The sequence below is a fragment of the Lytechinus variegatus genome, chromosome 8 (assembly GCF_018143015.1).
Source record: "Lytechinus variegatus isolate NC3 chromosome 8, Lvar_3.0, whole genome shotgun sequence".
Lineage (NCBI taxonomy): Eukaryota > Metazoa > Echinodermata > Echinoidea > Temnopleuroida > Toxopneustidae > Lytechinus > Lytechinus variegatus.
Genome location: NC_054747.1, coordinates 29563006 through 29687732, shown reverse-complemented (window position 1 = coordinate 29687732; position 124727 = coordinate 29563006). Strand labels below are relative to the sequence as shown.

Below are 124727 nucleotides of genomic sequence, written 5' to 3'. Positions count from 1 at the left end.
ACATACATGTATTTAATAATTTACAAAAAACCTGAAGTAAAGAGCAATTATCTATTTCTTTTTCTAACTAGATTATTATCTAGCTACAATACTGAAAACCAACTGTACAAAACGTGCGTTTTTGCTGGCTCTCGATTAGATTCTAGTTTTTAGTTGTTTTTTTTTTGTTTTGTTCTGTCATGTCTGTTGTTTTGGGCATGACCGTCAGCACTGAGGATTATCTGTTGCGTTGGGGGCGCAACTATAGATGTCCCCAGCCCCCCCCCCCCCGAAACATATATGATAATCCTTTGCGCTGACGGCCGTGATTTCGGGGTGCATAGATTGTAAGAGGCGACCAACTGACATCGAAGGCGTCTACACGACATTAAGGGGGTTTGTAAACAACCTCTATGTACAATTGTAAGAAAGAATACCTCCAACCTTGAATAATTTTGTTTCAATTTTAGATTAAGTTTCTTTTTAGGTCCAAACGTGTTTTGATGCTATTCGTGGCATGCACAGACAAATGAGATATTTTTCTTTAGATCAGTGATATAGAAAGAAAAAGCCTTTCATATTGAAAATGAAATAAACCATATTAGGGGAAGGTGGGACATAACGTTCATAGAGGGAACAATTTAAATTTTCATAAGTGAATAAAGTACGCCCAATTTTACAGTCTTTGAAGAAGTCGACATGGTCATGGCGGAATAATATCAACCATGAACTTTTATCCAGGCACATCTGAGCACATCCAAATAAAGTCTTTGTTAAGTGCACCCTTTTTCCCTTCCTTTTCCTCCTTTCTTTTCTCCCTTTCCCTTTCTTTCTCCCTCCCTTTTCCCTTTTCCCCCTGTGAAATCCGCCAGGGGGCACCTTGCACCCCTGCCCCCAACCCCGCCTGTTACGCGACTGCCAAAAACAACAAACAACAATATTCGACTTGGAAATGTTCTTCGATAATTAGAAATTTTCTCCTAAAGGTTTTTGCTTAACTATTTTATTGATATAATGCCTCATGGAAAAAATGAAACGGATATGGAATTCAGTGTGGGAAAATTTGTTTTGAAATAATGATGATAGTGTATTCCTGCAATTAAATCATTTTCCAAAATAAGAAAAGCAAAAAAGAACTCTAATACAGATACCAATATGCCATTCGATATGCACCAAAAATAGTTATCTCTAAACAGACAACCTTAGCCCCAAAATTAAAGGTGTTATTATTGAATTAACTTTGTTCATGGATACAATGGGAAGAGATTTTTTCTCTCTGTTTCAGGTGTCAAAAAAGTTCATTCAGATGAAACGGTTCATTTAGAATTATGTGAACCGTGATCCAAAGTAAATCAAATTATTCGTGCTTGCACACGCCATGTTATTAATAAAATAGTCGTTTGGAACTAAAAAATAAAATCAAGATTATTTCTTCTTTTATGACGGGACACAAAAGTTGTTCACGAAATCCTAACAGCCCCTTTCAAAATGTTCAATGGCATTCCTCTTTCAGGAAATAATAATGTTTTGTGTAAAAAGAAAAAAAAATAAATCTAACGAATCTTTATCACTTTTAATTTTGCAAACCAAGACTCAATCATAATACATAGTGAAACTGAAACTGAAATCAAAATGAAAATTATTATATATCAGAAATGGTTTTTAAAGGGGAGTGGCCTAATCGTCTCTTATGACATTAATCCTGACGAGCGCTTGAAACAACATTTATTTTGTATGCATTTTCTTTTCTATATTGCGTAAAAATAAGTTAATTCTATGTAGACATTGTATATACGTTAAAGGCTTTTTTACTGTAAATCGTATTTCCGAAATCTTCCTAGATTTTTGTTTTGTTAGTCGGAAAAAATGATTGCAAATCGGTATAACGTTAATAAGGCATGCATAGGCCTATTGGTTTGTTTTACTTATTAAAAAACTATTTCAAAATGAAAAAAAGAACAGTGTCAAGTATAAAAAATCAAGTCTGTTAAAACAATTGGAGGAAGGTGTGGCATAATGGAATAATTAATCTCAAACTTGATTTTATGACGTCATCAACGACACAATACATGTACAATGACACTGAAAATTTTAGATGAATGTTGTCTGTACTTTTATATATCAAGGACATTTCATGAATTTCTAGTTATACATTACCGTGAAACTCGAAATATTTTTTTTCTGAAAGAAATATCTATATCTATCTATCTAAATATCAATCTAACCCAACACTTCGGCAGCACTCTTCATTGCCTCTTTATCCAATATCTCTCTTGTCGTTTTCCGCTTGCAGTTCTTTACAATCTTTATGTGGAACGTTGTGGATCAGTCTCCGGACTTTGAAACAGAGGGTCGTGGGTTCGAATTCCAGCCATGGCGTAATTTCCTTCGGCAAGAAATTTATTTATCCACATTGTGCTGCACTTGACCTAGGAGAGGTGAATGGGTACCCGGTAGGATTTTTCCTTGAACGCTTTAGCGCCTATTGATAAGACGGCTCAGCTACAGCCGGGGTAATAATATGACACCAATTATCAAAGCGCATTTGAGTATATGCACATAGTATCTGCGTTATATAAATGAACATATTATGACGACCTGCAAACAATACACCTAAACCATATAATTGAGGTTACTCAACTACCACAAACAATGCAAGTGATCTTAAAACGCGTTTAATAAAAAAAAAAGTTATTTTCAACTGGGGCAATATGGAACATACTTGGAGCATAAAGGTTCAATTTTTTCCCTAACATTTATAGTTCATTTTCCCCTATATTGTATTTTCTTATAAAAGGTTTACATGCAAAATCCCTGCTGCAAAGTAAGCATGCAAAAGCGTGTGTCTCAACTTTGATATCTGTAAGATTAACATAATACGAATATTTTATCGAAATTGCTACAACAACTAAAAATTTTCAGCTCTATAATCATCCCCTTTTCCTAGATCATGAGGGAGCACTTTTTAAAAGACTTTATTTGGATGTGCTCAGATGTTGCTGGGTGAAAGTTCATGGTTTAGACTTCAGTTTTTGAAGCCATCTTGGATTTTTGGACATACCGGACCAATGAAATTCCTCTAAACTTGTCCTACTGTACTATTTGACCCTTTAGACCATGGTATAGACACCAAAATCTTATCTTCCAGGCAAAATGATATCAAATGAACTATGTCCACTTGTAGGTAATAGCATCCATTTGAGACACCTTTTTTGGAAGTCAGCTTGGATTTTTGGACATACTTGACTACTGGCTGTCCTTGTAGCTTGTCACTATGTAATACCTGACCCTTAAAAACCATTGAATAGAAACAAAAATCAAAGATATTAAAGAAAGTAATAGATGTAATTTTGATTTTTAGGCATTGGCAGCCATTTTGGACGCCATATTTGATTTTTAGGTATACTCTAATCTGTATCATTAGAAAATTATACCCCTTTAACCATGCAATATTCACAGCAATTGATGTCTAATGTGGATAATGAGTGAGTTATGTCAATTTTCTGTGAATGGCGACCGTTCTTGACAAAAATCCTCAAGGAAGATATGAATGAGGACTTTTAGTTTGTTATTGTAGACAGATTACTGGACGTATCCTGAAAAGAAATCAGCTTGTTACCTGAAATCTGTTTTCTTGAGCCTTTTTTTGGTTCTAATGCTCTTGGCCTTTATTTCTTTATACTATAATAGGAGCTTTATCCTGTCAAGGTTTTCTTTCTGTTTATTGTATTTCATATCTTATGATATTCTTGACGAATAAAATCAATCAATCAACCAACCAACATAAAAAGACTTTTTTTAGAAACGCAGTTCTAACAATGTATGTATAACGCTATGCTGGAAGAGCACCTTTACATATATTATATAGGGGTTTTGTAAACAACCTCTATGTACAATGTAAGAAAGAATACCTCCAACCTTGAATAATTTTGTTTCGATTTTAGATTAAGTTTATTTTTAGGTCCAAACGTGTTCTGATGCTATTCGTGGTATGCACAGACAAATGAGATATTTTTCTTTAGATCAGTAATATGGAAAGAAAAAGCCTTTCATATTGAAAATGAAATCAACCATATTAGGGGAAGGTGGGACATCACGTTCATAGAGGGAAAAAATAACTATTTGGAAATTTTAATAAGTGAATAAGGTACGCCCCTTTTTACAAAGTCTTTGAAGCAGTCGACATGGCGGCATGATATCAACCATGAACTTTCATCCAGCAACATCTGAGTAGATCCAAATAAAGTCTTTTTAAAAGTGCACCTTTTTTCCTTTCCCTTTCCTCCTTTCTTCTCCCCTTTCCCTTTCTTTCTCCCTTCCTTTTCCTTTTTTCCCTGTGTTACGCGACTGCCAAAACAACAAACAACAATATTCGACTTGGAAATATTTTTTCGATAATTAGGAATTTTCTCTTGAAAGTTTTTGCTAAACTCTTTTATTGATATAATGCCTCATGGAAAAAATGAAACGGATATGAAATTCAGTGTGGGAAAATTTATTTTGAAATAATGATAAAAGTGTATTCCTGCACTTAAATCAATTTCGAAAATAAGAAAAGCAAAAAAAAAATCTAATAAAGATACCAATATGCAATCCGATATGCACCAAGCATAGTTATCTCTAAACAGACAACCTTAAGGCCTGGTCATACCACCCGAGCGTTGTTCGATTGTTTTTTTTTTCTTTGATTTTTGTTTTCGATTTTTCCCCAATTTTGTGAGCTAAATTCGACCTCTCTCTTCCGCTCCACGACCGCTCCAACAACGCTCGGGTGGTGTGACCAGGCCTTTAGCCCCTAAAATGAAAGGTGCTATTATTGAATTAACTTTGTTCATGGATACAATGGAAATAGGTTAATATCTCCGTTTCAGGTGTCAAAGCAGTTCATTGAAAAGAAATGAAACGGCCAATTTGGTATAATATGAACAGTGATCCAAACGAAATCAAATTATTCGTGCTTGCACACGCCATGTTATTGATAAAGTAGTCATTTGGAACTTAAATCTGAAAGTAAATAAGCCAAAATCAAAATGAAACTAATAAAATTCAGATTTAATTTTCCTTTTTCGAAACCCTGACGGATGCTTTCATCATGCTCAATGGCAATTCTATTGCAGAAGATATTTATGTCTTGTGTAAATAAGTTTATTTCTAACGAATCTATATCATTTATGTATTTGCACACCAATAATAATAAAAACAGGTCAAGAAATTATTTAAAATGAAACTAACATTGAAATTGAAATAAAAACAATTCCAATTTTAGAAATAATTTCTACAAGGGGCTTAACAGATACTTACAAAATCCTGACGTGCGCTCGAAAAGGCACTTCTTGTGTAGGTGTTTTGTTTGTTTCTGTTTTGCGTGAAAAAGAGTTAATTCTATTTGAATACTGTATATACCTTAGTAATGTTTTGAATTTAATCCTCATTTTTTACATTCTTCCTTGATCTTTCCTTGTCAGTCGAAAAATGGGGAAATTTGATTGCAAATATATAAAGTTGTACAAGGCACGTATATTGGTTTCTACGATTTATTTGATAAAGAAATGGTGTTTGACTGTTTCTTCTCCCCATAGTGTAATTTAAGCATAATTACGTCAATAATTTTAAAAAGGGAATTGAATAGACGTTTGCCATTTAAGATTATACAAAAAAGTACGAAATTCATTGTTGCAAAAAACAGTGCTGTTATTGGGTGTAGCCATAGAAAGCCCAGATCGGATTATTAAAATGACCACACCTGATAATATGAAATATATTCAGTATAAAAAATGATGAAAATCCATATTTTATTGTTCGAAATAGACATTAAATGAAATACTCCGAAAAATTGACCGTGGGCCTGGTAGCCGTTGTGCAGCGCCAGATCGACGAGGCTCCGTCCGTTTAATTTTTGAACGCCAAACAGGGTAGCAGCAACTCCAATCTTATTAACGTCTTTTGGTCTGACGAGGTCGGGGTTTGAACTCCCGACCTCCCGGTTGTGAGACGGACGTTCCATTAACTAAGCCAGCACCCGTTGCATACATGTACACCGGTATAAGAACTATATTAATAGAAACTTAATCAGTAAAATTGTAAGAGCTATGCTTAGATACTGATAAACAAGTAATTTGAATCTTCATATTTAAAACCCTGCCACATGCGCGAAAAGCAATGCGGTAAAGACAAAATTATTGAGGTACGAAAATAATTTTTTTTTGACGTGACACAATGTGTCACGCCATCGACAACCACAATCTGTCAGGGAATGTTCTCTGGAAATAGCACCAGAAGTCTTCAAAAAGTAAGAAATAGCAAATATTTTCTGAATAATGTTTCATCTTTTCCATATACTCCCAAAATTCGAACGTATAGGTCAAGTCCACCCAAGAAATATGTTGATTAGAATCAACAGAGAAAAATCTAACAAGCATAACATTGAAAATTTCATGAAAATAGGAAAGTTTTGCTTATTTTTCACAAAACAGTTATATGCACAACTAAGGGAAATACAAGTAAGAGAGTCGACGATGTCCCTCGCTCATTTTTCCTTTTTTATTGTTTGGATTAAACAATGTGTCAGTTTTTACAAATTTGACAATAAGGACCAACTTCGACTGAAACAATAAATTATGAAAAAATAATTCCACACGTTCAGGCCTCAGGGAAAAATAAAACTTTGATTTTACAGGACAATGAGGAGAAAATTAGAATCATTCTTATTTCATAATTTATAATAAAAATGAAAAGAAACAGTGATTGAATGATGTCATCAGTTTTTTTATTTGCATGCCGACTAGAATGTGCATTATACGGTTTTCAGAAAATAAGCAAAACTTTTAAAATGTCAAAACTTTTTTTATTTTACAACCGATTTTGATAAATTTTCAGTGTTATATGCTTGTTTGATTTTTTTTGGGGGGTGGACTTGTCCTTTAAAAAATTAAATTAATTACTTTTCAATACTGTTTCTACATGGAGTTTGAGCAAGACGTACAGAATTCAGATCTCATTGTTGAGAAACCCCCAATCTTTAAACCTTGTTTTTCGGCTTGTATTCCGTCAAGGGGCAATGCTTATTCTCCCTCCCCTTTCCTCTCTCTTTGGGTGTTCTCTCTCTCTCTCTCTATGGGTGCAAACTTGTTTGACATAGGGGTCTATACTTTCTTGTGCAACTACACATAATGAATATCATCATGATCATTTTTTTTAAATCTAGAGTCTATAGAATAACGTGTAAAACGCAAACGTGCATTCCATTCCCTTTCATGTCAAGTAGATACAGTTCTACTGGTTCTGACCAGCCCCCCAAAATATATTCGTCCAATCATGTACTTCCTACAGGTCTTCATGCATATTCATAGAAGAGGCAAAATTGTGTCGTATATAACAAGCTTCCAATCCATACCTGTACCAGTTCAACCTCCGACGACCATTCAAACAGTTCATCAACAGATTACTCGTCATCACATCTTTGCCCATTCCGGTAAGTATTTCTTGTTAGTTCATGCATGCCTACATTAAAATGTTTTCAAATTGCAGATCGAGTTTCAAGCTCACATAATTTTGTTTAATGAAATACCTTTATGCCCTAGGCATATAACCTGCTCTACGACGGGCATACGGCGGCAGTGAATACCTTAATTCGAGATGTCTGCGGCGGCCGCAGGGTCGACGTACGGCGGAGGGGTGGCCTCAGAATTATAACGTAAAATTATAGTATTTTTCGTTTCTAAGCTCGCCGTAAAAATAGACTATCCGTAGCCATAGCAGAAGCGGTCGTACGTCGAGCGTACGTTGGTCGTGCGGCGGCCCTGTGGTCGAATGGTTTTCTTCTTCCCTCCTTTCCCCTTCTCCTATGGCTTCTCTTCTTGGGAGATGGGCGGAAATCTGTCCCCAAAGGTAGGGGGAACCAAGGGCTAGAAAATTTGACAAGCAATCAAGCAAAAAAAAGGGAAAAGTAAAAATGCAAGGTCAGTTGGTCCAAAATGCATGTATTATTTCCATTGTGAATGATGTCTTTTTCTCCATCTTATTAAGAGACCAAAAATAGTAGGGGACATTTGAAATTGTGTCCCCCTCCCCCTACATTAGGGTTTGTTCTCTGCAATATACATGCATGTCAAATAAAATGAAATCTCCCTTTAGAAACCAAACATGCAGAAAAAAAAATATTTTTGATCCTTATTACATTATGCTCTCTTTAAATTTTAGTTAACATGGACAATGGGTGCGTACCGAGTTCACCCACGTCCCAACCAGTTCACCCTCATTCTCTCTAGAAAAAGAGTTTTCGCAATTGTAACAGCGCGGCTTCAGTAACTCAGTAAAAGTATTGAAAAGGTCCGTCAAGTGAAAATGAGTAGCTTGGAAGACAACATATTACAATAAGCAGTTTGTCCATATTGTCTAGAAACTGTTGTTTGATTCACCAATCTTGGCCCCACCCTAACTTGATATGGAATGAGAAGTTCAGTCGAATAATAATCTTCATTGTTCTCATTCTCGCCTAGATTACAACGAAAGACATGGCTGTTTCCCAGAACGAGGATAACACTAAAAAAGGTCTTCAAACCTTGGAAGAAAGTCTCTCTGAGATGCCCTTGAACATGCGGCTTTTCTCACTCTCGATGCGTTCTTTGTATGCTGACAAAGCAGTTGGAGGGGGCAGCCAAGCTGCTGTAGACTTCCGAAAGCTCCGTGACAACACACGGGACGACGCGATGGTTTATCTGAAAGGAGTGCTTCCGGTGGCCACCAAGTTCGTTTCAAACATCAGTGAGTTCTTTGAGTTTTACACTGCTCTTTCGTACGAAGAATGGTGCGACATGTTGAAAGATATTCAACAGGAAATAACCTGCTATAAGGGACTTGCTGAGGTCCTTGTCAAAATGCACGAAGATATAATGGTACCACTGAAGAAAAGAGAAGACGAAGCCACAGTGATTGTCAAGTCACTCCAAAACCTTCAAGAGGAGTACGACAAGAAAAGAAAAGAACTCGAAAGTACCGCCGAAACGAAGAGAGGGTGGGCAATTGGGCTGTCATTTGTTCCCTTTATAGGCGCTATAGCAGGCCCAGTGCTAGCTGCGTCCGCAAGCAGTGACCTCGCAGAAGCAGTCGCTAAAGGAGAAGAGTGCTACATCCAGGAAAGAGCCGCCATTGCGATCAAGGAATGTCTCGTCCCTGCCCTCAAAAACTTCATCGGTGGTCTTGAGGCTGCAGCCGGTTTCTTTTCCGTCATGGAGAGTGAGCTGGCGAAGTTTGAGGGCAAAGCCAACAAAGCCTTAGAAAATAAACTGATGCTTCATTACAAAGTGATGAAGAAAGAAGCCGAAAAGATGGATGGGTTGTGCATGAAATTCCACGCTGTTCTACCGGCCGTCCGTACTGATTTTCTCGCGATCCCTACGACTGGAACCGACAAGTCCTACGTCGATAAGTGGCTTGAAGAGCAGAAGAAGGTCATCAAAAGTAAGCTAAAAGATAAGGCTGTGGGTATCTTGAAAGCCATCAGAGATTATGACCCTGCTTCTTAAAAGTAAAATTGACGAAGTAGAAAGGAATATGACGCGCTGATATAAAATCATCAACAGGGCCTATATTACTTTTGAACATTATGTCAAAATCTATCAGGAATTCATGTTTTTGTACTAAAAATGTCAAGGTTTTCTAGTTTGAAACTGTTTAGAAATTCTATCCCGTATTGGTACATCTGGCCTCTTCGAAATTTTTGGCTCATTACTTTTTGGTTTGGTGGACCATTTCCACTCAAATGAATTCTTTTTTAGAACTTTTTTTGTTAATTGCATGTTGTATTCAGCACTTTAATAGGGGTGGCTGTAACTCAAAACATGACAGTGCACCTGTAATTTCTCCTAGGGGGGATGTGGCAAAACAGATCAGTCCGTTTTCAAATCTTGGTCTCTTTGAGTTGCATTCAAAACATATTGTTTGAAGATGCAAATATTTGTATATATTATGTCGCTTTACATCGCATCGTATTTTGTAATGATAAATTCAATCAGTTTGGTATCATACAGACAAGAATATGCTGGTATGTGCTAGAGGCACCTTCTTTACAAAAGAATTACAAACATATCATATTATTTTGCTGAAGTGTCTAACTTTTGTATCAGAATAGAATACACTTATTTTTCTTTCATTTCTTAAGATACAATGTCTTGAAGTTCTACTTGGTGTTATTGACAATTGTTACGATACTGCAACAAATAACAAGTGTTTAATTTCCTCTTTGTGTTTAATTTCCTCTTTTTTTATTACAGGAAATAATTATACATAAATAAAACAAATAATGATCTTACATAAATCTCTTGAAGTGTCCGATGTAAAATCCCGAAGTGATGATACTATATCCAAGTAATAATCCAAATGATAAAATCCCAGTTGGCTGGCGAAAATTCACAATGATGGCGATGATGAAACTGATGTTGAAGTCCGATGAATAATAAGAGTCACTGCAACGAGTTGAAATGTCCGTGAAGACGATGTTGATGATGATTAACAGTCAATTTCAGCAATCCATGGGTTGAAGCGTGTTCATTGAACAGGTTGATGATGTTGATGATCTCGATGAGAACTGATAATTTCTCTCTCAAAATAACTACAAACAGTTCATTGATGCATAAACTGCTCTGATCTGATCTGGTGAAGTGATCTCATATGATGTGATGGTGTGATCTAATATGATGTGATGATCATCTTGAAAAATCTGCAGCTTTATACTAATTACAAGTGTTCTAGATCATTCTCAAATTTCGACTAATCTACAAGCTTCTAGAATTGTCTTCCAAAAGAACTTTCTCCTTTCAGGAGCAGTCAAAATCCAGAACACTCTTGAATGACCTCATTGAAATCAACAGTGTAAACAAAATACCTAAGCCTATTCATTTCCACTACCAATACAATTCTATTGTTTGGCTTTTCCTTATTCAACAATAAAACTCCTTGGCCTTTAAAAATAGGCAAGGCCTGCATAATAAAAAGACATCCTGGAATGTTCTTTACAATTCTTGGCTATCCTTAAAGGGAAATAACTAATAGATAAATGTAATTGCTTTTAAAATTCTTTTACAATTATTCATATATGTAACACCTCCCCCACCGGGGAAAAGAAAGCTTTACCGTAGTAAAGGTTTCTTTATGATTATTTTTTCTTTTAACTGTTCAAAGTCATCTTGATAAATCATTTACAGTTATCGTGTACAAAGATATAGTACTTAACGAACATGTTAAAATAAATGAACATCAAAGATGTTTTCTTCAAATGACACACTTGGTCAAAATCATGAATAATTTCACTTTTTATACTCTTGATAGAGCATCAGCAATTACATTATTCTTTCCCTTTATGTGTACAATTTTCAAAGGGAATGGTTGGAGCATTAGGCTCCATCTGTACAGTCTTTGATTCTTTGTTTTGAATTTCTCCAAAAACACAAGAGGATTGTGGTCTGTATAGACTGTAATCTCTCCATTGGTTAGATACACCTCAAACTGCTGAAGGGCTAGTACGAGACTCAGGGCCTCTTTTTCAATAGTTGAGTATTTCTTTTGAAACCGATTGAGTTTCTTAGAGAAGTAGCACACTGGTTTTTCGATGCCTTCTTCATCTTCTTGGAGCAATACTGCTCCTACTCCAACATCACATGCATCAATAGCTACTTTGAACGGCTTTGTGAAGTTTGGAGCTGCCAAAACAGGCTCATTCACCAAAATGGCCTTTAATTTCTCAAACGATCTTTGACTTTCGTCAGACCAAACATACTTCACTTTTGCCTTCAGCAGGTTTGTCAGAGGACTAACCACTGTACTGAAATTTGGAACAAATTTCCTGTAGAAGCCACTCATACCTAAGAATCTGAGCAATTCTTTCTTAGTTGTGGGAATTGGGAAGTCTAAGATAGCTTGTATCTTGGCTTCTCTTGGTAGCACTTGCCCTTGACCAACCACATGACCAAGATATGTGACTTTTGCCTTGGCAAATTCACTCTTCATCAGATTCACTACTAGATTGGCTTTGTCCAGCCTGTCAAACAGCGCTCGCAAATGATTCAGATGATCATTCCAAGTATCACTGTATATTAGGATGTCGTCAATGTATACGACACAATTGTCAAGTCCGGCAATCACTTGATTTGTCAACCTTTGGAAGGTTGCTGGTGCATTTTTCATTCCAAAAGGCATGACTTTGCATTGAAACAAGCCTTCAGGTGTAACAAAGGCTGATATCTCTTTGGCTCGGTCAGTCAGTGGCACTTGCCAATATCCTTTAAGCAAGTCTATCTTTGTGATATAGGCAGAATTTCCAACTCTATCAATACAATCTTCTAACCTAGGAATTGGATACGAGTCAGTCTTAGTTACTGCATTCACCTTTCGGTAATCAATGCAAAATCTCTGAGAGCCGTCTGGCTTTGGAACCATTACAATGGGAGAACTCCAACTACTCTGACTCGGTTCGATTATGTCATTATCTAACAAACTGTATTTCCTTATTCACCATTTCCAACTTGCTTGGATTGAGCCTATAAGGATTCTGTTTGATAGGTCTTACATCACCTACGTCTACATCATGTACAGTTAAAGGTGTACGACCTGGTTTGTCTTTACATACATTCTCATATTCTCTTAACAGGCCAGATATATCATTTCTTTGATCTTCAGGCAGGTGTTTTAATGCCTCATCCATGTTTCCTAACATCTCTGAGTTAGACAACTTTACACCACATGGTTCGTTCTTGGATACATCTGTATAAGACAATTCATTATCTGTCTTTCCATAACATTCTTCTTCATGAACATCTACATGTTTTTCTTCTTCTTTGACCTGTGTTGTACCTATTGGCTGACTAGCCTCTCGCTCAAAGTATTCTTTTAACATGTTTACATGACAAACTCTGAGACTTTCTTCGATCAGGGGTACTGATCACATAGTTGACATCATTCAATTTCTTTTTGACTATGTAGGGACCACTAAACCTAGCTTTCAAGGGCTCACCTTGCAAAGGCAACAACACTAATACTTTGTCTCCAGGCTTGAAACTTCGCTCTTTTGCATTTTTGTCAGCTTGAGCTTTCATTTTTCCCTGCGACTCTTTCAAGTGTTCCTTAGCCACATCACAAGCTTTTGAGAGCCTTTCTCTAAACTTTGACACATAGTCTAGAAGGTTTATATTATCATCCTGAACCATAAACCTCTCTTTGATAAGCTTTAGAGGACCCCTAACCTCATGACCATAGACCAATTCAAATGGACTGAAACCTGTGGACTCATTCGGGAATCCCTGGTTGCAAACAGTAGGAATGAGATCCCTTTATCCCAGTCATCGGGATAGTCTTCACAATAAGCCCTAATCATGGTCTTCAAAGTCTGATGATAGCGTTCTAACGCTCCTTGGGACTGTGGGTGATAAGCAGAGGACTTGATCTGCTTTATTCCCAACTCCTTCATAACTTGCTGAAATATTCCTGACATGAAATTTGACCCTTGATCAGATTGAATTTCCTTCGGCAGACCGTACCTAGTGAAAAACTGCACTAACGCCTGCACCACTGTCTTTGCAGTGATACTTCTCAAAGGTATCGCCTCTGGAAACCGTGTAGACAAGTCCATAATCGTCAGGAGAAATCTGTGACCCGACCTCGTTCTGGGTAAGGGTCCGACACAATCAACAAGAACCCTAGTAAAAGGTTCATCAAATGCAGGAATGGGTATCAATGGAGCAGGCTTGATAGAAGGCTGTGCCTTACCAATAATCTGACATGTGTGACACGTCTTACAGAAATGCACAACATCTTTGTGCATCTTAGGCCAATAGAAATGCCTCATAATTCTATCTTCTGTCTTCCGAATACCGACATGACCTGCCATAGGTAACTCATGAGCCATTTTCAGAATTTCTGTGCGGTAACAAGGAGGAACTACAACCTGGTGAATTATACACCAATCTTCATCAGCTGGTCTCCGGGGAGGTCTCCATTTCCTCATCAAAATGTCATCTTTGACATAAAAGCACTCAGGAACCTTATCAGCCTCAGCCTCAGAACATGCTTTCTGTGACAAGCTTTTTAATTCTGGGTCTGCCTGTTGTGCCTGTACAAGGGAGGATTTACTAAACAAACTACCATTGTTAGCAACAGAGCCTTCAACACTATCCCCATTCAAATCCTTGAAAAAGGTTTCAGCTAACCAGACATCAGTACTCTCCTCTACATCAGCAGATTCCGCATCATCCTTTTCAGCTCTACGAGTCTGAGACCTAGTAACAACACAATCCGGGAAAATCCCTGGAAAATCTTCCTGCAACAATTCAGTTTCAGCTACCTCAACGGGCTTTTCCAAAACCACTGGAGATGCAACAACTTTATCTCCAGCCAAGTCGTTACCTAACAAGAAATCAACACCTTTCATGGGTAATTCTGGAACGACACCAACAGTCACAGGACCACTAACTAGGTCACACTTTTTTAAGTCGACCTTATGCAAAGGAACCGACATGAAATTTGGGCCAATACCTTGAACTAAGACGTTGGCATTCTCTGAACTCTCCGGAGGAAGAGCCGAATCCCCTGGCACCATCAGGGACTGTGCAGCCCCTGTATCCCTAAGGATCACCACTGACCTACCAGCAGCACCAGTCGAACAAGGGGATACTTCACCATCATGCAAAAAACTTCTAAAAGTTTCATCAACCTGTTTGACTTTATCAGCAAATACCAGAGAAACACTCTCAACATCTTGATTGGGCTCTGATGGAACAAACTCCATCGAGGGAACACTTGTTTGCTTGACAAAACCCATGTCTTTCTTAGTTTTGGTTGGCATTCCAACCAATTTCCAACATGATTCTTTCAAATGTCCCGATTTATGACAATGAGTACAAATTTTGGAACTACGACTCTCAGACCTTTTGGTTGATTCTGTGCCCGCACTAGCCTGATTCTTGTTAGTGTCTTTATCCTTGCTTGCATATTTTCCCTCACTAGGTTTATTGTGGGATTCAAATGACCCTTTACCTTTCTTTTTCCAATAATTCTTGAAAGGAGGCCTATCTCCACTACCTTTATGTGTGACCTCAAATTCATCAGCTACTATGGCTGCTTTACTGACTTCAGTAACTCTATGGTCATCTAAGTGAGATTTAATGCCAAAAGGAAGACTCTTTTTTAATTCTTCTAGGAGGACAACTTCCCTAAGGTGAACAAAATCTTTGTCAACTTTCAGTGATCTGTACCACTTATCGAACATCATTTCTTGTTCCCTAGCAAATTCAACATACGTCTGGCCTGTTTGTCTTTGCATGTTCCTAAATTTATGTCTGTACGCTTCTGGTACCAACTCATATGCATTGAGAATTGTTTCTTTTACTGTAGCATAGTCACATGATTGCGTTTCAGAGAGTGAAGAATAGACTTTTGCAGCCTTTCCAACAAAAACGCTTTGGAGGAGAAGAGTCCAGTATTCCTCGGGCCAATTCAGTCTCTTGGCCACTTTTTCAAATGACACAAAATATGTATCAACTCCCTCTTCATCAAATTTTGGCACAAGGCGAATATTTTTCGCCACATCAAAGCCTTGGGGAGATTTATCTTTAACAGAGTTAGTATTAGTATTTGCATGAGCTAACTCCATTTCTTTCAACTTTAACTGGTACTCCAATCTCATTTTCTCCATTTCAATGTTTTCTCTGATTCTTTCCTTCTCAAGGTTTTCTTTGATTCTTTCCTTCTCAAGGTTTTCTTTGATTTTTTCCTTTTCCAATTCAATGTTTGCCAGTTGGATCTGAGCATCCTCTGACATATTGATAGAAGTTTCAACTTCTCTGTAAGCTTCATGTGACTAGCTAATAAATCAATTATCTCTGCCTTCTTTAATCCTGGGGCTAGAGATACACCCAAATGATCACAAAATGTTATCAAATCATCTTTCTTCAGTGACTTCAAATGATCATATGACAATTCTGTCATTGCAAGAAATTCTTCAACATCAAATGTAGCCATAGTGAATATACACAAATATAAGCAAGTAATTAATACAGTACAGTTTATTCTAGAACTTTCCAAAATGTTTCCAAAATGTTTCCAATTCAAATTGGCTTTTGTTTCAAACTGACTTTCGTCTCAAATTGGCTTTCGTTTCCTGAAAAACTGGTTTTAGTTTCAAATTGGCTTGTACAAATTTGGTTTTCGTTTCCCGGACAAGCCCCCAAAATTATTTGTTACGATACTGCAACAAATAACAAGTGTTTAATTTCCTCTTTGTGTTTAATTTCCTCTTTTTTTATTACAGGAAATAATTATACATAAATAAAACAAATAATGATCTTACATAAATCTCTTGAAGTGTCCGATGTAAAATCCCGAAGTGATGATACTATATCCAAGTAATAATCCAAATGATAAAATCCCAGTTGGCTGGCGAAAATTCACAATGATGGCGATGATGAAACTGATGTTGAAGTCCGATGAATAATAAGAGTCACTGCAACGAGTTGAAATGTCCGTGAAGACGATGTTGATGATGATTAACAGTCAATTTCAGCAATCCATGGGTTGAAGCGTGTTCATTGAACAGGTTGATGATGTTGATGATCTCGATGAGAACTGATAATTTCTCTCTCAAAATAACTACAAACAGTTCATTGATGCATAAACTGCTCTGATCTGATCTGGTGAAGTGATCTCATATGATGTGATGGTGTGATCTAATATGATGTGATGATCATCTTGAAAAATCTGCAGCTTTATACTAATTACAAGTGTTCTAGATCATTCTCAAATTTCGACTAATCTACAAGCTTCTAGAATTGTCTTCCAAAAGAACTTTCTCCTTTCAGGAGCAGTCAAAATCCAGAACACTCTTGAATGACCTCATTGAAATCAACAGTGTAAACAAAATACCTAAGCCTATTCATTTCCACTACCAATACAATTCTATTGTTTGGCTTTTCCTTATTCAACAATAAAACTCCTTGGCCTTTAAAAATAGGCAAGGCCTGCATAATAAAAAGACATCCTGGAATGTTCTTTACAATTCTTGGCCATCCTTAAAGGGAAATAACTAATAGATAAATGTAATTGCTTTTAAAATTCTTTTACAATTATTCATATATGTAACACAATATTAAAGATAATGCTTTATCAAATCATGTGATAATCTTGATAAAATACATGATTAACTATGTAGGAACACTCCCAAGTTTGCTATTAAATAGTAAACTGGGGAGTGTTCCCACATGCAAGTAAATACGCAGGAAATACATTGACGCTGCACCATACTAAAATGAAAATGTTCCCCTGTCGTAAGTTAATGTCGTAAGTCAATTATATTTTACTATTTATTTTATCACATTTTACTCCAGCTCACTTCCCTTTTTTCATATTTTTTTTCTTTCACTGATCTTCACCCATCAAAGTCAATTGACAAAAAAAATCAAATATAAGGTTATCTTGCGACAAAGCTCCATTTTGATTAATGATTAATAAATATAGTATTTAATAATTATAAATTGTAATAATAAGCATAATAGTTATAATAATAATAATAATATCAATAATAATAATAGGAAAAAGATAACTATATGAATTATAGCAATAATGATATCAATAAATAGTAATGGTAAATTACAATTAATACAGTTATGAAAAATATTATTGTCATTTGAAGAAAAAAGTCATAAAGCGGATAGGTTTTTAATTGTTCACATCTTGTTTTTTTTTTGTTTTTTTTATTTATTTTGTGTGTTGCATATATAATTATCTTTAAACTTTATATATAGATGTACCCTTATTTTTTCTGAGAATAGACGCAGAGATGTTTTATTTCTGTATTCACATGATTTCACAAACATGTGGATCTATATAGAGACATAAGCGGTATAACCTTATTTTCTACATTTCTTTCTATTACATGATGTATTTTATTACTGTTCGGTGTTGGGCATGTTTCGGCCTAGTTTAAAAAATACAAGTAAAAATAATTGGTTTATGCATGTATTTATTGGTTAATGGGTTACGTTTTTACGAATGATATTACGAAAAATGATGCAATGATCAAAGAACTTTATTTTCCTTCCTTTGTTATAATTGATGTATACTTCAGTTTGTATTCTATTTACTATGTACGGGAAAAATGCATTCTGAATAAAGGCTAAAATTGATTTTAAAAAAACTCTGGAACTAAAACCTACAATTTGTGGTCCCATTTCATGCTTTCGTCTACCTGTCTTGGTTGGTAAATCACAATCGTCAATCATTGTAAGTTGTATTTTTCACCTCTTTCTGTAAATTCACTAAATTGATATACATGATCGCCTAATTTGGGTATATTTAACAATCTATTGCAAAACTGTAAGATATGTTAATTGTTCTTGCAATGTCCCTGGCTTACATATTGGTGACTTTGTTGACTTCTCTATCGGTTACATGTTGAAAAGTAAATTTTCTAGTTTGAATCAAAATAAAAATGTGATGAATATAGGCTTACATTATTATGGAATTCTTTGTTATTTCCTCAACAGTGGTGTACCAAGTGGGGGAGCAGGGGCAGTCTGTCCCGCCGCCCCCCTCCCTTGTCCCTCTTCTGGCGGATTTATCCGGGGGGGGCAGGGCAAGGGGAAGAGGGAGAGAGAAAGAAATTCAAAGAAAGAAAGAAAGAAGGAAAGAAAGAAAGAAAGAAGGAAGGAAAGAAAGAAAGAAAGAAAGAAAGAAAGAAAGAAAGAAAGCGGAAGGAAGGAGAGAAAGAAACAGGAAGGAGATAAAGAAAGTAAGTAAGATAGAAAGAACAAAAAAGAAAGGGAAAGGGGACGAAAGGAAGAAACAGAGGAATGAGGGGGAAAGAAAGAACATAAAGAGGAGAAAGGTAAAACGGGAGCAAAGGGGGTAAAGGAGGGAAAGAACAAATCATCCCGAAATACTATTATAAGAGTGAGAAACGGGAAATAAATTAAAAAATTTCTCGCTTGTGAAGAGGAAATATAGCTCACTAATCGAACGATATGAGGCGAATCACAAGCAGAATGTAGTTGATGCTAAGACGTGAAAAGTGAAGATTTAAATGTTTTAATGGCAAACAGTGCCCCTTATACGAGTGGGAAGCGCGGGCGGAAATTCTGTATAGGTTTGCACTGACCCGGAAGGAAAGTTTTAAACATTGCCGCAAGTAAAAAAATGATAATGGAGAGGATACGTATGTACGACAGAAAATGAATATTGTTAGCGAAAAGCTCCAGCTCGATTTATTTTTCAGATAAAGATGGGCATTAAATGGTTAACGCGGTCGCGAGGCATAATATAGAATGTTTTTATATAGTGACATGCAAAAGGAATATCGAAAGGACCCTTTTCAAGAATTCACAAGTGAAACAATGCGAGCGCGAAGCGCGAGCCTTAGTGCTTATTTTTTTTTTACATTCAGACCTGAAAAGAAACGTTTAAAGCATAGTTACACATTTAGAAAAGTCAATATGCGGATTATTTTGTCAGTAAATAAACCAACAGAAATACAAGACCTCGGAATATTTTTTGGACGGATATCACATGGCAAATTTTGCCCCAAACCCTTAAATTTGGGAGAAACCTCGAGTCCTCATCCCTAGTCTGACACCCATGATGTTGTGATAGGACAACATGTAGGTAATCAAAGTTATACCTCAGTCAAATTTGCTAAACGGCGGCCGTACGTACAGCGAGTCGAAAACAGCCGTTTTAACCAATTGCAATAATGATAATATTATGAATAAAAAATAAATAATTAATAAATTAAAACAGCTCTTTTCTACTCACCGTACAATCGCCGCAGAGCAAATGTTACCAAGGTATTACGGGTGTTGAACTCATAGAACACTTTGATTTCGTTATATACTCTTATAGGGCAGGGGCGGATCAAGGAATTTCCAAAAGGGGGGCACATTTTCCAAAGGAAAAATTGATAAGCTAAAAAAGGGGGATTCACTAGAAAATCTGGAAAATTAAGGTCATATATATGTCCCGCTTAAAATTTCACAAGCCAGAGGAAAATTTGATAAGCCAAAAATGGGGGGTTCACTCGAAAATCTAGAAAATAAAGGTAAATTCAGGCGCGCCGGAACACTTTCAGTTTTGGAGGGGCAAAATCCCGAAGGGGGCACAATATTTAGACAACGTGATACCGAAGCGATCGAGCGGGAGAGGGTGTGGGAGTGGACCCCTCCCCCCCAACGGTAAGGACTTTGTGTAAAAATGGAGTATAAAAGTTGCGTTTCTATAAGAGCATTCAAAAATAAATTTCTTGAAATTCAAACATAGAATTCACTACAAAAGACTAGAATTCACTTCGAAAGACTATACTCACAATCTATGAGAACCTATGAAATCTACGCGCAAAACGATCGCTTCGGAATTTGTTTTTTGTGTCTGATCAATTAAATTTCCTATATTGACTCAAAATACCAGAAATTACATTTTTCATGCAATATCTTTTCAGTAATATTTGTATGTACATTTACATACACGGAAGACGCGAGAGAGCACAATCATAAGTTAACAGTAATTCCTGTCAGAACAAGGAGTGTATTAAGCAGAAGAAGCGAAACAACAGAAACAAAATAAATTCTAATGAATGTCTTTTCAAGTTCAAACAAAAGAAATAGTGAGTGAGTGACATCATCGACTCTCTCATTTGGATGTAACTGGCTCGTTGATATAACTATTTTGTTGAAAATAAGCGAAACTTTGAAATGTCATAACTTTCTTATTTTACATCCGATTTTGATGAAATTTTCAGCATTGTGCTTGTCTGATTTTTCTCTAATGATTCAAATCAACATTTTTCTGAGGTGGACTTGACCTTTAAATACCCATTCTATGCAAATCACTTCTGACATCAGCATTGGAGATAGTCCCTGATTATCCATGCATGGGCAATGCATTTCATATTTTGTAACTGAAGGAAAAAGAAATATGTCAAGCTTAATTCTCTAACAATTCAAAACTTTTCTGAAAATCATTAAAGTTTAAAACATTCATTACTCGATTTATGTGTTTCCTTTTGCATGTTTTGTATGGCTGGGAAGCACTATTAGATGACCCCTTCAAAATCTTCTTTTTTCTTTACATATTTTCTGGGGAAAACGTGACCATAACGATGAAATGATGATTATCAAATTCCAGGAAATATCAATTTGTAAATAATCATGAAAAAGGGATGGTCCGGGCTCAAAATATTTGTCTTACTACATAGAGTAGAATTCACTGAGCAAAATGCCGAAGATTTCATCAAAATCGGATAACAAATAATACAGTTATTGACGTTTAAAATTTAGCAATATTTTGTGAAAACAGTCGTCATGAATATTCTTTTAAAAAATTGAATAAACCTATTTTCATATAACAAAATACAAAAGAACAAGTGGAGATGTGACATCATCAGCCCACCTAATGAATATTCATGACGACCGTTTTCACAAAATATTGCTAAACGTTTAAATTCAATAAATTTGTTATTTGTTATCCGATTTTGATGAAATTTTCAACATTTTGTTTGCTCAGTGAATTCTATTTATTAAACTGTAAATACTTTCAGCCCGGACCATCCCTTTAACAAACTTCCGCAGTTCATAATGTACATTATGTAACATTATTAGAAGAAAACAATTACATTCCACTAGCGAATATGGTTGTCGGAACACCAAGTGGAGTTTTCGAAAAAGTGGATAGAAGAAGTGAAATTGATAGGGGAGGAAGTGAACAGTTGATGGTCAAGTATTTTTTTGTGTGTTTAAATGCGCGTAGTCCTGAAAAAGACAGTAAATCAGAAAAGGTAGAAGAGGATTGAGTATTTGATAGATAAGTACTCCTGCTCTGCACTCCATTCATCGACTCAAGTTAGCATCTTCTCATTTATCCAATAATCCAATTACTCAAGCCTCTTGAACTGTTTAACCTTTTCTGTTTTACAGTCATTTTCAGATTTCATTATGTTGCTCGAGTAAGTTCACGCGCGTTAGTGATAGCGGGTCCGGTCTGAGCGTTTCTGGGCCGCGTTTGTTAGCCGACACAACCAGCATTGCATTGGTGAACCACTTTCAATTTGCCATTCGGTTTTAGTCTGAAATATATTCATTAAAAGGTTAAACGTTATCACACTGTAGTAAGATGGAAAAGGCGCTTCTCAAAGGTATGTTTCATAGAAAAACATGTTCGTCAAAAGACGCGAGGCTTACTATGCTTATGTGATTGCCCCGTCAGTGGCGAAATTTTTTCATTATTGACAATGGAAATGACAATTTTTAGGCAGAAAAGTGCCTTCATCGTTTACTTTTGTCCTTGAATAATTTATCATTTTTTCTTTAAGGGGGCACATTGGGGGGCAAAATCACGTTTTGGCCCCCCATAAAAAAAAAATTATTTGGGGGGCAAGTGCCCCCCCCCCCGCTTCCGGCGCCCTTGAAGGTCATATATTTGTCCCGCGTTAAACTTCACAATCATAAACAAAAAAGTTGTTTCAATAAAAATCCCCCGACATTTTCCCAATTCCCAATATTTGGTGAGACTCTCAAAGGGGAGGGGGGCATACTGGTGTATGAACGATATATTTACATTAAAAATGTTGACTATGACACAAAAAAGGGGTGGGTACGGCCGGGCCGGAAATGCCCCCCCCCCCCCCCACCTGTATCCGCCGCTGATATAGGTATTACAATAAACACATTTGCTCAGATCATAAGCATATCAAGGGAAGAAATCCTAATTTCTTTTAACTTCAATTCAATTCAATTTATTTTCATTCTTCAAAATAATACAAATAAGTACAAGATAGATTGATTCAATCTAAATAAATAATAGCATGAACAAAATTCAAAATTGAAACAAAAATGAAATACATATTTGAAAGTAATTTAGATATAAATTAACATACACGTAAAATTTAAATCAATATAATCAATATCATTAAATATAATTAGGCCCCTTTTGACTCTCTTAAATATAATTAAATCAATGCAATTATATATATCATAAGAAGAATGGAGGGGTCCACTGAAAAGCAAAGCTTGTAGAATGTGGACAATGTGGAAAAAACAGATACAAGGAATATGGAAATATACGTAAAGTAATACATGAAGATAACGAAAAGGGCAAACAATAATAATAGTAAATAACACGAAACAACACAACACAGAAACATGAGGTGGACAATAGTACGATAACAACTGCCTAGAATATAGAAAGAAAATAGAGATAGGGAGATGCTTGCCGATTAGCATGATTAGAGACATTAACAAGTTTCCGTGAAACGTAATGTTGTGATACTATACATATACATGCCGCTCTAATTCTTTTCTTTTGATCAAAATAAATTATGGTTATTTAATATAATCTGGTGTATTTGTGAAGATTTCCCCCGAATTCAAACAAACCTTTACGTGGGACTTCACAGAAAACCAAGAAACGGCTAGATTTACCAGGAATTGTGGGGATTTCCCCAAGATGGGGTTTTACCAACACTTCAAATAGGCGCTCACATGTATGACATGTGACAACTAATATTGGCAGGCATTCATGATGGGTATTACCAAAGATATAACGACTTGTGGGGATTTGCCACTTGTTTATTGATATCTTAAAAAGACTTTAAACACTAGTATTTTATTCAGCGTTTTCAACCACGAAGCTCAGCAGGTCCGACGGTGTCCTGAACAAAATTCTGTCCATTTTGTCACAATATACAAGGACTTCTTCAAATCTTGGTACCATTTCGGATTGAAACGCAATCAAATATTTCGTCCATCTGATCACTCTAGCTGAAGATACTGAACTCGTCATTTCGGTAAGTAATATTTTGTTATTGATTTATTCAGTTTCCAGTTTTATTCCTTCATTTTCAACATCCCCATGCAATCGCCATGAGTCAATTAGGGCCCCGTTGTACAAAGAGTTACGATTAATCCAATCAATCGCACCTATGGAAAGTTAGCAGAGTCAACATATGAAATGCATGTTTGTTCAAACAAAATCTAGATATGAATCCATATCCATAAATTCATTGATTTCTTGACAATTTGGACTGTTCTCCTTACATTACAAAGGACATTTTGCAAATTTCCTGTAGAAAAAAATATGACACTGATGGATTTCCATAGAGTTACGATTGATCGGATCAATTTAACTTTTTGTTCAACGGGGCCTAGAAGTGTAATTCCTTCGCGGTCCCTATAACTATCAGGGGCGGATCCCATATTTCCCAGAAGGGGGAGGGGACATTTTGTTCAGAAAAAAAATTGTCAAGAAATAAAAAATTAAAAAAAGGTCTTTACCCCTTTAATTCCAACATTTTCAATCACAAATCATGATTTTAATGGATATCAAAGGATGTCTGCACGGGTAGAATATGCCCCCCCCCCCCGTATACACTCGTAATTCCGAAGCTTCGTTATTCCGAAGGTTTCGGATATTCCGAAGGTTCATTTATCCGAAAACGAAATGAGGTTCGTTGTTCTTTTCGTTTTCGGGCTAACGAACCTTCGGAATTACGACTCTCATTTCGTTTTCGGATTAACGAACCTTCGGAATTACGAACCTCATTTCGTTTTCGGACTAACGAACCTTCGGAATTACGCCACAAATGTTCGGATTATTCGTTTTCGGATAAACGAACATCGAAGTATAGGCAATTTACGTGTTTCGGAATAACGAACCTTCGGAGTGTAACCATGCCTCCCCTCCCTACCCCCCCCCCCCTTACCCCTCCATTGATCCACCAATGTGCACAGGGTTTGCTATCCAAAGATTCTTGACAAACCCAGACAACCGCCCAGTAATTCGTAATGTCTTGTTTCCTCTTCACGTACGTCGTTCTACTCGCTTCCTTATTTATCGATTTACATTTAACCTGTGTTAATTATCAATGACCCTTAAAGGGGGAGGGGAATGGGTTAGGATTTTTTTTTTTACTCGCCATATTTTTCCTGGAACAAACTCCCCTTCATTTAGTATCAATTAATTAATAATATTAGATAGCCAAGACAGATAGCCAAGCGCGATTGGTCCATAGCGCGTCACGTGATATGATCGAAATCAATGTATTTTCCCAGCCGGTCCACCTTCGATGAATATATTGACCAACCGGTCCATGAATATATTTTTCTACGTGTATGGCGCCCTCTTGTGGATTAGATGTTACCATGCATTATCGGCCTGCCTTGGGTCCTGGACCTGGACTGGACTCGAACTTAGATTTAGATCTACGGCTAGGCCTAAATAAAGTTGATTTGATTATAAAAGGGTCACTGCGTTAGACTAACGTTACTTAGATAGATCAAGATCTAACGTTAGATCTATACCAGTTCAATCAATCACTGTGAATATCATAAACAACAGACTGCACGTATTGTTAGGCCTAACTTTATCTTCATTATTAAGGCTATCTAATATAACAGATATTGACTGATGGGATGAGTAAAAACAAAATTCTTTGGACCGCCTAAAGGATTAATATTTTCCCTCGTGATCATATTTTCCCTCAGCGCTGTGCGCTTCGGGAAAATATAACCCCTCGGGAAAATACAAATCCGGCGGTCCAAAGAATGTTTATATTACACACCGCATCAGTCAATATCTGTATAATGCTTGCTTGTTAAAGGGATGGTCCGGCTGAAAATATGTATGTCTTTATACATAGAGTAGAATTCACTGAGCAAAATGCCGAAAATTTCATTAAAATCGGATAACAAATAATAAAGTTATTGAAGTTTAAAGTTTAGCAATATTTTGTGAAAACAGTCGTCATGGATATTCATTATGTGGGCTGATGATGCCACAACCCCATTTCCGTTTATTATGTTATCACATAAAATCATATTTTTTCATTATTTCAAACTTGTGTGAATAATATGTCTCCCTTATAATGAAATACGTTTCAGCAATAAATATTTAATGCACTATTCAGTTTTCAACCCAACTTTTCTAGTTCTTGGAGGACAAAATTAGAATAAACCTAATTTCATATAATAAAATACAAAAGAAACGGAAAGTGATATGACATCATCAGCCCACCTATGAATATTCATTTCATCAAAATCATAAGTAAGATAAGAAAGTTTCCTTAATAATTCACAAAACAGTTATAAACACAAAGAGAGGCGTAGAGATGTGTGAGATGGGGGGCTTCTTCCCCCCCCCCAAAAAAAAAAAAAAAAAATCACGACCGAGGTGAAGAAACAAAATGAAAGACAATAGGGTGAATTATAATATTTTCCGTAATGAAAATGTTAACATTTTTGCTCGCTCGCTTCGCTTGCTATCATTTTTTTTATTTTTCCCCATATCTTTTACCCTTAAAATCTTTGGATTATTACGCCATTGCATGCATATAAAAGAGTAAATGATATCCCTCACTCTTTGCTTTTTTTTTCTAATTTTTTTAATTTACAATATTTCTTCTTTTTTACATATTTGACTAAAAAGAACAACTTGACTGAGCAATAAATATGTTTAAACAGTAGCAATTTCACATGTTCAGGAAGGAATAAAACTTCGTTTCACTGGACCATGAGAAAAAGTATAATATTTCATATTTCATATGAAAAAAAAAATAGTGAGTGACGTCATCAGTCCCTAAGCGTCATTTGCATGCTGACCAGGGGCCAGTGACATAAAGTTTAGCCAACAGTTTTTTTTCACGATTTATTGCATTGACAAAAATGTTCATTCAATTTCTAAAATCAAGCGTACCATAAATCGCTAAACTTTGTCAGACCTGGGGGGTGTTTCACAAAGATTTAAGTATGACTTAGAGTCGCACTTAAATGCCTCGTTACGCACAGTATAAGGCATGACAGCATTGGTCAGATCATGCCGAGAGGACGCGCACTACTGCGTATTGATCGCACTGAAATGCCGACGCGTACATGATATGCAACGCGCGATCTTATTGATAGATACCAAAGATAGATACGCGGTAGTGCGCGTCCTCATGGCACGATCTGACCAATGCGATCAAGCCTTTCATACCGAACGCAACTCGGCATTTAATTAAGTGCGACTCTAAGTCATACTTAAATCTTTGTGAAACACCCCCAGGATGTGCAAATTTTTTTGTACAGAATAAGCGAAACTTCAAAGCGTGTTTTTTTTTTACATCCGAATTTAATGGACTTTTCGGCGTTATGATGTTTGTATTTTTCTCTTTTCATCCAAATCAACCTTTTACAAAGTTTGGCCCTATTCTTTAATTTGAATTGTGACCCCTTAAAGTGCACATTTACGGTACAGAGAAGGCTAATAATTAGACTAGTTTTATTCAACGAACATCTTTCGTCTTAAAATGGGCACTTCAGGCTCCCATCTAACAGTGCACTCGGGTTGACCCCTTTCCTTTTTCCCATAACAGTGTGACCATATGCTTATGTTCTCTTAAAAGGACAAGTCCACCCCAACAAAAAGTTGATTTGAATAAAAAGAGAAAAGTCCAATGAGCATAACACTGAAAATTTCATCAAAATCGAATGTGAAATAAGAAAGTTATGATTTTTTTTAAGTTTCGCTTAATTTCACAAATGCCCATCCTGGTCGGCATGCAAATGAGGGAAGTGATGACAGTGGCGTATCGTTGGTCACGGCATTGGGGGGGGGGGGGGGGCGGGCACCATCAAAAAATTTTGAGTCACAAGTGATGCCCGCAAAGCGCGCTCAGTTGCCGGTATACTGACCTAATAGAGACATTTTAAGGACAGTGCCATTAAACGGGTATGTATCTCACTGACCAAATAATGCGAACGCGAAGCGCGAGTTGATAATTATTTATATTCAGATCTAGAAAGGGACATTATAAGCAAATGTTTGTTATCATTTTACATACATGTCTCGCTAAACAAACAATACGAGCGCGAAGCACAAGCTGAAATTTTTGTACATATTGACCCAAAACGGACATTTTAAGGACTATATTTCAGTAATCAATTAAGAGTATAGATATTCATTTAATGCGAGTGCCAAGCGTATGCTGATTCTGTTAGAATTATATCTTAATCACAGAAAGCACTTGTAGTCACTGTAATCATGATTAACATACGCATCTCACTAATCAAATATTACGAGCGCGAAGCGAGAGCTGAAATTTAGGAAGATCAGACATGAAAAGGGGCAATATAAGGCTTGTTTGTAGGAATTCGCTAAGACCATATGTATTTCACTGACCAAATAATGCGAGTGCAAAGCGCAAGCTGAAAACTTTTGATATTTATATCAGAAAAGGGGTATTTTAAGGACTATTTTTTAAGGAATCCATTTGGAGTATACTCACCATAGTCATCTAATGCTAGTGCCAAGCGCTTGCTAATTTGGTTAGAATTACATCTAAACACATGAAGCTCTTTTTGTAGTCATTGTAATCATGATCATTATATACATCTCACTAATGAAATATTGCGAGCGCGAAGCCCGAGCTGAAAAAATATAGGAATTTCGGACCTGAAGAGGGGCATTCTAAGGCTTGTCTGTAGAAATTCACTAAGACCATACGCATTTTCACTAATCAAATGATGCGAAGCGAGAGCTGAAAATTGTTGATATTCAGATAAGAAAAAGGTGACATTTAAGGACTGATTTTAGGAATTCATGAAGAGCAGACATATCTCAACAATCCCTTAGTGCGAACACCAATCCTTTAATGCACGGACAGGAAATGTTTTATATTAAGACCTTAAAACGGGGCGATCACTTTAAGAAGTCATGAAAAAGAAGTATATATGTCACTACATAAAACAATAATAGCTCGAAGTGCAAGGAAACATTTGGTGTATATTGACCTGATTTGACAAAGTCACGTCTCTCAAATATACTTTAAAACTATAGTATTCCGAAAAAAAAATATTTGATCTATTATATCTAGTTAAAAAGACAATGCGAGCACCAGGAATAATGAACAACAGTCCCTGAACAAATTAGGTTTCATATGTTATGAAAAAATTGCTTATTTATGTAATATACAGTAATATAACATGATTATGAAATAATGTAAAATTAATAATTTCTTCTTTCCCACTACGATTCTCTTTCTTTCTCCCTCTTTTTGTCTTTTCCCCGGTTTTTTTTTGGGGGGGCACGTGCCATGCCCCCCCCCCTCCCCGTAGTTTCGCCACTGACTGATGACACCACTCACTTTTTTCTTTTGTATTTTATTATTTGAGATATTCTAATTTTCTCCTCATTGTCCTGTGAAACAAAGTTTTATTTGTCATTTAAAATGTGGCGTTACTATTGCTTAACATTATATGGTTCAGCCAAGTTGGGCCTTATTGTCAAATCTGTAAAATTGAAATATTGTATAATTCAAGCAATAAAAAACAAAAGAAATAGAGAGTGAGGGACATCATCGATTCTCTCATATGCATGTGACTGAATTGTGCATATAACTATTTTGTGAAAATTAAGCGAAATTTCAAAATGTCATAACTTTATTTCACATCCTATTTTGATGAAATTTTCAGCATTATGCTTATCTGACTTTTCTCTGTTGATTTAAAACAACTTTTTTCTGAGGCGGACTTGACCTTTAAGCAATATGAGAGGTGTCTTTCCTGTGGGAATTTTCCGACTTTCTCTTCAACAAACAATATCATTTCAAAGGGAACAATTATGTCCAATGCCCTTTTTGCTTGCTACATAAAAAAAGTTTTAATCATCGTCAGAATAGCAAGATTTTTTACGAAACAATTCAAATTTCCAAACCGCTCGCTTGCGGAATATAGGCCCTTCAATAACTGCTTCTGAATCAGGCATGCCATTTTGTAAATAATATGGGACAGTTGGCTTTTCTTGACCAACACAGGACGTAACATGCATGCCGAGATGAAAGGACATTATTAGGACATGCACTGCTTCATGAAGTGTTTATTATGATGCTGTTAGAAAACGTGTGTGGGTGGGGTGGGTGTGAGTGTGCGAGGGAGAGAGGTTTGTGTGTGAGTGTGTGTTTTGTTTGATTCTTCACCATCAACTTGACGCAACTGAGATGTTACGACCTTGTCGGGATATTGTCTCTTATAGTCAGCTATGCATGCTAGATCCATGTAAAAATGGTAATAATAATAATAATAATAATAAAGGTATATTTACCCAGGGTAGCCACTTCAGTTCCGAAAACTGTTCTCCCAGCGGGCCCTGCTATTATTACCCGGCTGAGCTAGGCTACCTTCTCGGTACATTCTCGGTACCTTCTTGGTACACAAATATGCAGGGAGGTACACAAATATGCAGGGAGGATAACTTTACCAGGACATATCAATTAATCAATGATTCAATATTGATAATTCAGACGAGACAACTCCATGTTGATGGTACAGTTTCTTCTGACTCCCGGTATATGCACTGGCGAAAACGAATTTAGAGAATGGGGTGGACTGCATGAGACGTGTGACTCACCCACGTCCCATGCGCGCAGTTCACCCATAGGCCCAGTTCTGAAGTCTGGTTTAACTTATAGACCATGGTCTCACTCTGTGCTAAAATTATGGGAAGCCAAATGTGTCAAAATTTGTATTAAGTTGTATGTTGCTTATATCTATATTTACTGTTCTCTTTCCTGATTATTAAATGATAAAGACAATCGTCTATTTATGTACTTCCTAGACAATTATGAATGATTTGAGAGCCAAATGAGCTGAAATATCTCAACTGTTAGTGATTTATGCAACAATTGGCTATCCATACTTAAACCACAACTTTAATTTAAACCCGACTTCAGAATACTGTCCAGAGTCTCTAATTAAAACTATGGAGTTTTCGCAATTGCATTTTTGGGGGGAAGGTTACATGCAAGAACATTGTAAATTTTATTGAAAAGGCATAATAAAAGAAGCTGGGATGTCTTTGTCAATATTGCAGAACCGCACCCAGTTTCCTCCTCATAGTTTCGGAACAAAAATAAAAATATGTCTTGTCCAGAGTCGAGAACGAATCTGCTGTTGTCTCTCACAAATTTTGGTCCAGCTTGATATGGAATGAGAAGTTCAAGAGATTATCCTTTAATATTGCATTGTTGCATTGTTTTCATTCATGTGTAGATTACAACAAAAGACATGGCTGTTTCCCGGAACGAAGATAACACGCAAAAGGGTCTTCAAACCTTGGAAGAAAGTCTCTCTGAGATGCCCTTGAACATGCGGCTTTTCTCTCTCTCCATGCGTTCTTTGTATGCTGACAAAGCAGTTGGAGGGGGCAGCCAAGCCGCTGTAGACTTCCGAAAGCTCCGTGACAACACACGGGACGACGCGATGGTTTATCTGAAAGGAGTGCTTCCGGTGGCCACCAAGTTCGTTTCCAACATCAGTGAGTTCTTTGAGTTTTACACTGCTCTTTCGTACGAAGAATGGTGCGACATGTTGAAAGATATCCAACATGAAATAAGCAGCTATAAGGGACTTGCGGTGATCCTAGTGCAGATGCACCAAGATATACTTGTACCGCTAAAGAAAAGAGAAGACGAAGCCACTGTGATTGTCAAGTCACTCCAAAACCTACAAGCGGAGTACGACAAGAAAAGAAAAGAACTCGAAAGTTCCGCTGCAACAAAAAGCGGATGGGCAATTGGGCTGTCATTTGTTCCCTTTATAGGCGCTATAGCAGGCCCAGTGCTAGCTGCGTCCGCAAGCAGTGACCTGGCAGAAGCAGTCGCGAAGGGAGAAGAGTGCTACATCCAGGAAAGAGCCGCAATTGCGATCAAGGAATGCCTTGTTCCCGCCCTCAAAAACTTCATCAGTGGTCTCGAGGCTGCAGCCGGTTTCTTCTCTGTCATGGAGAGTGAGCTAGCGAAGTTTGAGGGCAAAGCCAACAAAGCCTTAGAAAACAAACTGATGCTGCATTACAAGTTGATGAAGAAAGAAGCCGAAAAGATGGATGGGCTGTGCATGAAATTCCACGCTGTTCTACCGGCAGTCCGTACTGATTTTCTCGCCATCCCTACTACTGGAACCGACAAGTCCTACGTTGATAAGTGGCTTGAAGAGCAGAAAAAGGTCATCAAAAGAAAGCTAAAAGATAAGGCTGTGGGAATCTTGAAAGCCATTCAAGATTCTGACCCTGCTTCCGAAAATTAACTTTAACGATCGAAGCAGAACGAAATATCGCGGGCTGAAAATCCTCTTTTACGAGAGATATGAATGTATAAAGCACTGGCGTACATTCTTGGGCTCGCGGGCATGCCCCCCCCCCAAAAAAAAAAAAGTTTCACAAGCGAGGAATCAAAACAGAAAGGGAAAGAAATTGAAAATTAAAGAGGATGGAATATTACGGTATTTTCTATATTGCGAAAATCTTTACCGAAATTATATTTTGGTAGTATAAGGTCAAATTGTTCTGTCTTGCAACGTTATAGAAATATTTCACCACATGGCACATCTGACTCCTAAAAGTTTTTTTGATCCATTGTGATCTGGTATAGACGACCATTTTCCACTCCCTTTAAATCCCTTGAGGAATTGAATGTTGCATGTTTTAATCAGCACATGCCCAGCGATGGATCGGGGGTACTTGATCCCCAAAGTTCCAAGATGAAAAAGAAAATGAGACAAAAGGAACACAATAAACAACTTCGAAATGACACTGTCAATTCATGAAAATAAAATCGATTTACTTTTTTAAAAAGGGAAAAGATGGTTCAACAAATGGCTCAAGAAATAGTTCAACTGTTTCTTCTTCCTTTTTTTTCTTCTCCTTTTACATACAGCCTTATTTTCGATATCGATCCACCTTAGATGTTGCGAGCAAGATTTAAAAAAAAAATCTGTTTTCACCACATCTATATTGGACCTGCCTTTGGCGTAGCAAAAACATTTCGTTACAATTTCCAACCACTGATCTGTTTATCAAACACACACACATAAAAAAAGCACCTCATCTGAAATTGTGACTGTACAGGGTTTTGTTTTCTTATATGGGCACCATGATTCATGAAGAAAATGTCCACGTTTTTTAAGTCAAATTGATATCATTTGAATTATTAACTTGATCGGTGTGCATTTGTAGTATGTTTTCCATTTAGGGCATTATATATATTTAAAATGTCTTTGACACTATGTTTCGGTCCATTATTAAAAACATTTAAGGATTATAGTATTGCAAGTTGTCCATGATTTATACAAAATGGATTGTTCGGTATCATCTTTATATTTTGCATGTTGTAATAAACTAGACACCTGAAGTTATTTCATATCAATAGAATGAAGTTGAATATTTGCATTGATTGTTTTTAATAGGCCTATAATGCAGTATACGAACATGAAGTCTCGTGAGGGATAGGTAGTTGTTATGCCTTGGTATTTTCGGGTCTTCAGATGGCGTTGACTTCGATGGCGGCATTCAACGTTGTATAAGATGTACATGTGTAAACCACCGGGGGCAAGGAGGCAGTCAAATATATTGTTGTACACATGCGTGCCCCCCCCCCAAAAACAAAAAAAAAAAGCGGGTGGGTTTTTTTCTAGGTTTAGTACGCGGGCCGCGCGTGCATGCACTCGTTAAGGGTATCAAAAACACCGATAAAAAAGGTGGTTTTTTAAAGACTGGTCAATGGTCAATCGCCGGGTCAAACGTATTCAGGATATTTTCCAAACCCAATTTATTTAAAAAGACTAGGTAAACGTGTTGTAGGGTATGTTTCACCCCGGGGTCATATTCTGGTGACAACCTGTGTAGGGGCCAAAATGTGTAAATGAAGCCAGCAAAAACTTTTAATGGGGGTTACTTTGCACACAGATAAAATTCGTTTCGGGGTGTTTGGAAATAATTTGGTCACGCATGTGTATACAGACAATGCATTTGACTGCCTCCCCCCCCCCCCCCGGCAAACCCCGAACCACGGTTTTAACTAAAATGTATAGTCTAGGCCTATGCTAATCGAGTCGGTAAATTGCCAATTTGTCTCCAGCCAACTCATCCACTCACCTCACCGTCTACTTTCATTTAGTCTCATGTCATTCCGTCTATCGACGTTCGTTTAACCACCATTTAGACAATCACCATTTGGTCCAATCATCACTTCGTCTAATCACCATTCCGTCTATAGCATTTTTGTCTCATAACCAGTTGGTCTCATATCAATTTCAATTTCATTCATTTGTAACACTTAGTACAATTCGACCAAATGGTATATGGACTAAATGGCTATTGGACCAACTGGTTATTAGACGGAAATGTGAATGGACGAATTGGCAATTAGACTATGTGGATATTGGACGAACTGATGGAATACCAAATGATAGTAGACGAGTTGGCAATTGGACGAATTGGCATTAGACGAATTGGGAATAAACCGTTGAGTCAGACAGGATGAACGTCATAAAAGTTCGACCAAGTTGGACGTTCAACAACATGAACACGTTTAATGCTCCCAACAAGTTTTTCAGATCAGATTCCAAATATGGAATATTTTGTTATTATTTGGATGCATGAATAATTCTGTATATTGAATCGATGAGGAAATTAAAGTAGCTACATTGATGGATTGTTTTGCAAGATATGATTTATTTGATCCTTGACGAATTCAATGATTGATTACTATGTTCTGATCATTACTCATAATTATTTCATGTTTTTGAACTGATTTGTTCCAAGGAAAAGGTGAAATTGCGACTGGAATTAAATTCAGTTCCCTTAAAGGGGTACTCCGCACCCTAAAATAATTATATCTAAATAATTATCGTCAAATTCACTGAGCGGAATGCTGCAAATTTTCAGAAAAATCTGATAACAAATATCAAAGTTATTGAACTTTAAAAAAAAAGTCTAGAAAAAAATGTTTTTTTGTGAAAAACTATACACGTCGCCATGAATATTCATCAGGTGGGCTGACGATGTCATTTCCCTTACTTTCCTTTTTCTCATGTTATTTTTAATTCATGAAATCATGATTATCGTAAATGTGTGTGTATATATATGATATGACTCCCGTATAATAAAATAAGTTGCAGCAATGAATAAATAATGCATTAAATCAGTTGTCAATCCAATAAGTTTTATTCTTTGAGGTAAAAAATTTAATAGTTATTATCTTTTATGATAAAATACACAAGAATAGGTGGGGATAATTTTGATATCACATTATCAATTTGCTCAATGAATATTGATGAACACGTGTATAGAACTCTTTCATCGAAACAATGCAAATATTTAAATTGCCATAACTTCTCAGTGATTTGTTGGTCTGCTTTAGCTTTAATCTGTTCAAAACATGAGATTTTATACCCCTTTAGCATATTGTGCAAATTGTTACATTGCCTAAGTTCTGTGTTTAAAGGACAAGTCCACGCCGACAAAGAGTTGATTTGAATAAAAAGAGAAAAATCCAAAAATCCTAACACTGAAAATTTCATCAAATCCGATGTAAAATAAGAAATTTATGAAATTTCAAAATTTCATAAAACTGTTATATACACATCCTGGTCGGTATGCAAATGAGGGGACTGATGACATCACACACTCACTATTTATTTTGTATTTTATCATATGAAATATTTTGATTTTCTCACCCATGTCATTTGAAATCGAGCTTTATTCTTCCCTGAACTTTTGGATTAACATTGTTTAACATAATGTACTTCAGTCAAGTTTTACATTATTGTCAATTCTATATAAATTGCAATATTGTATAATTCAAACAACAACAAACAAAAGAAATAGTGAGTGGTGGACATCATAGACTCTCGCATTTGCATATCACTGAGTTTTGCATATGACTGTTTTTAGAAAATATGCGAAACTTTAAAATGTCAACTTTCATATTTTACAGCCGATTTTGATGAAGTTGTCAGTGTTATGCTTGTTAGATTTTTCTGGGGTGGACTTGACCTTTAAGAAGTTGCCCATCGGACCAACGCCCTACCACACTCTCCCCTTGACTGTTACAGTCGTGAAATTGTGTCGGGAGTGTTTTTTGACGTAAATATTCATGTTTAATAGCAATTTCCATTAATTTGACCCTCCTAAACAAATTTGAATTTGCAGCCATTTTGGCTCATATAGACCAGCAAAACGTATGTCATGTCAAAGCAGGGCGAAACTATTAAAAAAAATAAGGGGGGTAGACAGGGCATATTTGGGCAAAATTGTTGAATTGCGGTGAGTGAAACGTAATATTTTACAGTGATAAAATTTGACATACCATTCAGGGAATAATATATTTCAACCTTATCTTTTTTTTTCCTTCTGTTTTCCTCTTTTATTCCCCATGGTCCTGGGGGGGGTTTTGGGGGGGGGTCCATGCCCCCCCCTCCCCATCAGATCACCAGTATGTTAAAGGTCACAAAAGATTTTGAGTTCTAACGATTCTTCACATGGATAATGCGCATGGCCGAGGCTCTTCATGAAAAACATGATACGAGTTTTACCATTTTTATCCGAGGAAACCACCTCGGATTGGGGAGGGGGGGGGGGGCAGCGGAAGACCGGCCCTGTGAAATTTTAATAAGAGTGATTTACAGAAGAGAGGGAGTGAGAATGAGAGGCAAAGGTCAGAGAATGAAGAAGTGTATGCAGGAGAATTCTTTGTTTTGTATCTGTTATAATAACACGACTTTTCAGAGGGAGAAAGGAAGAAGAGTATTAAAGAAAAGTTCTGGGCCGGATATCTCAATAGCCCTATAAACAAAATATTATGACGTTACCTTTGCATCGTCCCCTCCCACTCTTTCAAAATATTCTTGGGTTGTTTAACAAAGATAAGTGACTTTTGAGTCGCTCTTATATTTCAAGCTGCATGCTGATACATACATGTAGGCATCACTGCATTGGTCAAATCATGCCAAGAGGATGCGCGCTACTGCGCATTAACCAATCAGATTGCGTGTTACATATCAAATCATGCCAAGAGGATGCGCGCTACTGCGCATTAATCAATCAGTTTACGTGTTACATATCAAGCGCACATTTAAGCATGATTTAAGTCACACTTGAGTCTTTGTGAAAACCCCCTAGTTGAAGCCTCTTTCGTCACCATAATCACTATCACACACTCCACCATCGAGACCACTATCACAAGCACGATCATCCCCAGTGGACTACTATGCCAACTATCTTTATTCAAATATGTCACGAAAGAAATGGGAATAGAGAATACCGGTGGGCGTAGCTTCAATTAAAGTTTACCCAGAGCTATTCTCCCTTTTGAAAATGTGAGGCAAAAATATCTCCGCGGGGGATCGAACCCGGGGGGCCCCAGATTATAGAACAGTGGTTCTTAAGCACTAGGCCACTGAGACAGGATGGTGGCTACGTCAAACCCAATTCAATAGACCATCAGATTAACAAATAAGGATGCTAACATGTGACCCCCAAAAATGAGGGCAATCAAGCAAAACTTCTGGTATAAAAAGTTTTTATTTACATGTATATACATAAGTGGTTACTCTTCTTCCTCCTCTTTTTTTTTTTTGCTTTCTTCTTCTTCTTACTCCCCCTTTCTTCTTCTTACTCCTCCTTCCTCTTTGACGTCTTCCTCTTCCTCCTTCTCTTCTTCTTTGGTAGAAAATGTATTTTTTTAACTGCATTCTACAAATTAGAAAGGAGATCTAACTAGTGACAATAGTAAACATTCTCCTGAAAGAAAATATTATTCCTACCCCCCCTTCAAAAAAATGACATATATGTTACATAAACAAATAAAATAAATGACCAGCGAATCATGGACTTTAGTATGACTGAATTTTTTTTCAAATGAGTGAAAAATACGAACAGTGAATTTGCAGAATGTAACATGACCATTTGGATTGCAATCATGCAAGCTCTCTGTATTGGGATTTTCCAATGATGTTCTGAAATAAAAACTACTCCATTCTGGTATGACAACTCTGCAATCTGTTACGTGTCTTTATACTCAATAATATGTGTCATGCCACGCGATAGAAAATATAATGCACAATCATGTTTTTTTAATGAAAAGTAAGCGTTCTCTACTATGATGACAAACATTAAATAAACGGTTAACATGGCAAGAAATATCACTACACAGCTGAATGGAATACCCAAAACTAATTCCCTAAAATCTTAATAAGACAACTATTACATGTATGACAATATGAAAGTGGGCCCCATGCCTGCACCCCTAAATCAAACATAACATCAAACCGATTTTGATGAAACTTTTTTTAAATTGTTCCTCTCATTTTACTCTTTCCAATAAGATTGCTTCTCTTCTTGGGTTTTGGTTTCCTTTAAGGGTATGTGTGCCAAATATACATGTATCATCCAAATTTGTGTCAAATATATGAATTTCTTATGAAAAACCAGGGCCTGCCATTATTTTTAGGTTGGAAAAAAAAATATTTTCCATGTCTAGGCATGCATTCATTTTACACAAAATTCAAGGATTTTGATGAGGAAGGCTTACATGAAAATACCAATATTTGATCATTTGCACTAAGTTGTTTTCATGAATACCTGATGGAAAACAGATGAAGATTTTGTGGGTTGTTGTGTACATGGGCAGACAAGGGGCACTGCAGACAGTTAGGGTACCATGCTACACAATACATATTGCTAAATGGGAACATAATGAAACAAAAACACATGAGACTGCGTTCTGTAATGTTTAAAAACATGACTAGTATTACCCAGTCCCATTAAAACATAGGAAAATACAGATAAACAAGTACATCCTAAATGATTACTGAAATACAAGATAGGTAAGAGTTATCAGCATAAATATAACTAGTCCTATCTCCTCTTTATATTGTATTCCAAACCCTGGTTAACTGAAACTGTGGCTCATATGTCTGTGTTACTACCATTGATAACCCACAGTCAATCAATATTTAATAAAGGAACATTTAAAGCCTGTGTATAGCTTTGGTAAAGGGTCAATAATGTGATTGATAATCGAATATCATCTATTATCACCCGTATCAGACATCTGAGCTGGTCATTTACAAAACCGTATTGCCCTACATTTTCTGAATATCGGGAAGGGTAGGTATATTGTTTGTATTTTCCTCGGTCTCAGTGCGCGTATTTACTTTGCATGCAGAGACGAAGCAAAATATACCTTTGTATTTTCTCTGGTCTCACATCCGGGAATTTGTGGATGCGTATAAAGAGATACGCTTCATAAGGATCCGCCCACCAACAATATACGTCATAATAAAGACAACGCTGGATCCGAGCGCTTGCAAGTACGTCATAATGGTAAAGTGCAGAGCCTAGACCGATATTAACATGACACAATAGAACTCTATTTTTAAAAGAAATATCCCCATTATCATGATTTTTGCTCTAGATATCTGATTTGGATGATAATAAAAATATTGACTGGCTGTTCTTTCGGGGAACATCAAATATATTGCCCTTAAAAGACCCATATTGCCCTCGTCTAAAGACTCGGGCCAATATGATTCTTTTGCTGGCAATATATTTGATGTTCCCCTCAAGGCCAGTCAATATTATATAAATATGACAGTCTTACTGAAGCGTAGAGACCGTTAGACATTTTTTCCAACTGCACTTCTCTGAGAAAATTTCAAATATTCAAATCTTGGATATATAGCACCCTCTCTCGGCGATGCTTGTTTTAAATTTAAAAAATGGGCATTCAAGCACTTATCTTATAAATTTAGTGATTAGATATCCAAAAGTTACAGACAAAGAACATATCTCAAAAGTTTCAGCCCATTCCATGATTTGGAATAGGATTTAATTGAAAGACAAAAACACACAGATATTTTAATTTGATCGGGTGACCCGATCAAGTTAAATTTCCATGTAAAATCGCAAAATTTATCCTGTAAAACACATTTTCATTTCATATCCTCCACATCATAACTGTTATAGGGCATATCCATTCATATTAGCTAGCAATGAATTGGAATAGCGATAGGTGCATTTTGGTGGATTTATCAAAACTATACACAAGCTTTAAGAACATTTAATCCGGTAAAATCGGTCTTGTAGTGTGCTTTTGTCTTAATTTGAGAACAAGCCCAGTAAAAAGACCAAAAGGGGCCGTTTCATAAAGCTGTTGGCAAGTTACAACTTTACATCAAATTTTACAGATTGGTGAATCTTTCTTGTGTTAAATGAAAAACATGTACCTCATGTTTTCCTCTTCTTAATGTGTTGAGAGTTTATTTCTTATACCCCTTATCAAATTTTGAAAATATAAAACTTGAATTCAGATGATTGTTAATAGAGAGATTTTTAATCTAAAAAATATCATTTTGATTGTAGCTGATGGGAATCCAACAGATTAGTAAAGAAGTCATGTTGTCAGTTTTTTTTCATTATTTTTTTTCAGGGAGGGGGCTAACCTATCTTTGGGCACAAACTCCGATCACAGCTTAAATTGAACCCAAATTCAGAATACACATCAGTGTTAAAAAAGGGGGGTCAACAACAGTCAATGGCATCACACCCATTGATTACATTACTTAGGTTTTACAAATAACTTGGGCTTGTTCAAAGAAATAGTCTTAAGAATAATACTGGTATTTTGCAAACGCCAAATCGACTGAATTCACAGACATCTGTTCAAGAGAGGAGAAATATAAAACTTAGAAGATGTACATAACGCATGATTACATGGTCCAAAAATTATTTTGACCTAGATGCTTATTTACCTACAGATACTAATAAAAAGGCTATACAAGAGTTGTCATTTGTTTAAATATAATCAACCACATGTTAAAAAAAACTTGTCCAACAAATCATTCCTATAGTAGCATATTAAGTACCCCCAGAAGATTGGAGAGTGATATCGAAAGAACAGCTCGGAATGCTCAAACATCAGATTATTTCCTAGATATCACATCTGTTTGGAAGCCCTGGTGGTTGTTTCATAAAGCTATTCGTAAATTAAGAGCGACTTTAAGAACGACTGGTGATCCTTTCTTATGCGCTAAACTATCGGCAATTAATATACCATTTACTACAAGAAAGGATCACCAGTTGTTCTTAAAGTCGCTCTTAACTTACGAACAGCTTTATGAAACACCCACCTGGGACTTCCAAGGAGTATATTGGAGGCAGTTGGTGATTAATACTCATATTGTATGTAGTATTTGCCTTCCTTATTTTCAGGCCTAAAAAATCAAAGAAAATTGTTGCATTCAGAATGGCTGTTTTCCTGATATCGCAAAAAGCATTTCTTATAGTTACTTGAGGGCAATAGTCCTTAGAGTATATCAAAACTGCATCATAGCCAAGCATTTATGTTTCTCCTGTTTATTTGTGTTTTTTTTCAGTCAAAGTGGTCCTGTTCTTCTCCAAGATTTCCCATACTCTCTCTCCACATACATGTACCTGCATCGCAATATTCCAACCAATCCAGACATTCTTTTTTTTTTTAACTGGACAAGACTTTGAAGGCTTTATAACCTAAACAGCTGCCTAAAAGAAGAGTTATGAATATTTGCATTGCTAGATGATTGTCTGTTACTACCTCTACACAACATTATAAATGCATCTTTATTTTTCAAGTCTGTGAAAGCATTTGAATGATTTGTTTCTGAATATTGCCATGGCTGCTGGCCAGTTATGTCTAACCTAATAGCAGAGCAGTCACTTTCTTATTCAACTCTGGCCCAGCCTTTTAATACTTGCTCATCCAAAGCCGGGCATTCATGTCTAATCTTATGCAATGCCAGAGTAGCCATCGTCGCTTCCTTCATCAAGTCTTGTCAGGCCTTCAATTACTTGCTATAAAATCCAAAACATCTGCAATAGTGGATAGTTTCTTCCATCACAATTTGTATCCAAAAGCAAAACTGCTTGCTTCCCTAGTCTATGAAATTGGAAGTATGAAAATCATAGGCTTCCAGAAATCAGCACCATAAGAAAAGTCTCCAAAATCTCTCCCCAGACAGCAGGTGTTTCCTCCATAAACCCCTGAAGGATGTCATCAAGCAGGCAATGAAATGTTATAGCACCACTACACTCCGATGAACTGCATGGTGGGTGTGAGACACACAAGTTTCAGAATCCAGGGGGCGGGGCCACACCACCCCTACCCAATCCCCTGCCAAGGCCTCGCCCCAAGCCACGCCCTAGACCGCGCCCAAGTGATTGTGGGGGAATCCCCCGACCTGCGGGCATCGTCCCTAGTCCGCCCATCTGATTGGTTAGCTGCTCAATGGAGGCTTGCTGGTTCATTGCACCTGGATAAAAGGAAGTAAACAGAATCATTCCTCAGAGAACAGCACCATCTGCGTTCAAGAAGCCAAATGCAAATTCCATGGATTCACAATACGGTGCCTATCTATTGGCTGACATTCCAATTCCTAACTACAGATTCCACATCATGCACAGGCTCAGGCAGCGCACAGTGCTGGTCTACAGTACAGTGATGCTTCAAGATGAAAATCATATGGCAAAAGCGGAGGAAAAATTTTCTAAAAAAATTGTCTAAATTTTGCACAGAAGTGTGCGGCAAATTCCTCTCCCACCTCCAGAACTGTTAAACAACATAATTATGCAAGCCGAATAAGCCACAGCATAATGGCATGCATGCACTACTAGCGAGCAACAGATTTTGACATTTTCCCATATTTCCTGTATTGTGAATTTCAGCCTGTCCACTGCAATAGATAGGTTACACATCGTATTGTGAATCCATCGAATTGGGCCATATACAAAGCACCTGACGAGATGTTTCATTAGTTTATCTTTATCCCTTCGATTGCCACGCTCATAAAAACAAAACCAAACTCCACATCAACAGATGGTATGTCAACGGTAATGTGATTAATACCTTTGGTTGGACTGAAGTCAATCTTGCCGTCTGGCTGTGACATAACCCTTGAACATCTTTATAAATAAAATGTTCAAATTCTAGGTATGCACATTCAAATTGACATATGTCAAATTTGCGCATCGGATCTAACATTCTCTTAAAAACAATATTTCATGTGGAATGTTAATATACAGTGCCTCCCACAAAAAATAAAACCTAGAACTATCAATAACCTATCATAACCTAATCACAAAAACAATAGACAAATGACATATCCATAAAGCCTGGAGTCTTCTCTTTCATCTGGTGGAACTCCAGACCATTCCTCGTCCTCACACAAAGTGAGTGAAAACAATTTGAAGGATACCAAATTTGACAAGCCAAATCAACAATAAGATGCCCGAAATGAATTTTGAGATATGAATTTAGTTCACAAAAGTACATCCTTTAACAGCTTGAAAATGATAGATAAGTTGTCTAAATTGAACAACAATAACCCACTGAATTGAATGCAGAAGAAACAAAGCAGGAGCTTCAACATTTAAGGAAAAAACAGCGTTTGAAGTTCATGTTCACTCAAACATGAGTTGTGCATACTGTCCAATTTCAGAGAAACTTCCAAGCAGTCTACAACAATTTGTGCCACAGAACTCTTGTATTTTGTTCATTCAACTCTATGACTTCAAATTCTAGAGTATGAAGAAGATATAATTTTTCTGATAAGCTATCTTTTTCTAATTTTTGGTTTCTGGAGACTAAATTACTATTTTGGCTGTATACAGAGAACCTTCCCTGGGGACTTCATGGTGATTTGGGGTTATAGGTCAAAAATGTCACTGTGCCGGTGGTAACTTACCTGGTTTCTGTTGAGGTATAGTGGTAACCGTCTGCCACGCCTGGGCTGGGGGAGGAACCTGATTGGCTGATGGTGGTTCAGGAGGCCCAGCATAAAGACGGGATGCACCTGTTAAAAAACATTATAATGCATTGCGGTATAGCCTCGCCTGTTTGTTCATACAGTTTAATATACTTTGTTGTGAAGCACATAGAGAATAAAGTATAAATTATTATGCACTTAATAAATCTAGCATTTTTATCATTAAACCCCCCCCCCCAGCAATTACTGCATGATGTCCTTGCCTATTTGTTTGTATAGTTTAATATATTCAGTTGTAAAGCACATAGATAATTAAGTATTGATTATTACATGTATGCGCTAATAAACCAAGTATTTTTATCATTAGAGGGGCACTAAAAAAGCCTGAAACAAAATAATATTTCATGAAATATAAGAGTGTCTTCTGAAAATTTAGTTTAAATAATCATCTCATCAAGAGAGATTCAAAACAACTGGTATAAGAGCTCATAGTCTCATACCATTTTTTATGATATTGTTTTTTATATTGATTCTAGAGGGAAGAACAATGAAGGAAATGGTTGCGATGGTGTTGATCATCATCATAATGGTGGAGACGATAATGGTTGGACGATGTTGATGATGATGGTGGTGATGGTGATGATGGTGGTGGTGGAGGTGGAGCTGGTGGTGGTGTTGGTGGTGATGATTACGGTGTTGGTGATGATGAGGATGATGAGGGTGGTGTTGTCATTGATGATGATGATGACAATGGTGATGCGACCTTAATGATGGTGGTGGCAGCTGTGATGATGGTGATTAGGATGAAAATGTTGATAATGGTGATGGTGAAAACAGTTATGTTGATGATGATGGTGGTGATGATGATGGTGGTGATGATGATGGTGATGATGATGATGTTAATAATTATGATGGTGATAACATTTATGATGAGAATTATTATGATGATGGTGATAATGATGGTCGCTTTGTTTATTAAACAATTTATTATGATGTTGACAATTATTTTTGTGGATGATTATGACGACAACAGTGATAATCACCATGTAGATATTATGATAAATATGATGCCGGTATTGCTGATGAAAGTAATGACATTAGGACATCAAGATAATCAATTAGATATTTCAGAGGGTGAAGAACCCTTAGAAAAAAAACACTGAAATGATAATGAGCATTACCTGATTCTTGACTATGAACGGTCTCAGGAATGTTAGACTTTGGCTGTGAAACAACATGAGCTATACCTAAATGTTACAAGGAGAAAAATAACATTACAACCATTTCTTTTTTTTCAAAATGATTTGAACTTCCAAAGCTTGAAAAAATGCATTATATATATATATAAATATACAAGAGACAAAGAGGTAATGCATTGTAGTTCAAACAAAGTTTATTTCCAAGTCTAAATTCTTTACGCAAACCTCACGTTTTTGTCAGGGATACAAAGCTCAAAAGGATATAAAGCTCCCTGACGAAGACGCAAGGTTTGGGTCGAAAAATTTGGACTTGGAAATAAACTTTGTTGAACAACAATGCATTACCTCTTTGTCTCTTTTATCTCATGTGTGTCCAACAAGTGGATAGATAAACAAAATTATAAAGGTAATAGCAAAGTTTGTAAATAGTGCAATTCTCTTTTTCATAAAGACTGGTAGAATAGTTTTTGAACTAAGGGGGCTATTCTGCCTAAAATATGACATTATTATCATTATATGAATACTAAACAAAATATCTGATGAATAGACATACCGATAGTTGACGGCTGACGCAGCGGCTTATCTTCATATGAGGCCATTCGTTGTGCCTACAGTTGAGCAAGTAAAAGAGACAGAAATGATTTGACCGACCACCCAGGGAGTCGGTTATGCATAAAGTTGATTGATTGAAGAATTTTATTGGCTATTTCCATTCTCGTGATCCAGAGACTGAATTGTAATTATGGTTACAATGTATTTACAAGATTAAGAAAATAAATGTTGCAGCAATTCCATTTCAGGTAATGAAACTTAAATGAAACACTAGTATACACAAAGTTTATCAAATTTTGTAAGAAATGTACCAATGGCTTTAACCACTTTTTTCAAAAGTTTGGAATTAACACTCTTTATATGAGAACAAAATTAGGAAAACAAGAAATATGTTAATTTCCTTTGCAAAAATGTGATATAACATACCAGTAATACAAAATAAATTTGTTGGTCCAACATGGCTACATGTATATAGCAGCAACTATTTCAAAAGTTTGGCTAAGAACTGATGGAAACTTAAAAAAAAGGTTAAATATAGGACAACCCCAAATAAGTTCCATCTATATCTGTCAAAGCACTCAATGCATCACCAATGTTTGCGAGAGCTGTCCAGTCTCTAACCCCTATGTACATATCCAACTCTTAGGGAACAATTCAGTACTGCACTAATGGGCAAAGGTTAGGCATACACCCATTCGCTACTGGAACCAGGGGCCCATTTCACAAAAGACTTGTAACATTGCCATTATGGCAACTACCGTGGTAACCTTGATTATGATTGGCTGCTGAGCCCTGTTTCCATGGTAGTTGCAATGATGGTAAAGTTACAACAGTTGCAAGTCCTTTATGAAACAGGCCCCAGATGATTCTGTGGTAAACTGGTTAAAATACCCTACCTCACGAGCCGTGTTGATGTCTTCTCTATCTTCCGCATCACTGTCTCTCATCCGAGGGGGTGTGTAGTTGCGCCCCTTGCTGTTACCCCTCGGTGGAGTACGTTGACCTTGTGGTTTGATCTCCCGCTGCTGCGCGGGATAGACGATAGCGTCAGGGGTTTCGGCCTCCGGTATATGGTTGGGCGTCAGCTCCACGTCGTATCTAGGACAGACCGCATCACTGAGGCAGTAGCTATGAAGACAAACAGATTCAAACTTGTGGAATCTTAATTTAAAAAGTGGTCACACATGGGCCCCGTAACTCAACACGATTTATCAAATATTTATTACATATATTACCATACTTTGGTAACAACATGTTACCACAATACATCAACAAAATGATAAAACTATTATCAAATATTCCATTTTTTTCTTCAATTGCATTATTTTTTATAATATTGAAATATCGCTGAGCACTAGAATGAAACTCACCAGTATTTATTGCAGGTTCCCAAAGCACAATTTTCAAGAACTACTTCCGTTTCTTCATGATACTCACATCTGGATGAAAATAGAATAATAATCTTAAAGTTAATCCTGATATCATGGAACTGATCATCATGTTACTCATCACAACAAAGAAACAATCCCACCACTATCATTATGATCAACACAATCACTAGCAGGGCAAAGAATATCTTTCTCATCATCATCGGTATCGCCATTTGTCAGCATCATGATCAGCAGTATCATCAAACCATAATCACTACAACTACTACCATCAATAACCACTTCAAAAATCCAGATATTCTTATCATTATTATGGCCAAAACCATCACCATCATCTCATGGCAATACTTATCCTTTTTTACCATCGTCAAGGTCACCACTACCATCATCGCCAAAGCATCTTCATCATCACCATCACCGTAACTACAGCAAACCAGCAGTCACCATTATCATCATCATCAGCAACTTCATCATCACCATCATCATCATCATCATCATCAACATCATCACCAACATCATCACCACCATCATCATCACCATCATCATCACCTTCATCAACACCCTCATTATCATCTTCATCATCACCCTCATCATCATCTTCATCATCACTCTCATCATCATCAACATCACTATGCCAAAGCCATCATCATCACTATCAACTTGCCACTGCAATTCACAGTTGCCATCATCACCACAACACCACCATCCTAATCATCATCACCACCACAACCACCACCACAAGATTCTCACCTCCAACATCCCAACCCATCCCCTAAAAAACCCTCCAAACTCTCCCCCTCACCTTGTATCCTTCATATAATCCCAGGCCGATGACGCAAGAAGTGCAGAGACCTGGCTCCGGGATGGAACGATCTCTCCCGCATTCCTGAACAGTTCTAGAATCAGGAGCTCAGCTTCGTAGACCTTGGTCAAGTTGTTAGACATTCCTGAAGGAGAGCAGGAAGCATGAAAGAAATGACAAACCAGGGCTGAATGAACATGTAAATTTCCGATTGGGCGATGCCGGCTTCCGATTCAACTCATCCCACATGGTCTAAACCCATACTTTGTCTTCAACCAGTACCATTTTCTTCCTGAATTTCTGTGATATCATTTCCATTTATCGAAGATTCTCCAAAATGATTGAGGTGGTGCCGTTGGTTGAGTGGTCTAAAACGCCTAAACCAGACACGGGAAAGCCCGGGGTCTGATCCCGTGCCACAGCACCTGTGCCTATGAGCAAGGCATTTTATCGACAGAGCACTTAAACTCACATTCAAATAAATTGAAATGCTAGAATTCTTGGTCAACAATGTGTAAATAGGAGTGGGCTATACATGGGTCAAAAATACTTTTTTGGTAATTTCAATATGGGAACAGTTTTTTTTATTCCTTGTAATGTATCTCAACATGAAATGACAAAATTTTTTGTTTTGGGTCCGAGAAAAAAGTGTGCCGGGCCAAAATCCAAAATGGCCGCCAAAACCACCCAAAATCAGTTTTTGCCACAACTTCTTTATTTGGTGGTCTTTTTCTTTGGTTTTGGTGTCAATTCATATGTATTTGGGGGCAGGCAATTTGTTTTTCCTGTAATTAGTACTTTTAAACCATTATTTGTAGAGTTAAAAGGTAATTATACCAACATTTTTCAATTTTTATAGCCTTTTTTCAGCCAAAAAGTAGATTTTATCGTCCTGGGGTTCTTGGATATTAGATGGTACGAGGTTAACAATAGCAAGCAGCTTCATAGAGCTATATCGCTTTTATTCCTGTACTATGGGTTTTACGGATATTTGTGAAACATATCTTAAATTTAAAAAGTTAATTATCCATGGGGCTATACAGTATACAATGTACTATACATATACATACTGCACTGCATAAATGCATTGGCCACCATGACAAGGCATGTATAATTTAACTAGATAGTGTTATACATGTAGAAATTAGCTCTTAGGTTTAGAATTAGATGCCTCAGAAATTGAAGATATGTTTTGTCTCAGAAACTGAGGACATGTTTTGTCAAATATGCTAATTCAGGGGGCGGAGAAAGGTATAAATTAACCCCAAATCATGGCATTTACACTGTAGATATTCTGGGCCCGTTGCATAAAAATTTACCATTATGTTAACTTAATGGTAACTTACATGGAATCCTTGGTTCTGATTGGCTGTTGATCATCGTTACCATGATTATATAGTTACCTGACCCCATAAACATAGGCCAGTTGGACACCACAACCAGGTAAAAAAGCCTCCAAATGAAGAAGATGGCTACATGTACATGTAGATACGTGATATATGTGATATTTTATGTGCGATTTACGTTGCTGGTTTCATCATGTACATCAGCTGACAAGCAATCAAATTCACAATTCACAATCTAATTTTAAACCTTAAGAGCTTATAATTTCGTGACACTATAGTTAATATACAGGCCTTGTCATATGCCATGGTGGTCAATGCATGGAAATACATGTATGCAGTTAGTATGTACAGTAACAGTACATTGTATACTGTATTGCCCCTACGGATAATTAACATTTTTTTAAAATAAGATATATTTCACAAATATCCATAAAACCCGTAGTAGAGGAATAAAAGCAATATAGCTCTATGAAGCTGCTTGCTATTGTTGACCTCGTACCATCTAATAACCAAGAACTCCAGGACGATAAAACCTACATTTGGCTGAAAAAAGGCTATAAAAATTGGAAAATTTAGGTATAATTACCTTTTAACTCTACAAATAATGGTTTAAAAGTGCTAATTATAGGAAAAACAAATTGCCTGCCCCCTAAAACATATGAAGAGACACCAAAACCAGAGAAAAAGACCACAAAATAAAGAAGTTGTGGCCAAAACTGTGATTTGGGGGGTTTTGGCGGCCATTTTGGATTTTGGCCCGGCACACTTTTTTCTCGGACCCGAGACAAAAAATATTGTCATTTCATGTTGAGATAAGGTAAAAGGAACACAAAAAAACTGTTCCCACAATAAAATAAAAAATCACCCATTTATAGCCCACTCCTAGTGTAATTTTTCTTTAAAGAAAATAAAGAAGCAGCTACAAGTACTTACCCCCGTTCCTGGCCAACCAAGAGAGAGTGAATTCTACCACTTCCCGACATCGAAGCTATGAGCATAAAAACAACACAATGACTAAATATACATTTTCTATAGCGCTTAATACAATGTTTCTATAAAGCATATACCTAAGCATTGCATTTTATATCTTTAGTTGTCAATATAGGCAATTACACAAATAAATAATAATTTAAATATCTCTGATATAAAATAACTCATAACTCATTGTCAAGAACAAATGTTAAAGCCTGTGTATAGCTTCGGTAAAGGGTCAATAATGTGATTGATAATCGAATATCATCTAATATGACAGTCTTACTGAAGCGTAGAGACCGTTAGATATTTTTCCAACTGCACTTCTCTGAGAACATTTCAAATATTCAAATCTTTGGATATATAGCGCCCTCTCTCGGTGATGCTTGTTTTAAATAAAAAAATGGGCATTCAAGCACTTATCTTATAAATTTAGTGATTAGATATCCAAAAGTTACAGACAAAGAACATATCTTGAAAGTTTCAGCCCATTCCATGATTTGGAATAGGATTTAATTGAAAGACAAAAACACACAGATATTTTAATTTGATCGGGTGACCCGATCAAGTTAAATTTCCATGTAAAATCGCAAAATTTATCCTGTAAAACACATTTTCATTTCATTCATATCCTCCACATCATAACTGTTATAGGGCATATCCATTCATATTAGCTAGCAATGAATTGGAATAGTGATAGGTGCATTTTGGTGGATTTACCAAAACTATACACAAGCTTTAACCAAAAATTCCTGAACTTTACTCCATTTTTGTATGCTTCTTAACCCTAAATAGACTGGGCTATTTCGACGCCTAAGAAGACTGGGGGGGGGCTGATTCAAGCCCCCCCTTATGATCTCGGCCGTCGATCGCACGACGATCGACGAAAAATTGGCACACGCGTTACCCATGGCATTATCTACAAAACTATAACATCAAATTCTGCAAAATCTCATGTTTCATTAATTATGCTAATTTATGCGTAAAATCATAAGTTTGCTGTAATTAAAATAATGCCCCTGAAATGCTAATTTTTGTTTCACATACTCTAGATAGGCATCTGATCAAATTTATTTAAAAAAAATTTCAACATCACATTTATTTTCTTATGTATTCTATTGTTTTCTAAATTCTTATCTTATGTATTTCTTTGTTTTTCGACTTTTTGTTTTTTATTGTTTTTTCAATGGAAATTGTCGGGGACTTTATTTGGACCATAAAAAAGATAAAATAATTGATTTTAAGCAGTAAAAGGAAAAATAATGATACATTTATGAATTTTGGTTAAAAACACTATTTGCATTGGATTTGTACACAAATTCACGTTTTTGAGTAATTTTGGGTGTGCATGCACTTACGAAATGTTGCGTAATTTCTGAACCGTGTACCCAGGGGTCACAATTTTGGTCTCAAAAGTTGCGCGAGACTTGAAAGTAAAAAGTCAGTGAGCGACGCGGTCAAAAAATTTTGCGCGGCGGATTTATCGCGAAAAATGTTGGGGGGGCTGAATCAGCCCCCCCCCCCAGTCTTTTTAGGGTTAAGGTTCTGAATGTCAATGATTTTCTAGACATTTCCCACTCTTTTTTAAAGGAACTGTGTGGTAATGAAGATACCCTATCTCTCTGCACCCCCCCCCCCCTCCTGTCCCTTTCTGTGACAAAGTCACCTTGTTAAATGATGGTAGCTTGATCCCGTCCATTCCTACTTTCCCCCACTGTTTCTTCCTTCACCTCTTCTGGCTATTAATACAGAAAGTCATACTACACAATGAAGGTGGCATAAATGTGCAGAACCTATTCCCTTATGTTTACCTCTTGCCTTCCTACCCCAACATCCCCTCCCCAACCCCCCCCCCAACAACTAGTTCAGAAATGCAAGGTTGGTATAAAATATCTTAACAATATACCTGAATATGTGCACATGTGGTTAAATTTCAATCAACAAACCATGACTCTTAATCCACATTATCGTAGCATCCCGATCCCCCTCCCCTCACTTCTCCCTCTCTGAATCCTGTATCACCCCCCCCCCCCTTTCCCCCACACGCATGCTACCTACAACCTTTTTTTGTCAATTTGTTCAATTTTGTGTATTTGTCTATTTGTTCAATTTTGTGTATTTATCATTTTCATTTTCTGTATTGTATAAGTAGGTGATTTTGCGCCTTGAGTGTAATTGACAGATATGTGCGCTATACAAATCTTAAATTATTATTATTATAATTATTAACTCACCTCACAAAATAACGGTGGCATCACATGCTGTCTATTAGGGTTCACAAAAGCTATAAGGTCCCTCCAGATCTCTTTATAGTTATCGTTGTACTGCTCGAAGCCTTCTGCCGGAATCTTGTGGATATCCTCGCCTACAAATGGTAAAGAAACGGTATCATGATGGTAAATTATCATTCGATTTGTGTCAACTTGAGCTACAAGCAGATCGACCAATTACGTGGATTCACAGTGCGCCATCTATTAGATGGAGTGGACAGGCTTACTTCCAACTTTGGGGTCGACATCACATTCAGGCGGGGGCAGCGCTAACTGCTAGTGTACTGTAATGTGTCTGTGATGCTTCAAAAATGAAAACTACATGTATTTGGCAAAAGTGGAGGGAGAATTCACCTAAAGAGGTCTAAGTTTTGCAAAGGAATATGTGGCAAAATCCTCTCCCACCGCCTGGACCCAGGATAACACCATAATTTTATTCAAGCCGGCCGAGCCGCGTTGGCCAGAGCAGCATAACTGCATGCATGCAATTATATATATTATATTTCCCATGAGGCATTGAGGATTTTGGCTTGTCCGCTGAAAGCGATAGGAGGCGCACTGTATTGCGAATCCACCGAATTGTCGGATGCTTATATACCATCATGGCTAAACCCACTCAGTCTTTTATCAGTTTGGTCTTATTACAATTTGGTATAGCCGCCACTCTCTAAGAAAAAAAATCACTAAACAGAACCGAGTTCTTACGTAGAAAAAACATTCTTTTTTCCATTGTCAATAATTATTACCGGGGGGGGGGGGGGGGTGAGTCACAAAGATTTAATTATGACTTTGAGTCGCACTTAAAATCCTAGTTGCATGAATTCTAAAATACATCACTGCATTGGTCATAATTTCATGCGAAGAGGACGCGCACTACCCGTATCCATCAATCAGATTGTGTGTAAAATATTATACACGCCTCAGCATTTAAGAGCGACTCTAAGTCAAACATAGATCTTTGTAAAACACCCCTCTGGTCTTTGGTAAGCTTTCGGTTGCCAGGCTGCAGGCTTCACCTTCGTCAAAGCCATCTTTATTGTTGAAGCAGAATGATGAAGCATTAGAATGGAATCGTACAAGGAAAAAGGGTATTGTCCTACGCATGGAACGTGACCCCCGTATGAATAGAAATTTGGGACAATTCCAATATCCTATCTCCTCCACTTACAATCCCATTCTAAGGCTTTGGCGTGCTGCTCCAACAACAGCCACTATGGCAAAGGTCTGACAAAGCATGCAGTCTTGCATGCGAAAGCCTTACGCTTACAACAGGTGAAAATCCTTGATTGTGGAAAAAAATCTCCCGTCTACCGACCAATCAGATAAGTCTTTTCAGCGATCCTAGTTCTTACCTTGCACTTTGCACAGGTATCGAGTGCCCATCGGGAGTTTGCCAGGATCCGGGAAGCAATGGAAACGTTTGGTTATACCGGCACTCATGGTATACTCTACGCACGCTAGTTCGCACGGAAGGTACGTGTCATCATCAGGGACTTGGCATAATGTCTTCACGGCTATCATGTAGAATGGATGATTGACTATGTCTACAAGGAAATGAAAAGACATGACCTTTCAATTATTCAAGCCATAACTCACGAGGAACACAAATTTTAGTGGCTGTTTCTGACGAAATGGTTGATAAGGTTGAAAACATAATCTCGTAATGAAGAGCAACAACTCAAATGATTTAAACTTCAAGCAACTAATTACTTTGTCAACCAAAATTTATACAACAATAATAAATTATTACAAGTGCACACTCCATCATCCTCCTCATTTGGTTCCAAGAGACCTGAACAGTTTAATATCAAATAAAAGCAAACGTTCCCCTGTACAGTGGTGCTCAAAATTTAGTGAACCCCATCTTAAAAATAAAATATATATTTAAAGTATTTCAGTTCTGCCAGGTCTAGGATATTCAATTTAATAATAAAATATTCCATTCAGTAAAGTTTGTTTCTCTCAGCTCGCCAAACATTGCAGTGTCAGCTGTCTGCGCTCAACACTCAGCATGAAGGAGTGTATTTTGTGTTGGGGTTCCCTAACTTATGAGCACAACTCACTCTACATCGGGACAAGCCTTCAAATTCTTTTAAAACATTACACTGTAGGGGAAGGCGGGGTAAGTTGAGCATAGGGGCAAGTTGAGCCACCAGCCCCAGGCCAATAATGAATGAGTCAGACATTGTGGTGGTGTCATGTATTGATGACCCATAGCATAACCCCTAACCCCACCACATTGTTTCCAACTTTGAAACAAAAACTATTTTTTTAGAGGGAAAAATGTGAATTTCAGCCAAAAAAGTAAAAAAGAGTGTGAAATAGATAAGTGCTTTATAAACACACACGTCTTTAAATATAATAAGACATGATAACAACATTATTAGTCCAGGTATGGATCTTCATTCTTGTCATAGTCTTTTATATGATGGATGCATAATAAATGTGTGGATACAAAATTATCGCACTAAGTTCGGACTGGGGTAAGTTGAGCCAAACGGCATGGGGCAAGTTGAGCCATGGTAATTCCTATGGTAATGTATCTTAAAAAACAAACAAACCATAAAAATCGATTGAAATGCAGGCTGAAAGGAGCAAATTTACATGACTGCTCTTTTCCTTTTACAGGATGTTAGTATTTATAGAGAATTAGCAAGTGAAAAGACTTTAAACAAAAAATTGACATGCTGGTTCTCCCCCCATACATTTTGGACATAGTTTTTGTGGCTCAACTTACCCCAGAAGGTGGCTCAAACTTACCCCATATATGGGGCAAGTTGAGCCATTTGACATCGATTTTTTCAAAGGTCACGATGACTTTCAGTGTTGGGGTAGAAAGTTATATATAGGTGGAAAATATTTCAGAAGAATGAAATTTCAAGGCAAGGTAATTATTTCGACAAGATTATTAATCATATAAATTCTAACATGCAAAAAGCAAAAACTGTCACAACTTACCCCGCCTTCCCCTACATGTGAACGAGCCTTGAAATACTTTACCTACACCAGTAGACCATGATGATTTTAGGGCAGCAGCCTCAGTTCTTCTTCTCTTTTCAAGATAATCACTTACTGAAAAACGATTCTAATCAGGTAGGAAAGGAATATATGATATAAAGGACAATAACATGATAATGATGATGATGACAATAGAGAATAACAGTATCAAAAGTCAACAGTAACTATAATAATAGAAAAATGATACTCATAACAACAATTATAATAATGAAGAATATCAATACCAGGTATTAATAATGATGATAATACTAATTGCAAACCTAAAATCAATGCCAAAACAAAACTAGTAACACTGATAAGCATGAAACTATTCATGGATATAACATTTGAAAAAAATAAATTAGATTTATTATGATACCCTATTGGTTTTGCAAATGAGGCTGGCTCAAGCGAAAGAAAGAATCTATTTTTATACATCTACATTTATCTCACATTCACTTACATACACTTTTACATTACATTCCATACATTGCACAAGTATTATAAAATCATAAACAAGGATATGAGGAAAAACTTTTGCCTTTGGATATATATTATTGCAACAAAAAAAGAAGATATCATTAGGTACAATGAACAAGTAATATTCCCTTTGGAGAAAATGATTCTAAAATTTTAAGACATGTAAACTGTTCCATTGGATTGTAAGTCATGTACAAGATCAGTATCTTTATGATCTAAATGTCAATGCAAATTGACAGAAATCTTGTATTGCAACATGGATTGTTGCCCAATTTGGAAGTGAGCCAACGCTTAGGGAGAAATGATTTTGCAACCTCCTGTTCAAAACACCCGAGTTGTTTCACAATCCACAGAAATGTATGGAAAGCCACTTGTCTACTCAACTCTGATTCAATAAATGCATGCATGAAATCTGCACAATAGCTGAATGGATTGATGCCTAAGTGAAAGTTCACTTTTCTATTCAGAGGTACATGCATGTGAGGAAAAGGATTATTCCTCTTAAATGTAGTTTGTATTTGGTTCAGGTTTTGTTTAGCTTGATCTAGAGATTTTTGAATGGAGCAATCGCCACGAGAAAATGTTCAATTCTGTGAATATTGCATTTTCTGCTGTAACCAGTAACAGAGACAATCTTTAAATGGGCAACAATGATACACTAATTTTATACATCGTCAATAAACCTATCTCTTGATTATTTTGCAGTGTAGGGGAGGGCAGGGTAAGTTGAGCATAGGGGCAAGTTGAGCCACCATCCCCAGGCCAATAATGAATGAGTCAGACATTGTGGTAGTGTCAGGTATTGATGACCCATTGCATAACCCTTAACCCCACCACATTGTTTTCAACTTTGAAACAAAAAGTGCTTTTTTAGAAGGAAAAATACAAATTTCAGCCAAAAAAGTAGAAAAAGGGTGTAAAATAGAAAATTGCTTTATACCCACACATGTCTTTAAATATATTATAGAAATAAGAACAATATTGTTAGTCCAGGTATGGATTCTCATTTTTGTCATAGTCTTTTACATGATGAATGCATGAGAAATGTGTGGATGTGAAAATATCGCAATAAGTTTGGACTGGGGTAATTTAAGCCAAATCGACATGGGGCTAGTTGAGCCATGGTAATTCTTATGATGATGTATAATAAAACAATTTAAAAATGTAAAAAGCTGTTGATATGCAGGCAGAAAGTAACAACTTATATTTTTCCCCCATTGGGAGCCTAATTTTTTACAAGCTCTGCTTTTTATTTAGGTTTCCTCACTTTTTTTTACATTTGTAGTGTACCATATGCTTAAAAAAAAAACTTATGTTAGATACTTAATTTTATCATTGATACACTATGTTTATGACCACATTTGTTACGTATATTATGATATTTATTTTAAAAGTGGAATCAATAAATGAATGAAATGAATGAATGAATGAGAAAGGAGCAAATTCACATGAAAGTTCTTTTACTTTTATAAGATCTTAGTATTTATAGAGAATTAGCAAGTGAAAAGACTTTAAATGAAAAATTGACATCCTGGCTCTTCCCGCATATTTGTGGCTCAACTTACCCCAGACGGTGGCACAACTTACCCCACAGATGGGGCAAGTTGAGCCATTTGACATCGTTTTTTTCAAAGGTCACAATGACTCTCAGTGTGGGGGTAGAAAGTTATCTATAGGTGAAAACGATTTCCCAAGAATCAAATTTAAAGGCAAGGTACTTATTTCTACATTACTAGTCATATCAATTCTAACATGCAAAATGCAAAAAGTATCACAACTTACCCCGCCTTCCCCTACCATGTACATCAAGTCAAAGACTGCAAGTTTTGTTACAAATTAGTAGTAGGACTTAACAACCAATTGCAATCAAGATTGCCACGGTAATTAGGTCTCAATAAAATGGGACCCTGAACTAAAAAGTGAGCCAACATTTTAAACAACTGACTTTTCATATTTCTGTGGATTGTGAAACAAATCATTGTGTTGATTTGGAGGTTGCAAAACTGTTGGCTCACTTCTGACTTCCGTGAATTAAGAAGTAAGAGGAATATGTTACCGTGATGAGTTGCCCTGTGCAATCCAATTTCCCTTCATAACCTGACGCTCCCTTGTCTTCTTTCTTCTTTTGTTTGGCACGAGCTGTGTACTCTTTCTGAATATCTTCTGGAAGCATCTGGAATCAGAAGAAAAAAAGTGGCATTTTTATGTCACAGTATGAGCATCAGCTACCATAGGGAGCAGGGAAAAAATACGTAAGTGCTGGGGGGTGATTTAGCTCCCCAAATTCTCAAAAGAGCCCTGGAAACTAAAAAAGGAGCCCTGAAAAAATTGTATGAATATGATACAAAATCTAACACTGATTCTAGAAATGGTAACTACTGAACTTCCTTCGCCCGAATTGGGAAGATAAATAAGTGACTTGGAACAATTTTTTTGACTGGCAGACTAATTAGGGCTATTTTACTGTTTCAGTTGATGAATTTGATCCATTCATAGTTATCTTCATAAATGGCGATTTATTTTTTAAATGAGCTGGCTACGGTACCCTTTCCTGGTCATGGAATATCAGATATACAGTTGTCCTCAAAATTATTCATACCCCTTCTGGAAAAACATTCTTTGGTAGATTCTTTACTTGTAAAAGCTATTATGATGTAGCTTTCTTTGTATCTTTTGTCTGCTTGTTGCTATGCATGATTTGACATATGAGCTGGCAAGTCTTCATTAGCATGATAATAGATAGGGTCGAAAGTTATTTTTTGCACTTGTTCAGAATTATTCATACCCTTGCCAATACCTTAACAAAAATGTCCTTTTGTGACAATGCGCATTATTTTTACTGTCTGGGAATGTGCTATTTGCATTGACGCCCAATGGCGACAATGCATTGTTCTTGTTCCATATTCCTATTCCGTAATCTTCTTCTTCTTCTTCTTCTTCTTCCACCAAAATCCCATTTGTTTAACACATGGTTTTGTTAGCTCTACCCTGGCTCCGTCCTTCATCCAAATTCAACCAAATTTGGTAGACATGTTGCCCAGCATCCCTAGTTGTGCCTCTCGTCTTCCATTTTCCAAAATCACTCATGCATGACCATCCAGGCGCCATTTTGTCCATTTCAAGTCCATTTGCATACCATTCTTCATTCTTTCATATCTCAGTTATCCTGCATGCTACAGACTTCTAACAAATTGCTATAGATAGTCCAAGAGTTGCTCCATCATCTGCGACGTATAAATTGACCTTCAAAATGCCATCTTCATGCCTTAAATTCAAATCCAAAATAGCCTTCCTTCAAAAACTTCATATTTATTAAAATGTAAAGTCAAAAAATCGTAAAATGGCCATAATTTTCTTGTTTTTATTCATTTCGAGCTCATATATTCAGGAGTTGATTACAGTACCATATCATACATACTACTCAGTTTTCACGCATCACTGATTTTTCGTCATTGAAATAGCGCCCTCTAAAGTTTCAAAAACACTTACATTCGAATGCTCCTCATTGCGTCATGCATGGCCAAACCCGTACCCTTTCTTGGATTTAGGGTCTTCAAGATATGCCCTTTCATGCCATTTAAAAAAATATATACCTTACAACTGACGAAATATCTGAAAAATGCTCCCGAAAATCAGCAAAATACCCCAAAAGGCACTTTAATGCCAGCACAACTTCAACTTGCTCTTATTTCCTTATTATTGAAGCTTATTCTTCCTAACTTGGCAGATATGAGTATTGATATATACTTCAACCGTTCGTCAACCTTTTCTAACAGAAACTGACAAAAATCTGACGTCAGCTTCAAATTATTGTGCAAAACCTTCATTTTTAATGTCTTTCTTTATATGGCATTTACTTCCGGTCTATTGCCTCCGCACAAATAAAAGTGGTATCAATGTCACCGCATTGGAATACTCTTTCCAATGATACCAAATACGACATAGGTTACAACAGAAAATTTCAAGATAAGTCAATCTGAACATATGGTATACTGCTCACAATGCACACATTTTCAACAACAACGTATGGGCCGCCAAATGGTCTTAAAAAATTTTACCCGAGAATGTAACTTCCTATGGACAGCAAAATGTGCTAAAATCCAATTTGATTAACATGTAATTTTTCTTAGTCCTCCCCTGCCACCGTTCCTCATCCAAATTCATTCTAATTTGGTAGACATGTTATCCATAATTAGTGACCATAACTTTAGAAATAGCGCCCTCTATTGCAAAGTCTTAACATTGTTGAATTGCCATAACTTCCTTGTTTGAATTTATTTTTGTCTCATATTTTCAGGGTTTGCCAATTGTATCATTTCACATAATCCAACTGTGTTTTACGCATCAGTGACCATTCCTTTAAGAAATAGCGCCCTCTAATATTTTGAGAATGTATATCATCTAGAGTTTTCTCTCTATCTCCTTCTGTTTCTTGCCCTCTATTAAATCAGAGGCGTCAATGCATGCACATCGTTCTGAAACGATTGCAGTTCTAGTCTTCGTTCTATAGTTATTTCAAGATGTTCCAATGAATTCAATACCCTCTTTGTTAAACAAGCCATTGAACAATGATGGAAAATAGCATCTTTCTTAAAGGGTATAGAGGAAAGCATTCTGGATATTCTCAGTCTCTGATAATCATGGCCAAGAAGAAGGAGCTCAGTGAGGACCTACGGCAACGTCTTGTGAATGCCCACATTGAGGGAAAAGGTTACAAGGCCATTTCAAAGCAGTATGATGTCCCTGTGGCAACAGTCCAGAGCGGAATCAAGAAGCACAAGAGGTACAACACTGTGAAGAACCTTAGTGGGCGTGGCAGGAAGTGCAAGGTGTCTCCTAAACTTGCCAGGAAAATCTGCAGAGAGGTCAACAACAACCCCCGGACCACAACCAAGGCCCTACTTGAAACGCTTGACCGGGCAGGGACGAAGGTGTCCCGGTCCACCATCGAGTGAGTCTTGCACAAAGGAGGTCTCCATGGACGCAGGCCTCGGGAGACACCGTTGCTCAGGAAGAAACACCGGAAGGCTCGACTGGCCTTTGCTAGAGGTCATCTGAAGCAAAATCCAAGCTTTTGGTCAACCATTCTGTGGTCTGATGAGACGAAGTTGGAGTTATTTGGCCATATGGATGTTGAATACGTCTGGAGGAAGAAAGGGGAAGCATACAGTCCAAAGAACACTGTGCCAACTGTCAAGCATGGTGGTGGGCACATAATGCTATGGGGATGTTTCTCTTCCAGTGGCACAGGGAACCTCGCTAGAGTCAAAGGAATCATGAAAAAGGAGGATTACATCCAGATCCTTGATGATAACTTGAAGGAATCTGCCGAAAAACTCCAGCTTGGCCCCAACTGGAAGTTCCAACAAGACAATGACCCAAAGCATACCGCCAAGCTTGTGAGGAAATGGTTCAAGGACCATGATATCAACGTCCTAGAATGGCCAAGTCAGAGTCCTGACCTGAATCCGATCGAGAACTTGTGGCGAGACCTGAAAGTCAGTGATGGCAAGGAACCCGACCAACCTGACCCAGCTTGAGGCCTACGCCAAGGAAGAATGGGCCAACATCCCGCAGGAGACGTGCAGGAAGCTTGTGGACACTTACAGGAATCATCTAGAAGCAGTCGTAAAGAACAAAGGCTATGCTATTGACTATTAATGAAAGACATTGGACTCAGAAAACCTAGGGTATGAATAATTTTGAACATGACATTGTTGAATATCTATGAATAAAATACCCCTGAAAAGAGAAATATCTTGAATTGTGCATTGTTGTTATTCTTTCACTGGTAGGTCACACATAAATCTTAGAGAACTTGATAAAATGCATTCATTTCATCACAAACATGAAAAATCACAAATATCAACAAGGGTATGAATAATTTTGAGGACGACTGTATATCCTATCCAATGGTAGTAAACATCAAAGAACATTCCACCCTCTAGGCCTAATCTCATTTTATTTTTTTTTAATTTTTCAAAAGTGCCATTTTAACACACAAGTTTATGGGGAATGTTTTATGCACATGACACCTCCACAGGCACTTGTTCACTGCTACCACCCTGCCTGTGGGAAACCTACAGGTAGGACTATGGTATGCCAATGTTGTACAGGGCACACACTTTAAAAAATCATTAAAATATCACTTTTGTGACCCAAATTACTAATTTCCATAGAGTTGCAATTTATTTTTCATTAGTAACTTGGGAATAATTTTGTATTCACCAGGGGCCGATTGCACGAAAGGGTCTTTGCAAGGACCGTCTTTCGTGTCGCCCATCTTTTATGATGCGCCATGTGAAACGCATTTTAAATAAATCATCTGCAAACATATTTCTTTCGTCCGTTAAAATTAGCACAATATTTGTTTATAAAATGATGTGATATATCATGAAATTGTATAACATTTGATTTAAAAGCAAGCTAACGAATCTTATTCTTTATCATAAATTTCAGAAACACCCCGCTTATAGCATATCATAAAAGATGGGCGACACAAAAGGCGGTCCTTGGAAAGACCCTTTCGTGCAATCGGCCCCAGAGCGTTCAAAAACTTGAATTTTGGGCATATTTTGGGGTACGCCCTCTATTGGTGGAGAGTAATATGGCAAGAAAATTTTCATTTTTTAATCTCTATTTTCAATTAAGAAAAAAATTATTTAAAGAATCAAATTTAAATAAGAGCCAAGTTATATGAATAATAGGTGTAATGGAAACTGTCAGTGTAAAAAAAAATCAAGCATTTGCCCCAAAGAAAAAGAGAAAATAAGCCAAACATTGCCACCCTTATTTTGCCACACATGGAGATATAACTGAGAACAAGGACAGGTTATATTATAACCTTGTTCATGACATTGAATGAGTGTCCACAGGCAGGATGGTAACGAACCCAATTTTGTGAAAAAGAATCAGGAATATCTCATGTCCCATGATCCTTGGCATAAATCTATTTGCGATAAGGTCAATCAACTTGATTTTTCATTGACATTGCGGTAAAAAGATACCGTATGATCCTAAAAAACATATCGAAATATTGTCATATTGATTATTGTTCGTGAACTCGGAACAAAACCAGATTTCTTCATTTGAAATTAAAATTTGAATAAAGCAAAAGTTATGAAGAAAATTATGAGTTTACAGAAAAAATATATCTCTATGGGAGGGAGAAAAGGTTTGACTAGAGTAGAGCCCAGCGAGGTACCCTCCCGGCGCAAGCGCGGAGGCTAATCATCATGTGCATTCATTGTCGGACCTCGGAACAGCTCCAAGCCTCCGCGGACTCACTCATCATTCCTGGCCGAACTACCCCGCTACTAAATCCCCCATACCGTAACCAAATACCGGCACTCACTTTCCACTCGGGATGCGCAATCGGGACCATGTCTTGCATCGAAACTTTACGGCCTTCTAAACGCAATTCTTCCTGTTTTTCCAGCATGAACATGTAGAACCCATTATACTGCTTCTTCGGCTTCTTTTTAGGAGGCATTTTACCATCAAATATTCAGTTGACAGTTGAAGAAAATGTCAGATTAACTGAAATTTCGGCAGCGTGATTTCCTACTCTCCGAGAACTCATGCGCTATGCAGGTTTGTGGTATGAAGCGCCAATACAGTCTGCATATGCCGGACGATTATTTTTCTTTAATCTGAAACCCCCCACCCCACTGATCTCTCCCCCACCCCCTCGGCCCGGTTGTCAACCTTCGTGATCGGGGATATGTTCCCCCCCAAAAAAAAATATATATATATATATATATAAGTAGTAAATTATTTAATTGATAAATTAATCAATTAATTAATTATTTAATTAATGAATATCATCCTGAATGAATAACCGAACAAATAAATAACAATAAAAATGATAATGACCATCATCATCATGAATGAATAAATGAATAAATAAATAATAAACAAATAAATGAATGAATAAATAAACGAACAAATAAATAAATAAACGAATATTTCTGGTGAATTAAGTTCCATCACATCCAATTTACTTAGATCAGATCACATCTATATATCATACATTTACATGCATTTGAATGTACGTGGCAGGGGTGAGGATCTATATAGGTACCAGCAGCTAGTCAAGGGCATCGCAATGCATAGACCTACCCATCCATGGAGGATTATTCTATTGTTACCGGGGTGCTAAGCATTGTCACAGCACCCCCAGTAACAATTGATAATCCTCCTTGGATAGGCCCATGTCGCAAGGACTTTTCCGGTGAGGAGTGTGGACGGGGGTGTGGAGACCCTGATCAAGTTACCGAGAAATTATTATATACCGACGTCCTAACATGTGTCATGCTAATTAAAGTTCATACACAGCAAAAACTGTGGTGTTAACCGGTGTACATAGAGGACAGGACCACGCCATTTATTTTACACCAGTGTTAAATTGGTGGTGTTAGTTTTACACCTATAGGTGTTAACACATGATGGTTGTTACATTTACACTCTTTCGTGTTATGTTCAATCTCTAGGGTGTTATTTTAACACCTCAGGGTGTGGTCCTCTATATTAACACCAATTGGTCTCACGGTTTTAACACCACAGTTTTTACAGTGTAATTCTCCTTATATCACATTTTCTTTCGTCATACAAAGGCAGTTCAAGCCTTAATTAAAGGACAAGTCTACTCCCAACAAAAACTCGATTTGAATAAAAAGAGAAACATTCAACAAGAATAACGCTGAAAATTTCATCAAAATCGGATGTAAAATAAGAAAGTTAATGACATTTTATAGTTTCGCTTCATTTCACAAAACAGTTATATGCACATCTCGGTCAGTATGCAAATGATGGAACTGATGACATAACTCACTCACTATTTCTTTTGTATTTTATAAAAATAAAATATGAAATATTTTGATTTTCTCGTCATTGTCCTCCCTGAACACGTGGAATTCCATTATTTTAACATTTTGTGCTTCAGGCAAGGAGGTGCTAATCATCAAATTCGTAAAAATTGAAATATTGTAGAATTCAAACAATAAAAAACAAAAGAAATAGTGAGTGAGGGACATCATCGACTCTCTCATCTGGATGTAACTGGCTCGTTCATATAACTATTTTGTGAAAAATAAGCGAAACTTTGAAATGTCATAACTTTCATATTTCACATCCGATTTTTTGATGAAATTTTCAGCATTGTGCTTGTCTGATTTTTCTCTATTGATTCAAATCAACATTTTCTGTGAGGTGGACTTGACCTTTAATATAGGGGGATGGGTGAAAAATATTTTTATTCACATTTTCCCGTCGCGGCCGCCCAAATCCGATTTTTTTTTTCTTCCTCTTCTTTTGGGGGTTATTCCTAATCAAATTTTCATTCCTAGAAACAAGATGAGGTAACGTGTGGCCTGAATATTTAAAAACATATGCGAGCGCGTATTAAGAGCGAGCTAAAATTTTTGGATATTTTTATACATTGGACAAATGCGAGCTGAAATTTTATACTGGCCTAGCTGAAGACAGTTGGCGGTGATTCAAGGATAATAATAGCTCTATATCCCATTGATCCAACGGAATGTGAGCGCGAAGCGCGATCTGAAAAACTTTTACATTTCGACCTGAAAACTCGATGGAAGAACGGGATGGATAGACTAGCCAAAAATGACGCGCGAGCTGAACTTGAAAACTCGATTTTAACCATGGAGAGGATGGATATATATTATCATCCAATTAATTGTTGATGCGAACTCGAAGCACGAGCTGAAAATTGGAAAACTAGACATTTTATACATTTATATGCCTAAATAGCTAAACAGTTCATTGAGTGCGAGCTAAAAAAGGACATGTTAATGATTGTTTGGAGAGTGACTCAATTTGAAAATAGAATACATTTCTCACTAATAGAGCGAGTGCGAAGCGCGAGCTGAAAAAGATTTGAGATATTCCTCCTAAAAACTGGACTGAAGGCTTTTTTTTATAAAGAGTATGGTTTTGGTAAACAAGGGCGATCCCGCGAGCTGAATTTTTCTTTAGATTTAGATTCGAACTAAAACAGGACATTTAAGGTTGGCACGAACAGGATGCGCATATATCTAATCAACTTGCGAAGCGCAAGGTGATTTTTTTTCTTGCTTTACAACCTGAAAATTGGACATTCGAAACACGTTTTGTAATTCTGAACACGACGGGCATCTATTCAAACAATCAAGTAATGCAAACGCGAAGCGCTAGCTGGGTTTTTGACCCATTGATTTTGACTTCAAATCTGACATTCCATGCAGTTTTTGTAATCATGAAAAGGAAGGGTATCAATGAACGATGCGCAAAGCGCGAGCTGCGATTAAAAAAAATGAATAGGTTATACATTTTTATATCAAGAACATACTCAGATTCATCATTGAACAAGCAGTGTATCTTATAATGCGAGCGCGAAGTGCGAGCCGACATTTTTTATACTCTGACCCGAAAGGGAAAGCAGCAGCACTGTCCAACATGAAGGAAATACTGTGGGGAATTAAGATATCAATCTCACTACATGTGGATGCGAGCGCGAAGAGCGAGTGGAATTTTTTTTATATTTTCACCTTAAACCGGGACATTATCACTGTCGCTAGAGCCAAGCGCTAGCAGCACATTTCAAATCTTAACTTGAAAACTGAACATTTTCACACGTTTTTTTTTTATAAACAGAACAAACTCAGATTTTGCATATGTAGTTGAACAAGCTGTGTTTAATAAACCTATGCCAGTGCGAAGCGTGAGATGGAATATTTTTATATTATGATTAGAAAGGGAAATATTAAGCACTGTACAAGTGGTATATTAACTCAAAAGATAGGACTTGAATGTTTTTTAAAACTATTTAAAGAAGGGGTATTTCTTAAATGTATTCGGGACATTATTCCAGGCTACTGGACCAAGGAGACCTTCAAGATAAATTAAATTTGTTGAGACATTGGTAAAATAAACTAAATTTGTTGAGACATTGGCTCTAATCTTTGGTAAATGAAAATTTACGGCAGTACGAGAATCATAATCATCAGATCATGAAAGCTATTATTGAAGGAAATTTCGGAAAGTAAGCTGGTAACAATCTTTTTGAACACACTTAAATGCATCTTCTTTGTTACGTGTCTTCATCCACATCCATCTGTTAATTGTTGTTTATTGTTTTCTTCGATCTGTAATAATGTATTTGTTTGGATTTGCTTTAATGTACAAATGGGTCGTTTATAAGGCATCTAGCTCTTTTTTATTCGTCCCCAATTCCCATAAAACCGTTTATTATGTAGTTGTATGCATTGCCTTTAATTGTTTGTGATAATTCTCTTGTTTATACACATGTTTTTATTGTGAATGAAATAAGTGAAATAAATGAATTGTTATAATGTTTGGACCTATAGCTGGCGCTATAACTATAAACAAAACCCGGAAGGTAAACGTAACAGCTGATTTGGCGATTGACATGTGAAACCACATTTGGCACTACTGCTGTGCAAAAAGTCTTCTTTCGGGGGTTGAACATGGATTTCATCGCAATAATATTTTATAGAAAACAACGAAGGTTTACCTAGTCTTACCTAGTCTGCTACTAGCCAGCAAAGATGTATTTATTTCAACCTCCTTCGAGAACAATTTTGTCCGCTGTTGTGTGGATGGTGATTGAGTCGAGTTGTATCGTGGCAAACTCACAAGTTTACACGGTTCCTCTATTAAAAGCTAGCGGCAAAGAAATCAACCTTGCTGAAACTGAAACTGTGTCGGGGCAGTCGCCGACGGATCGTGTAATTTCATTAAATGTGTCAGTGGATGACCAGAAAAACAATATTCGAGGAAGACCAGGTTTAGGATATTACATCGAAGTAGATATAGGGACACCACCTCAAAAAGTAAGCAGTTATTCCTTTCAATGTCGAGTCTTTGTAAAGTTTGTTGGGTCAGAAAAAACAAACCTTGGCTTGATCTAGAGACTAAATATATTGAGGCTTGCTTATTTATATTGATTGCTGATTTGAGTATATCTAGATCTAAGACTAGGTTAGATCATGAGTATGAATCCATGACATCATACTATTCAAGGGGGTGAGCTGAAAGAATAGTTCATCTGCATCAGTGCATGCACCCCCCCCCTTGAAAAATAGGTGTGACTGCGCTTGGACTTGGATTGAAATGGATGTCAGTGGTAATTAATGATGAACAAATTATAATGATTGTCATAAGCCTGAGTCAAATCGATTTTAAAATCGGTGTTCGATCGATGTCATCGAACACCGTTGCAGATTTTGCAAAATCGGTGCATCGAAAAAAAAAATACGTCGGCCGGCCGATTTGTTTGGTTTACACAATCAATCATCAAAATATCAGTAATGTCCAACTTTACTACTACTTACTTGATTTCTATTGCCCCCAAAATGAAATTGAGTAATTATGATGATGCTATTCACCATTATTTTGAAGTTGATTTCGATCATAGTTCGAGTCTTACTCGTCTGCTCGTGCCGAGATAATTTATGCACGATGAATTCATGAATGGAAGCAAAGATACATGCGCAGTGCTGTTCTTTAATAAAACCAGAAAATGGCCGGAAATTGACGCGATCAACGTAAAATAAAGCTTGCTTTCATGAACAATATTAATATCATGACCATAGAATATTATTTAATCGTAATATTTAACAATAATTTGCATATGATAATCATTAATATGAATTTAGAGCTTGATGTGAAACGTTTGTATTTCGTTTCAATTTTCAATGGCGGACATCTCATGACGATCGACTTGACTTCTTGAGTCGAGCTAGTGCACTTGTCTAAAAAAAATAATCATCACGTCAGGATTGATTCTCGAACATTGTCTACATGTCCATGCAAAAACTCTGTTCAAGTTCGTAATATCACCATATACATTTAATAACATCTTACATGACAAAACAGAGAAAATTGCGTTTGATTTTTTTCCCCATCAATTTGAAGCTAGTTTGTGCCCAACTTTGGGCTCTGATTTCATGAATGGGAAAATATGTCATACGTCATCGAACACGCATGCGCATTGTGCTTATTTTCTCGGAGCTTGGAGGAGACGTCCAGAGATGGAATAACAACAGAAATAATCCCAGTATTAATTCTTCCATATGAACATAACATACTTTGGTGACATTGTCAATATTCTTAGTATGACCATAAAATCTTGTTAAATCGTAATAATTTAGATTAATTTAGGGCTCGATTCGAAACATTCGTATTTATTTTGATCGCATGCTCAATTGCGTCTAAAAAACTGGATTGTCATTATCAGGATTAATTCTCGAACATCGTCATAACTCATATTCCACAATCTTTCCTCACAATCGTTATATCAGCATTGAATAGCAAATTCAAATGACCATCCAGAGAAAATTATGTATTTATTCCCTTAAACTTATTTGGAGCTCATTTTGGATCCAACTACACAATCTCAGGCAAGTTACAGCGCTCTCTGTTGATTGCACTTATTTGGTGGCGCTGACGTCAAGCACGCCTGTCGTTTCGGCGGAGTGAGTGTACGGAGCTGCGGACGGGGCTGGTGAATGGACCGCGAATGCTAGTTGACTGAAAATCATTCGGATCGACTCTGCGTGATTCATGTCTTTATCATTGTTTCATTTTAAACTTATATGTTGTCATCTGCAAATATCATTGTTGAAGATATTTTGGGAAGAATTCTGCTTTGGTCCCCGGCCTTTTTTTGTGTGTTTTGTGATCATGGAAAATACAAACGAACTTTGCTCTGTCATCTGCTTGTGCTACGCTCACCTGGCCAACGCCAGCGCATACCGTCAGTGCGTAGTGCATATGCAAAGCGCATCGCATCGACGCAAAAACAAAAGACTACATTTTCCCCGCCTTCAATATTCGATGCATCGATGTTCGATCGAATTAGAGCTGTCGAACACCGGTTTTCAAAATAATCGATATGACTCAGGCTTACATGTAGATTGTCATGATTTTAGTGTTATGATTACCAACATGAACATGATTCATGAAGCAAGTGAATTCTGTGAATGTGAATATACCAGTTGCAGACTTTTCAGATATTATTTTTTAAAATTAAAAGTATGATAAAGGTAATGTCTAAATTGAAGACGATCGATTGTCACATTGGTCTTGTTCATGGTATTTGATATATACACATGTACATGTGTTTTATTTATATTCTTAATTGCCTCAGCATTTTTTAAATGTGTAATTTATAATTTGTTTTCTCTGGATATACGGTAGGTATGTTGCAAAAAAATAAAACAAAGAAATAAGGTGTTTTCTTCATGGCATTATTTAGAGCTCATCAAGACCTTTAATTTAACACCTTGCTTATCTCAAATTCCCAATAGCCCCAGAAATAAGAAAGTTATTGCAGTTTTAAGGTCATATAAATGGCCTATTCAATTCTTATGTATTCCTTTGTTTTTTAAGCCAAAAGTTGTGATCTTAACTGGGACCATGGTGCGCTAATAGAAAACAGCAATGCGCATGTATTTGCATATGGAAGTGCCCAAAAACACTCCCCAAAATGACAGACGCCGCCGAAACAGGGACATAAAAAACATCTTTAGCGTCAGTAGATTTCATTCAAATTTCACAATATAGTTTAATGTTGCTCTATCGGAATGAATACATTTTAGAGTGGGATGATACCTGTAAATGTGAATAACAAGAGGTTGAAAGCAAGGCCAAAGTTCCAGTAGCTCACAGAGTCGCAAGATCACCAAGTGAGAAGTCTATACAGCTGCCATAAACATTCAACTATGTAAAAACAATGATGCCATGGGGAATAACCTTTCCTTGCACATGCAAAAACAATACAAAGCAATGCCCCCACAGTCGAACTGCAATTCTAGCCAGCACACTCAATGCCTCATTCAAATGCACCTAGAGGGCGCTTTTGCAACATACCTACATACGGTGTCCACTGACTGCCACTAAAAAGGAATGAATCCACGTACAATGTATACTTCAAAGTTAAAATTACATTCAATAATCATGTTTATAGAAATGCCTATGTATAAAATGCATGTTTTTGCTCAAAAGGTTTTCTAGTATACGAATATAATCCATAAATCATTGATTTCTTGACAGTTCAGTGTGTTCACCTTTGTTTACAAAGGACATTCTGCACATTTCCTGTTAAAAAAATTATGACATGGGTGCCTCCATAGATTTACGATTGATTGGATCAATTGTAACTCTTAACTTTGTAAAACGGAGCCCAGCGGTTTTTCAGTGTTGCTATATATATTCATCTAACTAAAATTGTGCCAGTGTGATATGCAAAGTTCCTTATCTGTTGAACCTTTTCACCATTATCAATGGATCAATTTTCAGAATTCATCTGTAGATAAATTCAAACTCACAAAATTATGAGATGATTGTGATTGATCCTTATATTTATCGACCTGACATTAACTTGCCTTTGATTCTCATTTCAGTTAAATGTACTAATAGATACAGGGAGCAGTAACTTTGCAGTAGCAGCATCATCCCATGATGCAATATCAACGTATTACAAAAGAAATGAGTAAGTGCTTTTAATAAGATTGTATCCTCTGTTTCCGTAGATGCTCCCCCCCCCCCTTGCTAGAGAGTCTTTTACTTTATTTTGTTTATTTTGGTTCAGTAAGTTTCTTAAGAAGTCTCTTTCATTGATTATCTTTTTGGCACTATTCATGTCAAATTTGTACTGTGAATGGTTAATTTCATATATTCACCCCCCCCCATTTAAATCACTTTTACCCCTAGTTAAATAAAATGGTTTGTTCGACAAAGTGTATAAACTAGAGTGACCAGGATTAAAGACTTGTAACAGGATATTGATGATGATGATGATTTAGTTATATAAGTAGTAGAAGAGGAATAACTACTCCTCCCACTACTATTATACTACTACTACTACTACTTCTACTACTATTACTACTACTACCACTACCACTACCACTACTACTACTGGTCGCATTTCATAAGTTGGGTATGCAAAAGGGTGGCGTATGAACAATTTTCCACACGGTGCCATGGATAAATTGTTGCTACATCACAGTATCTTGACCAAATTTATTGAGTAATATATATCATTTTGAAGCTAGAACTATAATATATTACTATGAATTAAATCAATACAATAACTGGAACAAAAACTATAGCACATTAGAAGTAATAGGGGTGGCGGAGCCGGTGGATGTAGTAAATGATAAAATATTAATTAAACCTAATTAACAACTTACTATAATATGTAATATGACTGTTATCCTCATATTTCTGGGCGTTTTAAAACAGGGAACAACTAAATGTCATAAAAATTTGACAATTTTGAAAATATGCAGCATTGGAATACATGTGTATGTCAGCTCTGATCTGCAACCTAATCAATTAGTAAACCGGAGAGATTTGGTTAATTATCTAATTTGTAATCTTAATTTTTAGTACAAATGTTGTGTATCATTGCAACAAACATTTCTACCCATGATATTGTCATTTTGCCAAGCATATAAATACAGTGACAGGTATTTTGGGGGCAAAAATGTGAAATTAAATACTGTTAATTAATTAGTATAATTAATATGCATACAATAATAGATAATTATTTGATTTTTGGTACAGATTTAATTACTGATGTTTAAAGATTAGAACTGCAAAATACTAGGGTGATCCAACGTTGCATTAACTTTGGACACCATTTTATGTGCAGCAGGTCCAATTTGAGAAAAACACATTTCAAAATTCACATTTACATTGACGTCTATGTAATAATTAGCTGTTAATTAGTCATTTCAAGGAAAAATAAAGATATTTGAGACTTAAAACTTTTTCATTATTTAGAGAATGGTAATAGCTATAACATATAAAAATATTAAATTTTTGACCATTTTTACCCTGTTCGCGAAATTGGACCACCTTATGACATGCGACCTACTACTACTACTACTACTACTACTACTACTACTACTACTACTACTACTACTACTACTACTACTACTACTACTACTACTACTACTACTACTACTACTACTACTACTACTACTACTACTACTACTACTACTACTACTACTACTACTACTACTACTACTACTACTACTACTACTACTACTACTACTACTACTACTACTACTACTACTACTACTACTACTACTACTACTACTACTACTATTACTAGTACTACTACCACTACTTCTACTACTATTTTTACTACTTCTGCTCCTACTACTACTACTAGTACAACTACTACTACTAGTTCTACAACTTCTTTTACAAACGGTAATACCTCGTTTGATGTTATCACAATATTCATGAAAAAAGGCAAAAATTAGGATGTTAAACATGATGACTGCAATTTATTGTATTGGATTTCTATAGATCATCAACTTATTTAGACCAGGGCACTCACGTGAAAGTGCCCTATACCCAGGGGGAATGGAGTGGAGATCTAGGGAGGGACGTTGTCCGGATAGCATCGCTAGCAAACCACAGCTTTCAGGCCAACATCGCTGGTATCACAGAATCGCAAGAGTTCTTCCTCAACGGGTCCAGCTGGCAAGGCATTCTGGGATTGGCGTATGCACGCATTGCAAGGGTGAGGGTAATGGCCAGGGCATGTATTGAAATTTACTCAATTTACTTTACTTAGATAATTCATTGATGCTTGTTGGTCTGTGCCTATTCATCGGTCCAAGGAAATAAACCGTCTGCGCCACACTATCAGTTCAAATAGTTGCACATGAAAAGTAGTTGCATGTGGCAAGATAGTATAGGAATAACGCATTCTGCGGAGTTGTTTAGCGAGTATGCAGTGCACGAGAGGTTTCTTCTGAGCATGCGCACTCCACACGAGCCGAAGGCGAGTGTGGAGTGTGCATGCGAAGAAGAAACCTCGAGTGCACTGCATATCGCTGAAAAACGACGGGTAAATGCGTTATTCCTTTTATAAGATGGCTAAGTAATTTTGAACGCAATTTTAAGCACCTTATATGAGAAAGAAATAATGAAATAGATCTAAATCAAATATCAAAAATTTTGAAATTGCACTTACCGTGGGTTAGACAATTTGGGTGTGCGAAATTTGCACGGGCGTGCAGGGATAGACACTTTTCGCGAATGATCGCGTGGTACGCTTTGACCAATCAGCAAGCTGCAAATTATTTAGCCATCTTTAATATAAAAAAGAAAATCCAATGTTAAGTCTCTCTCTGAGCTGATCCCTCCACTATTTGGAGGTTCCTAGGGTCCAAGGAAAGCAGATTTGTTCCATATGCACTGCCATTCTGGCTTAGGAGGTTTGAACCATATCAGAACGGAATACAATTAAAAGCAATATCCTTCCAGTGATTATCAAGCCGATTCTTTAAAGAATTCACAGAGGGGGCTGAAACCAGATTTTCTGGTAGACTGTTCCAAGAAGTTATTACTCAAAATTTCAAGGGGAATTCCGCCGCAGTTGACAGATGTTACGGTAATAGAAAAAAAGAGAGAGAAAATTCAAAGAAGCGGACAGATTTGATGATTTAAAAAAAAAAAAATTTTTACTGATGTGAAATAATGTTTTTAAACTCCATGGAAGTTCTCTCATGCAAATAAAGAATGAAGTGACATCCATTAACTATTAAATTTATGAAACAAACCCGATATAGAACTAATATATATCTTCATATTATTGAATCTTTTTTTCCTTCGCGTAAGCAAACACATTAACTTAAACTACCAGGCATTTAACTTCTAAAGAATTAAATGTTGTTTTATGATGTTGAAACAATTCAATGCATCATTTCTTTTCTCATCGCAAACAAACATTGTATTTTTCAAACTAAAGTTAACATGTACATGAGAATCTTCATTTATCTAAAACCTCAACTTGGTTTCCAACCAATTAAAAGTGCATTATAAGATTTTTTAGCAGTTTAAGAAGTCGTCCAACTGCTTTTAGCAGACATGCCAACCTCTAGGAATGAAAAGTTGTATTAGATTTCTAACAAGAGTTTTTTAATGAAACAGATGATGTAAATTGTGAAATTAGATTGATTTGTAGATTGATTTATCTGCTCCTCCTATGTCATCCCTAAATCAAGAAAACAGGCAGACTTTAGTTCTTTCCAATCTCTTGCCCCCTGTCTTTGGAACAGAGTCCCACCATCTCTCATCTTAAAACACACCTGTATAAACCTTAACTTGTCTTTATATGCCATTAACAGCACTTTGTAACCTCTGGGATGGTGCTATATAACCTTTCTCACTGCTAAGCCATCGCCAATGAAGAGTCTGCTGTATACCATTTACCACAAGATAGGATCACCAGTTGTTCTATGGTCGCTCTTAGAGGGGAAGTTCACCCTGAAGAAAACTTTGTTGTCAAAATAGCAGAAAAAATAGTAAAAAATATTGGTGAAGGTTTGAGGAAAATCCGTTAAAGAGTAAGAAAGTTATTAGAGTTCAAAATTTTGGATTTGTGACGTCATAAACGAGCAGCTGCCCCATGTGTTATGTAATATAAAATGTATGAATTTCAAAATTTTTATTGTTCCTGATTACTTAATTTTGTTTTCTTTTCATGATCGGGTGTGAAATGATTTGTCTATTGATATACAAATGTTACGGTGAAAACCATTTTCAATTTTCTGAGGAAATGACATTTCATTGATTTTTTACCATTCGCTATGTAGGAATGCTGCTTGCATATGACGTCACAAATCAAATAATTGAAATTCTAATAACTTTTTGATTATTTGATGATTTTTTTCAAACCTTCTGCAATATTTTTTATTATTTTTTCTGCTATTTTTACAATAAACTTTTTGTCAGGGTGAACTTCCCCTTTAAGTTACAAACAGCTTTATGAAACACCCACTCGGTATGTTAATGCTGATGATATTGATTTATTTCTCTATCTCTCTCGGAGTCTCTCTCTGTATGTCTCTCTCTCTCTCTCTGTTGCTCCAGCCTGACAGTACAGTGGAACCGTTCTTTGACTCTCTCACCAGTCAGACCTCAATACAGGACATCTTTGCTCTGCAGATGTGTGGAGCCTTAGCCTCAAGAAATGATACCAGTCTTGAGAGCTCTCCTCATCAACCAATAGAGGAAATGAAAGGTAGCATGGTGAGTGGAGGAACACTTGCATTTTAGAAAAAAAAATATATATTTATTTGCTTTTTATATTCACTGGCCCGTATTCTGAAGTCGGGTTTAACTTAAACTCAGGTTTAAAGTTGTGGTTTAAGTATGGATAGCCACTTGTTGCATAAATCACTAACAGTAGAGATACCATATTTCAGCTCATTTAGCTCTCAAATCATTCATAAATTTTCTAGGAAGTATAAATAGATGATTGCCTTCACCATCGATGAATCAGGAAAGAGCAGAGTAAACATAAGAAACAGACAACTAAATAAAAATTTTGACACTTGGCTTCCCATAATTTTAGCACAGAGTTAGACCATGGTCTAAGTTAAACCTGACTTCAGAATACGGGCCAATGGGTCTACAAGCAGTTGATTATCTTCTTAAACTGCTTAAAATTGGTCTAAATTCAGCATTTGGAAGTGATTTAATGGCCACTGCCCTTTACATGTACATGTTACATAGGCCTATAGATGATACTTTAGTACAGTGCTAGAGAAAGGCTTTGAATGAATTTTAATTGTTTACCCACGCTGTGCTGCACTCAACCCAGGTGAGGTAAATGGGTATCCAGCAGGAAGAAATTCCTGAAATGCTTGAGCGCCTAGTCAGCCCGGCTAAACCCAGGGTAATGATAGCATTATTGTGTTAAGCAAGGCCTGCTGGGAGAACAGTTTTCGGAACTTAAGTGGCTACCCTGGACATACAGTGGTGTCAAAAAGTCAGCGTACCCCACCAGAAAATGGAAGCGCCGTGGTGGAGCGGTTCTGACTCTCGCCTTGTAATCAAAGGTTCGTGTGTTCGAATCCCACCATGGCCTAGCGCCCTTTGGCAAGGCGCCAATCCACACTTTGCCACTCTCACCCAGGTGCTAATTGGGTACCGGTAGGAAACAACCGTCATTGTGGTTGGTTTAGCAAGTTAGCGCCTAACAGGCTGCTTGGAATGCTATGAATCCAGTGACCGGGTAATAATAATTGTGAAGCGCTTTGAACAGTCGTAGATTGATAAAGCGCTATATAGATGCCAATTATTATTATTATTATTAAAATGAACATATTCACAAGTGTTCAAATTCTACCATCTTTTCTTTGATTGTGGAGTCTGGGGGTAAAATATTACATTGAATATCGTTTGTTTCTCTGCACTCACTGGACATTGTAGGAGTTGTTGACTATGTTCAACACTCGCCATGAAAGAGTGCATTTTCTGTGGGGTTCACTATCTTTTTAGCACCACTGTATATGGCATTATTTCTATTATCATTACTGCCTGCATTTATTTAAAAAAGAAATATTGTTGTCTTCACAGAACATAGGTGGAATAGACTCTTCATTGTACAATGGCACCATGCAGTATAGCCCCCTGAGAGATGAATGGTTCTATGAGGTCATCATGACTGATATCAAAGTAGGCAACGATAGTCTCAATCTAGACTGTAAAGAGGTGAGATATTGTAGCTTTTAAATGTGTTCATGATGTGTTCTTACCAGGGGTGGCAAAAGAAGAGGAGGAAGGCTATATTTGAGAGCAGAAAGGACTTGCACAGCCCTTCCCCCTCGACCTCGACCTCAGGGGGAGGGGGGAGCTACATGTAGGGAGGGGCACTTATTTTTTTTCAACTTGGCACTGTCACTCACAAAAAAGGGGGGGGGGTTGGGGATTAAGCCCCCCACCACAATAGAAAAATTTAAAAAATAAATAAAAAATAAACAGATAAGTAAGTATGTAAATAAATAACTGAATTAGGTAAGTAAATAAGTAAATAAAGAAATAAAAGAATAATTTTTGCCTGGAAAGAGGTCATGGGTAGAATTAATTTTGGAGTTTTCTTGGAGCTTTAAAATTAATTGCCAAATCCCATTTTGGAGGTACATAACTAAGTACTGGTATGTGAAATGTCTTACTGTAGGTATTTTTATTATTGATGCAGAATAATTTTATTGGTTTTCCATGACCATAATTATAATGTATTGAAGTTTCTACCAGCTTCAAATTTGTTGACGGAAGAAGGTTTTGATGTTATATGTTTGTTCTGTGACTCTTGCTTCTATGGAAAATGCGCACTGTAAAAAGAAATGCCAGTAGTTGCATCAAACACTGAATTCATGAGAAAGTCTGTAAAATCAGGCTTAATTGTCAGAATATCATCAAGGATCTAGATCTGGTACAGATAATACAAAAACTAAACTTTGTGAAATCTTGAAATCTACGCTGAAAAATGTTCACACTGAAGATCACCAACACAGATAACCACACATGGGACAGTATATTATTATTGCTTTGAATGTCGGCCCGACGCTTGACCCAAATCCTGTGCTTATTTTATTTCTCAGCAATTACACAATTTCTTCCAGAATCCTTTGGCACATGTGTTTATTTGTACAGACACTTTTGTGGTAATTTCATTGGATTCTGTACGTACTCATTTTGATATCGTTACAACAAATGGCATTTACCTTTAAGCCTGATATAATACCAAGCTTCAAATCTTAATCTGAAAAAAAATCAATCCTCCCTTTATTCTGAACCAAAAGACCCTCTCACCCCCTAATCCTCCCCCTCCCTTATAAATTAGTGGAGCAGCAATTGACATAAGAACAAATGCTGCAATGCTGCGTTACCTCTTTTTTTTTGGTTACAATATTGGATGAATATAAACTCATTGTGAACGTCATGCCTTCAGTAATTCCCCAGGGTCCTGTAGCACAAAGGTTTGCGATTAATTGTACGCTTGATTTTCACGACTGATTGTACATTGTCATTGGAATCAATTGTAGAAAAATGTTCAACGATCTTTGCTAAGCTTTGCGTTATGGGCCCCAGGTGGGTGTTTGTTAAGAGCAACTTTAATATTAACCGGTGAACCATTTTTTCACACTAAACAATCACCAATGAACATTTTGATGTATACCATTTACCATGAGAAAGGATCACCAGCCTTCCCTTACGAACTGCTTTATTTAAACGCTCACCAATATACATGTATGTGATAACAAATACTGCATTTCCTCTTTTATATTCAATAAAATTCAACTTAAAGTGATTGTCATGCCTTAGTAATTAATCAATGAAGTGTTTTTCTTTAATTTGACAGTATAACTTTGAGAAGACTATTGTGGATAGTGGAACAACAAATCTTAGGCTTCCAGAGAGGGTATTTGAAGCGACAAAGAATGCTATTAGAGCCCACACAGCCAAGGTAAGCACATTGATTGATTGATTTAATGTTAGGTTGATTAGTTGGTTGGTTGATTAATTGATTGGATGGTTCGTTGGTTGTTTGGTTGGTGTAATATATGTACATATTCATATTAACTAGCAGCACACGCTGAATGGGACAATTTACAAATTCATGAATTACGATATAATTACAAAGCACTAAAAGCGAAAAATTTTCGAAGAGATCACATACTACATGTAGATGGAACTTAAGACAACAGAATAACCGAAAGATGAGGGGTAAAATATAGAGCTCTAGAATGGTAGAAAAGGCAAACAACCAGAAGGGCTATTTCTGCAAGTATACTGTTCATGCAAAGTATTCAATTATCTCTCGATGTGCGGTTATATATAATTACATTTTGCTTTGTTATACAACAACCGGCAGGTGTAGATGGTTGATTAGAGAATAGCTCATCTAAACTTATTTAACAGGGATATTTTATATACTAGGCTTTACATTGGATGTGCAATTCAAGTTGCTTTTAGATGTTCTTTGGTATTGGTATTACCATGGTTTTGCTCAGCATACCCCAATGTATAGTTAGTTAGAACATGGTAGGGTCCATGGTTAGACCCATGTTAGCACTTAGCAGTATGCACATGTAGACTCATGTCAGTGGGGCGTAGTGGCCATTCAATTCTACACAACTTTATGCACCTTTACGTATTTCACAAAAAGCTGTTCGTAAGTTGATTGACTTAAGAACAACTGGTGAACTTTTCTTGGGTGCCAGATACATGTAATCATCGATGAAGATTTAATGGGGAATATCATTAACCACGAGAAAGAATCCCCAGGCGTTCTTAAAGTCACTCTTAACTTATGAAGAAGAACTTTATGGAAGGGCCCCCTGGTGAAAAACCTCTGTCAGTCATCATACATGATTCTTTGTTTTATTATACCCTTAGGATATGCCTGATGTTCCAGCAGATTTCTGGACAGGACTGGTCCTCATGTGTCCCACCGACAACACCTTGCCTTACGAACCTTATCATTGGTTCCCTACATTGACCCTTGACCTCCAGTCAACCAATCAGGGACAGGCATTCTCATTAGTCGTGTCTCCGCAGGTCGGCAAAATTCTCATTGGTCAATGACCATAGAAAGGGGCAATGCCAGGGTATTTTGAGGGGAAGGGGGGGATTACTACAAAGTTGGTTTGATCTGGTTATTGTGTTCATACAACACATTTCATCTTCATCAAACCATCCTTTCATTCTGTAATTTTATCATGCTATTAATTCATGCCTCATAATCTCAACTACTGTTTCCATCTCCGTTCATAAGCTCACTATCACCATGTTTCCACCCCTAGACCAGTTGTGTAAATAATGACCATGCTGTATTATCCCCACCATGAACAACCCCTTGTTCAACTCCATATGTTTATACTAACTATCCTTATCACCATGCCTTCCTCAGAATATTATGTAACTATGTACAGTGAATTATATATTGTAGTTTAGTATAGAGAATAAAGTTAACTTTGAATGTAACTCCAAGCCAAGCAGACATGCCTAGTTATTGAGTAGAGATTGAGACCGAGTATGAGTTCAAGTGTGTATTAGAGTTAGAATACACATCCACAAAACTGGTGAATTAATAGATGGGAGAAGGATAAGCATGAATTTAGTGGTAAAATATACTAAATTTTCAATACCCCCCTGATTCATTCAATGAATTCTTGTGTAAAATTATTTCTAAGAGTTTAAGAAAGTTAAAGTTGGCAGGTCTGCGGAATCACCTGATTCCCGAACATGATGCTATAATACTTGCATGTATGGTGCTTTTCATAGAGTATGGTATCTGCAAATTACAATCATTCCCCATGTAAACTTATGACATACCTTAAAGATAAATTCCAGTTTTGGGAACGATCTCAAAATGACTTTTTACAGAATTTAATATAATGATCACCAAAATGTCTGTTTCTATGAATAAAAAATATGTGCCAAAGGATTCTGCAAGAAATTTTGTGATTGCTGAGAAATAAGCAAAAAAAGCGCGGATTCGGTCACTTCCGTCGGGTCTTTATTCCAGCAATAACAATACACTGTCCCACGTGTGCCTATCTGTGTTGGCGATCTTCAGTGTGATAGTTTTTTAGCTAGATATTATGATTTCACAAAGTTCAGTTCATGTAATTGTACCAGATCTAGATCCATGATGATATATCAATACTTACCCTTGGATTTACAGACTAGCTTTCTCACAAAATCAGTGTTTTACTGCAACTCTTTACATTTAGCTTTAAAGATGGTATTAGACTAATACTTTATTCCCCATTTTCTGTTTTATTCAACCTTTCAGCAATATTTGAGACGGGACTATGATCACGAGGATAAAAAGAATTGTTTCAAGTTTTCCATTTCTCCTTCATCAAACAAAGCTGGTAAGACTTACTGTCAACATTTAAAAAAAATGAAGTTATGGATGACTCCATGATCAAATAAAGTATGGAGAGTCATATGTTATGCTATAAATATGAGCCGCTTTGAAAGATAGTTGTTCTTTTAGAAGGGAATCCCATTATTATGGCCAAAGATACTACAAGGGGAAGATTGAACAGTACATAGACCGCGTAATGAAACGCTCAGGAAGAGCGCCCCACAGCGTTGAGTAAGTAACAACCTTTTTTGGCCTTTGCGTATCGCGAGATGGTTGTGTACAAAACATATGAGAGAAATGGTGAAGGGTTGAAGGATTATAGGATTTTTATATATATTTTTTTTCATTAAATTTTGTTTTCTTAAATTAAAGATGAATATATTTCAGAGGTTTCTGGGTAATGAAAGGTGGCATTATTACCATGCGCCACCCTTTAGCCCTCTCCAAAATCCCCTCTCTCATTTCCCCCATATGTTTTATACACAGCTGCGTGCCGATGTGCCATGGTTTACTTAATGCTGTTGGGCACTCTTCCCCAAGAGCATTTTTCTGGCATTTTGGAGCATTTCAAAAAATTGCTGAAGTGTCCGATCTTCCCTTGTAGTATCTTTGTTATGGCACATATTTTCACATCAGTTTTTACACATTCCTCATTTATTTGTCTATGGTCAGTGTGAGGGTTAATAAAACAAAAGGGCTTTTGAGGTTTTCCTTTGCGACAGTCGCTGCTCTGAGTATTTTTTTCGGAGGGGGGGGGTTAAGACACCATTTCCATGCTGTTTATATAATGGGTGGTATAGTCCAAGTCTTCTGAATTTAAGTCAAGACCAGGTCAGAGGATTTGAGTTTGTATTTAAATAAAATGCTGTTTTATCATCCATTGCATTCCGAATGTAGTATGAACCCTACCCAACAATAATAGATATTTGTTATTATGAATTCATGTATATTATATTTTCCTTGTTTTGCTGCAAAGGAGAGGATTAATCAAATTTGACATATTTTCCCTGTTACATATAGGCGCAGTTATAGGAGCCATTGTGATGGAGGGCTTCTACGTAGTCTTTGACAGGGAGAACAAACGGGTAGGATTTGCAAGGTCTACATGTCCCGGTAAGACACAAAACAAGAAACAATAAAATACATAAGAAAATGATTTGATATCGCAATTTTTTTCATGTACACTTGCTAAGAACACCACAAAGAGTTTCAATACCAAAAATTAGTACATTTGGAGCTTTATTTAGGGAGTTAGAGGAAAAAGTATGATTTCGCATACTAATTACGCATAAATTAGCATAATCACTTAATAGCGATTCGCACAAAAAAAATTACTATACAATCTTGGAGATTATGTCCCAGGCAACCAGCATGCCAATTTTCAGCGCGATCGCGCGGTCAACGGCCGAGATCTTAGGGGGGGGCCTGGGAGGCCCCCCCCCGGCCATATGAACTCCCAAAATACCCCGGCCTAGATAGGGTTAACTCTCAAGTGTTGTGTCAAGTTCCATCCATTTCAAATCCCATTGGAAATAGTAAAATAAATGAAAAAATTCGGTTGTCAAAAACAGCAAACAAGGAGAAAATTCATTTTTTTGTTTGTTTTATCTTTAATTTCAGGTTCTTGTGAAAAGAAGGGAAAGTGCGTTGGAAATTCGCCTCGTGTTACACAATCCTTTGACATTGATTTTGGTAAGTATTTCATGTATGTACATGTAGGTTTATTTTATTCAATTCGATGCTCTTTATAAAGAGAAAATGAATTCAAGTTTTTGAGAATTAGATATTGGCAAGAGGGAACAATATTACAGAGCTGCCAAGTAGTACTGATTTTCAGTATTTAGTACTGAAAAGTGAGAAGAATACTGATAGTTTCATGTAAAATACTGATTTCTAAAGTTTCAGTTGTATGTGTGGTCCTATGGTATTTTTTGAAAATACTGATCTTCTCACTGAAATACTGATTTTCATCTTCAAAAATACTGAAATGTTCCTTTTCAGGTTGGCAGCTCTGCAATAATGCAAAGTAACAGAAATGTCAAAACTGTAAAATAATGTACAAAATAGAGAGTGGACTGGTATTAAAGATGTGATTGTGTGGATCTTAGTTGTTCCAGCCCAGTAAAATAGGAGACAAGGAAGGGAGAGGACATACAAACACATACATGTACATGTACAGAGGGAATACTATCCTTTTTAAAGTGTTAATTAAATGTTTGCCTATAGGTAAGTAATGCCAAGAAGAACTACCTTTAGGATACATGTACCTTTTTTTTATAGCAAAAGCCTAATTATATATAATTCAACAATTCTATCATTTTCATAGAAGAGTCCATGATATCATCTGTCTGCTTTTGTATTCCATGCATGGATACAGAGTAATTCAAAGTTTTTTGACGAAAGTGAAAATTTATCGAACATATCCATTTTTCTTGACCATTTCAGATGCTTCCGACTGCGGCTTTGACCGGTCAAACTCCTATGACCCCGCCCTGACCATCACAGCCTACGTCCTGGCAGCCGTCTGCCTCGTGTGCCTCCTACCAGTCATCGTCTTCGCTGTCTCACACCAGTTCAACAAGCGGTGTAAAGGTCACGGAGGTCGCGGGGTCGTGAACCATCACCGATTGAATCAGGAAAGTCTGGCCGAAAATGATCTTGATACGGCACCTTGATACCTTGTCTTCAAACAATCTTTATTTAAACAGTATTCCATGCGGTACCTTAAAAGAAAAAAGTATTATTAAAGCCTTAAGTTATAGGACCCTGTAAATCCCCATAACTTTCATTTTTAAAATCTGCCTCATGCAGAACTCCGGGAGGAGGGGGGGGGGGGGGGTGACGGGTGTATCACAAAGAATTAAGTGTGAGTAAAGTTGCTGTGATTCCCACATTGGTCATATCAGTGGTAAGATTGGCACATTATTTCACATCTTTAGAGGGAATACTTTTGATTTGGCTTTTTGAATGATTTATGGATAGAAATTGAATTATCATCTATATATAAAAGTGTTTTAGCGATGCATTAAAAATGTTTTTTTTTCAGTCTGCATCAATTGCCTGTGCAGCATCAGAGCATATCCATAGAATGACCGAAATCCAAAGAATATCCCATAGGCTCCTGTACCAAATTTGCTATCGAACATGAGAGCATATTCAACGGCCAAATTTGATCTTATGAAGTGGTAATGCCATTATGTGATAAGTGGTATGACTTGTTCAATCAAATTTCTCCCTCTTGATTGGTAAGGGTGGGATAGATGATAATTATATTGGATGGCTTCATTTCATAGAATACCAAAAGTGTTCCATTTGTTGTGGCAAATATTCCACTCATCTGCAATTGGTGGAATATTTGCCCAAACTCTTGGAATATTTCTGGTATTCCATTCTCAGCCACCCAATATAATATAAATATTGATGAACTGCTTAAAGGGTAGTAGACACATATTGTGAAGGAATTTCAAATATAAAATCAATAAATAAAAAAGATAGATTTCATGGCTTTTCGTCAAAACTGCTTGAATCAAAACGCAAAATGTTATCATTTTGTGGCATGAATAGTTTGTGAATAAAACAGGAGTTCGTTATAACCCTCGTCTGTATACATGTTCTGTGTAATGTTTGGGCGATGCCATATTATTTTCTTCAAAACTACATGTAAAGTGCAATATCATTATATCCTAAAGATAAATGTTTTTTTTTTCAGATATTCCTTTGAATCTTATTTGTGGTATATACGTAGGTATGTATGAAAAGGTATGAACATCATTTTTTGTGGCATCTTTCTGAAGGATGAATGAAGATAAAAATTTCCTGTGATCCCAAAAAATGAATCATCTCTACACTTGATTTATTGTACGAATGCATACATTTATGAATAGGATGATTTAGATAGGAAATATGAAAAATTTAGATGTAGATTTGCAGATCTGATAGAGTCATAAATCTATTTTTTTTCACTCATAGTGTTACCCCTTGCCACATTTTAATCTATATGACAATCGTATGTTTATTTCTTTAAATAAATTCTACATGTGTAAGTTTCTTTTTTGGATATGATGAAATGAAAGATATACAATGTACATACAATTAAGAGGCTGAACAATTGGACTGACTTGCCAAATAGTTCATATATTTTCCTTACACAGAGTTTAATCAATGATGTATTATGCATATTCCTGTATGGTAAATTGCCTGTTTGTCTACTGCCAAGTTGTCCACTCACCACTTAGGCCGAGCTTTGACCATGGCAATAAATTACTTGTCAAAACATTGAGTGTGACTAATTCTGGTCGAGAACATGCCCACAATTATAGAATACATGGTATACCATTGAAACTCTAATAATATTTATATTGCACTATCTATCGAGAAAGAATCTTTCTTATAAAACGGGTTCAAGGATGTAGCCAATGGTGAGTGCGTATTCAAGTCACGTGTTCATGCTTTAATTAATTATGCGCAACCTTCCAGTCGTGCATTTTTTGTGCAGCACTGCATTTTTTGTGCAGCATTAGTTCCAATAGCATGTAAAAACTGATGCGCGTTCAGTAAAAGAGGCTGGCTAGGATTTTGATGCGCTTAATTATGCGCATAGTAGATACGCCTGTGATGTCATAATTGACAGTCGTGTGATCTCTTCGTCTGTGCGATCGTACACAAGTTGGAGGGATTTGAACAAGATTTCCATGAAAAATTCATTTTGCCGACCCGTTTTATTAAACAATTAATGCACATTTTAAGATTTGTGATGTTAGTGATGATGCGAGCAACTCTCGGGCATTCACAATATTATGCAAAAGCACTCGGCGCAAGCGCCTCTTGTTTTCGCATAATTGTAAATACCCTCACACTCATAAATGTGCATTAATTGTATACTAAAGCACGTTTTTTTATTATCCCAGCTTTAGCTAGAGCTGCCTTTCAGTGCATTCTTTTGCAGCACAATGTAGGCAAATTTCTTGCTGATGGAAAACACGCCATGGCTGGGATTCAAACCCACGTCCCTCTGATCGAGAGTTAAGAGTCATAACCACTAGACCATGACGCCCAGACTCTAAAACACTTTGGCAGCTATTTTTATAGAGTCCCTGTTGAAATCCACCAGAGATTGAAACTACATGTATTTCATAGAAATGCCAGATTTGTTTTCTAGATAAATTGCATTATTTTCTTCATTTTGACATGCCTTAGTTTAAATTCAAATTTTAGAAGTGTTCCATTTATTAATATCTAGTTGGATTCAATCCAGATATTTTAAGAAAATTTTAGTAAAAATATTGTAACTGTTGTTTTTTGTAGTTATTTATGTAGTTATTTATAGAAGGATTGCTATATGTATATTTGGAACAATGGTGATTGTACTGTTATTATTTCCGGGTCAGAAAAAATGATTATGTTCAAGAATGTACTTTGTTTGAATAAATTTTGTAGAGTATTTGCTGATGAATGTTGTCATTTTCTTTTCTTTCTTGTTTTGTTGTCACAAGAAGGGAACTCACAAAAAATAATAATTAACCCATTGCCTACCGAGACTGGTTGATTCTTGTACAATGCATATTGGAATCTCAGAATTCAGTAGTCAACAAGTTAATATCTGTCTGAAGCTTGGTAAATTAAGTGATTGGTTAACATTGGTTTGACTTTTAAAAAATCTGAGCAAGGTCACACTTGTCACCTGTGTCTGTGCTATGTTATAAAAATGAAGCCCAGAAAAAATTGCATTCCAAAATAATTATTTAGTGCTTCAAAAACTGAAATATAAAGTGACCGGAAACACCATCTTAATTTCATCCCATACACTTATGTGTACTATTTAGGCGTCTTATAGACGCCTATGTTTACAAAATGGGGGTTTGCCTTGTAGCTTTAGCTTTTCATTCTCAATAATGGTTGTTTTCAGGGTTTGTTAGTTCTAATACATGCACTTGTACACACGTTTCATCTTGGTTTGAGAATTTTTTTTAAATCGGCTGCTCACAAAGTTAAACAATACCTTTATAGATTGATTCATGTGAATTTCATACAAATATCATGGATTCTAATCTTGCAAATTTGTGTAGATCACTTTTTTTTCTTTCATTCACCTATGAAATGTAAATTTGGCAATTTCTTAGATTGAGAGGGGGGGGGGGTACCACATGAACTTTTCTAAATATAAATCATTACACAGACACAGTCATACAAAGTATTGAAAGCTATTTCTTTTATTAAAGATCATCAAATAAATTATGTTTTCTTCAGTAAGAAAAGGTAAACAAATACACACATACATGTACAGTCGACAAAACGACCAGAAAAGTACCAGAGTGTATTGTCATACAAAACACAGGGTCTCATTCCCCAAATTCACACAATCACATATAAATCTTGCTCTAATTCAGGGTTGCCACATGAGATGATAAAAATTTAGGACTACTTTCAGTCTGAGAAGTGGCACAGCTGCAGAAAATGTGCATCAATTTTTACATACAAGTTCTTATGGCGCATTCACATTTCTCCTACGGTGGCCGTCGTAAGGCAAGTCGAAAGCGGCCGTTTAAACATTTTTGTGCCAGCTACGTATACATGTAGGTGGTGTGAATAAATAAAAAGGCCGTTTTCAACTTTGAGGGGAAATGTGACTGCAGTATTACAACATAATATACATGTAACTTGTGGCTTTTGTAAAGGTGGGTGAAATATTATGTATATACATGTACCGGGTATACATATATTTTTTTTTTACCAATTGTTCATGGACTCGTGGTATACTCAATTGGAAAATTTATGAATACCTCCATAAAACAAACACAGCTTACAGTGAGTTAAAAGTTACCTAATAAGCCCCCTACCCCCTTTCCAAAGAAAAAAACAACAACAATGCAGCACTTCAGGGCCCCGTCTTGCAAAGAGTTACGATTGTTCCGATCAATCGTAACTATGGAAATCCATCAGTGTCATTAATTTTTCTTCAAAAAACTTACACAATGTCCTCTGTAGGCAAAGAGAAGCGCAGTGAATTCTCAAGAAAACAATGAATGCATACATCATAGCTAAAAAATATTTTGAACATGCATAATAGATGTTGATGTTGCTGGCCGTCCATAGTTACGATTGATCGGATCAATCATACCTCCTTTGTAAAACTGGGCCCTGATCTAATTCTACAATTTTTTTTTAAGCTGAATTGTGCATGGTACAACAACAAAGAAAGGCGATGGGAAGGAATGTTTTATACTATACCATCACACACATAATTATATCAAAGATGTACCATTATATGGCCACATAAATCACCACCACTTACCGTCTAACTGCCTATTCTCATTTCAATATAAGATCCTATTGGAAAGTACTTAGCACTTGTTTTCTTCTCATTCTCCTTCATTCTTATCCCAACTTATTTATTTTATTACATTTTCATTTACTCATTTTATTTTAATTTATCTACATAATTTATTTGTTTACCTATTTCCATTTTTTTCATTTTTTAGTTTTGATTTTTTTTTTTTTTTTGGGGGGGGGGCAGACCTCAAATTATTGGCATGCATACAACTAGCATGCAAGTTGCCCGCTGTACACGGTTCCAACTTCTATTCAAATCCAAAATCATCACATCATAATCAAAATAGATATACATACAACGTAAATGAGTACATGAACATACATCAATTAGATTATAGCATAGACGAATTGGTTTTAGGACCTCTTTAAAAGCAAAGCTTGTGAGTAGGGCCCTGGAATACTTACAGGATATACTTATGAAATCAATGGGCCGAGGGTGAGTGGGTGGGGAGGTACATGGAGGTAACCTAAAATTAGTTTTTACAAAAATAGCATGCAAGTACCCCAAAAACAGAATTATGCATGAATGAGGTACCCTGCATAATGCATTTAGATTAAATTACTTCACATGATTGCCATAAATTAAGCAAAGTTTTTAAGGATAGATAAAAGTGGCAAATATCCTCTGTGATGGTAAAGAATTCCAGTAACAGAGAGGATTTATAACTTGGCTCTGCCTTATCAAATTACAAGTACATTCTGTTCTACGGGTACAACACTGAAAATATCATTCAAATATCATTACAAAATTCAGTATGAACAAATATGATTGGAATGTTGTATCTCCTCTGGCGCAAATACCCAACAGTTTTATTTTAGCCTCACAAAGAGATATTTATTCAAAGCGATTTTACACACATGAGCTGCAGAACTAAATGGGGGTGATAACTACACACAAAATCTCATTCTAAATGAGAACTGAATCCATAAATTATCTGTTACTAAAAACAAAAAAGCAGCATGAAAGTTGAATTACCGACTCAACAAAAATCCTATTTTTAACTATTATTTTGTTGTGTCGGTGCAAGAATGCCATTAGTAAAACATTTTGGCGGACCACATTTGTGCAAAGCCTTTACGCGATGTCCTTAAGCATGCTTGATAAGGGCGTTTTTCACGTCCTTTCAAAAAGTGCATGCGATGCGAATCTTAAGTATGGTGTTAAGAGCATTCTTGCACCAGCGCAACAGTTTATGGCACCAAAACATTTCACATCCTTTCACAATTGATAAGCACCTGAAAGACTTTTAAGCTTGTACGAAACTATGCATAATAATCACTAATTCATTCCTATGTCTATTATACAGAGTTTAAAGTAAAATAATGAAGAGATGAGAAAAAAATATTGAATACACTGTAGCAGAGAAAGCATGTATATCTTCTAGTTACGATGGCACAATTTTAAAAGCACCATCTGAAGACCCCCCCCCACAAAAAAAATAATAATAGTAATTGGCCACTATTCTATTTGTGTTTTTATTCGTATAATGTAGTAATCAAGGGAGTCGGCTTGACAGGTCAATGGCCTTTCTGACTTCCTACATCCGCTGCATTTTATTTCCATTTCTTTTATATTTCTACCATTTTTATTTTTCTTATTATTGCTTATACTGTAATTTAAATTCTTTTACTCCTTTGTTGTATACTTGTATATAGGCCTATGTTTGTATGTTTTTTTTAAAGGATGTCAAATAAATGAATTGAATTGAAATTGAAAATTGAAAATACATTAATAAATGAATAATAAATAAAATGAATAAATAATATGTCAAAATTGAAAACATAAATAAATAATAAGAATAAATAAGTGAATGAATAAAAATAGAATGAAGTAATACAACCCTGCACCCTTATCTGGACTGTTTAATTTGTAGTCTTATAAGATATACTCGGTACAATGATGACTAGTTAATGTTTAATATACACAGCATTCAAACCTTGATACTGTCAAGATAACATGTTGCTCGAATGCTTCCAGGCATTCCTAATATTCAATAGAGATCACATGACCATCATATATTAACAGAAATCACAGTATATTTAAGTTTATTTGTTGGAAGGTGTTTTATGATGACGGGAGGACACCATTTTTGTTCATATCGTCGCACGCACCACGAACCGTCCTCTCTGTGCACTTCGATGCGAAAGTTAGTTTTGCAGAAAACGCATTTAAAGAATGCGCCATAGCGCACTGTATCTATTCCACGAACCGTACTCTCTGTTATGATGCCCACTGTGGTGTTAATAATTAATTTCAAGAAAATATAAAGATATGGGATGAAACCTTAAAACCTGAACTTTTGAACGAAGACACTGGTAAATAATTGGCTCTCCTTGTAGGTGCACTTATTGCTGGTTTTAAAAAAGCTTTCTTTAAATGCGTTTTCTGCAAAACTAACTTTCGCATCGAAGTGCGCAGAGAGGACGGTTCGTCCTCAGGTTAAGATTTGATGTTGACGCCGGCGCCGTCAGAAAAGCGGCGCCTATAGTCTCACTCTGCTATGCAGGTGAGACAAAAATGGTGTCAGATAAACTTTCATCTCTTTTTTTTAATCTAACTAATTTGAACTTCAAAGTTTGACAGCAGAAAAAAGAAGAATTACTCTTTTGATCGGCTAATTTATTTCACTTTTACTCTCTGAAGACTAAATTACTATTACGGCTATAGTACAGAGAATCTTGCCTGGTGACGTATTGTTGGTTTCGAGGTGGCCGCCCACACACAGCCATAGAGTTGGAATTAAACAGGGTCCCGTCTTACAAAGAGTTGCATGATCCAATCAATCGTAACTCTATGGAAATCCATCAGTGTCATATTTTTTTCTACAGGAAATTTGCAAAATTTCCTTTGTTAACAAAGGAGAACACACCAAATTGTCAAGATATCAATGAATTCATGGATATACATTCATATCTAGAATTTTTTTTTAACAAACATATATTTTATATATTGACTTTGCTGGCTTTTCATAGTTGCGATTGATCGGAATCATCACAAATCTTTGTAAGATGGGCCCCAGGTAATTTAGAGGCTAGAGCATAGGTTCTATATCATCCTCATTGTTTATCTGTTGTTCTTCACCTAAGTCTGCCTTATCATCAAAGCGTATCGTCCCGTCTGCTTTATGAAGCTCAAATATGATGATCTAAACGAGGAGGCAGAGGGGAAAAAAAAGAGCCTGCGGGTAAAAATTATTGTCCAGTTTGTATTTCCTTATAAAAAATGAGAACAAAAAAATCATACAGCAAAAAAATACACACATGTGAAATCAACTTTGCCTTTGCTTTATGAAAAAGCTGAAATATTAAATTCTGCATGATGAAGAAAAAGACACACAAAAAAAGAAAAGTCAACGATTATATTGTCCTGTGTGTTATTTAACACTAAACCTATAAAATTCTAATACGATTTATAAAACATTCATATAATTAATTTGGTTTGCTTTATAGTGGTCAAATGATGTTACCTGTCTTAGAATCCAAAAGTGAAAGTCATAACAAAGGAGGTAAAAATGAATGTCTAGTTTGCTTCGTTCCACTAAAATGGCAAAATAGAATTTATATAGCATGCATGATAATCAAGTTTGTCTTTCCTTCATGACGCTCACAATATTGTGGTGGAGGAAGAGGGGGGGGTTAGGGGGTGGATTCACAACAATTTCATACATGGACCAATACTTGCTTTATAAATATTTAAAATTTAAAGTATTAAATTATTCAATATGAAGCTCCCTTCCCTTGATGCGGATCCAGCCAGGCTTAGACACAATCACCATTTCAGAGCTAGGCCATATTATTTTTGCTCAAATACTGTGGTGGAGGGGGGGAGTAAGGGAGTGGAATTAACAACAATTACATACATGCACCAAAACTTGCTTTCAGAAATATGATTTAAAGTATTAAATCATTCAATATCAAGCTCCCGTACCCTGATGCGGATCCAGCCAGGATTGGACACAATCACCATTTCAGAGGCCATATTATTTTTGCATAATAGTAGGCCTCTCAAAACAATTGTCTCTAAACATGCACTCACTACCCCCCCCCCCCACGAATGGAGGGGGGGGGGGTCACAATCACAATGAAGGCATTCTTACCTCATTCTTTCCCTGTCTTAGTAATGGTCCTGGTAGATAATAATTCTTCTGAGGGCCAACGTTCCAGTAACGACCAAGATTGAAACCGTTAATGAAAATAACTCCTTTCTCCCATCCCTAGGTAGACCAAAAAGTAAAAATAGTCATGGTAATTAACAATCATTTTGTAATCTTATGTACATGTATGAGCTACTATATGTACCTTACACATTCTGTATAAAGTTAATCTATGCAAAGTACCATTACTCAGAAAATGGTTAATACATTGTTACCCAAATGAGCATACAATATATCATCAGACACATTATCATCAAAGCTGCCAACCTGAACGAAAACATTTCAGTACTTTAAAGGCTGAAAATCAGGCATTTTCAAAGAAACATCGATAGATAACTCATAAAACTGAAACTTAGAATTTAGAAATCAGTATTTTGCATAAAACCATCAGTATTCTCATTTTTCAGTACTCCATGGCAGGTCTGTATCCTGGATCTCAAATTAAGATCCATGTCGCATTTCTATTGTAGAATCAATTATCACTACAACTTACCTTCATATTTACAAAAGTGTCTTTGGGTTGGCTATCCTGAATTTCTAACGTTGCTCTATAGAGGGCCGGCTGCTTCTCGTGCCCTTCGAATGTGCTCCATTTCTTAGAAGTTGAAACACTGCCAAAGTGAAAGGAAAGAAGAGACTGGGATGCTTGATAGGATTTCAAAATTTACATTGATTTTTAAAACAGCGACATGGGTTAGGTCCAATAAATATTAGAATATTGTTATTACCACGCTTTGTTTAATTTCAGCAAGGTCTTTATAAGGAGAAATGGAATTGTGGGGGAATGATAAAATAACCATTGTTTCATACATTTCATTTGGCTTTTCAAACAATAATAATTATAATAATACATGTAACTTAAATATAAAGCGCAAAATCCACTCTGTAGAGTGCTCAAGGTGCAAGAATGAAATAAGGAAGTAAAAAGAAAGGTTTTAAGAACATTTTAGGAGGACTCGACGGAGATATAATTTTGATGTCTTCAGGAAGTCTGTTCTTCCTTTCAGGAAAAATATATGGAAAAATTGGTCAACTGCAAGAATTGATTTGCCAATCTTACTATGATATTCTTCCTTAATAAAATAAAAAAAAAAGACTTTTAAAGCTCATAGCAATTTTTCCACCTTCCCTCGAATTATCTTTTAACACATTGTGTACTGGATTGTCTGGAACCAGTTAATCCCTGTACAAAGTTAAAGGAAACCAAAACCCAAGAAGAGAAGTAATCTTATTGGAAAGAGTAAAATGAGAGGAACATTTTTTTAAAAGTTTCATCAAAATCGGTTATGAAAAAAGCAAGTCATGGGATTTTGAAAACTCTTGTACTTTCTATGGGCATCCTCAAATTGGCAAACGTGCTTCAAAATGGCTGATTTTGTGGACAACTCTCCATTAGTTTAGTACAAAAATTTTCAGATTTTCCTCATTATCATTCTAATTGCATCTTGCCTCCTTCTAAGTACAACAAGACTTTTTAATCGTCCATAACTTGCTGATTTCATAACCGATTTTGATGAAACTTTTTTTAAACTGTTCCTCTCACTTTACTCTTTCCAATAAAATTGCTTGTCTTCTTGGGAATTGGTTTCCTTTAATGGGAATTACAAACTTCAATAGTCAATATTAGTATTTCCTTCAAGAAAGGGGGGGAGGGGCATGCAAATGTTAAAAACCAAACAAGCACATATTTAAATAGAATGATACAATGAAACATTTGATTTGATAAAACACACTGCAATAATATTTGCCATCATTACAAGAAAACAATCAGGCAAACATCGCCAAAACACTTTCACCAAGCAATTAAATAATCTTGAAATGAACATTAGTTTTCAGGATACTTACGCTTCCATGAAGTGTTTTGTAAACTCCATCGGATACATCTCCCATTTTACTTGCTTTTTGTCGTTGATCATAACATCCCCTAACAGACCTGAAACAGGGAGGCAAAAGAATCTGTTCATGAGAGAATTCTGTCTTCACAATAGTCCGGGGGGGGGGGGGGGGGCACTTACATTGACGAGTGGATACCATGCACGACTAAAAAACACGTAAAAAGGATGTCTTTTTCAAGATAGGGCATTTTATGTATGTAACGTGATATAAGGGTGTCAAAAACACAGAAATAATGAAAAAAAAGAGTATCGATTTCGCTAGGAAAGCTACGAGTTTAGGGTCAAATTTGCAGGGATGATAAAACAAAATTAAAATGTTTTATAAAGGATGTCCATTTTGCCCCAATACTACGTGAAAATTTAGAGTCCTATTTGCGCGAGCTGTGGAAGGTGGGGCCGTACTAAACCAAATGATGTGTAAAGGTAAAACCGACCCGTGACATAACAATAAAATATTGCTGTACTTGTTTAGGGGTTCATTTCAGAGAATTAAGAGTATCGTTTTGCTTCCAATACTTATTAAGGGTAGGGTTTCACACGCCAATACTTAAGGGGTGCATTTTTATAATATGGAAAATACATGTTTAGGGGGCTTTTCGAGACCCCATGGTCCCGCATGGTATCCACTCGTCAAGGGAAGTGCCCCCCCCCCGGACAAGAGTACTTTTCCTTCTGAAAGGCTTTCATAAGGAATGTGATCTCCAACATCATCATTACAAGATGGTATTCTTCATCTTGTCTCGTGCCTTCATTATTAGACTCATTGAAAGTAAATGTGCAATGATCAAACAGCAACATACAGGGTTCCCGCAGATATTTGAAAACATAATTCCATGAGTTTTCCATGCCTAAATTTGCTGCTTTCCATGACTTCCTGTGATGTCCCCGAGAATTAAGTAGAATTTGGGATGTCACAAAACTTGGAAAATGGAAATCATGAACACCACTTATAATAGCAGAGTGTGATCACAAAGTAGGCGAGTTGCGAGACATGACAAACTGAAAAGCTGCCATAGCCAAGAGGTTAAAGAGAAATGCCAGTAGTTGCAGTAAACACTGATTTCATGAGAAAGTCTGTAAAACCAGGCTTAATCGTCAGTATATCATCGAGGATCTAGATCTGGTACAATTACATAAACTGAACTTTGTGAAATCTTGAAACCTACGCTGAAAAATGATCACACTGAATATCACCAACACAGATAGGCACACGTGGGACAGTGTATTAATATTGCTGGAATAAAGACTCGACGGAAGTGACCAAATCCGCACTTATTTTGCTTATTTCTCAGCAATTACACAATTTCTTCCAGAATTCTTTGGCACATATTTTTTTATTCATACAAACAGACACTTGGGTGGTCATTATATTAGATTCTGTAACAAGTCATTTTGAGATCGTTACCAAAACTGGAATTTATCTTTAATGCAATTCCATGTCTTCACAAATTTTCCAATTCACTGACTTTCCATGACCACAATTTTTTCCAGAATTTTCCATGACTGAGGGAACAACTGAACATGACACTTATTAAGAAGACTTCGCTAAGAAGAGGGAATGAAAGCAAAAGAGGAAGAGTGAAGGACAAGAGAAGGGAAAATGGAGAGGCAAAATGAGAGAAAGATAGAAAGAGAGATAGAGGGAAAATGGGGGAAGGGTGACTTGAATATATATTGTTTTAATAATCACTCACCTTTTTTCTCGGTCTGGATATCCTTATCATAGTTGACCCTCCCAAGATTCTCAACCAGAATGTCAAGTACATTGTTGGCATCTTTTCCATTCTGTACAAGACAGAAAAAAATATCATAGACAATGGTTTTCTGATAACCATGGCTTAGTTCAAACTGGGTTAACTTAGACCACACTTCATATAGTGCCAGAAATCTACAGGACAGAAAAATAATAATAATAATAATAATTAAGTACCATTAGATGGTTAAGAAAATTGGCTCAGATCTTCACAATTCATACACACTATCAATGCGTATTGTGATAAAACAGCATTCATATTTTTACTTTAAATCTACAGATCTTTCTTTCAATACTAAAACTCATAGGTAGCAAGAGACTGATCAATATCTTTTACCAGGACCAACACTTGCCCAAGAAAGATATATGGTGTACCATAAAACCTACTACACTATTCTTCTTCGCCATGGAAACCTTCAGAAGCTTTATCTTTATATCTTTAACCAATTACCTACTGGAATCAGATTATCCCTAACAAAGTCTTTGAGAACCAAAGAAATGAACAAGGGAATCATGACACAAGTAGGGATAATGGCACAAGTAGTCAGTGATTTTCACAGTAATGAAATAAGCTACTGAAATCCTTGCATCTGATTGGCAAGGAGCTGATTAGCAAGTGAAAGTCAGTGACAAATCTTTTCATGAAACACACCCCCAGATTAACTTACAGTGAGCTCTAGACTCCGATCCTCCTCTTCGGTCTTCCTCATCAAGACCCCAACCTCATCTCCATTCAAGAAAACCTGTATGCAAACAGAGAAAGGTGCTGGAACAAGTTTCAAAGAAATGTGACCCTCTCTCTGTTTTTGAAAGTATTTACTAAAAATCTGAAAACTCTGATTTTTAATCAATAATCTTTCCATGTATTGTTATCTTTGTATGTTCCGAACCGATGTGTAAAGCCCTGTGAAACACTGTTATTCCGTAAGAGTGATAAAAAAAACACACTAGTATTAGTATTATTAAGTGAACACATATATTAGACAAAATATTATATGGGCTGAATGGCAAATAGATTGAATTAACCAAAGAACAAGAAGCTGTGTATAATCACAACGTAAACGTCTTCTCCAATTAACAAGGAGGTTCGTGAACCACAAGTCTCGCCTGATTCCGTGATCAATCAAACATGCAATATGATCTTTTGACCCTAGATGACCTCTGACCTTTTGACCCCTAGATGACATTTAACCCCATCAACTTCATGGATCCACATGTGGTCTTATCCAAGGATCATATGTACCAAGTGTGAACATAACTGAAGCAGAAAAAGAAATGAGAGCAAGTTGAACAAAAACTTGACCTTTTGAGCCCTGACCCCATCATCCTTAGCAGCACACATGTGGTATTACTCAAGGATCATATGCACCAAGTATGAACACAATTGATGCAGAAATTACCTAATAGGAGAAAGTTGATCAAAAAAAATTAAAATTTTTGTAACAGACCAACAGGATAAGTAAGCACTACATGTAGGTCTCTACCAAACTTTGTTCAGGTGAGACAAATCCCTAACCCAAACACCTCGACCCAAACGAACCAGCTCTCTCAGTTTTAGGGTAAAGGATGGACACATTACCTGTGCTCTGTCTCTTGGAGATCTTGACAAGGTCAGTTTGGTTGGTTTGGTATTAACTCTGCTCCTGTAAAGCAGGAATCCAAAACTCTGTCCACCCCCGTTGTTGATTGGAAGCTTCTCCATGGCAAGTATGTCATCATTATAAATGGGTTTCTGCATTGTCAAAAAAGGGGAAGGGATGAAAAGTGATGTTTAATAGTTTTATCTTAAACTTTAATTCAGGGCCACGTCTCACAAAGAATTACGATCGATCAAATCAACCACAACTATGGAAAGCTAGCAAATATAAACATCTAAAATACATGTTGGCTCTAAATCTTTACTAGATAAGATGTATATTCATACATTCACTGTTTGCTTGATATTTCAGTATTAAGCTTCTCTTTGTTTACAAAGGACATTGTGCAAATTTCCTGAAAATATTATGACATTGATGGATTTCCCTATAGTTTTGGTTGATCAATTGTAACTCTCAGTAAGATAAGGCCTAGAAGTAATAGTTTAGTTTAGTTTACTCCAATGATGTTGTAGGACTAAGCCTATTCATCGATCAAAGTGTCTATTGCTGCTCTCCTTACGCTGGTGCATTAATGTGACATACCAACTGTAATCATTTGACTACCAGTACTTGATAATGACAAAAGTTCCTGTACAGTGCATAGCACGTAATGATTTTAATGTCTCTACGCGCTCCCAAAGGACTTTACATGTAGATATATTAACCCAGCTTTAGATTGGTGGCCGTAATTGTATGCATCTCGAAGAATAAATTCATGCCACGTCCCCATTTACCTCACCTGGGTGAGTGCAGCACAATGTGGATCAATTTCTTAGTGAAGAAAATCAAGGCCATGGCTGGGATTTGAACCCACATCCTTTTGTTTCAAAGTCCGGAGACTATTCCACTGGGCCATAACGCTCCACATGAGCATGTGTCTTACCCCATTGTGATCATGTGACTTAACCTATTAACTCTTTGTGCATTGACATGTTACTTATCCAAGTGTGATCAAGGGACTTACCCTACTTTGTGATCATGGGACATGCCTACCTGTGTGATTAGGTGGCTTATCCCACTCTTGAGATAATATGACTTCGCCAAATAATGTGATCATGTGACTTATCCCACTATGTGATCATGTGACTTATCCCACTGGGTAATCATGTGACTTACCCCACTCTTGAGATAATATGACTTAACCAAATAGTGTGATCATGTGACTTATCCCACCAGGTGATCATGTGACTTACCACACTGCATGATTACGTTACTTATGTCACTGCGTGGTCATGTGACTTACCCCACTGATCTCTAGCAATGCAGCCAGTGACATGGTTTCTTGAACTTTGACTTCTGAGTATGCCACTTTACCTATAGCAACAGGAAGCTCTGGCAAGGTACTGGGAACTGAAGGAAACAGACAATAATCAACATTACATCAGAGAGTTCCACTGCTCAGTACTCTCCATCAGAGATGAAGTCAAAGCCGGCCTCAAGGCCATATTTTACCGGCTGTGGCCTCGACCCAAGTCACATGTACAAAATCTATGGAAGAACACTTTCCTCCAATGGCCTTGAGACTTGGATCTACCAGCCTCAACTACATTCCTGCCCTCCATTATAACCAGCAATACTAACAACATTATCCTGTTCATATTCTTGAAAACTACATTTATTTCATTTATTTATCTATCTATCTATTCATTCATTCATTCATTCATTCATTCATTTATTCATTTATTTATTCATTTATTTATTTATCTTATCTATTCATTTATTCATTCATTTATGTATGTATTTATATAAATATATTCATTCATTCATTCATTCATTTATTTTATTCCTAAGGACGGGGTATTATTCTGCATTTGTTATTAAAGGGCTTAGAGACCTGTGATATGTGTTGAGGAGATTTCAACTGGTAAATGGTTTGTTTTATTGGATTTTGCTTTGATTTTCACTCTGAATTTTAGTGTAAAGTTTTTACCAAAATTCAGTGAAATTTTTGCATGTTCTCTCCCACTGAAAACTATAGACTCTATCCTACCTCTCCCCGAAGGAGTGTGCTTCTGTATGACTTCTTTGATTTTGAAGAATTTCTCTGTAGGCTCGCCAGACTCAGAGAGAGGAGCATCGTAATCTGAAAGATTATAATGAACAAAATTCCCCGGCATGATTTAGTGAAATTTAAAGAAAAATAATTATTTTTTCATTCCATTATTCTGACATGGCTTTTTTCTATCACTCAATAAGTCAATTTTGTAAAAGTATGATGAAATTTTGAAAACTTATGCCTGGGTATTAAGATTTGGTCTAAATTAAACAGCACTTAGTCTACATATGATTTATAGATTAACTCAAGTTTCATTTGACAAAGTGCAAAACAATTCGTAGAGGAAATAGAAATAAGAGTATAAGACCATTTGTGCATTAGACCATTTAACAATTAGATTAATTGGTTATCAGAGTAACTTAGTGTTGAGTAGACCAAGCGGTAATATGACCAAATTGACAGTAGATCAAATGGAAATAGCCCTTGCGGCATTGGACGGAGTAGACCAAGCGCTTATAGACCAAGTTAATATGAAAATAAACCCCATAGTTAGACCCAGCAATTAGACCAGTGATATTAGACCAAATAAGATTAACCCTTTCCATGCATGCTTTGCTCAAATACACACTCGGTGCCGCGCGAACTTTGCATTTCATGCTCAAAGAAACAATGCATTGTTTCCCTCCCTGAAAATAATTCTGCAGATTACAGGTTCAAGGTCCAGTGCACATAGACTTAAATAGCCCATGCGGTATTATACAAATAATGCACGTAAGCGTGCATGCAGGGCCAAATAATTAACGACGTGCGAGAAGAGCCAATGGACATACCGCACCAAGGTTCACAGGACCGAGTGCGGTATATCCATTTGGCGAGTTGAGCACAGAGTTCATTATTTAGGTCCTCTATGCACAAGAATGCGCACATTGTTTGCTTTATACTGTAACCCCCTCCTCCCCCATGTTGCTGAGTTGCCCTGAATGCTATAATTGATATAAATTCTAGATAATTCCAGCTCATTCCAGACCTCGCACTATCCTGCACTCTGACGTCAGAGTGCAGGATAGTACTTCTGGTATGATGTCAGAGTGCAGGATAGTGCATTTTGGATGCAATAGTGCAACTCGCTGAATATCATGTGATCCTATTTGGACCAATCAGATTACAGAACAATCTTGGGAGTTGCATAATACCCATTATGAGTAGACAAAATGCTTATCTCAGACAAAGTGAATACAATCCCAATTGATAGATCGTACCATAGCTAGTTACGGTGGGTTTGTAGATGCCCTTATCTACGTTGCCTCCGTTCATGAACCCAAAGTTCGTCCCGCCGTGGTACATGTAGAAGTTGATGGACGCTCCCTTGACCAGGATACTCTTGGTGAGGTCGGCAATGCCATCGGCCGAGTAGATGTGATGCTTCTCACCCCAATGGTCAAACCAGCCCGACCAGAACTCCATGGTCATCAAGGGGAGATTGTCACCCTGATAAGGAGAGAGAGAGAGAGAGAGAGAAGGGAAGATGAGATATACTTGTACATTTGTATGATGGTCCTGTATACAAATGAATATTCATGAAAAGATCCATTCAATGAGGCATAGCCGAGTTGAATGGATCATTCATTTCATTTTTAACCGAATGAAGTATTCTGTCCATTGCACGAATGGAAATAACATTCACTATTATGTATGTGATTTTTCACTGACAATTTGTTATATATTAAAGCTACTGAAAACATTGCATCTAATTGGCAGAGTTCAAAATTGTCAGCAAGGATCACTGACAAAATTCTTCATGAAGCACCTGAATGTAATTTGTATGATTTAAGGACTTTGTCTCATGCACATAGCTTGTTGGGTTAACACAATGTGGTCACTTTTTCGAAGGTGTTGCAAGAAAATAGAGAGATCAACTTTAGCTGTATCAATTTAACACTCCTTGATGCGAGAGCAGATCAGTAATCGATTCAAATTTGTGAATGATTGCAAGACATATCGTCGCACGCACCACGAACCGTCCTCTCTGCGCACTTCGATGCGAAAGTTAAGCGCACTGTATCTATTCCATGAACCGTCCTCTCTGTTACGTTGCCCACTGTGGCGTAAATAATTAACTTCAAGAAAATATAAAGATACGGGAGGAAACTTTGAAACGTGAACTTTTTAACGAAGACACTGGTAAATAATTTGCTCTCCTTGTGTGCACTTATTGCTGGTTTAAAAAAACTTTTCTTTAAATGCGTTTTCTGCAAAAGTAACTTTCGCATCGAAGTGCGCAGAGAGGACGGTTCGTGGTGCGTGCGACGATATGATTACTTTGGGTACATGTACATATAATAAAGTTGCAATTGATCACAAATTGATTTGAAACTCCTGAATTGGTTTCTCTGAAAGCTTACCTGTAAAGCCTTCAAGTCTCCAAAGTGTCTTTCCACGTTGTCCTGAAAGTTTGCTGTCATCAGAACTGAAAAAAAATACACAAAACTTGAATGTATTTTCTGCTTTATTACTTATGTGGAGCAACGACATTGTGGCCCAGTGGATTGGTATATGGACTTTGAAACGGAGAGTCAAAGGTTCAAATTCCTGCAATGGTGTGACAGTCATTTCCTGCAGCAAGAAATTGATAAATGTCCTGGATCATGCTCATACATGTGAGGTTCAAAAAGAGCCTGCACTGATTGCAAATAAACTCAATACTATACAAATAATGCACGTAAGCGCGTGCATGCACGGCCAAATAATGAACGATGTGCGAGAAGAACCAATTGATGGATATACATCACCAAGGTCCGCAGGACCAAGTGCGGTATATCCATTTGGCGAGTCGAGCACAGAGTTCCTTATTTAGGTCCTCTATGCACAAGAATGCGTGCATTGTTTGTTTTATACAACCCCCCACGGTACCGAGTTGCCCCACATGCTATATTTCATCCAAATTCTAGATAATTATAGATAATTGCCGACCTTGCACTATCTTGCACTCTGACGTCAGAGTGCAGGATAGTACTTTTGGTATGACGTTGGAGTGCAGGATAGTGCGTTTTGGATGCAATAGTGCGATTCGCTGAATATCATGTGATCCGATTTGGACCAATCAGATTAAAGAACATTCCTGGGAGTTGTATAAAACAAGCTTCCTATTTGCTTTGAAATGCATAAAGAAACAAAGCCCCTGTTAAGATTATTTTATTTTTATCCAGGAGAGAAGTAATAGTACTAGTCGTAACAATGATAGGAGTGTTGGCGGTGGAGGAAGAGTTAAATTGCAATGATTAAATATACAGGTACATGTACATATATGTAAGACATGTATCAGTTGGAAGCTAAGTAATGCAAGGTCACATGATGACATGTGACCAATAAAAATGCCTACATGTACATTTTAATGACTTACCACCAGTAGTACTGCATGGTCACATGACATTAATTAGCCAATGAAATTGCCTTAGTTTATTTTTCACGACTTACCACCTGGCAATCGTCCATTTTTCATAGCCTTCTTTGAGTTATCTGATGTCACTAATAATTCTGTCACGCCTTTTGTCACCATAGCCTGAAATGATCGAAAGCAAATGATTTTATTTTTCTGGAGAGAGGTGGAGGGAAGGGAAGGTCATAATTTACAAACATTTAATTGGAAAGAATACTTTCTCAGAATGTCCATCTCAAACAAGAAGATGCAAATTTTGTATACAATATCATATTTGCATCTCCATCAAATTTGCATCTCCTTGTTTGAGATGGACATATTGAAAAAGGATTCTTTGTAGTATGCCTAATAAACAATTGAGTCTTGGAACTCTTATTGGAATGCTCCCCAGGGAGTGGAGAAAGTAATGTACACTGTGTGTAGGCATACCAGCATCCAATTACCAGGAAATAGAAGCACAAGTAACTATTATGATCATTATTGAAATAATTAAGAACCATTTGCTCCATAAAATAAAGTTGAATAACATTAACACACAAGAGAATGATGACTGTGCTGTAGATGACTGCTTCAAATCTTACATAGCATACTCAGGCAATAGCTTTTAGATAATACGCTATACAGTGTACATGTACATGTACATAACACTCTTTGAAACAATACATATGTATATATAGAGAAATTTACAGCTATTGTATTACCTCAATCATCAGATTTTTCTAATGCTAATAATCCAAGCCAATACATGTAATTCTATTACAAATACATTGCATGAACAGCTGCTTCTCAATCAATAGTTGTTTTCCCATTCACAAAACATTCTTGCCAACAGATTGAAAATAGTAGTAGGCAGCTTGGCTTCAATTCTCAATATCAAATTATTCATTGAAGATAATTTAACTACTTAGGTTTGAACATCATAACTTAAAATGATTGTATTAAAAGTTAATTAACAATGATCAGAGAAATGGAACAGTGCCAATTTATCTCAGTGTGAAACTTTTTTGTCCTCCATGAATAACAAAATTTAGGGATTTTCAGCAAAATTCATCAAGAGATAAAAACTGAACCCTAAGGGGGAGTGAACTGACTATTTAGTCTTTCCCTGACTGGATGTTACAAATAGCTAAAAGTAGTCTGTATACCCTTTGAACTTAGCGTGAAATTTCATTTTTGCAAAGAAAATAAAATGCTTAATAGAAGAATTCAATACCTGTTTTCCAACTTGGTAACATAATTACAGAGTATTGTGATATGAATGTAATTAAGTAGTGAATTAATGTGTTCTCATTCAAGTGAGTCTGAGTTCAAGACTACATTGCTCAGAATGTTCACTTTAACCCTTGTCTGGGCTATTTCGACACCTAAGAAGACGGGGGGAGCCCCCCCCTTGTGATCTCGGCCGTCGATCGCGCGATCGTGACAAAAATTGGCTCGCGCATTACCCATGGCATTACATGTATCTACAAAACTGTAATTCTATGGAAAATCCCATTGCTCATTAAGTATGCTAATTTATGCGTATAATCATAAGTTTGCTCTAATTAATAAAATGATGCCCCTAAAATGCTAATTTTTGTTCAACATATTCTCGATAGGCATGTGATCAAATTTATTTTTAAAAAATTTCCACATCACATTCATTTTTTATGTATTCTATTGTTTTCTATTTTTCTTATGTATTTCTATGTTTTTCGATTTTCTATTGTTTTTTAATGGAAAATTTTGGGGACTTTATTTTGACCATGAACAAGATAATGATATATTTATGAATTTTGGCTAAAACACTATATGCATTGGATTTGTAGTACACAAATTCAGGTGTTTGAGTAATTTTGGGTCTGCATGCACTTACGAAATGCTGCATAATTTTGGAACCGCATACCCGGGGGTCACAATTTTGTCCCTCAAAAGACTTAGAAGTAAAAAGTCAGCGAGCAACGCGGTCAAAAAATTTCGAGCAGCAGATTTATCACGAAAAATATTGAGGGGGGGGGGGCTGAATCAGCTCCACCCCCCCCCCCCCAGTCTTCTTAGGGTTAATTTAAGTTTGGAGCCTGGCCAGATATTAGAGTAGTTCAGAACCTGAGGTACGGCTATTATTAAATGCTGTTGATCTGTATACCCTTTGTTTATTTATTAAAACAAGGGTATAGCGGCAGAAAAGCTGAATTGCAGAGTCCTTTTGATACAGAAAAGTTACAGAAAATACATTCAACATCCAATCAAAAAGCTCAATTGACACAAATTCTACAAAACAAAAAAAAACAAAGAAATGTTGTTTATCATGTTGTGGAAGCACGTGTTAAAAATTATAACATGATCTCCATCACAAGTAAACCTAAATTTCAAATACATGCAGCCAAATAAAATGTTTAAATGATTTCTGACACATAGATTAAATTTGACTCACCTCTTTAACAAATTCCATATATGCTGCGCTGTCACCATAGGAACCATATTCATTCTCCACCTGGAATGCTATAATAGGTCCACCTCGGTTGTACTAAATATGAAGAAAACAACAAAAATTTCAAAAAATGTTTTCTTAGAATTATGTAAGCTTCTGTTTTCCAGTGTTTGAATGGGTGGTGCAAAAACCTGACAACAGTGAGTGGACAAAATAACCTCAATGCATGATAAACTATAAAGGACACTTAAATTCAAGAAAAATTAAAGGAAATAGCAGATTTTTTTATTGGGGGGGGGAGCCTGAGGAGTGACTGATCTTTATCACAATCATGTGATCAACAGCCATGACCTAGTTTTTTTTTTTGTTGGGATGGGGGGGGTCAAAGGAGTGAATCATTTTCACTGATTTTCATCACAATAATGTGCTCAACAGCCATGACCTATAATGCCAAGGTAAGGGTGGACTTTAACATTTCACAACCCACCTCCCTCTCCCAATACAATTTCAATACAGCCCAGGAGGGCGTTTCATAAAGCTGTTTGTAAACTATGAGTGACTTACACTGTACAAACGACCAGTAACCCTTTCCCATGTTTAATATATCGCTATGTAATTAAATATAGCTTAGCACTAAAAGAATATGTTCGAGACTTCCAGTGATGCGTAGAAGTCGTGTATAGCTTTACGAAAAGCTGTAGAAAACACCCGCCTGGGTCCCCTCTTACAAATAGTTGAAATTTTTATCAGCCAAAACTATGGAAAGCCAGCAATTCCAACGTCTAAAATGGATGTTTGTTCAAAATGTTTTCTAGATATGATGTGTACTCATACATCCACCACTGTCTTGACAATGCAGTGTGCTCCTATGTCTTTACAAAAAAAATCCCATTGTAACAAAGTAGGAAGAAAAATTATGACAATGATGGAATTCCATATAGTGGAGGTCAATCTGGGCCCTATCTTACAAAGAGTTGCGATGATCCAATCAACCGCAACTATGGAAAGCCAGCAACGTCAACATCTAAAATACATTTTTGTTCAAAATATTTTCTTGAAATGATGTATATTCATACTGTACATTCACTTTTATTCTTGACAATTCAGTATGCTTCTCTTTGTTTTCAAAGGACATTGAGCAAATTTCCTGCAGAAAAAAATATGACATTGATGGATTTCCATATCATTGCGATTGATTGCATCAATCGTAACTCTTTGTAAGACGGGGACCTGGGCCCCATCTTACAAAGAGTTAAAATTTATCCGGGCCTCCGTCTTACAAAGAGTTACGATTGATCCAATCAATTTATCTCTATGGAAATCCATCTGTGTCATCATTTTTTTCTAAAGGAAATTTGCAAAATGTCCTTTGTAAACAAAGGAGAACACACCAAATTGTCAAGAAATCTATGAATTTATGGATATACAGTCATATAAATCTAGAAATTTGTTTGAACAAACATGCATTTTATATGTTGACTTTGCTAGCTTTCCATAGTTGCGAGTGATTGGGTCAATCGCAACTCTTTATAATACGGGCCCCTGATCAACCTCATTACGTAAACCCATCAACGTCATAATTTTTTTCTACAGGAAATAATCACAATGTCCACTGTAAAAAAAGAGAAACACATTGAATTTTCAAGAAAATTATGAGGTATAAATATACATCACTTCAAGAGAATATTTTGAAGAAGTATGCATTTATACGTTGATGTTGCTGGCTTTCCATAGTTTTGGTTGACTGGATCAATTACAACTCTTTGTATAAAGACAGGACCCTGTTATAGGGCTAAGTGTTGACTTACTTGAAGTGGGACAACCTTTGGAATGAGGTGATCAAAGTACTTGGTGACTGCTTCGGTAAACAGGGGATAGGTTGTCCTTACTTTCATTTCATCGTCTGCCAATAACCAGCTGTAAAAGTCAAAGGTCACAAATTAACAAATGTACAATGATTTTACATGCAGTACATGTATGTATACATGTATGCATATGAAAACTTAGTTCTAACATGAACCTATTAATAATACTAATAATCATACTTCAGTGCTTATATTGCTTGGCACTTTATTTACAGAAGTCTCTATTAAGCGCTCTACAAAGTCAATAATGCAGTATACATGTACATGTAATTACCCTGGCTTTCATAGCAAAGCAGCTGTTACGCATGCTGCTTTTCAAGGAATTAATTCCTACCAGGTAAAACCATTCACCTCAACTGGGTTGCATGCAGCACAAAGTAATTTCTAGCTGAAGGAAAATACACCATGGCTTGGAATCAAACCCACGTCCCTCAGATTGAAAGAAGAGAGTCGTAACCACTAGAACATGATGCCCCCATACATGTAGTACTTTTCTACTCTTTCTTCTTTACCACCTTCATAGAATACAAAATGACAACAGTACTATTGTGAAGTAGAAGAAAAGTAATTTTTATAATATTATTTCTATTTTGCTCCTTTTGTTTTAATTGTCATTGTAAGTATCATTATAATTACTACAGCTACATGTATATCACTCTCATAATCATTCAAATTAAAAGTTATTTTCATGATTAAAATGGGATGAAGAGACGGACAAATAGATGGACAGCCTCTCTTGCATACACCGTTAGTGGGCAAGGGGGAGAGGGGCATAAAGTACATAAACAGAGAAAATTGAAGAAAATAATACCTTGGCAGTCCACCGAGTTCCCATTCGGCACAGATGTAAGGTCCTGGTCTAAAAATAACATATAGGCCAACCTTTTGGGCTATTTTCAAGAACTCTCTGAAAATTGAAAAGAAGAAATATAAAACTACCATTTTACAATCATGAGAAATACACAATAAAAAATCCCCAATAGAAATGAACAATACATGTACTGTACCCACCCCCCCAAAAAAAATGAGTAAATAAAATAAAAATAAAAAAAAATGAAGCTCATTCTGATAATTTGTCTACCCTGCTTACATGTACTGGTGTTGATGCAGGAAAACTTTCATTTGAAGACCTGTAGTTTCATCAAACGATAAAAAGATGATTAAAATGTGAGGATTCCTATGACACTCGAGGATCATGTAAATGTGTACATTATGTTCATACTATGTACAAGTATCTTGTCAAACAATGTTTCATTACAAATAAATCAGCTCATCCCTGTATTTTGATATTGAACTCCATTTAAAGGCAGGTCCAAGCTATCTAACTTGTGATGTACAGGACTTAAAAGTTGTTGAAACCAGAACAGAGAATCTTTTATCAATTTTGGAAGGCCAGATGTGACCTCTTTCTTCAGTAAAAAAATAATAATCAACAATTCCACTTATGATGAAATATTTTAATGAATATGCTCTGTGACATTGGACCAGACAAACAGATTTTTTCAGTTTGTCATAGAAACTCTGTGAATTGGAAAAGCCCAAAGTTGGAAATCTCTCATTACTTTAATCTGGTATTTTAAGCCATAAATGAAATTGTAGAACTCGTTATTATGCAAAAGCTCAAAATATAAACGTCCGCGCTGTGACGTACGGGACGTGTGTCCAAAAACAAATGGGGAAAGTGTAATTTCATCAAAATTTATACTTAATGTAAACCAAAATATAAGTTTTACATGGATTATCATGATTGATATATATTTCTATAAAAACATAGCAAACACTTTACAACCTTATAAATATTATGAAAGATGTCTTGCCAATAATTCCATGTTTAAATGAATGGGAAAGGGAAATTCTTCAAAATGTATGATAAACTGGATATACATGTAAACCAATACATTCTATTATGATTGATATTTATGTCTATAATGTATGTGATGAAACAAAACATAAAAACTTTTTTATATATGACCTTCTTATTTATTTATGAAAGATTTTATGACATAAGATGTGAACAGGTATGCTAAAATATACACCCTTGTTATCTATTACCAATCATAACTTTGTAACCAGCCTTTTACCAATATTCAATCACTGATATATTTCGATTAATTTTATTTTTGCTTCTAATCGAAAAATGACCCTAATTAGAAATACATAGAAATCATACATATGTATAAAGTGGTGTGTCCTGTATATGTACATAGTACATCACACATTTGTCCCGTAAGCTGATGTAATTACAGTAAACATGAAATTAATTCAGTAAATTCACTTCCATTTTTTTGTGCAGAGAACTCTCCAAAGTTTAAAGGTCAAGTCCACCCCAGAAAAATATTGATATGAATCAAAAGAGAAAAATCAGACAAGCACAATGCTGAAAATGTTATCAAAATCAGATAGTTGCGACATTTCAAAGTTTTGCTTATTTTCAACAAAATAGTTATATGAACGAGCCAGTTACATCCAAATGAGAGAGTCGATGATGTCACTCACTCACTATTTCTTTTCGTTTTTTATTGTTTGAATTATACAATATTTCAATTTTTACGAATTTGACGATTAGGACCTCCTTGCCTGAAGCACAAAATGTTAAAATAATGGAATTACATGTGTTCAGGAAGGAATGAAACCCCGGGGGGGGGGGGGGGGGGCACTCGACCAAAAAAGTGGTAGGGGTGTGCCGCAGGCGAGACAAAAAACGGGGGTCTTGGAGCGGGCTTATTGTAAAAAGGGGACTGGGCGTCGGAACTACAATTTTGTGAAAATGGGGGTCCTTGGAACGGATCGCCGGCGTGTGAGTACATGCGTATGCACCCCTATGGAACGGGTATGCGTGCATGATGCAGCTAGCGCGGCCTCCGCCGGGTGCGCTCGCCAGAGACGATGGTCGTACCGTCGCTCGCCGGCCGCTTTTCACCAAAATTGCAGCAGATCAATGCGGCCGGAACGGCGTAACAAAAAATATGCGAAGCTTTGGAGCGGATTTCTTTCTTCTTTTTTCTCAATAAGAACAAAATGCTAAGCCTTGGAGCGGCTTTCTTTGTTTTTTTTCGCAATAAGACAAAAATACTATGCCTTGGAACGGAAATTTGGGTGTAAAAATGGGGGTCCCCTCCACGGCACATACCCACTATGCATTATATTTTGAGTGCCCCCCCCCCGGGAATGAAACTTCATTTCACATGACAATGACGAGAAAATAAAAATATTTCATATAATAAATTACAAAAGAAATAGTGAGTGAGTGATGTCATCAACTCTCTCATTTGGATGTAACTGGCTCGTTCATATAAATATTTTGTTGAAAATAAGCAAAACTTTAAAATGCCATATAACTTTCTTATTTTACATCCGATTTTGATGAAATTTTCAGTGTTATGCTTGTTGAATTTTTCCCTTTTTATTCAAATCCAGTTTTTGTTGGGGTGGACTTGTCCTTTGATTAGTATCTTTAAAAAAATGTGACTTACAGGACACTGCCTGTTGGACACAAGATAATCAACATATATTGTAATCAATCAATTTTCAAAATCATTTTTTTCTCAAGTGTTTGTATTAAATTAGCACTACATGTACATGTCCCCACAAAAACATTTGCAGATATAATTTGCATTATCTGCCGATCAAAAAAGGAGATGTCCCATTCGTCACGCTAATTCATAATTTCTTGGAATCATGACCTTGGCATTCATTAACTTTACGTTTTCAGTATAAAAAAAAATATAGGGCAAAAAAATTTAGAGTATGTACAGAAAGCTTCAAAATGACAATACTAGGCATGCCAGATTTAATTTCAGAGGGAACAATAGCTTGGACCTGCCCTCAAACAATGCCTCCTGAATTTCTATTTATATTTGGGAGGGAGCCAAAAATTCAATATTCATTAATATTTTGTTTTACAGTGGATGGGTCACAGGAAGGATTCAATTACAATTAGAAGTTACACAACTTAGTATCACTATGATTTTTCATTATTCTTCAGTCAGTATGATCAAAATGAAAATGAAAGTTAAAGATAAATTCCAGTTTTGGTATGGTAACGATCTCAAAATGACTTTACAGAATCTAATATAATGACCACCCAAGTGTTCATGAATAAAAAATATACATGTGCCAAAGGAAGAAATTGTGTAATTGCTGAGTTAAACAAGCAGAATAAGCGCGGATTTGGTCACTTCCGTCGGGTCTTTATTCTGCAATAATACTACACTGTCCCACGTGTGCCTATCTGTGTTGGTGATCTTCAGTGTGAACGTTTTTCAGCGTAGATTTCAAGATTTCACAAAGTTCAGTTTATGTAACTGTACCAGATCTAGATCCTTGATGATATTCTGACAATTAAGCCTGGTTTTACAGACTTTCTCATGAAATCAGTGTTTACTGTAACTACTGGCATTTCTCTTTTAGACTATTAAAGCTTTTTTTTGTTGTTGTAAGTGCTCATATGCCTGGAAGTACAATGTAGAGGAACAATTACATCATGCAGTTAACCTGTACACGAGTACACCCAAGAGTACAGTGAGTCTGGTTTTCAAGTTCTCCTTGATAAATAGATGTACATGCAAAAAGGGAAATATATGATACCATTCATTTTCCCTTATACACACATACATGTATGTATACAATCAAATTAAAAGGCAACTTCAATATCAAAATTTAGACTGAAAATAGGTGTATTAGGGGGAAATTAGCTGAATTTCAATTTCACTATTAACTAACAAACTGATTTCTTATGTACTCTCATTTCCTTCATTTTGCCAAATGCCAGCAAAATATATTCTGGGTACTAATCAAGGCTATCAAGTGTGGTGTCATGAAATGCATTGGATAATAGGGAAAATTTCTATTGTCAGGATTGCTTTATTGTTTCTGTTTTACTGTTTCATTCAAAACAATCTCAGGCTTCAATCATAACGAGCACAAGAGGGGATTTGTGGGAATAAAAATTGGCAGTTTATCCAATGAATGGAATTTACAGATGCAGATCATAATCTAAAAAAATAGTCAAAATAGTTGACAAAATAACTAGGGTATAATAATAATATTAATAATGATTTAATTATATAATAATAATAATAATAATGATACTAAATAATAATAATAACAACAACAATAATAAAAAAAAAAATGATGATGATGGTGGTGGTGGTAATAACACCAAATACTGTAATAATAGCTAATGAAAAAAGAATTTAAAAAAATGAAAAAAAATAACAATAAATTATAAAAATTATACTAATAACCATCAACCAACCCCCCCCCCCCCCCCCGCCTCCCCCCCCCCAAAAAAAACAATGCTAACAGTAGTTTGTAAACTATTTTCAATTAGCCATATTTAAATCCTGTAGGCTATAATGGATATATATATGCATGGCAAACAGAAAATACTTGTCCTAAAGAAGGATGAAGCCATTGCCTTTACATCACTGAACCCCATACCCATTGATGTTTGGCTTCTCTCCTCTCTCCCCTCCCCCCCCCCCCCCCCCCCCTCCCTCAACCCAAATAGCCGGATCCTTTCATTAGACCATTTGCATTACACAAGACCTCCCTGCTGTTAGTGTTATACTTGGACTTCAATGTGAGCAATACCAATATTGAACTTCCCTGCACAATCACAGGCACCTGTAGTGCAAATTTTACAGTGCAACTCGAGTTTGAATGGAAAATTTAAACACAATGGAAAACAAACGCACCATGCACAAGTTGTACATTGTAAAAAAGCATCTATAGGCTGCGATGCTTGAGTTGAAAACAAAATCAAAGAATACTGGTAATATTCAAACAGTGCACAGGTAAAAGAATTGGAAAACCGGCCAAAGTTCAATTTGGGGGAAAAAATGAAAAACATGTAGTACAGTGTATTAGGTTTTGGAAAATCGTTCAAGGGAGTGTTTTTACATATTTTCATTTTTTCTATCATCTTCCAATGGAATCCATAATTGTTGGCAATCAGCATAAAGGCAATTCTGCAAAAATATCTTTGAAAGGACTATTTAAAAGGAAACACTACCTTGGTTAAATGTACAGTGCATCACTGATGTCTTGGAAAATCCTTTTCTTTTACACTAAAGCTTTTAGTTTCACAAAAAAAATATAAAATGTTAAGTGCACTTACACAACATTCAGAATGCCTGAGAAATCAAAATCCCCTCTGACTTGTTCATGTAGATTCCAAGGGACATACCTGAAGATAAGAAAATTAAATGTCATCTTAAAAGCTTCTTCTTACGGTAAATACTGAGAGATATTGCACTCACCTTCATACCCGATGTTATTTCTTTTCTTAAACTAAATTATTACATGTATTTTTTATTTAACACGTGAGGTTTTTTTTATGAAACTTGAAATCACAGAGTTGTGGCTGTGGTGATTAAAGGTCAAGTCCATCACAGGAAAATGTTGATTTGAATTATAGAGAAAAATTAAAATAGCATAACACTGAAAATTTCATCAAAATCGGATGTAAAATAAGAAAATTATGACATTTAAAGTTTTGCTTATTTTCCACAAAACAGTGACATGCACAACTCAGTGTTATGCAAATGAGACAGTTGATGATGTGCCTCACCCACCATTTCATTTGTTTTTATTGTTTGAATTATAAAATATTTCATTTTTTCCAAATTTGAAAATATGGACCAACTTGACAATGCTAATTCCATATGTTCCCAGAGGAATCATCATGGTTTCACTTGACAATTAGGAGAAAATTAGAATATTTCCTATATTAATAAACTACAAAAGAAATAGTTAGTGGATGACGTCATCACTCATCAGTCTCCTCATTGCATAGATTGACCAAGATGTGCATATAAACTGTTTTGTGAAATTAAGCAAAATTTAAAATGTCATAACTTTCTTAATATTTTATATCCGATTTTGATGAAATTTTCAGTGTTACTGTATACTTGTTGGATATTTCTCTTATTCAAATAATTTTTTTTGTTTGGGTGGACTTATCCTTTGATATACCCATTAATTATCAAATTGGCAGGAATATCTCTAGGGGGAAAAAGGCCAGAGTACAAGGTTCTGCCATCAATCGCTCATGTTTAAAGGCAGTGGTGAGGGAGTTGGGTCAGAGATAAATCTTGTTCCGTACATGAGTATAAGAGTCTACATTCTGCTATCTTTTGGTTGATCTTTTTTATCAGGTTATATACATGTACATTACAATCATTGTTTATGAATGAAACAAAATATAGTATTTTTCATCCATAAAATGGGCCTAAATAAATGAAAATAAAATAACCCCAAGAAAGTTGACTTCATGTTATATAGTTCAGCCGATTTAAGGCTGCTGGGCATAATGACCATGTTGGCCAGGGATCTTGAGAATCGTAAAAACTTTAGAAATTCTCCTTGATCTTAATGACTTGATCAGTATGCTGTGACATCTACTTTGACCAGGAGGGAGATTCCCCTCCCAACAGTACCTACCTTTGCAAAGTAATGTAAAAAGTTTGGATGTTGAATATTACTTAGTTTAATAATGTTTCACAAAGTTTTATCACAACTTTATGAATGACCGGTATGTGAGAAGCTTTATAAAAATTGCGAGAAAAGTCGTGCAAATGTTGGTCAACTATGTAACAATTCTCAAAGTAGGCCTACATTGTATGTGGAAAAAAATAAGTTGCCTTGAATCATGTTCATATTCATGGAGAATACTATTTGGACTCACTTCATTATTTCCAATTTCTCACTGCTTCACCATGTATTTTCCTCCACATTCAAGCACACACTTGTGAGTAGTGAATTTGTCTCATTGTATAGATTACATGAACTCTTTCATTTCTTTCACAATATACCGGTATTAGACACTCATTGGCCCGATTCACAACTAGGTGGTTTCGACAACCCACGGTTGAGTCCATGGTTTATGCAGATTTTCTGTAAAAAATACGCTTATTTTACCGCGTATCAGGCGCGTGTATAAAAAATGTCCAATGCTGATGCGCGCATTTGCCACAGTGCGCCAAATTGACGCCTGTTGCCGTGGTTATCCACGCTATTTCGTTAATGAGTCCACTGTTTTGAATAACGAGTCCACTCTTCAAACAGAGGACTCATGAATAAAATAGCGTATCTAACCATGGTAACAGGCATCAATTTGGTGCACTGTGACATTCATAAGCGCACATCAGCATTGGAATTTTTTATACATGCGGTAAAATAAGCATAACTTATGTACAGGAAATCTGCATAAACCATGGACTCAACCGTGGTTTTTCAAAACCACCTTTGTGAATTCAGGCCATTATGTTATAAGAATGGTACATGTACGTAACTATTCACAAAATAGCAAACTAGAAGATTGGCAATCATTGCCATTGGTCCGGTAGTTTCGGACAAATTATCTGAAGTACACGCTGTAAAAACCTAACCCAGGGAGCGCCGGCCCACGTAGCGGTCCGGCGCCCAGGAGCTCATGTATTGACCCATACTCACGAGACAAGGGTACATGTACATTATGGTCAAAATATCTAGCAAGATAAATTATGAAAACAGAAATTATGCACTTACCACGATTATATGGATGAAGGTTTAACGAGTGGCAGTTTTCCTGACATCTGGGCACAGACTGGAAGCTCAAAAAACGAAAAGTTCTCTCCTTCTACCCCCGTTTCGATCAGCCATTTTGTTACAATTCATAACAAAAATGGCCGATCGAGACGGGGGTAGGAGAAAACTTTTTGTTTTTTGAGGTTCCAGTCTGTGCCCAGATGTCAGAAAAACTGTCACTCGTTAGACCATCATCCATATAATCGTGGTAAGTGCATAATATTTCTGTTTTCATAATTTATCTTGCTAGATTTTTTTGACCATAATCTACCCTTGTCCTGTGAGTATGGTCAATTACACGGTAAGCTCCTGGGCTCCCTGGGTTAGTAAAAATCTAGACACACAAAATCTAGAACCTTGATTTAGATCAAAATTCAGTTTTGTGAATATTTTCCAAAATTGCAAATTTGTACAAAGAATTTATTGTCTTTTTTGCTCAAGAATTTTAAGAATTTTGTAGCCATACTCACGTGGTAACAGTGTTGAGTCCACCACTCTTCATCTTTCGGAGGCGATCCTCCCAGTACTCTGGCACGACCCGGAAGTAATGCATGCTCCCTGAGAGGATGGTGACCTCCTCCCCATTGAGAACAAAGTCTCCATTCTGGAGCTTGAGGCTCGGTTCCTGCAAAGATTTCATGTAATCGAGCTGAAGGTTCTTGTTGCGTTGGAAGTACCACAATATCATCAGAGCGAACATCCCTATCAGAACTAACCATCGTACCAAATGCACACCTCGTATTGACACCGTCATTGTTAATTAAACTATTCACAAGATAGAAAATTATAAAATTCAAAGTCTACTTTCAGAATTCAGTTTCAGTTCACAAGGAAGTTCAAAGCCAAAGCAAGTAGGACAAAAATTATTTCTATAAATTATGTTCAATTCGACTTCATCCATCAGTCCAAGTCAAACAGTCACAAGTGCATGTGCTTCCTCTTCCTGGCAAATACAAACAGTGCAGTGTCACCAACACTCATTTTTCTAGCTAATGACAACGGTAGAGTGATATGAGTTCGTAGACTTTAGTTTAAGTTTAATTTTTAAACAAAAATACATATGTCGTGTGCAATCATGGCAATGGCATCCTGATTCCTGACCTGTATCACAATGACTGGTGGATTCGATTATGGGGGGTGGCTCTAAAAATAAACAATGCTATGAATAATCTAAGTTAAGAATTTCTTGTAAGTTGTATCAATGCTTCAGCCGTGGAAGAAAACCAACATCTTTCACTTTTTTCAGCAGATAGGCGTAGGAACTAGCCACCGGCACTTGTTCACTGCTACCATCTGGCCTGTGGAGAATCTACAGGTAGGACTATGGTATGCCAATGCCATGAATGCCTGTAGTGTATAGTACTATAGAGCACACACTCTAAAAAATCATTAAAATATCACTTTTGTGACCAAAATTACTTATTTTCATACAGTTTTAATTCATTTATCATTAGTATTAGTAATGTGGGAATAATTTTTGTATTCACCAGAGCGCTCAAAAACTTGAATTTTGGGCATATTTTTGTGTACGCCCTCTATTGGTGGAAAGTAATATGGCAAGAAAATTTTCATTTTTTGATCTCTATTTTTAATTAAGAAAAAATGATATAAGAAATCAAATTTAAATAAGAGCAAAGCAGTATGAATTAACAAGTCTAACGGAAACTGTCAGTGTAAAAAAATCAAGCATTTGCCCCAAAGAAAAAGAGAAAATAAGCCAAACATTGCCACCCTCATTTTGTCACACATGGAGATATAACTGAGAACAAGGTTATATTATAACCTTGTTCATTGAATGAGTGGCCACCAGCGAATTTCCACATTGATGTTCGCCGCAACTCTCGGCACACGTAGCGCGGAGGATCCCGTAAAAATCTCGGCGGTATATCACTTCATCAAGATCCCAATCCAATTTACAGCGTTGTTGATCGATATTTCTGGTTGGCTTTCCGAAACTGTGCTCAAATTATTGAGGTTGTGCTATGCCAAGCAATAGATGGTTGTACTAGCTCAAAATATAAATAAAATGGCATCAGAACACACAGAACTGACACCCACTGAACTGCCACTGGACTCCCTCGTCAAAATGAATTTCTGTTCCTAACTAGTCTTTGTTTCAAACCCACCTAATTATAATTTTACAAAGTCGATCTAGATAGTGGGGATAGTGTACATGTACATATATACTTTAAAAAATAATAGGAATTGCAAACATCAGGACAAAAATTTAATTGAATCCTCGTTTTATCCATAGAAAATTTTATTACAGTCCGTAAAAGAAAATACCCCGCAGATTATTCTGTTAAGTTTGAATAATAGACTAAAGTGGGCGCGGCGCGGGCGGGGCCGATCGAGGCGGGGCGGGGCGCCACATCGAGAAAAGAATAGGTAAAACTCACCGACATATTTTTGGTTTTCTTCTGTAAGAATTCAGTTCTTCCAAAATTCGGAAAGCCCCGGAAAGCAGAAGAAAAAAAGCAAATTCAACTGGTCTACGCCGTCCCAAAATCTGTCAACCGTGTCACAGTGCGAACGCGAGATCTTGACTCGACCCTTAATGTGCCGACTAATAAGAATTTCGAAGAGCAAATGGTTATCTTGATCAACAGAGATTGCATGTTTATTCTGCTCGAAGAAACTATATACCTAGACAGTTCAAATGCAAATATAAGACCCGGGAATGTAAGATGTTTGAGTCTGAAGGTCATATACGGCTATCTCGATCAGGGGAAGGATACCATCCACCCCCGCGGCGGGGACCGCCCCTGGCCCCACAAAGGCACCCCCCCCCCCCCCAATAGCAGGTTGGCGGCGGGACGTGTCTATTATGTGAAAAGTTTTGTTGTTCAAACCTAGGTTAATACGATTGAACATTTTTTTTTCAAGTTTAAGCTGATGAAGTTGGCATATTTGGGCAAAGAGTTCATTTCGGGATTGATTTTGGCGCTTATACCATGCACCATTAAAGGTCAAGTCCACCCCAGAAAATGTTGATTTGAATATAGAAAAACATCAGACAAGCACAATGCTGAAAATTTCATCAAAATCGGATGTAAAATAAGAAAGTTATGACATTTTAAGTTCGTTTATTTTTCACAAAATAATTATATGCCTAATAAATTTAGTCACATGCAAATGGGAGAATCGATGACGGCCCTCACTCACTATTTATTTTGTTTTTTATTGTTTGAATTATGCAATATTTCAATTTTTACAACATTGAAAAGAAGGACCGCCGACTTGACTGAACCATAAAATGTTGAATAAGGGTAATTCCACATGTTCAGGGAGAAATAAAACTTTGTTTCACAGGAGAAAATTAGAAAATTTCATATTTCATACAATAAAATACAAAAGAAATAGTAAGTGATGTCATCAGTTCCCTCATTTGCATACCGACCGCGGATGTGCATATATCTATTTTCTGAAATCAAGCGAAACTTTATAAAATGTCATAACTTCCTCATTTTTCATCCGATTTTAATGAAATTTTCAGTGTTATACTGTTTTATTCAAATCATCTTCTTTACAGGTGGACTTTCTTTTAATAATCAAAGTTGTGCGTTATGTTCAGAGATCTGAAAATGCATGATGTACCAATGAAAACTCTGTCTTGATTTGAGTTGCGTTTTAAAACGCTATTTCGACAAGTTAAGGTGACTATAGACCAGCCAACATTATGCAGTAATGAATCTGTAAGTCTACATAGATGAAGAATTGAAAAATATCAATACAGACAATTATTAATCACCAAAGTGCAATATAAACAAATATCTTCTCGCCGCGAAGAAAAAATGAGAATTAACGAAAGGAAGGAAAGAAAAAGAAATTAAAGAAGAATAAAAAGAAGAAGAAGAAGTGTATTTCACGTACAGAGAAAAAAAATATATATTTCCTATTCAATCATCGTTAAAAATATTTTAAAAATAGCAAAAGAAAGAGCAGGGGCTGATCCAGCTTTCGCCAATAGGGGGGGGGGGCCGAAAAATATTTTCATCAAAATTTTTCTCGATTGGCCGCTATAATCTGATTTTTTTGTTGGTTTTTCAGGGGGTAGTCCTATAAAAAGACTGAAGTTTTAAGTATATGTTAGTTGTTATTGTTATAAACAAGATAAGGTATCTCATGTGGTCTTCATATATAATGTGAGCGCGAAGCACGAGTTAAAATTCTTTGATATTTTATGTCCTTAGAGCTGAAGATTCTGAGCGCGAAGCGCGAGCCCAAATCTTATTGTAGAAACGTGAAAACGGACTCAATTGGGACTGTTTTTAGTGATTAATGAAGAGGATACAAGTATCACCAATTAAATAATGAGTGCGAGCTCAAAATTTTTGATATTCCGACCTGAAAACTGGACAGTCTAAGCGCGTTTTTATTTAAATAAAGAACAAGCTGTGTGTCTCAAACAATTAAATGCGAGCGCGAAGCACGAGCTTATTTTTTTATATACTGACATGATAAACAGATAAAGGAGCATTTTGACAAATTTTTGAAAGAATTTCCAAAGAGGATAGGTATCTCACAAATCAAACAATGCGAGCGCGCAGCGCGAGCCTGAAAATTTTGATATAACAATTTGTGTAAATCAAACAAAATAATAAAAGCTTGATGTGCGAGCTAAAACATTGTGAGCAAATTGATATAAGAACTGGATATATTAAGTGTCATTTAACCCTCTTAAATGGGATTCATTACACAGGCAATGCGAGCGCGAAGCGCGAGCGATTTTTTTTTATATAAAGTCTATTTTCCGATTCTTCCCCTCACCCTTTTCTTGTTTCCTTTCGGGGTCGGGCCGGCCGTTACGAGGCTGCATGTAAATTACACATCATGGTTATAATACCTCTTTCTTACTTTTCTTTCTGTTTTTCATAGTTTCTATCAAGTTAAAGAGTAGGCCTACACTTTTTCTGCAGGTTGGCAAAAAATAGGGGGGGGGGGGGCCGGGGCCGGCTCGGCCCCCTCCTGGATCCGCGCCTGAAGAGTATTTTATTGTTTTGTGAAATCAGGCGAAATACTATATTGTCTAGGACTACATTAAATTCCTTTAATATTAATTCATATGAATTTGAAAAAAAATTAAATGTTATCATATGCTTGTTTAATTTCCTCGATCATGTTATTTAAAAAGAAAAATCGAGATGTGGTGGACTACATGGCGATATATATAGTTCGAATTCATCTCTGATGGTAACCTTGTCACAGCGCCCTCGCATTACGGTACGGCCACGCTGCCGTGGGTCATTGCACCGTCTATCGGCGCAAACTTTCCTCCAATCAAAAGCGCAGAGGCCTCATCGACCTTCGCGGGGGTGCAATTAAGTGCCTCATCGGCATCCGATTCATCATCATACAATTGCGTTTTTCCCTAGCTCTATTATAGCTGCACATCACATGTTTTGACTTGCAGGCGCGGTCATCGAGAGGCTATGGGCACCGACAACCCCCCTTTTTTGTGCTTGACATTTTTTTTTCTGGGACCGAGTGAATACTTTTTGAATACTATTTGTTACATTGTGGGGTTATATGCAGACATACTGATGATTTTGGGGTGGCTGGTAACATATCTCTTCCCCTGCCCGTGCCAATCACATAATTGTTTGTTTTATTTCCGTATATAAAATAACAAATACAAAGTACATATACATATAACATGAGATGATGCGGTCAATGTTAAAATACAAGAATAAAAGGTAAGGCAATAAAGTTAATTATACGGCTGGTAATCCATTTTCAGCTGCAAGAATGCATTGCTGCTGGTCTTCCATGGAGCCAGTTTACTTGCAATATTATGATTACCAATCAATTCAAAATGTTGCTATATGCTAACTGAGTGGGATCGGAAAAGTGTGGGGGCGGGGTTAAATAAAGTGGAAAAAATTGTTGGCGAAGGAAAGTAGTTATGCGCCGCTCCTTTTATTTTAGGTTGAAAAACTTTTTTTAAATGCTTTTAAATTTTTCGTCGGGAACATGCCCCCCCACCTTTGGAAAATGCTTGATCCGCCCCTTGTTTCACATGGTCATTCATGGCCCTTGGCCTGGGGAGCAGGAGGTGTATTATTCTTCATAGGCAGCAACCCCTGGAATTGTAGGTGTGACAATTTTTTTTTTGCTTGTCATATTTCTCGGAACCAAAATGACCTTCATTTTTATGATTGTTTTTAACGGTGAAACCCCCTTTTTCTGCTTGTCAAATTTTTATTAGCACCCCCTGTTAAAAAAAGTTTCAAGGGTCCAGGGTTCATTGGTTACAATCAAAATTCTATAAAGATAATATTTACGAGTAGTTTTTTATACTATGGAATATTTATGTTCATCATTGGAGGAACGGCAAAGAGAGAGAGAGAGAAAAAAAACTCCGATACATGTAGGAATATTCGGATTGCAGCGATTTTACTGGCGATTTTTTTGTTAAATTTCACCCCTCTCTCATATCTTACTCTCCCCAACTCCTCTCTTTCCCCCTTCATTCCTCCCTTTCCATAACACTGTCTTCTTCACCTCCCATTTGTCACCCTCTCTCGATCACCACTCTTCTACCCACTTTCTAACCCTTCCATGCCCCCGTCTCCATAACTCCTTTTCTTTTTCTATTCTCCTCCTATCCCTCCCTTGTCTGTACTCCATCACTCATTCTTCTACTCCCTCTCCTCTTCCCTTCTACCCCACTCTCCGATCTGCAAATCTCGTTGCTTCCCCTCTCTTTTCCTAACCCCTTCTTACCTTCTGTTTATTCTCAATCATTCACTTCTCTTCTCGTTGGTTTCCATCTCCCCTTCAGTTTCTCTCCCTTCCTTCTCCCTTATCTCCTCTCTCAACCCATTTCCCCTCTGTTTATTCTCAATCGTTCACTTCTCTTTTCGTTGCTTTCCGTCTCTCTCTCCTGTACCGTTTCTATCTCCCCTTCTCCCATTCAGTTCAGTTCAGTTCCCAATCAGGTGAAATACTATATTGTCTAGGACTACATTAAATTTCTTCAATATAAATTCATTTGAATTTGAAAAAAAAATTAAATGTTATCATATGCTTGTTTAATTTCCTCGATCATGTTATTTAAAAAGAAAAATCGAGATGTGGTGGACTACATGGCGATATATATAGTTCGAATTCATCTCTGATGGTAACTTTGTCACTGCAGCGCCCTCGCATTACGGTACGGTCACGCTGTCGTGGGTCACTGCCGTCTATCGGCGCAAACTTTCCTCCAATCAAAAGCGCAGAGATCTCATCGACTTTCGTGGGGTGCAATTAAGTGCCTCATCGGCATCCGATTCATCATCATACAATTGCGTTTTTCCCTAGCTCTATTATAGCTGCACATCACATGTTTTGACTTGCAGGCGCGGTCATCGAGAGGCTATGGGCACCGACAACCCCCCTTTTTTGTGCTTGACATTTTTTTGGGGGGGACCGAGTGAATACTTTTTGAATACTATTTGTTACATTGTGGGGTTATATGCAGACATACTGATGATTTTGGGGTGGCTGGTAACATATCTCTTCCCCTGCCCGTGCCAATCACATAATTGTTTGTTTTATTTCCGTATATAAAATAACAAATACAAAGTACATATACATATAACATGAGATGATGCGGTCAATGTTAAAATACAAGAATAAAAGGTAAGGCAATAAAGTTAATTATACGGCTGGTAATCCATTTTCAGCTGCAAGAATGCATTGCTGCTGGTCTTCCATGGAGCCAGTTTACTTGCAATATTATGATTACCAATCAATTCAAAATGTTGCTATATGCTAACTGAGTGGGATCGGAAAAGTGTGGGGGCGGGGTTAAATAAAGTGGAAAAAATTGTTGGCGAAGGAAAGTAGTTATGCGCCGCTCCTTTTATTTTAGGTTGAAAAACTTTTTTTAAATGCTTTTAAATTTTTCGTCGGGAACATGCCCCCCCACCTTTGGAAAATGCTTGATCCGCCCCTTGTTTCACATGGTCATTCATGGCCCTTGGCCTGGGGAGCAGGAGGTGTATTATTCTTCATAGGCAGCAACCCCTGGAATTGTAGGTGTGACAATTTTTTTTTTGCTTGTCATATTTCTCGGAACCAAAATGACCTTCATTTTTATGATTGTTTTTAACGGTGAAACCCCCTTTTTCTGCTTGTCAAATTTTTATTAGCACCCCCTGTTAAAAAAAGTTTCAAGGGTCCAGGGTTCATTGGTTACAATCAAAATTCTATAAAGATAATATTTAAGAGTACTTTTTTATACTCTGGAATATTTATGTTCATCATTGGAGGAACGGCAGAGAGAGAGAAAAAAAACTCCGATACATGTAGGAATATTCGGATTGCAGCGATTTTACTGGCGATTTTTTTGTTAAATTTCACCCCTCTCTCATATCTTACTCTCCCCAACTCCTCTCTTTCCCCCTTCATTCCTCCCTTTCCATAAC

The 124727-nt window shown here is 36.6% G+C and overlaps 4 protein-coding genes across 8 annotated transcripts; 2 read left to right on the top strand and 2 right to left on the bottom strand.

Annotated features, from left to right (window-relative positions):
• The first annotated feature begins 7333 nt into the window (after positions 1-7333).
• On the top strand, positions 7334-32775 carry LOC121420311. 3 transcript variants are annotated; one of them, XM_041614895.1, is made up of 2 exons: positions 7334-7450; positions 31026-32775. In XM_041614895.1, the coding sequence occupies exon 2, from the start codon at positions 31041-31043 to the stop codon at positions 32055-32057; it is 1017 nt and encodes a 338-aa protein (XP_041470829.1). In that variant the 5' UTR covers positions 7334-7450; positions 31026-31040; the 3' UTR covers positions 32058-32775. The 3 variants fall into 3 exon arrangements, with proteins under 3 accessions (XP_041470829.1, XP_041470830.1, XP_041470828.1); XM_041614896.1 differs by lacking the exon at positions 31026-32775 and adding an exon at positions 8478-10252 and having other exon boundaries at positions 7339-7450; XM_041614894.1 differs by lacking the exon at positions 7334-7450 and adding an exon at positions 23675-23791.
• An 8802-nt stretch (positions 32776-41577) lies between these two features.
• Positions 41578-63134, bottom strand: LOC121420310 (protein maelstrom homolog). Its single transcript, XM_041614893.1, has 13 exons — positions 62911-63134; positions 57613-57729; positions 55080-55164; positions 53432-53623; positions 52044-52174; positions 49771-49825; positions 47492-47636; positions 46672-46740; positions 46198-46429; positions 45303-45357; positions 44732-44797; positions 43530-43637; positions 41578-42098 (listed from the first exon to the last, which is right to left on the bottom strand). The coding sequence occupies exons 1-13, from the start codon at positions 63046-63048 to the stop codon at positions 41917-41919; spliced, it is 1575 nt and encodes a 524-aa protein (XP_041470827.1). The 5' UTR covers positions 63049-63134; the 3' UTR covers positions 41578-41916.
• Positions 63135-66962: 3828 nt separating this feature from the next.
• On the top strand, positions 66963-84155 carry LOC121420309 (beta-secretase-like). Its single transcript, XM_041614891.1, has 11 exons — positions 66963-67408; positions 70982-71070; positions 72900-73116; positions 75474-75632; positions 76965-77099; positions 78751-78855; positions 79788-79949; positions 81190-81271; positions 82288-82380; positions 82888-82959; positions 83713-84155. Exons 1-11 carry the CDS (start codon positions 67124-67126, stop codon positions 83940-83942), a joined length of 1629 nt encoding a protein of 542 aa, XP_041470825.1. The 5' UTR covers positions 66963-67123; the 3' UTR covers positions 83943-84155.
• A 7364-nt stretch (positions 84156-91519) lies between these two features.
• Positions 91520-118858, bottom strand: LOC121420308 (beta-galactosidase-1-like protein 2). 3 transcript variants are annotated; one of them, XM_041614890.1, is made up of 18 exons: positions 118713-118858; positions 116784-116938; positions 113864-113932; positions 108554-108649; positions 107686-107794; positions 105881-105973; positions 103506-103590; positions 102434-102498; positions 101291-101519; positions 100026-100118; positions 99279-99385; positions 97978-98130; positions 97067-97141; positions 96340-96430; positions 94596-94683; positions 93244-93361; positions 92694-92810; positions 91520-91742 (listed from the first exon to the last, which is right to left on the bottom strand). In XM_041614890.1, exons 1-18 carry the CDS (start codon positions 118716-118718, stop codon positions 91629-91631), a joined length of 1863 nt encoding a protein of 620 aa, XP_041470824.1. In that variant the 5' UTR covers positions 118719-118858; the 3' UTR covers positions 91520-91628. The 3 variants fall into 3 exon arrangements, with proteins under 3 accessions (XP_041470824.1, XP_041470823.1, XP_041470822.1); XM_041614889.1 differs by lacking the exon at positions 118713-118858 and adding an exon at positions 118097-118413 and having other exon boundaries at positions 116784-117256; XM_041614888.1 differs by lacking the exon at positions 118713-118858 and having other exon boundaries at positions 116784-117580.
• Positions 118859-124727: the final 5869 nt, after the last annotated feature.

What these genes read in the sequence shown, in the direction of transcription:
- LOC121420311 (XM_041614895.1), top strand. Translation starts at nt 31,041, where the DNA reads ATGGCTGTTTCCCGGAACGAAGATAACACGCAAAAGGGTCTTCAAACC.
- LOC121420309 (XM_041614891.1), top strand. Translation starts at nt 67,124, where the DNA reads ATGTATTTATTTCAACCTCCTTCGAGAACAATTTTGTCCGCTGTTGTG. An exon ending in TCAATCTAGACTGTAAAGAG is followed by an intron (nt 77,100 to 78,750) that starts GTGAGATATTGT and finishes TTAATTTGACAG; the next exon opens with TATAACTTTGAGAAGACTAT. An exon ending in CATTAGTCGTGTCTCCGCAG is followed by an intron (nt 79,950 to 81,189) that starts GTCGGCAAAATT and finishes TCAACCTTTCAG; the next exon opens with CAATATTTGAGACGGGACTA.
- LOC121420308 (XM_041614889.1), bottom strand. Translation starts at nt 117,067, where the DNA reads ATGACGGTGTCAATACGAGGTGTGCATTTGGTACGATGGTTAGTTCTG. An exon ending in GGACTCAACACTGTTACCAC is followed by an intron (nt 113,933 to 116,783) that starts GTGAGTATGGCT and finishes TCTTATCTTCAG; the next exon opens with GTATGTCCCTTGGAATCTAC. An exon ending in TAAGACAGGGAAAGAATGAG is followed by an intron (nt 91,743 to 92,693) that starts GTAAGAATGCCT and finishes CTCCTCGTTTAG; the next exon opens with ATCATCATATTTGAGCTTCA.
- LOC121420310 (XM_041614893.1), bottom strand. Translation starts at nt 63,048, where the DNA reads ATGCCTCCTAAAAAGAAGCCGAAGAAGCAGTATAATGGGTTCTACATG. An exon ending in GGAACCTGCAATAAATACTG is followed by an intron (nt 46,430 to 46,671) that starts GTGAGTTTCATT and finishes TTGTCTTCATAG; the next exon opens with CTACTGCCTCAGTGATGCGG. An exon ending in CGTTCATAGTCAAGAATCAG is followed by an intron (nt 43,638 to 44,731) that starts GTAATGCTCATT and finishes GTTTTTTAACAG; the next exon opens with GTGCATCCCGTCTTTATGCT.